Here is a 144,179-nt window from a genome sequence, read left to right as displayed (position 1 = left end):
ACACCTAGGATCCTCTCAGGGCACACCAGTTGAAAATCAGTGCTTTAGAGACTCAGAGGCCTGGGGTGAGACCCAAGAATCTTCGAGTTCCCAAAAACTGCAGAGGACACTGCCGAAGGTGGTTGGGGGATGGTGCTTTTAGAAACAAAGAAGCAGGTTGATCATTTGTGCTTGAAACACTTATCCTTGGAGCAGATGGGCTGGCATCACCTTTTGAAGAGATGATGCCTTATTTTTGCTTTGTTTTCTGAGAGATAGTCGTGAAAACTATAGGATGAAAATGGCACTGATTTAATTCTCTTAACGTTGCAGGGCTTATGTAGTTTTATTTTTTTCATGTAAAAATTCCCTAAGAATGGTAAAAGTGTCAATGACATGAGAAAAGGTTGGAGGCAGGCACTGAAGGGTTGAGTTTTCTGGATTTTTTTTTTTTAAATCTGTCACTTAGCAACAGCATATGTATTGCTGACGGAGTAATCTTTGAGTTGGCAACATTGAATTGTTAGGAAGTTTAAATTTGTGTTTTATCATTGTTAGGGGTGTTTTAACAAATCGTGTAAGGTACAATATGTGCATTCTGCTGTTTTGGAAGGGAGACATTTTAAGTCAGAAATATTTGACTGTAAACATATTTTGCACTGAACCCTATTTTCCTTCTACATAGAAGAAAAACCAAAGCTTACCTACGCACAGTAAGAAACCCAGTTAATCACCGCTGTAGGATTAGGAGGAAAATGTTCTTCAAAAATAGTTGGTGGAAGTTTTAATTACATACACAATCATAAAATGCTCAGTAATTGCTGCATATTGATTCCTTTTTTTTTTTCTTCTGGAAATGCTAAAACTATTTCAATATACACAGAATCAATAAACATAATTAAAATATGAGCTCATCAAAACAGTAATTAAATGTACTTAACAGCTTTTGTGGCTTTTCCCCATATGGTTACTGGGGGAGTGTGAATCTGGCTCGCTAGATAAATGTAACAAAATAAAGTGAAAGCCTCAGAAAAGATTACTGTCGTATCATAATACAATAAAACTCAGCTCTGCCGCAAGTTGCACTAAATCAAAAAGCTGACAAAAGGAGTGGCGTGTGCAATAATTATATTATACATTTTGGGACTGTTTTCTATTTATATGAGATTAACACTATCATGGTCTGCATTCAGAAGAAACAGTGAAATCCTCCAATATGAAAGGAATTTGGGGACAGTGCCCTGAATTCCAAATATGACAACTCTTCTTTTAGGATCTTGCTGGCGAAGTGTTTGATCCTTCACAATGCCCACCCACCAACTCCAGACTCAGTCTGCCTTTCAGGGGCTGAGTCACGGGGCTCTAGCGTCCTAGACCATGTTGTTCTCAGAGCTGTGACTCATGAAGGTGGTTCCACTCACCATTTCTGTGGTTCATTTCAACAGGCCCTGGCAATGGAAAGGTAAAGACCATAAAACCCTTCAGGCAGCCCCTGCTGCCTGGAAATGACATTGAATTAGTAGGTAAGGCCACATGGGTTGTCTGAGGTTGGCAGGATAGTGAGGCAGGGAAGGAAAAGAAACCAATGGGGTACATCCCCAGGCAGGCCCCCAGAGTGGGCAGCCAGAGCTCAGTCCCTCTGGAGAACTCTGACAATGCAGAATGTCCTCCCTCAGAGTTGTCACACCTGAGAGTGAAGACGTTGGGATCCTTATTCTCCACTTGCCACCTGGCTGCCTGAAGACTACACTCCGAGGTTTTCTGGCCTGGCCAGGGGGTCGACTGAGAGACAGCACCCCATATAGGGTCCTAAGCACTCACAGAGGACATTATTGGCACGTCCTGAGTAGTGAGCATAGTCTTACAGGTGGAACCCACAACTTCCACCATAACATCTGTGATAGACGAATAATGCCCTCCAAAGGACACCCATGCTCTAATTCTTAGAACCTGTGAATGTTATAGGGCAAAAACTTTACTGATACAATTAAATCAAGGATCTTGAAATGGGATGTTATCCTGGGTCATCTGGATAAGAAATAAATGTAATTGTAAGCGTCTCTACAGGAAGGAAGTAGAGGAAGGTTTCAGAGAGGAAAAGGATTGTGATCTCAGAGACAGAAGGATGTGGTCACAAGCCAAGGATGCCAGCAGCTGCCAGAAGTCAAAAGAGACAAGAAGTGAACTTTCCCCTAAGTCTGAAGGGAGCAGGGCCCTGCTGACACCTTGTTTTGGCCCAGTGATCCCAACTTAGACTTCTGGCTCCAGAACCAGAAGGCAAAAAACTTCCAATGTTTTAAGCCACAAAGTTTATGATCATTCATCACAGCAGCTCCAGGAAACTAATGCAGCCTCCTAGGGCAAATAAATTCTTTCAAACAGGAAGGATAACGGTTGGGAGAGAAGAAACACAGAGAGCAAGACTGATCTCAACCCGTCCCAACTTCCTGTTCCCTTCTTCTCTCGTTACCCTCCTTTCTGCAAAATCTCTTGCAGAATTTTGTGTTGGTTAGCAACTTCATCTACACTTCATGACTGGACCTGGCTCTTTCTTTGGCTGAAATGTCAAAAGTACAGCCATTTTTATTCTGTGTTTTATTTTTTTTTTTTTTGCAGTTTTTGGCCAGGGCTGGGTTTGAACCCACCACCTCCGGCATATGGGGCTGGTGCCCTACTCCTTTGAGCCACAGGCACCGCCCCAGTTTTATTGTATCTTGTGCATGCACGTTTAGATACATGAGCCTTCTTTTTCGGAATTCTCTAGAGACATCCTCTTGGCAGATAGGAAACCTATCTGTGTACATTCTCTTCCGCTCCCGAACACACCAGTTGTAGAATTCCACCCTATAAGTGGGATCATTCGACTTGGAACCATACATGAAATTTCCGTAAACAGTATAGAGAGAAGACTGCATTGTCTTGAAAGAGCCAGTAATGAGGCTTGGCTCTTCAAGTTGAAAAAAACCTCATCTCTGAAAATGAAAGAAAACTAAGGAGGGGAAACGTGTGAGAAAAAGAAACCCTAAAACCTCTCAATTATTTTGGACTTGGGGACACAGATGGGCGTTTCCTCTTGCGCCAAAAAATCCATTGCAACAATGCCAGCTGTGAGCTAAAGAAAATTCGGAAGAATCACACGTTGCTGTATTAAGGAGGGAGGGAAAAGTTTTGCAGATGAGTTGATTTCTCACTGCACTGTGCTGCCAGATGAAAAGCCTCAGACTGCATCTGCAGGCAGATTGTACAAGTATTAATATTCATGCGGAGATGTTCTAGAAAGCTGTTTCCTCTGAATTTTTAGCAGTATGGTAGGTCTGGAGGAAAAATGTTTCTTTTGTGTTAAGGAGTTTGGCCTGCATTACTTTAAAGCTTTATGAGGATTAATTTTAAAAGAGCACTGGGAGTAAAAGTATTCGGCCTTATGCGAGGAGGGGGTATTCCAAATAGTACACAGTCAGCCAAACCAGAACAGACCAATCAGAAGCCGCTAGGGCCAGGTATTAACCTTTTACTTGCTGAGTCATAGAGAGGTCCAGGGTTTTCTGGGAGTGGAGGAGGGTGGCAGGGTGCTGGGGTGTGTTCAATTCTCAGAGGAACAACTGTTTACAGCAGTTATGGCAGTAGGTGCCAGCTAAACGTGAGCCCCCACCATATGATGCATACACATAGCAGGCCCTCCTCTTACTTCTTCTTGCCAGGTCCCTTTGAAGGAGGATGTTCCCTGGTTCCTGGCTCCCAGTGTCAAGGGTGAGCACGGGTACCCAGCCGGATGATGGAGTGATCACAGACATAGAGCCATCACCAGCAACACACATTTATTGCAGAACAAAAGTACACAAACTACAGGGGAAATAGATTTCAAGAGAGTGATGGGTCCCTCCCCATGAGTGGGGAAGAGACCCCGGGTCTGAACACACATCATCCTCTTATAGGCTAAGCTGTCTAGTTGGCCCCGCTTTCCCCCCATCAAAATTGGCTATCACCTCCCACTTTGGGAGTAACTAAGGTTGGGTTATAGAACAAAATGACTTAGTACACATGTGTCCTCCCTGGAATCTTCCTGAAGAATGAATGGGGGTGGAAATTTGCAAGTTTAATTATATGATAACGATCCCCTAGGCCTAGGACAGTGTAAGGTCACTAGGGGCTTCTCACTATCTGCTCAGACTGGGGAACAGCCCCTTGCTAGTAACTTGGTTCCTACTTCCCACCCTGAGCATTACCCCTCAGTCTTCCGTCCCATTAAGGGAGAAGCTGGGGCTGGCAGCTCCCAGGCCTACCTGTCAGAGAGAGAAGCTAGGGACTGAGATGGCATGTCTCCCGCCATAGGCACAGCAGCCCTGGAGGGTGTGACAAGCTGTGTGTCAGTCACGGCAGCAGCACTGCTGCAGGAGCTGTTCCCACCGCCCTGGCAGCTGCTGGGGCTCCTGCACCTGCTTGCAGTGGCTCCCGCCTCCAGGGTCATGTCTTAAGCCAACATTTGCAAGGGGGACACCTTTATAGGCTCCCTGGAGGTGTGGGCCTGTGCTCCATGAGCCTGGCCATGATGGGGGGGCCTAACATTCTCAACAAGGGGAAGTAAGAACACAAGATAGAGATTCATTTGCGTAATGCATGCTGCTGGAGCCCAGGCATCATGTTCGTTAAGCGCTAGGTACAGGAAGAGCTTGTCAACAGGAAAGCAAGGGGGAAAGTGTCTTTGTAATTACAGAAGAACCTCTGTCCTTGACCACCCAGGGGACTGTAACAAACTGGTCAACATACAGAGGTGGTCCATATAAGGAACTGGGCCTACTGTGCTGATATGAACACATGGTGCATGTCCGGTCTATGAAAATCAGTCAACATAAGGAGGTGGTCAACTATAGAGGTTCTACTGTATTTGTTTGAGATGCCCAAGCACTCATTGGGGATCCCTTAGCTACAAAGGGATGAAAAACCTAATGCCAACTTCCCTAAGTAAAACAGAAAAGGGGAAAAGGATTGGTTGGCTGGAATGACAGAAAGGTTCAGGGGGACATCCCCCTGGGTCATGACTGTGTGTGTGTGTGTGTGTGTGTGTACACGCGCGCTGGTTTTTCCCCTTTCCTTCTTTTGGCTGGTATCCTAGCAGAACTTCCTTGAAAGCAGAGCCTGAGACAAGGATTTGGGTGCAAGCATTTTCTGTGGAGGAGACCTCGGGAAGCAGAAGTGAGGGAGAGGGACATGGACAGAGAAGGGTGAGGAGCCCAGGTGCTTTGCAGCCACGTGCTGAGTGCTGCTGTGGGTGACAGACTCAGGCCTGCAGGGACCCTCTGAGGAGCTAAGAAGAATGGAACATTTCCACAAAATTTTCCAAAATGGTGGACAGGTGAAGCTAGGACATTTATCTACAGACTCCTGACTCCCATTGGTCAAGGGTTGCTCCCAGAAACAATATATATGCCCTGTGCTTCTTCTGGGTTGTGGAGACTTGTGTTTGGGGTCTTTCCACAGCATGCTTGACAAAGGACCCTGAAGCAGGCTCGTGTCTACCTCAGTTGCCCTCAAAGCAGATGGGCAGAGAAGATGTGGCCTCGTGCCTCAGAAACATCTAGTAAGCTGGCTTTCCTTGGTTGGGCTCCACGTGGCAGTGCAGCGGTACCCATCCCATTATATCAAACTTAGCAGCCTGGGTAGGAGCAGGAGCTTTCTGGATCTGCGCAAAGACCCACTGAGCAAGCCTCCCTCTCCCTGGTGTTCACCGAGTCCATTAGAGTAGAATCTAAACTCTGAGCCTCTACGTAATAATTTCATAATATCCCCAAGATGTTAAGTTTAGAGCCGTCCTGTTAACCAAGCTCCGGATTTGTTTTGCTCTATTTTATATGTATTTGGGCAGCATTCCGTAGGCCTTTACTGATTTCCCAATGGCCACTGTGAGAGCTCTAGTGATGAAACCCCTCAAACTATGAATATAAGTTTGGGGCCCAAGAAATTACAATCAGGGTTTTCATCTGCGATCAGGTAACAATAAATCAGCTTGACTCTAAAACTCCAAACTTGACCTCTTTGTAGCGCCCTTTGAAAAATACTTGCTGTGCTGCATTTGTGTCCCCATAATATTGTTTTGTGAGGTTTAAATGTCACATTATGTTGGAACATTTGCTGAATATTGGAAAAGAATGAAGTGAAAATTGCCGAACTTCGCTTAGCATTCAATCTTCATTTGTTAGTTGGGGTTACCTGCCTGGGTCCAAGGCATAACATGACTCTTCCAGTTTGATTCAATTTTAATGTCAACTTGACTCACAGTGAAGGTCCCTGTGGGACCTCAGCTACCTCCACTGGGTTCCATCCCAGCCATTCGGAACTGCTATTTTCAAAACTTTTAGGTCTCTGCACCATAACTCCCAGAGGTCATTTTCCCCTAGAGTTTCTGGTGAGGTCAACTAGTGCAGATGAGGTGGATTATTCATGATTCTAGTCAATAGTGTCCCTTTTAGGGAAGTTTTCATTCAGAGGGAGCAGGGGCTGGTGGTCAAGTTCAGGGAGGAGTGTGGCCTTTGGCTTGTATGATCTTGGCAATTGTCTCAACTCCTCCCTGTGTTTCATCTCTAGGGACAAAACCTGCCAATGTTCTTAAGGCCTTTAAGGTCAAAATCATTGTTTTCTGGCTCCTACCTTTGGGAGACTGATTGTGTTTGAAAAATAGATTTTCCAGATGGACTGCAGGTCACAGAGCCTCGGTGTGGTGTGGTGTGAGGGACACTTAAGCCAGGTTTACCCACTGCCAGGAGCCAATAACAGAGTTCAGCTTGTCTTCCTCCTGGGGGAGAAGGTGATAGGGCTCAAAGTGCCGTGGCTCCGACTCTGCATTAGGGCATTTCTGAGGACCACATGTGGAATGACGCTCCCCTTTTATTCTAAAATCATTCAAGGTGGAGGGTACTTCCTCTAAAAACTCTTGAATTAATCTCTTGGTACCAATCCCTTTTCAAATTTGTTTCTGGACTTTTATTAACTTTTACTTCAAACACAATAGTCTAAGGGCTATGAAAACCCACAGAGAAACTTGAGTGAACACCTACTATGTCTTGGAGTGGTTATAATTTATATCCTGCGAGGAATGGCCTGATGAAAGTGCATATTAATTTCCATTGCTAGGTTGGCTTTGGGGCTGATCTAATTCTTTATCACCATTTAGCTTATGAAACACCTATTGGTGCAGCCTGAGTTGACCTTTGCATTCCTACTGACAGTTGAGAAGTAGATATGCATAAATTAAGACACAGACATTTCCTTTTTGAAATTCAGTGGCTTTTAACCCTTCTGAGGGTTAAGCAAGCAGCTAAAATGTATAATTTTTCTTTAAAAATCTTTTCCAAGTCCTAGTGTGATATGTATGGATGTTGTAAATAGTAGCTCTTATAGTAATATAATATAGCATTGGTTAAAACTTTCTCCCGCTATCGTACTGAATAGAGCTCCAGCAGAGACAATAGCTGTCTCATTCTTGGGCAGTGATGGGCTGAAGGATGCTAAAAATGGTAGAGAGATGAAATTCATGATGCCAAAGCAATTGGAGCTGCAAATCTAGAAAAAGTGTTGGGTAAATGTTACGGTATTTAACAAAGAAATCAGGTATTCCCCCTACACACAGTCAAGCTGATCATGTAAGTTGGAACTGCAAAAAGTACTCAGGAAATTGAGGACTATCTGGGATGTGGAGAGTCCTAAAGAGAATAGCCACTTTGTGAGACAGGCTAGAAAGATGGAGATGAATTATTCTAAACAGAAGGGACAGAGGTTTATGGCATTAACACACTATTTCTGTACAACTAATGATTTTAAGACTCAGCCAAATAAGGTGTTATGAGATATTATAGGAGCTAAACTTTTCTACTCTGATGTGTAAAAGACAATTTTCAAAGGAATGTGTACTTTCATATGCTTATTTAATCATTAACCCCCCACTGCCAAAGAAGGCCTTTATGGTAGATTCTGAGGGCGCCCACTTGGTGTCAGACATAGGTCTGGGTTGGAATCCTGAGACTGTCAATTAGTAGCCAAAGGTCTTGGGCACTTTCAGGGCCTCAGTTTCCTCATATGTACAATGGAAGTACCATCACCAGCGTATAGTGTGGGGTCAAATGACATGTTTGTCATTCATCAGCACCTTATATACATTAAAAGAAACATCATAAGGTGTCATTGCTGCCCAGTGTGCAGTGGAATGGCAGATCAAGAAGAAATCTGATCCTTGTCTGTTTTACTGTACTTAAGGGAACAGGATTTACCTGGAGTTTGCTGTTTTTATGTTTATGTGTAGGAGCTCTCGTAACCTTCCTCAACTTCATCAATTTTTTGGGTGAAGGAAGGCTATTTCCTCAAGAAAACCTTCTGAGAGGTGCCTAAAGCATGCAAGATGCTTGCGGTGAAGGTCACTCTGTATTAAGCCCACACACTTTTGGTTGTGGTGACCAAGAGTCAGCCGTGCGTGCTCCCACACCCACTTATGTTACCTGGGCCGGCAGGCATTCATGTACATATCATATTCTCATTATTTACATCACTATTATGTAAACCAAAGATAATGACAAATGGCTACAATAAGTTACTACCAAATAAAGTATGTGTACCACACACATGAAAGATAGGAGAAGGGCAAAAACGTGAACAAAATTGCTATACCAGTATCTTAAAGGTGTCATTCTGCCCTAAAGAAACCAGAAGGGAACCTTCTGGCTGGTGCATTATGGGTGGTTGTGAAAGGAAAACTGGCCAGAGCGCCCAGCAGTGCACTCCCCCCCCAAAGAAAGGGCCTTGGCTTGACATCAAAAGAGTGGCAAGTGAATGAACATCCATATGTTTTAAGTTAAAATTAAATCTTTAAGGTATGTATGTATCACATTGTATGATTCACTGCTTTAATTAACTTTTCCAGTTGACTTGCCAACTGCCAGTCCCAACTTCAATGGGTAACAGTAAAACCGTAATGTTTATTTTCAGTTATTATAAATGTATACTCACTGTTAAAGCCACTGTCAAATTTTTAAGTGTATAAAGAAGAAAATAAAATGCATTAACCCAGAGGTGAACACTGGTAGGGACTTCATGTAGTTCCTTATGGTAGTTTTTTTTTTTTTTTTTTCCATATATATGCTTTCAAAAATAAAGCTATGGCTATTTTCATTTTTGTGTTCTGTTTTTTCACGTGATGTTAGATTATATGCATTCCTCATGTAAATATTCCGTTATAACACTATCTTTTATTCCTTTTTTAAAATGTGGAATAATCATATCATTTGAAATAAAAAATGAAAATCCTTTATTGTTAACTTCAATCAATACAACATATATACAAAGCAAAATCAATGAATCTCTCTGAAGCCCACTACCTAGGAATAGGGATGGTTAGATGTTGACAAACACCACCCTAGACTTCGTTCCTCACAAAGATTTCGATAAAATGATAGATGGATAATGACCCATAAAATGTATTTTTATTTATTTATTTATTTATTTTATTGTTTCAGGTTAATTTGAGGGTACAAAGAATGTGGTTACAATGACTGTGTTTACGTAATATGTATTTTTAAACAAACTTTCTATATTGGAATTAATTTAGATTTACCGAAATGTTGCAAAGATAATATGAAAAGGCCCTACCTACTCCTTACCCAAACTCTCCTAAAGTTAACATCTTATGTTGTAATGGTAAGTTTATCACAGCTAAGAAGCCAACATTACTATATTACTGTTAGTACCTAACATCCAGCTTTGATTTGGATTTTACCAGTTCTTTAGCTCTTTTTTTTTTTTTTATGTTTCACGATCCAGTCTAAGATACCACATTCATTGCATGTAGCATGCTATTTTAAAATTTTACTTGTTTTTCACTGATAAAAAAGAAGGTGAGTAAACATCAAGAGCTCCTAAAACCACAGATAAATGGTGTTCTATCCTGAGAGAGATTATTTCCTGAATGATCACTGTAAATGTTAAGATAAATATCATGGAAAACAGTGAGGCATTAATTTTTAATTATACATCTGATTTTTGAATAATATTTATCTGCTATGAAGATAAGATTAGTTCTTTTATATTTGGTCCCATTGCCCTCTCCATTCCTTCTAATTTATTGATTATATTGGTTTGTTGACTTTTTCTAGGCTTGTAATGTGTATATTCTATTCTGCAATCAAATCCTCATTTTCAATCTTAGCTTATATTTAGTTGGATCCATCCTTTTTTCACCAGTCCTTTGAAACACATTTCTATTACTAATTCTACATGTGATTCATGTCTTGGCTGAGTGGTTCACTCTGCTGGAAATTCTTTTCAAAAATGGGTCATGGATGCCGTATTTCACTAATTTTTTTCATGTTTAAGAACGCCATCTGTGACCCTTATATTCAAACAATAAATTGTCTTGGTAGGAGATTTTAGCAAATCATTTGTTTTCCTTAGAACTTTATAATGCCCCATCATCTTCTGACATTAATGATGATAGTGTCTGGGACCCATCTTAAAGTTTCCTTTTGCTGGTAGATTGTTTTTACTTCCTGATAGTATGAAAAATTCTTTATTCTTTAAAATTTTCTAAACATAAACTGGTAACATAGCGGTATATTGTCATTACCAAGTTTTCTGTGTTGTACATAATTGTAGGTGCTATACTTGAGGCAGTGTCTTATTCAGTAGCCCAACTAGAGAGCAGTGGCATCTTCATAGCTCACAGCAACCTCTGACTTCTGGGCTCAAGTGATCTTCTTGCTGTAGTCTCCCAAGTAGCTGGAACTACAGGACATACCACTACACCCAGCTAATTTTCACACAAAAATTTTGTAGAGGCCAGGGTCTTGGTAGTGCCCAAGCTGGTCTTGAACTCCTGGCCTCAAGTGATCCTCACACCTTGCCTTCCCGAAGTGCTGGGATTACAGGCACGATCCACCATACTTTGCTCCTTTTTACTTATTTATTCATGTTGTTATAACTGACACATCATCATCGCACACATTTATGATGTTTTAATAAACATATGTATTGTATAATCGTCAAATCAGGGTAGTTAGCATGCCTGTTATCTTAAAACTTTACCATTTGTTTGTTTTTTGTGGTGACAACTTTCATGATCCTCTTTTCTAGCTGTAAAACACACAGTCTACTGTGACCAGCCGTGGTCCCCCTACTATGGAACACTACGCAGAAGACATACGTACATTCCTCCTACCTAACTGTACATTCGTACTGTCGAACAACCCTTCTCTGTTCCCATGTCCCTCTCCCCCGAGTCCAGTCTCTGGTAACCACTACTCTACTCTCTGCTTCTATGAGACCAGCTTCCTTTAATCCCACATATAAGCAAGAGCAGGCAGTATTTGTCCTTCTGTGCCTGGCACCCCTGTTGCCTCAGCTGTCAGAATCCCCTTCCTTTTGAGAGCTGACTAGTTCTCCGCTATGTGCGCACCACACCACCTGTATGTGTTCATCTGCTGATGGACACTTGGGTTGATTCCATCTCTTGGAATGATGGAACAGGCCCACAGTCAACATGGAACTGTAAATCTCTTCTGACATACTAATTTCAATTCCTTTGCATATTCATGCAGTAACAGAGCCGTTGGGTCATAGGGTAGCTCTACTGTTCATTTTTTGAAGAATCTCCATCCATCCTGTTTTCCATAATGGCTGTACTAAACTCCGTTCCCACTGACAACGTACAGGAGCTCCTTCTCTGCATCCTTACCAGCTTCTCTTACTTTTTAATTTTTTTACTGATAGCCATGCTAACTGGGGTGCGGTGATACCTTGCTGTAGTCTTGATTTGCGCTTCCCTCATGATCGGCGATGTTAAGCATTTGTACGTGAAGAATTCTTCATTCTCCAGTTTGCTGTTCCCACCAGAACACACCTCCGTGTGGACCCCTCTATCAGCTTTCTTCTAGAACACAGTGTACCTCTTCAATCTGCAGATGTAGTTCTTTCCTTATTTGAAAGATTTTGTTCACTAATCCTCTTTTCCTGTGCGTTGGGGGTTTTACTTCAGGGCTTCTAATTATCCTCCTCCGGGATCATCCGCATCTTTCTCCCTGCTGTAGGCTCTTGCTGTTCCTGTGCATTCACGATGATTATCTTAAGATTTTCTCCGTTCCAGCAATTTAATTTTATGGACATCTCTTCTCTTGGCTGCTAATTCTGGTTTATTGTAAAATCATCGTTCCCATTCTCAGTGTTTTGACAATCACTCCAGTCTTCTTTATCTTCTCCTTCTATGATTTCATTCTTTTCACTTCCATACTTTGTTTTGTTGACTTTATAAAGTTTGTCCAGGGCATAAAGAACTGAATCACTTGCCATGATTTCTTCTGCTCTTTGCTTTCTTCCAGACTGGCTTTCTCTTCTGTGTTCTTTTTCACTCTCTCTGCTCTCTCTTTCCCCATCATCTCCCCTTTCTAAAGAACATTTGCATGGCTGTCCATACTTTCTATCTGTCATAGTACAGCGTGGGTGATGCCACTTTTTTGTGTCCTCCTGTGAGTCTGGGGACACGCTGCTACTACTTTTTGGCTACTCTACCTTTTCTTCTCTCCTTCAGTCTAACACCATGGAATAGAATGTGGAGATGTAGAATGTTCCTATTAGGGGTAGAAGACTGGCCCTTGGCCTCCCCTCCGCCCTCTGCTGACACTCAAGTGGCATGAAGGGGATTCAATTTGCAAAGAGTTTTCTCAAGACCTTCTCCCTGTTACCTCCTCACTCCCTCAGTCTTCTCTCCAGATTAGAAGGTTCTAATGAGACATCTTAGCATCTTATTAACTCACTCTTTCTTTAGGGCTGGAAAGAGGCATGGTTGTAGCAATGGAGTAACCATGATTCTGAAATAGCGGAATCATTTGTTTCTTTCTGTGGCTACCACTTTTAGTAGTTTATCACATAAATTTATAATGTTAGCCTTTTATAAAAGCTAACTGTGCATATTTCACAGGTACTGGGGTTGGACTTTCTCTAGCATTTCAGCTTTAATCTTTTATTATTATCCTGCAGCCACTAAATGATCTGTAATGGCTCTTCATTGTGTGAGCGGCCAACCTTTATTTAACCATCTTCCACTTGCTGGCAATTTAGATTTTTCCTGAATGTTTTGCAATAATAAATAGTACTATTACGAACATCCTTGTTAACACACTTTTCTTCACATATTAAATTACTTCCTTATGGTAGATTTCTAAAAGGGGAATTACTGGGTCAAAAGGTATGGATTTTTATTTTTCAAGATTTCTTGGTACAAATTGCCAACTTGTTTTCCATATTTGTTATATTGAAAAGTATACAGGCCAGGCATGGTGGCCCACACCTGTAATCCCTAGCACTCTGGGAGGCTGAGGTAGGTGGATTGCTTGAACTTAGGAGTTCAAGACCAGCCTAAGTAAGAGTAAAATTACTCTACTAAAAATAGAAAAACTAGCTGGTGTGGTGGCAGGTGCCTGTAGTCTCAGCTACTGGGAGGCTGAAGCAAGAGGATCACTTGAATCCAAGAGTTTGAAGTTGCTGTGAGCTGTGATGATGTCACAGTACTCTATCCAGGGCAATGGAGTGAGACTCTGTCTCAAAAAAAAAAAAAAATAGGTTTCAAATAGCTTCTGTCAGAATTCTCAAAATGAATTTATTGCAATGGATTTCAGAAGAAATGAAAACAAGTCAGTCTAAGAACAAAAGTAATTGTTCACCTGAAAATGTAAGCTACCAAGAATGGGAATGGCTTAGAGTCAGAATGGCATGAAAGTTGTGTTCATTGAGGCCTGAAGAGACAAGTACTGAGAGCTGCTGGGAAAAAGATACCTCCCCAGTCAGTTCCATGGTCTTCAGGACCAGAGTCACCAAGAAGGAAATGTGAGGTGCCAAAAAACACTCCAAGTTTACAACATGTTAATTGGTCTATAAAAAGTGCTTAGATCTAGCACTCTGTTTTTTTTTTTTTTTAAATCCCCGCAAACTATTTGCTATGCTTTTCAGCGTCTGCTGCAACAACAAAGTAGTTTATTTTTACTCATTTTTTCTCTCCCATAAAGAAAAATCGACAAAAGTATTATCATGTTTCTTTAGTACAACTGAACTCATCTTATTAGGGAGAAGTGAAGAAGGAAGTGTCATCTTATTAGAAATGACATGATGTATATACAGCCATATGTTTTCAAAGGGTTTTCTGTCAGTGTTAATCAAAACTCTTCCAAATTTATGAACCTCCAGAACAGCATGTCAACCATATGGGAAATAACTCCCCTTCAATATTGGGAATTTGAATTAATAATAAACATTATTTAGTGAACCTAAATGAGAAAAACATATCAACGTTGAATCTAAGAAAAGTAGAAGCTCACACACACAAAAAGAAATTCCCCCAGGTCTTAGTATTTTGAGCATGCTGTTTAATACCTCTGCCATGCAGCTCTATCTTAATTCTTACTCCAACTACTCATTTACTGGACACAAAGGTGGCAGCAATCTATTTCATAATTGTTGATAATGTGTCAAATACTCAATCTCCCATAGTTCCCCCTTTGCTTTGTGTTATGTAGGAAAAGATTTGAGAAATTTAGATGGAAAAGAAACCAAGGAAGACATGGGGCTTTTTGCCTGGTGTCTAAAATCTGTCTGATGAGACCTTCCCTAATGTTTATCCATGGCCTTACCACAGCAATTTGCTACTATCTTCTTATGCCTTGCAGTCACCCCTGGCCTTTTGTTATCTTAGGAGAGAGTATCATTTCGTGATTGGTGTTACTTAACCTAGACTGATTTCTGGTTGGTTGGATGAGGGATCTATTAAGGTCTCATCAAGCAGGTGAGTTCTTCTTAGTTGGAGGAAACATCTTTGATTCTTGCACTTGGATCTTAAATATGAACTTTCACAAGACAGAGGAGTCATGTTCATGGTTGAGAACAGGCTGATATCAGCCAGAACATTTAGCCAGAAATGTACCATTATTGACTATAAACCTGATACAATGGGCAAGAGCTAGGAACTAAACCAGGGGCAGGAAAGAGAGGCTAATCTATCCTTAAAGTACTGTCTCCGTCATTCAGACGATGTTTTTGATGAGGATGAAGTCAGTAATGGTGGTGAGGATGGCAGTATCTGGTTGGAGCCATTACAACATTAAGATAATATGCAAAAATAATAATGATTTCCAAAAAAAGATGCGGCAAACATACAGTAAAATGACCTCTGGGGAATAGCCTCCTTTTGGCAATATGCTTATCTATAGAATATGGCAAAAGTGAAGGGAATTCAGGTGTAATCAAGGTTTTAATTCAATTGATTTTGAGTTAATGAAAAGAAAGATGATCCTGGGTGGGCCTGACTTAATCAGGAGAAGGCCTTAAAAGAGAGATTCTCTTTCTGGCTTTGAAGGGCTCAAGCTGCCATGGTGTGGGAGGACCTATAAAAACCCATACTATTGGGATATAGTGAAAAATACATATTTGGTCTTAAACCCAGTTTCCCGGCACAGAGCTTCTAAAATTCTTGTAATATCCTCAGTGATAAGACTGTCTTTTGTTGTTCATGAAGAGTTCCTTTTACCTGAGTTCATACTAATGAAGTGACTCAGAGTAGGGTCTCGAGACAGACCCAGGGTGGGGCTGGGCATGTAATTAGAGGGTGGGAACTTTCAACCCCAGCCACTGATTTCCAGGAAGAGGAGGGGAGGCGGGAGATTAAGCTTTGTAAATTCTTGAACAATAAGGTTTGATGAGCTTCTGGGTTGGTGCCAGGAGGTTGGGGCACTCTAACAGAAGACCTTTCCAGAATTCACCTCATGTGCCTCTTCATCTGGCTGTTCAGCTATGTCCTTTAAATGCAGGTAAAGTGATTTCTTGAGTTCTGTGAGCTGTCCTAGTAAATTATTGAACATGGGGACAGGACTTGGGGACTCCCTGAACTTAAAGCCTGCCACTCACTCAGAAGTCTGTCCGGGACTTGCTGCTGGCATCTGAAGGGTCAGTCTTGTAGGACTGAACCCGTTACTTGTGGAACCTGATGCCAACTCCAGGTAGCGAGTGTCAGAATTGAATGGAAAGGTTGGACACTCAGTGTCCAGAGAGTTAGAAAATTAGTCATTGTGAAGAAAATCTCCACTTATTTAATGTCAGAGTGTTGTGAGTATGGCTGCATGTCAAAGTTGTTTATATGGCTGTATCATAAACCCAGCAGGTGGCCTATGTGACTGGATATAGCCCCAAGAGGGAGAACTTGTGAGAAGATGAGGACTTAGTCCTACGGGGGCAAAGAACTGAATTCTACCAACAACCATGTGAACTTGGAGGAAGGCTCTGAGCTGCACAGAGGACATGACTCAGTTAATACCACAATGGCATTCTTTTGAGATCCATAACAGTGGGCCCATCTAAGCTGTGCTAGACTCCTCACCCACAGAAACTGGGAGATAATAAACAAGCGTGTGTTAAGCCACTAAATTCATAGTAATTTGTCATGCAGTGCTAGAAGGACAGCTAATATAATATCAAGGCTAGAGGCTTGGTCCAGGCATTCGGAAATGAATTTGGAATTATTTGTTAGAGAGAAAGTTTGGGTATAACCTTTATATCCCAAAACTTCAACCTTTATGTTTATTTAAAAGTATGGAAAGTTTCTAGGAACAGAATTATTGTCAGTTATTTTCTAAGACTACAGATGACCAAACTGAAAGATGTTTGTGCTAATTTTTTTGTTTAGAAACTCTTATTCCCAGAGAGTCTCACCTAGTTGATTTGGGGTGGTAGCTGGAATTAGCATTTCTCAAAGTCTCCCAATGTTAACAGCTACTGTGCTTCTCGGAGGCAAGAAGCTTGACCCTCCTGGGTCACATGTCTTACAAGTGCGCTTTTGAAATACCAACGTCCTATAAGAACTGGGAGAGAAGGCCGGACTTGTCATAGATTTTGAGGTTTTCACCAAAGGGAAGGTGTGGTGGGTGGTGACAGGAAACAGCCTAAAGAAATTCTGATGGGACACCCACGGGCTGTTGATTGAGCTTGAAGGACTGGTGTTGCTCAGCCCCTTCTGGATAAAATCTTGATTCTAGATGAAGCCACTCTCCTTAAACCTACCCAAATCCCATCTGAGTAATCTGAGCTTTTGCTTCCTTTTTTGGCCACAGCGCTGCTGCAAAGGCTCCATGAATTCATACTGGCTGGAAGCTCTGTCTGCACACGACCAAATTACTGTCTATTGGACAAATGCAATTCTTTTTGAAATAGCTACAGATGAGTTTGTGCTGAAGTTAAAATTATTATTGAATTCATAGTAGCTTTTAGTCTGACTGTATATTTTTCAAAGAACTTAGATCAAAATTACAATTATTATAATATTAAAGAAGTGTTTTGAAGTGAAAAAAAGTGTCCTGTGTTCAGTAAGGTTGAACGCACTGAATTAACGATTACTGAATGTGCAGCGAGTTATCTGGTTGTCTTTCTTGGGTTCTAACCCTCCCAATTCAGATTGTACGATGATACTGGAAAAGCCTCACAAATAGTAAAGGGGTTGGTTGAAATACAGGGTGGACATAAAGTTCATGTGCAATTTAAAATAGTTTCACATAGTAAATTGCACACTAACTATGGACACCCTGTATATAGGCCACCTGTATACCATATATTACCGCTGCCACCATATAAAATGACACAACACCTTTTCATTAATTTCTCTCACACCTTCCAGAATCTACCTGGAGTGTCCTTTGAACCTGCCATAGAATGGAAGCCCTGAAACTCCTTATTACGAAGAAATACATAATTTCTCTTTGTACCATTTAGCTGAAATCAGCTGTGGTTAAGTAACGAATATATCTACATCTTTGTGACCACATCAGTAAAAATTAATTTGAATGAAGAAGTTATTCCTTTCTGAATGTCCACCGGCAATTTCTGGTTCCTCCTTGTGAGGAGGGAGGAGGAAGGAGGGAAGATCTTTGTTCTTAAATCTTTTGAGAAATATTTTATCATGTTATTTGGTCTCTGCTTTTGAATTCACCCTGCACCCAGTTCCTTTCATTGGTGTTGGTTTGAAAAGACGTTGAACACAAGCAGCATATTCGGAGGGGACACTCCCCCTGCACCTGCTCTTTTCTTCTGGTAAAGACGGGCCACAAAGGAACCAAGTATGGGGAGGAGAATTCTCAGCGCTTTCCCCTACTAACCATTTCATCAGTCCCTGGAATTTTCTTACACTATTGGTTATGCCATATGATATCCTGCCGCAGTTCTTCACCCACGAGACTTTTCCACAGCCTTGGAACTCCCCATCCACCTGCACGCGGCCTGATGACTCCAGCCCAATGTCCCCCTTTTGGGTAACCCTGTGCAGTTTTGAGAAATTCTGCCTGGGTTGTAGAAAAAGAGAACAGTCCCATGAAATTGGCATCTTTGAATAATTTCTGCATCAGATGAAAGTGAAGAATTTTCCAAATGCAACTGGACATGCCAGAAAAAGAAAAATAAACTGGAAAACAACTTAAGCCCTCTGGCGCAGGTGTGTTGGCAAAAATCTCAACACAACTTGCACATGGCTTCTGGCACCGAAAGAAAAAAGATACTCACTCTCAGGGCTCTTGAACTGAGAAAGGAATGGGAAAGAATGTCTTCTAGAACTCCTTTTTAAAAAAATTTCAACTTTTTTTCTTATTAAAAGTGATCTGCAAGACTTGACAAATATAAAAAATATATTTTTTAAATACTTCCTCCTGGTAATCATGTTACCCAGAGATAATAGCTATTAACATTTTTGCTGCATATTTTTCCAACACGTTTTTATTCATAAAAACCATATTTTTACTTACATTGTATAATACTGAATTTTGTTTTTCAGGTAGAAAGTTTATAGCTGTAGATTTAACTGTAGTTTATTATTAAAATAATTTTTCTTTATTGATTATTAATGTACTTTATCAGACGGTGACAAAGAGTGGAATGTTAAAAATGCCCAATCCAAAAATTAGCCTATCAATTTCTTATTGTATTTTAATAGATTTTGTTTTCTATATTCTGATTTTTAACATTTAAAGATATACAATTGATAAAGCTTTATTGTGCATGTAGCTCTAAGAAAAATCTTTAAAGTATTTTACAAAATACAAAGCCTTTAAAAATATTTTTCTGTCTGCCTACCCAGGGGAGCTTATTTGGGTAAAAAAAGAGAACTCAGAAGCGGTATTAAGGATTGTTACTTTTGCCAACATAAAATGATCTCTGTTTATTCATTTAATTTTTTTTAATTTATACTTTGAGACTAATATTTCATTCTTGCTTTATTTTATTTGATATTTACTCGCTACATTTTTGTTCCAACTTGTATTTTCAACATACTGTGTTCTTTTTTCTTCCCAGGGGTGGGTAGTATATAGCTCATAAAGAGCAAGAGTTGGGTTTTGTTCTTTAACCCAGTCAGAGGCTTTGGCTTTCAGAAGGATATTAAACACATTTACTTTTACTGATTGGAATTGCACAGTACAATACCTGTATCATCTTGTTTGATACTTGTTTTTTAATGCCATGAAGCTTCTTTCAGCTTTGACTTTTTTTGCTAGAACAGTGCTTCTTAGATTTAGTTGTCAGAGATCTTTGAATAGCAGAGCTTCTGAGGATTCCGCTGAAATTGTTCAAACCTCTGTGTGTGTGTGCGTACACACATACGCAGGGATGAGCTTTGAACATTAATTACCAGGGAAGTTGTATTTAACTCATGCTAGTTTGAGCCCAGGGCCTTGTGAAGCATATATAACTCTCACATATCTTTACCTAGGGTACCTTGGAAGCCACATGTGGGGAAAAAAAATTTCTGGTGTGGCATTCAGTGTGAATTTGGGGAAAGGGCCCACATCTCCCACTACATTCTCTGCTCCTCACCCCCAACACGCCTGTCCCCTCTTCAGTTTTACCTGCTGGGAACACAGAAGTAGGCAGCAGAGAAGTCACCTCCTTCTCACCGTCTAATCTGCCAACCAACAGATTTTGGTGCCTACTGGCCTGAGGTTGTGGAAGAGACGCCACCCTCTACTCGGTTGTCCCCCAGGCGCCCCAGGCCCCAGGCAGGGCAGGGTGGTGGAGGGTCTTTGGAGGAGAAGCCGAGGATGTACACAGGGCACTGAGTTTGGCTGCCACCAGTTTTGAGGCCAAAATGGAATAGTGTGGGAGGGGTGGGGGACTGGGAAGGGGCTGATGATGTCACCAGGGCAAGTACATGATGAGTGGAAGGACATGGGGCAGAGGACAGGACAGGCTCTGGCAGCAGCTCCCCTTTCTTTCCTGCCAGGCAGGTGTGGGGGCCCAGGGAAGTATGGTCTTCAAAGAAGCTTTTTTCCTAAAATTAAAAAATACAGCCCCCACGGCTCTACCAGCTTTAGAGGCTAGTTTCACTTTTGAAATAAGCCTTTCGCAGACACACGTTCTGTGTGTCTCAGAGTGGTTTGTGGATTGTCCCAGTGGGTGGAATGCACTCCACATATCATCGAGGCATTTCTCCACACTTCTGCAGATTTTTCAAAATTACCATCCTATGGCTGAGAACCCATCCCATCGATGGGCCATAAAAATCTCCTAAGATACGCCCCAAATCTGGACACTTAGTTTGCCTTCCTGTGTTTGGCTTTATGAGATGGCACTACCTGAACCCCAGGGAGTGCCCAGCTTCCCCGCAGACATCAGGAGCCTGCCGGACAGCAGCCATACCATTACCCCACTGCTGCCGGGCTGGGGCCAGCCTGGCCTCAGGACTTGACCTGGCTCCACTGTCACTCTCTTACCAGCACTCTCCAGCAGGAAGTGGAGTGGGGAAGGGGCATCTGGCTCATGTTTAGGGAGGCAGGTCCCATGAAGCTGAGAGTTTCCCAAACACAGCAAAATGTCCCCAAAGCGCCCGGCAGGCAGGAACATGAATGGGGGCCACAGGTGCGTGATGCCGCGGGAATGAGGCGCATTTATGTGAGGCTCAAACTGCTCAGCGTCTGCACCGCGTCATTGGCAGAAAAGCCATTTCAATAGCCAGGAAACAGGATCTCAAGACTTTTCTTTAATCCTTACAAAGGAAAACAACTTTTCCTCTTTATTTTTTCTGGATTTTCATTTGGACTTATGGGAATTCATTCGTTCTTTGTCTTGGAATTCCTGATGCCTAGCAGAATGCCGGGCACACATGGGATGCTCCACCAATATTTTGTTGAATAGGTTGAATGATATTCAAAGAGCCAGTGAGGGAGTTGGCAGTGCCTGTCCCCACTTAATTCTGGAGCTGGGGAACCCTTGCTTGCAGGGCATGGGTTCGTGAGTCCCCACAGGCAAATAAACCTCAATCAATGTGTTCAGGTTCAAACGCGTCATCTCTGTCCCAGTCTCTTCCTGCCATGTCCCCAAATGCTGGATGATGAGAACAGCCTCTTAGGGGGACCGTCTCCTCCCCACCCCTCCCTACTCACCATCCTTTCCTCTTCCAGTCATCTTTCTAAGGCACTGTTCTGATCCTGGTCCAGTTTTGTTCTAAAGTTTCTCCTGGCTCTCTGTCATCTGCAGCAAAGAGCCTTGCATTCATTGTTTTTCTTAAAGGGTCTTTCAAAACCCACCTTTATTTCTCCTCTCTGGTTCCTGATCAAGTCAGTACGCTGGGTCCCCATGGGCGATCCTGGCCCCGCCCACCTCACGTGGCAGCCACAGGAAACGCTCCGCAGGCCTAGAACACCACGCGTGTCTTGCCTTCTTGCTTGGCTCACGTGGGTCTATCTGCATGGAGTATTTTCCACCGGGCCTTGTCCAAGTTAATGACTTTCACTAAATCTGTAAGGTCAAAAACTCCTTCTCGAACTTGTTCTCTTTTCCCTTCCTCTGTTCCATCCCAGCATCAACCTCACAGAATCCTCCAAATGCCTTTACCCTTTATAGGCGCCACATTTGATGCACAGACGCTGGTGTGTGTCTGCTCAGATCTGCTGGAGGGCAAGATGGATAAACCTCTGCATCTCCAGAGCCCACTTCATCACCTGGAACACGGTCTGCACTTGTGTTTTGTATGATTTTGTAGAACTGAATGCAAACTCTTGGGTCACAATTTTCCCTGTGGCAACACTCCCGAGGCTTTTTCCACCAATGGCTACATTCTCGTCCTCTTTAGTTGCCTGAACAATAAAAAGCAACTTCGAAGTGAAATTTTTCCCAATATAAGGCCCAATATTTTACTTTCACAAAAGAAAAGACTCTTGATTCTGCTTGTGAATGGCAAATGACCTCTCAGAAAAAAAAAAAAGGAAAGGAAAGGATTCCATTGTTTGGCAAAAGTCGGGCAGGCTTCACATGGTCTGAATGCCAACCAGGCAATCTGCGTTCCCTCGTAGACCTTATGATCCCCACACATAGGACAGTGCTGGTTTGACCTCAGCAGAAATCATATCTGCTCTACATGGTGATGATGATAGCAAACATATGGAATTGATTAAATGAATAAATAACCCTACTTAGTTTTGCATAAGGATATGTGGTACCCAGGTCAAAGATAATCCCTAATTTTTCTATGCATAATAGATTCCAAAGTGTAAACACCACCAGTAGCCTGAACCAAACTAGATGCTTTAAGTCAACAGTCAAAGGTGTGATTGTAAACTCAGAAATATTGACAATGTTTGTGAATATCACTTCTCTAAATTAGGTGAGAGGTCCACAGCTGATGTGGTTGCTTCATTTGTCTGACATCTTAGGGTCAGATCCTGATTAGCCTCAGAAATTTGATCAGAGTCTTCTTCCTACTTCTCAACTGTAATTTTTCTAGATTTTGTCTTTTCTCTCTTAATTTATAAACGTAGTGCCGTGTCAAATAATCCATTGAAATCTAGTTTCCCACTAAAACTCCTTCAGTTATTCTTCTTGGAAACTGTGGGCATTAAACAAAATTTGTTAAGCTCTCAGAGTGATTTTTTTTTTTTTTTTGGTGGAAACTTTATTTTACTCTTTCATATTATAAGGTTTTAAGAGATAATCTATGGCTTTGTCGTTGTGGTTCCCTCTGTCTGAATCTGGGCAACCAGACTGCCAGGACCCAGACCCAGGGTGGCTGGGGCATATGAGGGTTGGATGTCACAGCAGCAAGTCACAGAAGGAAGGCCAGGAAGGCAGATGTCAAGAAATGGATGGGGGGCCACTGGGCATGGGATGCACAAGAGGAGGGCTAGCAGTGAACTTCAGCAAGATTCCCTGCAGTGGGTTGAATTGTGTCCCCCCCCCCAAAGATATGTCTAAGTCCCAACCCCTGGTCCCAGTCAGTGTGATCTTATTTGGAAATATGGTTTTGCTGATGTAATTAAGTGAAGGATCTCTGGATGAAGATCATCCTGGATTTGGGTGGGCCCTAAATCCAATGAGGGGTGCCCCCGAGAGAAAGGAGAAGGGGATCGGGGACAGAGACACAGAGGGGAAGGCCGAGTGGAGGTGGAGGCAGGGATGACGTGACGTGTGTGCAAGCCAAGGCGTGTTAAGGGTTGGAAGCAGCCACCAGGGGTAGAAGAGAGCAGTGAAATGGATCTCCCCTCAGAGGTGAAAAAGTATGGTCTGCCCTGGTGACAGGTCATCACTTAGTGATGCTCCCCCACCTCATCTGTAACATTAGTGGGCAGGGATCATTTCTCTGGTCACTCCCCTACTGTTTAGCTCAGTTCATGATCTAGATATATTTTATGAACTAAGTAAATAAATGTTATTGTTCCAATATCTTGAACCCAGGCACAATACTTTTCTACTTTTTTCCCCTTCCAATTGACTTTCACTACAGAAAAAAAAAAAAAAAAGCATCCTTTTTCCAGGATGTGAGATGCTGAATAAGCCAGCATCCCAGGCAATCGAAAAATCAACGAGAAGCCAAAGTTCATTCTCAAGGGCCTGGTTAAGAGGTGAGGGTAGTGGGCAGACGTGCAGAGTCTGACTTCTTTATGTTGAAAGGAAACTTCAGCTAGGCAGCAGCCGCATCCTGCCCAGCCATCTGCTTTGGCAGCCTCAGGCACCTGTTAAAACATGTGGCGCCTAAACAGAGCCTGTGTCCACAGATGCAACCACCGTGAGCAGGACGACATTCAACAGGCAAAAGAAAGAATCAGCAAGGCAAGGTTTTGATTAGCCCTCGTCTTAAAATCTTTTTGTTTTCTGGGTTTGACCATATTAGTCAAAAAGTTTATGTGGGTATTTATTGATCAGCCCGTGCCCTAAATGAAGTGCCTGTTGATGAAGGGTATAGCTCTCAGCCTGAAATAGGGAACTGAGCTTTCCATCCTCAAGTTAGCTTATAACTAGGGAGGGAGATGAGCCTCTATAGGAGGAGGCTATGGAGACCTCTGCATCTCTGCCAACAGTGTCCTCTCTCTCTGCTCCTCCTGTGAAGTGACTTCTCCCTTGACCCCTAAGTTCCTGTGCTCCTGATGGATCTGACTCCACCGTCTGTTCAAGACCAGAGCATGTAGCTTAGATCAAACCAATCGGCTCATGATACCATCATATCCGTGGTCAGTGAGACTTTGGCTAGGAATGTGCTACCGAGATCTCCCCGTCTCCTACCCTCTTCCAGGATAGAGTCCTGGGAGCTGCTGGTAGCCACTTTACACCCCAGGCAGGGCCACAGAATGATCCATAGTATCAACACTAAAGATGTGGAACTGAGGATTGAAAGAGGGAAAGACAGCATTTAAACTCTCCATCAAGGTCGAGTCTTGCCTAAAGTCAACAACCATCCCAGACTCAGTTCAGCTACAAGAACCAACAAATTCTTTTCTTTTCTTTGTTCTTCTTTTTGTTTTCTTAAGTTAATTTGGTTTGCATTTTCCATCACTTACAACCAAAAGGATGTTAGTAAGACGTGGCCAAGGTGGAGAGGGTGGCCAGTGTGGGCTGCAGGTGAAGTGACAGAGGAGGCCAAAAGAGAATGTCCTCGGCTCAGCCAGGTGTGCTCATGAGCAGAACAATGTGACAAAGGGACGTCTCAGAGAACAGAGGTGGGAAACAATGTTAAGGCTGATGTCAGTTTAGTGAATGGCTGAATGATGAGTTTGGAATTTAACCTGTGGACCTTGAAGAACCCTTGAATCTTTTCTCAGGCTGAGAAATGACCTGATGAGGAGGAAATGGATCCTCAAGGATCATCAATTTTGTCAATGAGCTCTCCACACAATCAGGAGAGAGGGCCAGACTGGCTTGGAAGGCTACTAGTGCTTTGTTTGTTTAATTATCCTTTTTAGAGGCTTTTAGCACATCAGGGGATACTTAAATTGCAGTAAGTCTCTCTGGTGACAGAAGAGCAAACAGGAAGCCTTCACCTTGCTCTCTGAGGACAAAGAACCGGGTGACTGTACCATCAGCCCCCAAGGAAGATGGCATGAAACTCCCCTCCCCCCGTAATAACCATTTAGGCTGCTTTGAGGATTTTTCAGATGTATTGCTCAGCCACTATGCTGGCTGCGGATAAATCTTAATCATGAAAGTTCATCCAAGTCAAGGTGAAATCGACCAGGAAACTGAGCCTGGTCAGAGTCTCTTTAGTCTAATAAGTTAAAGGACCCTTAAAAAAGAGCTTTACAATGTCATTTTCCCAGAAGGATACAGAAGGTGGATGTTAGACATTTGTGGCTCCAACACACCTGATTAAAACCAGACCTGCCACTTGTCTGTAGAATATGCCTAAGTAAGTCTACTATCTCTACGTATTTCTGCTTGTAAATTGAGGGCAGAAGTAGAAAAATCAAAAGGAATGTTTTTATCCCCTTTTAGTAGCCCTGTAGACTCTCTGACTCCTCCGTTGGGGTAATTATCTTTCAACAGCAATTAATTTCAAAGTTATAAAACATACGAGCAAATAGTTTCTTTTCTACATAGCTTTCATTTTAATATACCATTACAAAGAGTGAGAAAAAGGCCTCCTTGAAGATAAAATTCCAAAGGAGGAGGAAGTTATTTCAGAGGGACTGTCTAAAACTTTGTAGGGTTTCCAGGATAACATGAGACTCACAGTGGTATTATGTGAAAAAATGCCAGAACATCTGTTATGTTAAGTATAACAACAACAAAACCAAAATAAATCTCTAGTGAAGAAAAAGTCCATAATAGATTATTGTAGGGCTTCTGCCTTCTTTCAAGAGAAACTAGAAAAAGCACCGTGGTGGGAACATGTTGGGGTAAAAGTAGTAACATGATGTGAATGAAGCAAAGCCAACTTTTAGGGTCTGCTAGCTCAGCCTCCCGTGCTTGGCATATTTGTGTAAAGAGTCCTACATTGCCACAGCCAGCGCCAAAGGGCACCAGCTGTCAGTCACTTAGAACTTTGCTCTTTCATGTTTTCTTAATTGTTTTCAAAATAAGCATTTTTTTCTATTAATAAGAAAAGTGTGATCTGAGTGGTGTCAAAAAAAAAACAAAACCTACATATTGTCAAGTCAGTTTCCTTTCATTCATTTTAAGGTGTAGCCATGCCATTTGAGATGAAAAGACTTTAGTCTAATCTGGCTAGATATTAAGAAATAAACAGATGAAATGCTAAAATCATAGCAAATATTTAACATCCAGATTGGGCTCAATCTGACTTAGAAAGAAGTTTTTGAATAGTTTTCTAAATACAGGCAAACTTTCATGTCCTCAGGAAATAAAATACCCCGCTTCTGGTAGAATCTGAGAAATCTTAGCCACACTGTAATGTGTTTGGAATGTTCGTGAAAATTTAAATTGGGAGGTATAAATTGGTCTAATTCGTAACAACAACATTGTTCACATCTTAAAAACAGATGCCTCTTACATAATTGGTTAACAAGCATCCAGTCAAATGTGACAATGTGTGAAAAGATAGTATGTCCCTGTTGGAAGAGTAGGTACAATCTCAAAAATTTAGTAAATCTAGATAAAAAGAGAGCACTAGAAGATCTCCAAAGAAATTCATCACATATTATGAAGAGTCATAATGGGTTCTTGGCTTAGAATATTCTGGTGATGTAACTCCTACTGACCTTTTCTAACTCATCTCAAGTGACTGGTGCCCTGGTTCACCACCCTTCAGACACTTTGACTTTCCATTAGTTCCTTTTATGTGCCAATATTCCCTCCTGCTCTTCTCTGGAATGCTCCTTCTCTTTCAACTCTTTACATAGATTTTTTTCAAGTCTTCTTTATATATGCCCTCTGGACATTTCTCCCTACTTCTTTTGGTAACAAAAATCAAATTTTCTTTGGGAGGAACAAGCCTGCCTAACTCTCAGTCATTGAGATTTTGAAGAAAGAGGTCAAACCCTTTCCAGGAAGCACGTGACCTTGCTGTAGACACAATGATTGGCTTAAAGATTGGCATGTAACTTATGACTGGCCAATCAGGGTCAACCCCCAAAGTTGTTCTGGAGCCAGTGAGAAAGAAGCATTGCCTACCTTCCTTCTTTCCTGCCCTCCTCCCTCCCTCCTTTCTTGCTTCTTCTCTCTTGTCCTCCTCCCTCCTTCTTTCCTTTCCTTCTTTCCATTCCTTTAACTGGTTTAAATTTCCTATTTGTCATTTGCAAACTGAAGGTATGAATACTGATGACATTCCTCAGAGAGGACACTTCTATGTATTTAAAGGGACTGCCTGCTCCCTTCTCTTGGCAAGCTGGGTTTTTTAAATAGCTCTAACCAAGATTTGGAATTTTAATGATTGACATGTTTATTGTCTTTCTCTTCCCATACAATATAAGCTGCATGACATCTCAAATGCCAGACTAAGAAGGACATTTTATTCTATGGGCAATAGAGTGTCACTAAAGGAATATGTCCAATAATCCAACATGAATCTGCACAGACAAAAAAGAAGAGTACAAAAGCAATAAAAATATTATGAGTAAGACATGGCTGTATCCTAAGAGAAGTCATTGTATGTCTTAGAAGTCCGCATCTGCTGCTTCTATTATGTAAGATATTAACTTAATAAGAACCAGTGATTCCTCACAGGGGCAGTCCATAACAATGTTGGTGGATCCAAACCTTCTTGTGGAACATTGAGCACAGTATCATGAATGGCTTCAGTGGTGACAAATTATACTGCATCGTCAGCAAATGAGCCTGGGGAATTGACGTGTAGGTGGCTTCCTGGTAATTCTCTGGTAGTCTGGCTAAGTTGCATGCTTTCTCTAGTTTGTTATTTAGTACATAAAAAACTCACTGAGTGAGGGAATTGAAAGATAGGGAGGATCACACAGAAATGGCCATGAGTTTTCCATGCTGTCATCTTGAGAACATTTTAAGTGAGAGGTGAGATGGCGGAAACTATTTAAATGATGTGAGTGTTGGAGTTCTTCAGGGAGCTGAGTGAGATGGAGAAATTGTAGGCCCACAGCATTGTGTGAGAGTTAGGGGTTGGACATTTGCTTGATATCGTCCCCCTCCAATGCCGCCACTTGCGATGGACAAACTGAATAATCTCCTCTCTTCAGATTCTAAAACTTTTATTTTTAGCTTTTAGAGACAGAGACTTGCTCTGTTGCCCAGGCTGAAATGCAATGGCACAATCTTGACTGGAATTCCTGGACTCAGATGATCCTCCTGCTTCAGTCTCCTGAGTATCTGAGACTACAGATACATTGCACAACACCCAGCTAACTTAAAATATATATACTTTTTGCAACTTAAAATATTTTTTTTTTTTTTTTGAGACAGAGTCTTGGTATGCTACCAAGGCTGCTTTTGAACTCTTGCTTTCAAGCAGTTGTCCAGTCTTGGCCTCCCAAAGCCCTGGGATTATAGACATGAGCTATGGTGCCCAACCCAAGGTTCTAAAACTTTAGTACACATCACAACAACTTAGAGGTAGAGCCAGATTCCCCTCGGTAGGCCCCTCTGCTTGAAATTCTTAATGATTTTTTGGCAAGTAGCTCCAAATTTTCCTTTTCCATTGGGCTCCACTAATTACATAGTTGTTCCTGCCTTGGGGGAGTTTGTGAATTCAGATCCCCAGGCCCTGCCCTAGAGCACCTGATTCAGAAGGCCTTATATGGGTTTCAGAATCACCATTTCTAACACACAGCATAGGTGATTCCTATCCATCAATTGAAAAATATTTACACTAATGCTAACCAAAGACTCAGTGTACACAGGGAATTTATAGAAGTTTCCCCAAGAAAAGCTGAGATCCGAGCACATAGAAAGGGCAGACATCAGCATTGCCAATAAACAGGAGAAACATCATTACCAGTTTTCCCTGGACACAACATCTTTCTTTCTCTTTCAGCAATATTGTTTCTCAATCCAGGCAGCCACCACCAAGGAACTGGGCTTGACAATGCAGGTGACAACTATTTCCCAGGTATATCACCTGTGCCAAGGAGTGGGGAGCTGAGGTGAAGCAAGTGTAAAATGGTTATTCTTTTTTTAGATAAAGTACAACCATTAAAAAGGTCACTCCTTTTAAGGATAAATTTACTTACCAGCTGCCTGTGTTGAAAATAAACAGAAACCCAACACTTTCAAGGGAATGATATTATCACTTATCAACTCCTTCCCTTGGGGTAGTTTCAACTCTGGTGCCCTCAAAGTAACTTGACCACTTTTGAAAGGAAAAGTAATAGGTAATTCTTATTAACATATTTAGCTTAGTTTAACCAGTGGTAGGGGGGACTTTTTTAAGTTGGAGAGTGGGTAGGGGAGGTCCTCCAGGTAGCTAAATTCATTAACTACTAGGCTTTCAAAGGAAATCAAGAAATTGAGATCCTTAGACAGAAGGTAGCTACTACATTACCTCTGAGATGAGGATCTCATTAAGATACAACAGCACATCTTGAAAATTGTCTCACCAAATTGACATTTCTCTGAACTTAGCTTTTGGCTCAAAAATGTCACACATACTAAAACTCACTTGAAAGTATATTAAATTCCAAAACCCTGCTGTCGGTTAGAGAGCTGGGTGCATAAGAGCCAGGCGATTCTGAGATCCAGAGATCTGGTTCCAACCACAGCATTATTGAGCACTTCATTAGGGCAGAAGTGATTTCTTTCAAACATGAGCTGCTCTGGCCACTTTCTTATAACATGTTTGGAAGTGGAGGGCAGGCAGAGCCAGCAGTCAATCCAGCCTTTCCAGGGGCATCCTTGGAGCCTTGGTGTTTAAAATGGAAAACATCCCCCCCCCCCACCAAATAAGCAAGTAGCAAAGCCCGTTCATCACTTTCTATAATGTTGTAAACATGATATTGAGATATCATGGACATCTGGACACGCATCTGGACACGTGTGATGTTAAGAGCAAAGCTAGAGGGACAATTACAGAGACAAAAACACTGAGTAACAGAGTTTAGGAAGTTTCACACAGGAAGTTATTCAAGCTGTGAAATCTATCCCCTCGCAGTGTTTGTCTTTAGTAGGAAGAAGAGAGATTTTTCTCCCATTGGCTGCATGGAAAACCTGTGTAATATACACATATGGGAATACACAGAGGAAGGCCTGGAAGGAAGCATAGTCCACCCCCCCACACTGCACACACAAATATAAAAGTGGCCATCTTGCCGCTGGTGACCTAGATTAGGAATGATGCTTGAAGAGGACTTTGGTCTTTTTCTTACATCTTTTTTTTTTTCCCCAAGGAAAAGGTATGAGTTGTAAAATTAAAAATTGCTTAACAGGTACTCCGTATGATCTTTGGATGGACATTTCGTGTCTAAACCTGCCCTTTTCACAGGCATCACCCAGGGTTTTACGAGACATAGAAAAGATACGGTACCTTCAGGTTATAACTCATGGCAAGGAGAGGAGCTGTGGTGGGGAGTCAGGTCAGCTGAGTGTGGTAAAGGCAGCTGGAGGACCAGGCAGACACCTGAACGCCCATCTCTTCAGCTGTGTGGTACCCAGTTGAAAAGCAGTGAGGAGTAGATGGTGGGGACAGAGGGGACTGGGCACTCTGGAAGTAGCCTGGGGCAGTGGCTGGATCAGAGAATCTGCCTAAAGGGTCTTAGCAAGACTTGCTGAGAGCCCGTGTTAGGTAGCCAGGTAGAGGTGAGGAACAACGATGGATATTAGAGATGTGTCCAAGTAGTTGTCTGGGTAAGACGCAGAGATGACACCCTGGTTTAGGTCCAGGAGACCTGGAAACCCAGTCATGCTACCCAGAAGCCTTTGGGAATTGACAGGAGTGGGAGCCAATGAGAAAACTACATAGGAGCACTCCAGAGGCCTGTCCCTGAGTCTACGAGAAGGGAATCTTGGGAGGAGAGATTCGTGAGGGAGCTCATCGCCAATGCTAAGTTCTACAGAAAAGCCATGGAGAAAAGACAGAGAGCCTTTTGTCTTCAAATACCAAGATGTACACTCACACCAGTAAGTCCCTAGGACTGTAGTTGTGTGTTAAAAATATTGACTTGATTTGTCAGTATGTCAATTCCTCAAAGTTTAATGGGTCAATTCCTTAAAACTAAGATAGGGCTAGCCTTCTCAAAAGGCTGCAGAACTTGCTGCTAAAGCACTGCTTTATTATTGTAAGAGTAAGCCAGGAGTGGGGGGGAACACACACACACACTTACACATATATACATTTTTTTGATCAATCCCATGTAGGTTAATCAAATATAGCTGCAAAAATTCTACACGTTTCCTTCTCTGTGAAGGAAGAAATGTAACACACATATATCATTATCTTCAGGATTATTCCAACTTTCTCAGTAAACGCCATTGCTAGGCAGGAAGGGGAAGTGGGCAAAAGCCAGACACGTGACATTTCTGCTTGCTCAGTGAACAATTGAGATATCTAAGGGCTTATTCATATATTCCACTCTCAGGAAATCCATTGAGCTCATTGCTCAGACTGTCGTGTCTGCAGGTTATGTCTCTATTTAAGAGACTTAAATATTTATCAGTATTTTTATTGAGTCATTTGAAAAATTAGCTTCCATAGCCATATGTCACTCGGGGAGTGAGTCCTGGGTAAGAGCTGTCCCCCCCAAATGAACTAGGAATATTTCCCCATTTCTTCCTTTGCTCCCTCTCCATCCTAGCCCCCACCAAGCAGTACATTTCTGATGAAAAAGCCTCAAATATATGAAATGTGCTGTTATATTATCTCTGAACATAAACATGAGGGGGGATGAAAGAAACATTTTGCTCTAAAGCTGTGGTAAAGCTGTTAAAAAGAGGGTTATTATTCGTTCTCCTTCCTCTCCCAAGCAGATTTGCCTTTAATTGTGAAGACACTTCTGTTTTCATATGTATGTATGTTTTATAAGCCTTTGGCAAATATGATGTTATTTCAAATAATTTAATACACATGGGGTGCTACAGCTGGATTAGGCACTGTTCCGTTTGGCCAACACTGCATTTAATGCAAACCTGACAATGATTCGGTGGGTTCTCATGTTCGTGTGTGAGTACGTATGTGCACTTAAGGTTAAGACACTAATGCAAAGGGTGGTGCCTGTGGCTCAAAGGAGTAGGGCGCCAGCCCCATATACTGGAGGTGGTGGATTCAAACCCAGCCCCGGACAAAAACTGCAAAAAAAAAAAAAAAAAGCCATTAATGAAAAGCCTCCACCAACATAGAATAGCAGAATTAAAAGGGCTATCAGCTCTTTAGTACCTACTATGTGCCAGATGCTATACAAGATATTTGATGCCCATTATGTCATTTAATCTCACAGCTGTTTGAGAGCAAATGTGGTCTCTTTTTTTTCTTAATCCATGTTTTTTTCCTATTCTATCTCCCTGCCCTCCCTCCAGAGTGAAGAGAAATTTCTTAAACACCCATGGGCTTCTTACTACCTACATTTCATTGTCTAACATTTCTAGATGCTTCCAATGGGAACCTCCCAAGAATAGAACACATCCCTTGTTCAGTGGTTTTGGATCAGACTCCCCAAAGTTTGTTTAATAAGAGGCCTTCCTCATCAAAATATTCTTAGTTGTGAGCTGAGTGAAGAGCCAAAATCATTATCATAGAAGGGAATGTTTAGAGAGACTCCATCCTTGTAGCTGTTCACAGATGCTCAGTGAACCCCATCAACTGCAACTGGCTCATTCTCTCAGCTCCAGAAGAAATAGAATCTACCCATTTTTAATTGGTGTCAACTTTTTCTAGACTTGAGCATATTTGTAAAAGCACTTAGCATACAAAACAGGTGGCCAAAAACCAAACAAATAAAAAATCTGTCTTTTATTACATTGACTTAGTGATCAGGGATTCCTAAGTAGACAGTTCTTCCTACATTGGCTATTTGCATTGAATATGCAAATTTCTCCTCTTGCTGGGCCAGTCTTGAATATATTTATAAGATCCTTGGTGTCCATGATTCACTTACATATAGACTAGGAATACTGACAGATACTTTTATTCCCAGAGTTAGATCATGTTCAGATTACTCTTCCCACCAGGACTTAATCTTATTCTACTTCCAACAAATTTCAAGTATGCCTTCCCACAAACCCAGAGTTTTCATGAAAAAAATGTACTAAATAACCTGAAAGCCCTTTATGAATAATTATGAGTTTTTAAGTTTTTGTGAATCTGCATATTAATTCCATCCCATAAATAAAACATGAAGCAAAAATCCAGCGTGTTGAGCGTCAGGGGGATAGGAGAAAAGTAGGAAGGATAATTATCAGTTTAATGTGGGAACATACTTAACCTAAAAGATTAATTCCAAAACTGGTGACATCCTAAGTATATATAATATACAAGGATGTTTGTTTTCATTTAAATAAAAGGAGGAACAGATTCATACTGAGTTTCTGTCATTTCTACAGCTCTGTTGAAAACACAATTGTCAAAATTTTTATTTGCTAGGGATTAGTCCTTCTTACATATTTAGTGTCTTTCTTCCCCAAGCATTGTGTGCCTGGATGGCACATAATTCACATTTTCATATTTCATTATTTCGTTATCCATCTATAATTACAGGTTTTCTTATGGGGAGAGATTTAATAGGGGGCTATTGGTGACTACAGTGACACATTGTGCTCCCTCTCGGCTATTATGCATGCAAAGGTCATTATGAAAGTTTTGAGATACACACAGATCAACAGACGTCTATAATCCTAGCACTCTGGGAGTCCAATGTGAGTGGATTGCTTGAGCTCAGCAGTTCGAGACCAGCCTGAGCAAGAATGAGACTCCATCTGTAAAAATAGCCAGGCACTGTGGCAAGCAGCTGTAGTCCCAGGGAGGCTGAGGCAAGAGGCTTGCTTGTGCCCAAGAGTTTGAGGTTGCCCAAGAGTGAGGTATGATGCCATGGCGCTCTACTGAAGGTGACAAAGTGAGACTCTGTCTGAAAAAAAAAATCAAGAAATGTAAAATTTGCATGGATGGAAAATAATAAAGCCCTCCCAGCAACACAGATAAGCCAGGCAAGTTGAAATTTGCATGAGTGAGTCAGAAAGACGCTGTCAACTATTCCTTGGAGGTGAAATAATATAACGCAGTCTGTCATAAAATGTCCATAGTGACCCACATACAAGGGAAGGAGGAAGCAAAGAGGGTGCCCAAATGATTCCACATGACTCGTGCTTGACGTTCCCCAGGTGGGCAGCACATGGCAGTTCCGATGGAGTGGGTGGGGGGGGCTGTGCGTCCGTGAAAATCCCTCTAGCAGGGGTCCTCAAACTGTGGCCCACGGGCCACATGAGGCGATGTGATTGTATTTGTTCCCGTTTTGTTTTTTTACTTCAAAATAAGATATGTGCAGTGTGCATAAGAATTTGTTCATAGTTTTGTTTTTTTTTTAAACTATAGTCCAGCCCTCCAACGGTCTGAGGGACAGTGAACTGGCCCCCTGTTTAAAAAGTGCAAGGACGCCTGCTCTGGAATGTGATGCCTCTGTATATCACATTCACACACCTTTAACCAGTTTGCAAACCAGAGAGATGCTGACTAACCCAAGACTCTGTGGACTCACCCAGTGGGTTTGATCATTAAACAGGCCCAACTAAGGTATATGATTCTGAAATGCATGTTCCCTGCCTCTGAAGTCCCTTGTGTTTAAATGTCACGTGAGAAGAACTCAAAGTCTTCCATGACTTGTACTGATGACACCTGTCTCCGAGTTTCATCCTGGCTTAGGTGAACTCCAGCAGTTACCTCTCAGAGACTCAGACCTGCCTTCCCCAGGACATCTGATCACCAGAGCCTGGGGGATGAAAACAGATTTTGTAAACAGGTTTCCACTACTTAGTTGGTTAAAAACATTGCAAAAGCCTTTGTGAAAGCTTCCAAAGGGGCTAGCCAAGTGATAATGATTGTACTGTGGACCCCCATAATTATTTTAAAAGTTCCTTCCTAAAAGAATTTCTACTTAAAACTTTTCCACTTCCTGATTGTCGTGGAATTGGTTGGGGCAGGTGCTAAAAAGGTCTTGTAGGTGGAGACACCAAGGCTGGCTTTCCCAAGCCATCGAATTTGGTAGAGTTTCTAAGGCCTCTAATTACCTTGTGCAGTTAAGGACACCCTGACACTAGTCCCCTTTCTCTTTCAGTTTTTTTTTTTCTCTCTTCCTCTCCTATGCTTTTCTTGTCCAATTACAAGGAGCTGGGATACTTTAAATTGTGGGGAAAGGATGGTTTAAAATAACACCCATAGCAGTGACTTATTTTCACCAGCTCTCCCTGTCCCCTGCAGTGAGACATGTTCTTTGTTCAGTTGAACAACCAATACAGAACAAATATAGAAATTAAATCCACTGGGAACTTCCAGGCCTGTCACCCTTGGTAGAGTGCTGTAGTGTCACAGCTCACAGCAACCTCCAGCTCTTGGGCTTAGGCAATTCTCTTGCCTCAGCCTCCCGAGTAGCTGGGACTACATGCGCCCACCACAATGCCCGGCTATTTTTTGTTGCAGTTTGGCCTGGGCCGGATTTGAACCTGCCACCCTCAGTATATGTGGCCTGCTGAACCATAGACACCACCCAAACACTGGGAACTTCTTAATGAAATGGCAGTGCACTCCAAGTTTAAACTCAGTGAGGACGGAGACAGGAATTCCGCCTTATAGGACTAACTGGGCAGAAAGACTGAGAGTCTTGATGCCTGAGCAGAGTTTCCCAGAATGGAAGAGAGGAAGGAGTGAGCTGGCAGAGAATATGGTGGAGCAGAAGTCAGGCATTCTGGAAACCTTTTTATGCTCCCTCATTTCCTCCTTCATTCTGCTGACACATATTGAGCCCCTGCTGTGTACCAGTCTTTGCCCCACCTGCTGGGAATGCACCAAGCAAGGTCCCTACTCTCAAGGAGTTTACAGGCCAGTGGGGATGCCAGACCTGGAACAACTGGAAGACATGAAAAAGACAGGCAATAAATCAGTGCTCGCTGATAGGGTAGAAGCGACTGGGAGCTGCTTCCAGTGACCATCCAGCCTGTGAAATGGATATGTAGGTCCAAACTTAAAAGTAAGGGTAAGATCCAGCCAGGGAAAGGGGACTCCAGGAAGAATTAAAAGCTACTGCAAAGGCCTGGGGGCCTTCAGACTGGAAAGAAGCAAGAATATTGACCCTTCTCTCAAGATTGACATCTAGAGAAGGTCTATGTAAGAAAAGGAGAAAGGGTATCTCTGACTGATCCTGACATTGAAAAGGAGGTAGAAGTTTGAACTTTTGGAGAAATCACCTCTCCAGCAACACCTTTTAAATGTCAAGACAAACTCAGTGATTTTTACTATCTGGCTTTCCTCTTGCCTACTACTCTCCCTAGTTAGAAAGCAAGAAACTATTTGCCATGAAACCTGAAAGTTCACAGAATGCACAGACTCAAACTCCTCATATGCACCAATAGGCGTTGAAGAAATAAACATGCAAAAATGGGATGAGCCAATTTATTGTCTAAATTCTGAAAATTTATTTTATAATTTTTTTGAATATCCCAATAGCCATTCTACAGTTTTTGTGTTCAAGCAAAACTTCAGTGTAGATCAACACTGGCAACACTAGGTCTCTTCAATGAATAAGTTGCCAATTTAATTTATTAATGAAAAGGAAGGTTCTTATTTACTTATTTATTTAGAGAGCAGGCCATGCTATGTTGTCCAAACTAGATTTATACTCTTGGGCTCGAGCTATCCTCTCATACTTGGGCTTCCGAGTAGCTGGGTCTACAGGCATGATAAAGGTCTGGGTTCAGGAGAGAACTCAGAATTTTAAAAAAGGAGAGACTTCTGACTCAGTATAAGGGCATGGTAGCAGATGGAGTAAAGAGGCCTGCATCTTCACAGAAACCTTTTTAAAAAAGCATGCTTTTGTTTATAAAATCTGTCACTTAATTATCAACTTCAAATTGATGGTAAGATTCTTTCCTTGAGAATGTTATTCACCTCATTGTGGAAACACCCTTAATTGAATCAACATTTTATTGACAGCATACAAATCACATTTGGATTGTTTTTTCCATTTGCATTCTAAGATAAATCTTAGATGATGACACGTTGGTTTTGCAGACAACATTTTTAAACTATAATAAATTGCAAAGGCTATGCTCAGGACTGAAAAAAAAGAAAAGGAATATTTTGGTAATATGAAGACAAAATTCAAAATATATCACATCATTCAACATAATCAACCAATACTGCGTTCCATTTGGAAGTACTTGGAGTGACACTGTGCACTCTCCCCCGCCCCCTGCCCAAATTATGGTGTTTTCAGCTGGACCTTGTGGTTAACAGCTTAAGTTAAGTCTGCCATGTGTCGGACATACCTAAACGCATGGACTTAATATTACAAACTCAGCTGCAGTTTAAATTATTGGGTGAACTCTTTTCATAGAGCTCCAACACTTTCAAACTCTACAGCAAAAATAAGTAGGCCAGCTGCCCAGCTACAAGGAGCCACCCTTATTAGAAGTCATTTGCATTCCATTAACCACCAAGCAGTGGGTCAGTCCTTGCCTGTCAGACGTTCAACTCATTCTTTTTGTGTTAATTAGCAGAGAAATAAGGAGTTAATGAAGATCTTATGATCTGTGATGACTCATCTGGTTATTTCAGACGAATCACCACTCTGGACCACTTTAGGGGACCCAGCTCGGTTGCTCTGAGCAAGAGAGGGAGGCAGCTGAGGGGGTTCTCAGGGGCCCTCAGCATGGTGGGCTTTGTTAGCTCAAGATTAGAAGGAGTTAATTGCTTCAAGATTGCTGGGAGATTAGGTTACTGGGTGCGATGTATCTATGTAAGCATATGTCAGCACTAGTTAAAAGATAGGAGACACTTATTTTAATAAACTTATGAAAAGAAGAATTAATTTGTCATTACATTGGAAATCTTATTTTATTAACTTAATTTGAAAATGTAAAGCTGTCTGAAATGCCAGTTTTTCACTCACTTTCCTTCTGAATATGTATGAAACACAAATTAGTTGATACGCAACACTGTTCATTCAGGGCTTTCTTCCCCCAGACGTCCCCCCAGACTGCCCTCCACTCCCAGTTTGCTGATGGCGTCTAGCTCTGGGGCAGAGGGCTGGTGATGGTGAACTCTGGATCCTCTTCCTGTGGTAGGTGGAACATGGCCTCTGGGAGGCAGCTCTGCCAAGAGAAAAAAATGATCTACTTCTGTGGGACCTGCCTCTTCCCCTGGAGTACTACCTATGCAGTAGAACCTCCATAGTTGACCACCTCCCTAAGTTGACCTAATGTTCACAGCCTGGATGTGTGGCACATGTGTGTATCAGTACAGCAGGATGAGTTCCTGACGTTGACCACCTCTGCATGTTGACTAGTTTGACATCCCTTGGGTAGTCAACTTACAGATGTTCTACTGCAGTGGTTCTCAACCTTCCTAATGCCATAAGCCTTTAATACAGTTACTGTGGGTCGTGACCCACAGGTTGAGAACTGCTGTTCTACTATGTTTGGGGGCCATTAAATAGTGAGAAAGAGGCCCAGGAGCAACCATGGCGTTCTTCACTGCACCACACCCATCAAAGGTGTTTTCCAAATGCCTGGTTTACATTATGTGGGTGAGGCAAATGGCCTAGCAGGGCGAGCTATTTGAACACAAAGTCCAAATTGCCCTCATCTTGCCTGTACTAAGGAGCAGACCTGTTTATTGAGCATTTACTATGTGCCAGGAACTGTTCTAAGTACTTTATTCTTATTAACTCTTTTAATCTTTCCAATAAACACATGCAATAAAGAATATTAATACCTGTTTTTCAGATGAAGAAATTGAGGTACAGAGAGATTCAGTAACTTGCCCAGGGGGACACAGTGAGAAGTGCCAGCTGTCCATTCCAGAGCCTCCCTCCCGGCTATGGGCCTACGTGTTTCTGTGACATGACTGAGGGAGCTTGCTGTGTGGCAGTTGAGAGGGGAGGGTGAGGAGGTGGAGACCCAGATTGCTCATTACCTGTCTAGATGCATAGGAGCTGCCTCAGCCATGGGGTTATGTGGGTCCAGTGTTGCAAAAGCTTCTGAGGGTTTGGTTTTATTTCTCTAAAGAGATCTCCTGACTTTTAAATATTTGTTCAAATTGTTAATTTTTTTTTTAATACTATGGAGGTCAAACAAAAAAGCATCAGAGGACAACAATTAGTGACCCCTCTGGAAGATGGGGAGTTTTTTAAGATGAGTTTTCTCCCCAAAGAGCCTCATGCATGGGTATTCAGTAGTTGAATGGATCAACAAATCTAGTCTTGGCTCCCTGGCCCTGTCAACACACAGAAACACTGATTTATAGAGAGTTGGTGACTCCAACTCCCTGTACCAAGAATCCTTTTATCAGATTAGCAGAATGACTCATCTCTGTTCTGACCTTCCTAGGGGAAAAAAGTATATTGGGATTATAGTGATTATAGCTTCACTTCTTCCTGGACAGCCAACTGGGCCCCTTTTCCTGCCTGGGGTTCATATGAATTGGGCCTAAAATAATCTTCAAAATATTTAGCTATATAGCCACAGAAGGGCCAAGACTGGCAGTGGGGCCCCTAACACCCTGGTACAATATGGCAACCTTTCTGCTTGGCGGGTGCCCTACCATTCTGTTGTTAAATATTTCACAAAAGGTTTACCTGCAAAGAAAAACAAAGTTGTATGATGGTGATTCTAGGCCCTCTACCATTATTAGAATGAAAATAACAGTATTAATTCTGAGAATTTCGTGATAAGGATTGATAAGTATTGTTGAATTTTGTAAACATTATAAACTGGGTATTTTTATATTATTATCCTTATCCCATTTTCCAGCTAAGGATCCGGGTTACTTCTCAAGATGACGCAGCTAGCACAAGATGCAATGAAGATAAAACCAGTCTTGTTGCTTCCAAAGCCCAAGCCAGCCCTATGCAAATTTTTCTGCAAAGGGCCAGACAGTAAATGTCATGGGCCATACGGTCTCCATTGCAACTACACAATTCTCCTGTTGTAGTGCAAACTCAGCTAAAACCGGTATGTAAACAAATGGGCCTGGATGTGTCTCAATAAAACTTTATTTAAAGAAGCACGCAGCAGGCTGGATTTGGCCTATAGGATGCAGCTTGCCAAGTCTTACACATGGCTATGTTATTTCTAAGTGATGGAAGAAATTCCACCTGCTTAGCCCCTTACCTTCTGCTGCTTTCAACTTACCATATTAAGGGATCATTCTGGTGTAGGTTGAATGAATTATGAATTTTCAATGCTCCTTTCCAAATTCTTACATTTTCCCATGTGGTTCCACATGAGGTCCTCACTGTCTCTTCTTCAGGAACTCAGGAGGGGGCTGATGCTTTTTCTTGTACTGAGTACACCACAGTGCACTGGCTGTTAAGAATCCTCGATATTCAAAGTGTGGACCATGGACCAACATTGGAATCACCACAGAGCCAGCTAAGGATGCAGGAGGTTGGGCCCCACTCCAGATCTACTGCACCAGTCACATGTTAACAGGGTTCCAGATGATACATATGCGGAATAAAGTTTGAGAAGCATTGACTTACAGGAAATTTAAATACTGAGCCCTCTGTGGATCATCTGAATTTGGATTCAGGTGTGATACATGACAAGTGACACTGAGAACACTTCTAATAATCTATAAGTTACATAATAGAAAATTCCCTTAACTCCATTAGTAAGAGAATGTTTTCGTTAGGTGACAAAAAATGACCCCTGATGTTACTGACTTTACATGCTAGTAACTTTGGTTGTCTTCAGGCAATACATCAAAATGGGGCCCTCTTCTCGGGTTGTGGGGGACCCTTGCTATGATTGTACTGCTGCCCCAATCGATAAGTTGAGCATTGCCCAGCAGCTGGACAGTCCCTGGGGACCTGCTTCACAATGGGCCAGACAACAACCTGGAAGGTGGGAGGTGGGGGTGAGGCGACCCTAGCACCTCAGGGAGAGAGAGCTAGAGCCTCTTTTTAGAAAGAGAAACATCCTTTTTCTCATTAATTTTTCCCACAGGGATTTTGTGAACCACATGATCTTGATCCTATTCTATAAAAACTGCAAAATCAGTCTGAATGACAGTCCTTGAACGGAGTTGGGGTTAATTTTAGTCCCTGTCTTTCTTCTTCCCACCCTCCCCCTCTTCCTTCAGTTCTTCCTTCCTTCTAAACCGGGGGTATCCAACCGACACCTGTGAGCCCCAGGCTGATCTGTGAGGCTTTTTATTTGCTTATCTGTGGATGTCACAAAAAGTATGCATGGACCGTTTTGTTTGTTTGTTTTGTTTTTTGTTGGTTTGTTTTTTTGCTAATCAGCTTTCCCATTGTTTGTGCATTTAATGAGTAGCCCAAGACAACTCTCCTTCAAAAGTGTGGCAGAGAAAAAGAAAAGGTTGGGCACCCCTGTTCTCAACAGAAATGTCTTCATGGTTTGAACGCCCACAGCAACTAGCCAAATGCCAGTGCCCAGGGCCACCCTCCTCTTCCCATCAGGGACGGCTCTAAACTTGTAGTTAAGTCCAAGGGTGGGAGGTAGTTACAGGAGATGGCAATTTGCAGAGGGGATTAAACCAAGAGTGAACTTGGGCTTGGATTAGATGTCACCTCTCTCTCTCTCCCTGGGTTAGTGTTACTCTGGGCTGGGGGCACAGGCTTTCTCAACTCTTGCTTTCCTGGCATTCTACAAGCCAGACAGAAACCGGGCATTTACTAGTGTAAAAATTGCATTTTCTTGTAACTTCATATTGGAAATATATTTACAAATTCCAATTATCTCTTTAGCCTGCAGTCAAAAGGTTAGGGAGTGAGGACAGCCGCCCTGCGAGGAGAGAGGTGTCCTGAGGCTCAGAGGAGAGATGCTGCCTCCCCATTTGCAGATGAAGCCACTGCAAAGGGCAAATATGGACACTGTGAACCATCCTTTTCAATTTGTCTTTCTGGATTTAGAGAATAGCTCTCCTTGCAATTAAAGTGTCCCAGTCACATTTAATCATATTTCCACATAATAACTGGCCTTGGACCTGGTTCACGAGATTCATGGATTGGTGAAGGACTATAAAATAATCATTGAGAGGTGAAGAGGCAGGGGCTGCAGGGAGGAAGACATTATTCATCACCTGAGGGAAGAGAATTGGCTCCCAGAATATCATTTATTTCCTTATTTCTTGACCTTTGTCAAAGAGGCAGAGCCCAAAGGAGGTTATGAAAGGCTGAAAATAAATGATGCATGTGTTGATTTGCACACAAGCAACCATGGCTAAAAGGGGAAACAGGTTCTGGCAAAGGGAACATTCCCTCCCCACACACTCCTTGCTTTTATGTACCATTTTACTAAATTTCTGATATCACTGGCACTTGATTTCCAGAGTTATTGAAATAAAATTCTTGGGGAAAATATTGTTATGTTTTTTACCTCCCTTTCCTAAACACCAATCATTTAGTCCAAATAAACTATGGATAACCATTATCTGGAGATACGGCTTCTTTCTCAGAGCACTCATTCATTTATGGAGACATATTTTCTGCCCTCCCAAAATGAAGGGGGCTGGGAATATAATGTTGGCTGAGATCAGTCTTGCCTTTGAGGAAGCCACAGCCCGGGGCTTATTTATTCATTTAGAATGTAGTGTGCTTAGTCCAGTGCACCAAGGGATAGGCTGACTGCCTTCTACCGGTGGCATAGAGAAGGCATGAAGAAAGGGGCTCAGGTGTCTTGGAGGAGGTGATGTTGCTGGAGATGAGGCATCCAGCAGGTGTTCCCAGTAAATGGGAGTTAACCAGACAGGGAAGGCAGGCAGGGAACTCTAGCTAGCAGGACTGGAAAAACAAAAACTTAAAAGAAAGAACCAGAGGCAAGCGTTCAGGGGACCCCAAACGCTGAAGCCAGGGCTGGGAGGACGGTGCTTAGAGCTAGGGAAGATTCAGTCCCCAAAGACCTCCTGAGCCTGCAATTTTCAGATATACTGTGCTACATCCACCTGGTAGGCCTTCCGACACATATGACTGTGCCTTTATTTCTGTGATTCCGTGGTAAATATTTGTCTACTTTAAACTGTAAGCTCCATCAACACATAGCCAACACCTGCTTATAACTATGCCCTCAAGGCCTCCCACACTGCACAGAACATAGCAAATGCTCAGTAAATGATGCTGATCAAAGGAACGAGACAGTGACCAAAAAACAGGCAAGAGAAAGCTGGTTAGAATTAAGCAAAGGAGTCACGTGGTAAGGATCATTCTATAACAACCCGCTCTGGGAACAGGCTGGAGAGAGGAAACACAGGACACAGCGGGGCAGCGAGGGACAGGAACAGCTGCCCAGAGACCTGAGCCAAAATGCTGGAGAGAGATGGCACCACCAGAAATAGTCAGGGTGTCACAGGAAGGAACGTGCTGGAAAACTATCTTAATGCAGACATCATGGGATTTGGCTGCTGATTAATTATGGGGGGGGGGGCGTTAGGGAAGAGAGAGGTGTCTGGGGGGGGTTAGGGAAGGGAGACGTGTCTGGGGCTTACAGTCTGGGTGACTGAATGAATGATGGTGTCAGGCACTGAAACAGGACACGAGGCAGTGGGGAAGGGACAGCTTAGGTTTCAATAAGTTAGTGGAGGGAGCTTGCAGGATAAGCAGGTGGAGCCAGCAAGTGTATGGGAAGACACTGGACCTAAAGAAATGTTTGAGAGAAACCAGAGTTGACTATGGGACCTTGTGACCAAGGACTCGCTCTCGGTTGCAGCCCACTCTCCATTTCTTTTCTTGTGCTCTGCAAGTTCATCTGATCTTCTACAGGCCTCATGGTCCTCTTCACCCAGGGGTCCTCAAACTGCGGCCCATGGGCCACATGAGGCGGTGTGATTGTATTTGTTCCCATTTTGTTTTTTTACTTCAAAATAAGATACGTGCAGTGTGCATAGGAATTTGTTCATAGTTGTTGTTGTTTTTTTTTTTTTTAAACTATAGTCCGGCCCTCCAACAGTCTGAGGGACAGTGAACTGGCCCCCTGTTTAAAAAGTTTGAGGAAGCCTGAACCCTGGCAGGCGGAGTCGGTTCCTTTCTTGCATCAGTTTCTTATTTAATGGCACCGTCCATGTTGCACGACATGGTGCTCACCTACTACAGGCCTGATGCCTCTGGTTAGTACTGTATTCATTTTACAGATGAGGAAACTGAGGCTTTATGAGGCTGAGGGATGTTCCATTACTTGCAATAATAAGAGGTTGAGACAGGATCCAAGGGCCTTTCTTCCTGACCCCGGAGAATGAGCTTTGAACCTTCAATTTCTCAACTGCTCAACAATCATTTTAGACATTGCTCTTTGGCGCTGATGGAATGATCTGAAAGGCTCCATTCATTTCCACTAAGTGCTGAAAATGCTGGCCACCTGCCTTCCTGTCCCCTGGTGGAGACAGCACCCACTGTTGCAACCCTGATCCAGCACCCCAAGGCGCATGGTGTGTGTGCCATGCAAAGCGTGGGAATGCGTAGAACCATTTTGAATTTCTCTTGTGGTCTCAGCTAAAGGTAGATGCTTTCTCTCCCCATACAGAAGAACACGAATGCTGTGTTGCTTTCGGTGAAGAACCAACAAACATCCCTAATCTACCACCCTCCACCCCCACTGCTGGAACTTCTGGGTGGGTTCAGTTCAACCGCATCAAGATCTAGTCTGTGTGGACCCCCACTCCTATCCCAAGAGGTGAGACATGGCAGGGGAAAGATCTTTAGCAACAGCCCAAATGGTGGTCAAGTGAGTTTTAAAAGGTTTCTTTAATAGTGATGCAATCTATATGATCAAATTGTTTTTGTCTATAATCCCATTTATATAAAGGCTCCTTACACAGATTTTCTCCAACACTGGTGAGTTTGTCAGGGATGAACCAACTTAGAATACAGACCAGATAATATACAACCCCCACCCCCTCAGCTCTTCAGGTTTCTCAAAAGCACCTGCACTTATCTTCCAGCATGCCAGCACATAGCCAGCACCTGCTCATAACTATGTACACGGAAACAGGGCACCTTGGATGACCCACGGAGCCGTGTCAGACACAGTAAGATGCTGTGGATGAAAACACAATATAAACTGCCCAGAGGGTCACAGGACATGTACCCACTGGTGTTGATTCACTGCTTCCCATAGAGGCAACTCCACGTAGCAGCTTCCGGGAGCCGAGACACAGGATGAATTTACATGTTTAGTGACGGCCATGGTTTTCCTAGGCACCCCAGGGGTGGGGAAGACAGTTGGCTACTGTCATAAGTTTTTACTTTACCATGAATATGATATTTTCAGCTTTCATCATAAAAAGCAATGCTGCTCCTTCAAGCTACATGAACGGAGGGGCTGCACAGAATGTTCTGGGTCCTGAGGTGGGATTGCTGGAAGAACATGTTAGGTCCTTTCCCCAATACCTGTGTTCCTGTCTTCTTGAGCAGGGGTGCAACACCAGCCTCTACAGCCCTTTGCTATGTTTTATTCTTAACGTTCTTTTCTTTTTAAAATTAAATCAACTGTGTACATGTATGGGGTACAGTATGCTGACTCGATATGCATGTGAAATGCTTACATCAAATGATTAGCATAGCCACCCCCTCACTTACTTATTTGTTGTGGTCAGACATTTATACTCTTCTCTTAATAGATTTGAAATGTACCATTGCATTGTGTTCAGTAGATGAGGTCCCACCAAGTACCCTCCCTCCTCCCCCCGCCCCCTTTCCCTCCTCTTCACTCCTTTCTGGACTATCATTGTGTTTTATCATCTGTATGAATGTGTAGGTATTGTATATTGGTTTCATAATACTATTGAGTACATTGATACCTTCTTTTCCATTCTTGAGATACTTTACTAAAAAAAAACAAAACAATGCTCATGTGTCAGATGCATTTCCTCAGCCCCAGAACTAGATATAAAGTCATATACAGAGTTTCCTCCCTGAAACAAGAGAAAAATGTCACTTCCCATGGCAGTGGGTGCTCCAGGTTTAGGGGGAAGCTTATTATGTATGACGACTTCCTGGCCGCATCATGAATGGGTAAATGCAGACGACACTGTCACGGAGGGATCGAGCCCAAACCCCTGAAATAGCTACAAAATACAGTATTGTGTTTACACACAGTAACCTCATCCCTCAGAAGGGCAGGGAAAAGCAAGGCTTCAGTGTTGCTGCATCTGTGATTTCCTCCCTCCCAGCCACACCCCAGCTTGTGCCAGCCCCCAAGAAGCCACAGAAAGGGGAAGAGGGAGGGAAAGACTAGCGAACACACTGTGAAGCGCGCTTCAGTAAAACCAGACTGTTGACATTTTATGAACTTAATGGCATAAAGGACATGCAGTAAAAATAATTTTCATTCTCTGATTATATATGTCAGATTCCTAAATATCTTGATCATGTTATTTTGCTAAACCTATTCTGATGGTGGATCTGTGTATGATTTACATAAATGAGGCATTTGCATAAATTAAATTAACAAATATAAATTCTTGCTTATAAAACACTGACACCACTTACTACTCTCATAAAAATAAATTATGAGGGGTGACATATGATAGGCCATGTGGTTTCTGGGCAATCATCGTGTGCTCTTGACGCATGCTTGGCATTTTGTTACCAGAAGAAGGCGGACTCCAACTCTAGCATTTCCAGAGGCTTGGGTCTCCCAGTAGCTACAGAACAGACTTTTGGAAGGAGATGATGCCTTAAGTGACTGAAAACCCAATTTGGTGCAGTGACTAAACACAGGAGCAGTACATCCAGATTGCTTGAGTTCACAGTCCTGACTCTATCATTAAGTTGATGTGCAGTTAGGGCAGTTCAATTCATCTGTGGCTCAACTTCGTGTAAACTGGGAGAGTGAGTGTGCCCACCTCAAAATGTTATAGTCGGGATGACGTGAGTTTGGGTCATGATAGAATTCAGAATGGTGCCTGGCGTATGGAAAGTGGACAATAAATATTAGCTCTATTGGTATCATCGTCCTGCTGTCACGTCTATAGACAGGTTGGAAGAATCATGTCCCAAGGCAACGTAGCTTCCTACTCTCGATCCCTGGATCAATGATGGTCAAACTGGTCTTTGAAGCCTTGGAATGAGGGAAGAAAAATTTCCAGCAATCATGCTCTTCACTGATATTCAAATCATAGCCCGAATTAAGCTGCAGGGGTGATGTCTCAGGTGGGTTCTATAAGGGAGGTGCAGATCTGTACCAGATCTAAGACAGGGCCCCCAAATGATCAGCATTGCGTCAGAGGCCCCAGGGGACTGATGTGACTGGCAGAGTATATGGAGACCACTGCTAGTAGGTAAGTGGTGATCCCAGTTTAAATCAGATCAGAGATGGGATGAGAGGAGGCAGGAGAGCTTCATGCTCAGTCCAGTTCACAATGGTCACTGCATTCAGCCAGTGGCTGCTGATGAAGTTTGCAGACGAGGCTAGACATGGAATCCCATGAGATTTCGCTACAAACACAGATTCACCAATAAGTTTCTATTGCCTTCCTTGTTCGTACCTGTGGGAATGATTATTCCTTTAGAGGGAATTATTTTATTTTTCTTTTCTAAATTAACCTAGACTTCATTTAAAAATATTTTTTTTTTACTGATTCTCAGGGTTTGAATTACTCAGACTCTTTATTGCCTTTTGGGTCACTGGAGGAAATAGTCTCTAGACTTTTCCTATTGAGCCTGGACCAATCCAAATATACACCTCTGTTCATTAGCTGTTCTTCAAGCCAAAAAGCACCTTCAGAGGTTCATAAATAAACCTCTACTCTCCCTCTTGGAGTTTTCTCCCCATTTGAGAAGACCAGTCCCCACAGTGCCCTTGCTGGTCATTAGGGCTGGGCTCTAGGCAGCTCTCTGAGGACCATAATCCCAGCTGTGTGGTCTCAGGGCACCAAAAGGCCCTCTCGGCCCTGGAACAATCACACGTGCTTTGCAATTTTGCCTCACACTGGGCCTGGTTGGCCTATCCAGGAGGGCAGTGTGTATGTTTCTGGGGTCAGAATGGTAATGACCATAATAGCAGCTATCAGTAACCCAGCCCTTTCTGCAGGTCAGGCCATGAGCTTTTCATGCGCCTACTGAACCTCCCTGGGAAGTAGCTTTGCAAATTGTGCATTAGTAGAGGTGGGATGTTGGCGAGTAAGGCTAAAGTCCTATTTCTAGTACTGCAACATTTGCATAGATAGTAAAGGCTAACTCAACTCCATGGGCACTGATGCCCGTCCAGACTGGGATTTAGTGTCTGGAAAGGGAACCAGACAATGTCACATTTCCTCCAAAGGCACCCTGATACCCTGAAGTCCTGTTGGACCCCTGTTATGTCCATCAGAGACTCTTTCATGGCTCTCTTGTCTAAGAACTATGGCTCTGGGCCTTGGCTCTCACATCTGTAGGACAAAAAAATGAGTTCCTGCCCAGCATCTTCAGAGGTTCTTGCAGAGATCAACAGTGCTCATGAGTGTGAGAAGCACCAGCTCAGCATTAGTTTTTATCAGTATCTTCCCACTGGGATGATAACCTCTAAGGCTTACATCTGAATAACTATTCAGTGGAAACTTATATATTAGAAGAAAATAACCCATTATTGAGGCTACCGCTTAAATTCTAATTCTGGATTTCCAGGCTTAATCTTTCTCTTAAGCTCCAGTCTCAAATATCCATCTGCAGTCAGAAACGACCCCAGATGAAACGAGCAACATTTCAATGAAGACGTTGAAGGAACACAAGCAGAAGTGGCCCCAGTTGTCAAGCCCAGGGTCAGCATGTGACAGCTCCCTCTTTCCCCTTGTCTAGTGCAGGACTGAGCCCAGGAGGCCTCTCTGAAAATGTTAACCTCTTGCTGATACCACATGCAGACCCTAGCCTAGTGAGAAGTTCTAGATGATTCCAAAAGAGGTGCTAAGCTCTCACTGGAGCAGCACTTATAAATGAGTGGTGCACTGACTGACCACTGCGTCCGCTCTCTAGGGGTACTTGATATGGGTCCTGAGCCACTGAGTCATGTCTGAGAGTGGACCTGAGCATCTGGATTCAGTAAGTTTCTTACATGATTTTTTTTTTATCCTAAAAGTTGAGAACCACAGTATTAGAGTTACCACTCTCTGCTCTTCTGCACTGTTTCATAATAAAAAGCAGTGACATTTTAACAATTTAAGCACTTAAGAGAGAAGACAATTGTTCTGTAATTCATTTTTGGAATCTGCACCACAAACTGTGGGACTTGAAGGCACTGGGAAATCTAAGGGCTGTGAAGAAGAAAGCCCATTATTAAAAGCAAAATCTTCATATCCATCATCATTTCATTGCATTTGCTCCTTTAAAAATTATTATTATTTGTTGTTATTGTTGCAGTTGTTATTGTTATTTAGCAGACCCGGGCTGGGTTCGAACCTGCCTACCTCAGGGTACGTGGTCGGCACCCTAACCGCTGAGCTATGGGCACGGAGCCCTTTTAAAATTCTTTTTAAGGACTTTTTCTTAAACGAGCCACAATGTTTACCTTCATTCATGCAGTATTCATTCATTCACCTCGCACTTTTGTGCATCAGATGCTAATGAAATAGGTGAGCCACACACAATCCCTGTCTTAAAAAGATAAAATATTTTATCTGCTACAGAAAAAAGATGACTAAGTCAAGAAAGGCAATGCAGTATTCTCACCACTGTCGCGGATATTTCCCTGTGAATATCTTGCTATTTAGCTAAACTACTCCAGTTTTAATGTGGAATGGGTGGGACAGGACTGACAGAGCAATAATGGCTTGAAATTGATTCCTTCAATTTGTCTGATTCAACATCATGCTACAAATAGGGTCTGTACCTTATCCAAAGAGTTGAGCTGAGTCTTTCGCTATAGGGTATGCCAACCTTTCTGGCACCGGACATGCCATGCGCAGGCCCTGTGTTTGGGAATTACGACAGCCAGGTGGTAAGAGAAGACTGCAGAGGGGGTACTGAGCATATGGCCGGGTTGCGAGTGGGAGATGAGATTCTCAGAGAACGGAGAAAGTAGAATGGGCAGGGAGGAGAAAGGTCAGGAAGACAGAGTGAAATACAGCAGCAGAAATAAAGTGGGGGAGATAAAGGCATGGGAAATGGGCCCTACAGGGGGGACCAGGCAGTGACACCCAGGTGGGGGCTGTCATCCATGGCCACCCCATCTCTCATTATGGGGTGCTCTCAGAGTACAGTCTGCCCATGACAATGACAGTGGTGCTGAGAAAGCCAGAGTGGGCCAACGGTGCCGCCCCCACCCCCGTGACATCCATCAGAAAGGGCTGGCTTTTGAGCACTGAGAGAGGGGGAAAATAAGCAGAAGTAATTTATTCGGGATCTTTGAGAGGATAATAGCCAATTATTTGTTTATAACACTGGTTAAATTTTCATTAGGCAGATTAATGGAATATCATGTACTGTCAACATTGGACTGAGGGGTGGTCTGTAAGAGATAAACGGGCAAACAGGCTCCGTGTCTCTCTGAGTAAATTAGTTTTTGCTTTCCTGTTTTTCATATGAAAATGGGAAAGGTGGGCAAGGTGGTGCATTTTAAAACAGGTCTCGAGATGGGCCAAATTGGTTAAATATGAAAGCAATCCTGGTAATAAATACATTATAATAATTTAGCATCAAGACCATAATTTTGATTTCATGAAAGTCTAGGATAATGTCGATTTTTAACCTGCCCTCTTAAAACACACTCTCTCTTCCTGAACTCAAATGTCGCATGCTATGAGGTGAAAACGTATTACTTGTGGGGGGGCACTGATTTGTCTGTGTGATGTGCTCAGCGTAGCAGCTGGTGAGTGCACCAGGCTTTTTTCTGCTTTGGGGCATTGTCATCCTGGGTGGCAGAAGTGACTGTCCCCCCATCCCACCCCCATGCTGTCACCAGGATCAAAATTCCTTGGGTTCAAGAAGCAGGAGGAGTTGCTCAACACTCTGGAGGTAGACTGGCAGATTTGTGATCAATGATTTATTTGATGCTAAGTCTCTGGGTAGGGTTGAGGCTCTAAATGGGCCGGGTTCTGAATCTTCACATTATTCCAGGTACGAATCAGTGGATGACACTTTAGAGTCAAAAGTCTCCTTCTCCACGACAGAGGTGGAGAAGGTGGCAGCTGAGGGGACTGGTGGCACCTACCCTTCTTTCCCCTCCTTGCTCTCTCTTCTCATGGCCGGTCACCCGGCTCGACACAGAGCCTATGTGGCTGGGCAATCAGGGGCTTGCAGGGAGAGTTGAGCTTCCCGGCCTCCCTTCTGCGCAATTTTTGTCCTTAGTTGTAGATTTCAGGTCAGAGAATAAGGACAGGTATTAGGACGGGATAAGGTGCTCTGAAGTGGGGGGAAGCGGTGCCCTGACAGCCACATTTGCTTATGGACTGTACAAAGGGGCAAGAGCTGTTTTATGGCTGCTGGCAGGACAATGGCCTTTCAAAGCCTTTAGGGAAGGTCATTTCTTCAATATCCGACATCCGTGCGCATGTTGCAGATGGATCTCCCTGCTTGGGCATCTTGGCCACAGATGCTTCGGCGGTTGGGCAGCTTTGCAGTCGCCAAGGGTTTAGCTGGAGTGGAAGGTGGGTGTGGGATTGTTTTAAAGTCCCTGGGTACTTTGAATCGCCTAGCAAACTGCCCTTAGAGGCACACCCATGAGCTTCAAGCTTTAGGGTCCAGGCTGCAAGAGGCCCTCTCATGAAGGCCCTTTCAGTTAGTTGAAAACTAAAATCCCTTTGGCTGGAGGGTCCCACGGGTCCACCAAGCAAACAACAAATCCTCCACTACTTCGATTAGTGTGTAAAGGCCGTTGCAGGGAAGAACACAGTGCCGGCCTTTCCTAATTTGAAATATAAAAGATATTCCCTGGGCTATTACATCCTTTTAGTAAAGGCAATTCACATTCTTTTGGTGGTTTATCCTACATCTGATGATCAAATCCTCGAGTCAGAACTTCTAATGCAAACCACTTTTCCAGCTGTAACTGGATCTAAGGCAAATGCAACCACCAAGTGGCCCGGGACTCCCTGGCAGTGTTCAATCAGGACATGATATCGCGTATGAAAGTGATATCTTACTATTGATACTTCTCCCAAGAGCAGTGCAAATTAGAGACATACTCAAGGGATTCTGTAGCCTTGCAGACAGCCGAGAGTACGCAGCCACTAATGTGGGAGTTCCATACAGTATGATGCACATTTCATTGTGGTCATTTAATAGAAACCCTATGAAAGGGTTCTGCTGGGTCCTGGGATAGAAGTCCTACCATTTAGGGAACCACATTAAATGTGGTGCTTAAGAAAATTCAAGGACTGATAATGTGAACGGCATCTGAAAGCAGACTTTGGGTGACGATGGGCTACGTGGAATCAAAGTGAAAACACATGAGCTTCCCCACTGCAGCCAAGTAAACAGAACCCTGCTCGAAGCTCATGTGTGCCCACACTCACATGTGCATACACAGACACGCACATGCACACACTATCCAAATTCAAGGGCTTTCAGATGATCTCACAGGGTGCAGAAGTATGAGCCCTATTAAGAACGGGCTTCGCTTCCAAGGAGATCTCAGATACCAACATAATAAATTTCAGGTGAGGATATGAGCCCACAAATTCAAGCCTATAAAGAAATATGCTTTCTGCATTTATGTTTCATATATTTTAAACATACATTTTCCACATAATTTCTGATTTGAGCATACCCCCATTTGACCTCTACCCTCTCCCATTCCTCTAATTCCAGGATCACATACAGTGAGAGGGGACATGTGGGGCATCTGATCTACCTATCATCATTCTACAAAGGTTAAGCTCAGACATCTATTCCTCCCCAGTGCCTTCCTAAGGCCCAAGATACCCAACTTGAGACATAAGAAATTTTACCAGCTTATCTTTGGCTCTCTTTGCCCAGATACACCCTACGGCCATTTCCCTCCGGAGTCTTCTTGTCCTCCAATCCAAGAGGCACATTCAGGAGGTGGGGACTTATTCCCTGCTGACACAGAAAGAAGCCCTGCCTGTTAGTTTATCTTTAAACCTCAGTTTCCCCATCTGTACCATGGGAAGAACAATGGCTATTATAAGTACTCAGTAAATGTTAGAATTTTAAAAAGCCTTATTAACAGATAAATTCGAATGGCCATAAATAAAAGCAAAACCACCCAGCCTTGTTGACCCATTAATGGTATAGGGTCATATCCTTTTATAGTTGATTACTTCACTGGCATTTCGGGAAATAATAACACCGCTTACTAAAAATTCCTGGATGACAGAGTGGGGTGGCTCACTCCTGTAATCCGAGCACTCTGGGAGGCAGGAGTTGGAGACCAGCCTGAGCAAGAGCGAGACCCAGTCTCTACTAAAAATAGAAAAACTAACGGGACATGGTGGCAGGCACCTCTAGTCCCAGCTACTCTGGAGACAAGGCAGGAGAACTGCTTGAACCCAGAAGTGTGAGGCTAATGTGAGCTATGACACCATGGCACTCTACCTAAGGCAACAGAGTGAGACTCTGTCTCAAATAAGTAAGTAAATTAATAAAAAAAATGAAAATAAAAATTCCTAGATGCTGCTGTAGTCTTCCTTTATGAATCTCTACTTTTTAACTTTTCATTCAATTATACTACATGTTGTATTAAAATTTTTGAGTAAGTGTCCAGCCCAAACACACTCTTGTAACCAACAGTTAGCATAAGGAAGACACACCTGGCTCCCAGAAACCGCCCCTCCCCCCCATGCTGTGGTCTTATCACCACCCATCCTCAAGGGTAACCAGCCCCTGTTTTGACTTAAACAGCATAAATTAGCTGGGTTCTTTCTACTTCATGTGACTGGCATTTTTCATTCTGTTACATGTATAAGTTTCAACCATTTTTGTGTCTGTAGACCATTCAGTTTCATTGCATTATAAAAATATATTTCTGTTTACTTATTTTCATTTAGAACATTTACAAGTGACAATCTTAGAGCTTAGTGTCCCTACCTAAATGAGTCTGTGGGTTACTAGTGAGCCCAGTCTTTAAGATGCAGAAGTTTCTGCCTGCGCTCATGGCTCTGGGTGTGTTGGAACTATTTCCTTGACATCTGAAGATAGGCAGCTGTGTATTATCTCCTCGGCCTCTGTCCTCCTGAATGTCTCAGAGCATGGCTGTACACGGTACCTTCACTAGCCCCGGCTGTTCTGCATGCCAGCTCTATAGCTTTGATGAGGACCCCAGAACATAATAATAAAGGGTACTAATATTTATGCTATGCCTACATATGACATACACGCCCTGGGAGCTTACGGTGCTGCCTCATTAAAGCCTTACAAAATCCTTTGTCACCGTTAATCACTTTCTCTTCCTTTCTTTTATTTAGTGTCTACTGTTGAGTGTCTGCCATGTCAACCACCCAGCCCCTGGCTCACCAAACTCACCGCTGGATGAATGAGATGCAGAGATCAACCAGCAAGGCCGGTAAAGTCAAACAAGGCTGGCAGAGAGGTGAGCAAGGACACTGTGGAAGAATCCGGAAGGACTGAGGGGTCAGGAAAGGATTCTGGGAGGAAGTAGCCTTATTCTTCCCTTCCCTCACTCTCAACTGTGGCTAAGTGCAGCACGTCCAAGGCCACAGAGCTAAGCACACGGGGGCAGGGAACAAAACCCAGGTGATCTGGCCCCAGTGCAGCTTCAGCGTGGTCCTCCTATGTGTGCCACCTAACTCCTGCAAAGAGTCATCCTATTCCAGCCTTTCCTGATCCATTGACAGAATTTAGGGGTGGGGAGCAGTTCCAGGAGGACAGAAAGGGAATCCCAGATGACAGGAGAGGCCTAAGGAAGCGCTGAGGCAGGGATCAGCCCGAGGCCTTCTTCAGCCCTCTCCCTTCTCGTCTGAAAATCAGAAAGCGACTAGGAATCCTAAAAGCCTATGATTGGAACTGAAGTTCCACATGACACACTTCAGATGAAACTGCAGAGACGTGATGGCAAATTCCTCTGTAGTGTTTGGAACGGGAAACAGAAAAAGAGAAGGACTAGGTTTTGAGTCAGGTCACACTACACATGTGTACTTATTGTTCTTTTTAATTTCCCACTATATAAATAATACACTGCTCATCAGAAAAATGACAAGCAAGGCAGTAACTGGAAAGAAGAAAGTGACAGTCCCCTAGAAAACACCTCCCGCCCAGAAATAGCCACTGACAACCTCCGATAACAATTAGGTGTAGACGCATCGGCTCCTCAATCTCTCTCCCTCTCTGTCTATCTGCTTATAATATACTATCTTGGTCAATAACGCACAAAGCCTATCCTACCTGTGTTTCAAACCGTGGCATCTGAGTCTGAGAAAGCATGGGACTGCCAGCGGTCTCAAGGCCACAGGTGATGTCATGGAGATGATAATCTCCAAATTGCCTCTAATCCTATAATGGCTTCCAAACCACATATTATACCACACGTGACAGCCCAATTACTAATACCACCATTTTCATGTATGCAAAGGACAGCTAGTTTTTCAGCCCCACGATTAAATGAAAGCACAGCTGTAAATTAACTGGCAATGGCAGTGCAATATGAGGAAACAGCCATTCTTATCACATTCCAAAGAAAACCATAACCAAACATCTGTGGTGAAAGCACACTTGTCAATCAGCAGGGCGAATGCATCTCCAGGGCCCCAGACTGTGCCCTGAAGGAGGAAAACCCTCGGGCTCTTCATTTATTCAAGAGGCTAACAGGGACTCGCAAACCTCAGAATTCCAAGATTGCAAAACTACAAAAGTACAGACTTTCTGAACCAAATTTCCCTGACGCTAATGCTTAGAATAAAAAATAATGGAGGAGGCCAGGTATAGTGGCTCACACGTGTAATCCTAGCACTCTGGGAGGCTGAGGCAGGTGGATTGCCTGAGCTCACGGGTTCAAGACCAGCCTGAGCCAGAGTGAGACCCTGTCTCTAAACATAGCTGGGCGTTGTGGCAGACACCTGTAGTCCCAGCTACGCTGCATGCTGAGGCACGAGAATCGCTTGAGCTCAGAGTTTGAGGTTGCTGTGAGCTGTGATGCCACAGCACTCTACCAAGGGCAACAACAACAACAAAATAATAATAATAAATAATGGAGGAATAAAGTAAACAATTTGAGTCTCTGTCAGAGCTGGGGCTATGTAGATAGTTTCTGACGCACCGTACAGGTCATCTAGTCCAGCCAGGACTGGAGACAAGAGAGTGCTCACATACTGCTGGGAAGAGCTCAGCCTCTGCCATGACTCTGGACTTCTAGAATATCAACCAGGGGGCTGCCAAGAGCGGCTGAGAGCCAGTGATCACATTTGTAAAAGAAAAGGAAGGAAATGGCTTTCCCTAAGAGAGCAGCTTCTCCAAACTCCTCCTCTACCCCACAAATGTCATGATGGTCCCTGCCTGGCTTTTAGCAAACTCCCTTTTGCCTGCTTGAATCCACAGTTTTCCAATGGATACTCCAAATCCTCCTTCAGGCTTCCACAGTTTTCCAGCCATTCTCCACTTTTCACCTTCATTAGTTCCCATCTTTTATGGTCCACCATGAAACTATCCCCTTTGGCATCCCCAAAGAAGCCTGACAGTGTCTTCTCTTTCCCAAATACAGTACCTCCTACACAGCACACTTTAAAGAGATCCCTGTCTTCCCTATCATCCATCCCTGTGATGGATCAGGGCTGTCTTATACTCACCTTTGTGTTCAAACAATCCATAGTATGCAATAAATATTGGTTGAATGAATGGATGGTGGAATGGAGAAGGAAGAAAGGAGGAAGGGACTAATCTTTCATTTCATTTAAATGTCCTAGCCCAGTTCAAAATCAGATGGACATGACTGGCTCTTCACAGTCATTGAGGTTAAACTTTCTTCTTCTAGAAGCTTATCCAGCCTTTAGAATTCAACAAGTTCTTCTCCCTTAGGAAAATATGGTGGCCCTCCAGCTGCTGTGAGGAGCCCTATTCTTTGCACAGTGTTTGTATAAAAATAGATTCAAACTAGAGATGGATGGTCCCAGATGGGTGTGGTTGGGGTGAGGAAGAACATCTTGAACTATTTTTCAAACATTTCAGTTTCGGCAAAAACCAAAACATGTTTTGCCAATCACTTTCCCTTAATTTTAAAACCCACGGATTTCAAAGGAAATTTAATCTGAATGTTTCTACTTCATTTACTCCATCTCTTCAAAATGTTCTCCTGAAAAAGTGAACTAGAAGTTTAAAGGACTTTTTATAGTTTGCTGGTTTCTTTTAAGCAAGAAGCCATTTAAAATTTTGGCTAGGGTTGGGGTGGCAGGGGCAAGAGCCCTAAATTTTGAAATAAAAGAAAAAAAAAACAGTGCAAGTTGATTTGAATTTACATCTAGGAAATAAGCAACATGCTCCTCGTGCTGAAACAAAGAAGAAATGGTTAAAATTAAAAATGAAGGGAAATAAAATACTGTAAAAGGTGGATAAATTCTACATGATCAATCAACAAAAATAAAGCTAGAAATTATTACCGACACTGGTTCATCTGCAATAGAGATTATTGCAGGGATTACAGATATGGGTTTGTCTATTCCCTTCGGTTCATTTGTGATGGAGTGTGAGTGTGTTTTGTCAATAACTCCTTAATCATAAGTGCACATGACCATGACTGTGGTAGACAAACCATGATGAAGCTGGAAAGGAAAGGGAAATAGCAGAATGATAGGTGCACAACTCTCTAAATTCTTTATAATCTGCCAATTATCCCCTGGCCATTGCTCCATAACTTGATCTTTAGTGACACTTGGATGGGATTTGTCAACAATCTGCTCCCTGATGTGTTTACACAGGGGTAGCTGCTCCTCAGAAGACCTCACCTGATAAGCTTTTGTTCCACCACAGCTTTCCCTTGTGTAAGTTACAAGCTGAGAACAGCTTGGGCCCCTAGGGCATGAGTCTAATTCAGGGAGTCACTAAGGGAAATTTAGTGCATGCAGAAATCCAGTCAACACCCTTGCTCCCAATAGTTAATATACTGTTTGGCACCACTGTGGCCAACAGAAAAATTAGTCCATCTCTCCCAGACCACCCACGCTACTAATAGCTAATAACTAACACATGGGGAGACCATAACTAATGATGTGCCTGGGTTCGGTGTTTCCTTCTGTTTTTCTTTCTTTCTTTTTTTTTTTTTTTTCTCCCTTTATTACCATTCACTCATTCAGTTGACAATCATGGAGTGTCCACTGAATGCACTGCTGTGGTCAGTGCCGTACCTACTAGGGGGTGCATTTTAAATGGGGCACTTCTGCAACTGCAGAGAAGCCCACGTGGGGAGGCCCACTTTGCCTCCCAAATGAGTGAATTCTGCAAGTTAGCATCAAGAGCCAACCCACGTTGACATATTCATTGAAGAAGACCTCAGCAACACAAATGTTACATGGATTCACTGAGGGGTGAAATGGAAGCATTCTTGGGGTACCTTCTGAAATACCACGGAAGCGCTGAAACTGTGAAAAAGGCTAGTATGAATAAGGAGAATCATGAATCCCCAGCCCCTCCAAAAGCTGACAAAGAGTGTCTCCAAAGGAGAAGGGATAATAGAATTTCCCCATCAGTCAAGGCATCTGTCCTCAGGCCAGAAGTCGTTGACTCCTAAGGGCCTGCCAATCCTTGTCCCGCCACATTAACTTGCCTCCCAAACAAAGATTCCAAGAACCACACGTTTTTAATTATACAAAGTAAAGGTTGATGAATGATTCATACAACTAATCTAAACTTGGGCCAGGTTAAAATAATACTGTGTAATAACTTATATTTATACAGCTCATAAGAGCACTTTTCCTCAGAGCTCAAAGTAGTTTTCAGATACTATCTCGTCTCTTTTCATAACATTGTTGTGAAATAGACATGCTGAGGGCGTCCTCCTTTTCTTCCATAGATGGGGCAATATAGGGCCAGGAAATTTCAAACCTGAGTCCACGATCACATAGGACAGCAGACACAAAGCCAGGTCCATGTCTGCACTTAGGAGAGAAGTCATCTCCAGAATCTGGAATCGAGGGGACAGTAGTGCTGACAATTGGAGCAGGCCCCCTCCCTGGAGGCAGAGGAGGTTGGATTAATTAGGGCACTTGGTTAGCTTTTCCAGGATCAGAGGAAGGTTTAGGGTATTAAAGACACAAGAATTGCCATTGTGACTCACACCCATGGTCTATCAGTTTCAAGATTCTTTGTCTCAACTACGAAATAAAGGATGGTGGCTTGAGTAAGAACTGTGCAGTGAACATCAGCTCCCTCAGACCTCGTCCTGTGTTCGCTGCTGCCTTTATCATTGCCTGAAGGCTTTCTCTCAAGTCCTAAAGAAAGGCATCTTGCCCACTTCAGGTGGGCCAGTGTGGCTGAAAGTTAATTTCCCCTATTTGGGTGGGATAACTGGTAGGGAGGTGGCCTGGGGACCATCCCTAAAGCTTCTCATCTCTATGTAACACACACTTTATAGTTAGTTGCCTTCCCAGCCCTGTCTCTTCCCAACAGAGGACTTTTCCAGAATTCTTGCCTCAGCTTCTGCTTCTGGGGGAACTCGAGCTACAAAAATTACCCTCTTGAACATCACCTCATTGTCATCAGGGGCCACCATCCATGAACCACACTTCTGTACAAATCTGCATCTGCCCCTCTCTCAGAGTGTCAATTTTCCCCAAGTTCCCAACACACCAAGGGAAGAAAAGAGTATTATTTGGTCAGGGACAGGACTTGAGCAAAGAAGAATAGAAATAGCAGTGTTTGCTGAAAACGGGGCAGTCACTTCTGATTTCATTTGTTACTGTTTTTATGTCTGGTGAGGACACACGTCAAGAAGTTAGAAATGAGAGGACTTTTGAAATTTTTATCTTCATTCTTTTTAATGTAGTTTAGATGAGTTTTTTATTCTGCCATGGCGTGGTCAATGGAACCTGTGAGAGCTGTGGGACGGCTTGACTTCCTTCTCATAGGCATGTCAACCGCATGTGGCACGCTGAGATGCGCAATACGTGACAAGTGTATGTGCCCTCTAGTGGATTCATGCTTATTTGCAGAATGTAAATTCATTCCTCCACTCACTCATTCATTCATTCACTGACAGTCAAGTAATTCCAGAGCTCTGACTTTGCTCCAGACGTAGTGCTAACGTGGCCTCTGGCTTCCCAGAGCTTACAGTTTGGTGAGGGAGATAGATTTGAAAGCAAATTAACACTAATAATCAACTCATTGGCAATTAATTGTGATTAGACTTAGCCAGGAAAGTAACAAGGGAAGAGTAGGACTAATCTAAAGTGGGGTAAGACTCAGGGAAGACCCTCTGAAAACTGATATTTCAGCTAAAATATGAAGGCTGAAGATTGAGGTACAATGTGGGGGAGGTACCGTGTGGAGGTGAACTCTCTTGGCAGAGGGAACAGCATATGCAAAGTTCCTGAGAGTCAAAGACCGTGACACACAATCTTGGAGGAAGGACAGCCTAGAGGTTAAGGGCATGTCATATAGAGCCTGGCAGACTGGATCTAAAACATCCTGTCTCTGTTATTAGTCCTGTGACTCTTTGTGCCCCATCTGTAAAATGGGATCTGCAATAATACTGTAGCACCTTGGGAGGCCCAGCACTCTTCGAGAATTCAAAACATTTCCAGTGGTCTCCAACCCTTTTCTTCTCTGTCATACAGCAAAAGAACAGGCGTTGTCTTGGGCCACACATTAAATATAAAAACACCAAGGAAAACTGATGAGAAAAAGAAAAGACCGCGCATACTTTTTGTGATATCTGAGATCACAGATGACCAACATAGTCCTCACAAAATCAGCATGTGGCCAGCGGGCTGCAGGTTGGACACCCCTGAATTATACACAGTTAGGGTTATTTACCACAGCAAGCAGGCTGAGTTGACATAGAACTGGCCAAGTCTTAGGAGAACATTCCCACCCCAGACACACACACACACACACACACACACACACACACACACACACACACACACAGAGTTCTCAATTTCCCAGTGCTTATCTTGAATGCCCTAACTCAATGTTCTTTAGAGCTTTGCTACTCAGACTAGAGCACAAGGACCAGCAGTGCTGGTACTACCTGGGAGCTGGAATTACAGAACTTCAGGTCTCAGCCTGGACCTGCTGAGTCAGAATCTGCATCTAACAAGAACTTAGAGGAGTCTTCTAGACATTCAAGTCTATCAAGTGCCACTTTAGAGGCTCTGAATGCAGGGCTGCCAAGGTCACAGCACCAGTAACACACGTTGTTACGGAAAGTTAGCATCTCTTCCCTGTTTTGGCCTGAACACTGTCACAGGTGGAACCTAAGCTCCAGAAAAGAAAGGTTTGTCTTCCTGTTTACACAGAGGCCAGGAAGTGGGAGACAGCACTTGGTTGGAAGATTTAGGCACTGAACTAGAGTAGGTAAGGGGAAAATAGTGATGTGGGGAGACAGAAAAATCTGGATGGAGAGCACCTTTTCATTTGTTATAACTACTGATTTTCATTCTATCTCTCTCAAAAAGTGATTCTGAGGTCTCCCTTCTCTCTCACTCGTTTTTTTTTTTTGAGACAGAGTCTTACTCAGTTGTCCTGGGGTTGAGTGCCATGGTGTTGTAACTCATAGGAACCTCAAACTCTTAGACTCAAGTGATCCTCTTGCTTCAGCCACTCGAGTAGCTGGGACTATAAGCGCCTGCCACAACACCTGGCTATTTTTTTTAGAGACGGGTCTTACTCTTGCTCAGGCTGGTCTCTAACTCTTGAGCTCAAGCAATCCATCTGCCTCAGCCTCCTAGAGGTCTCCTTTCTCAATCACCACTGAATGTTGCTCACCACTAAATGAAAGTTCTCGCCATCCTCACCCTCATCCATCCAAAGCTTGAGATTGACATCACTGTGTTGAGATGTGATCATGTTTGATTATATTGCTATAAACGTAGTTGTTGAAGGGTAGTAAGCATGTGAAAAAGTCATACCACTTTATACGTGTATAACAAGACTGAAAAATACAACTTTTTAAACTCATCTGATTTTTGATCTGTATTTTATAAGTAATCCACCACTTTGGGATGCTTCAAATATGATTTACAACACAGAACTAAAACACAAAGGCTTATAAGCTGCTCATATTATCTGAACATCAAGCAAGAATTTTTAGCACCATTTTCCTCTTACATGCACGATTTAGATTTTGTCATGTTTGTAATTACTTTGAACATTTCACACACACAACACAAAAGATTCTGATGCAACGTTTCCTTTGATAGCCTATTATGCGTAATGTGAATTTTAAATCAAATCTTGTTACCAAATAATATAGCGCATTAGAGGTTTTCAGAGTTTATTTGCAAAAAATAAAAAAAGCCTACAATCATCTCAAATGGCAACAAATCAAGGATGCATTCTTAACAAATTTGCGTTATGTCTGATAATTTTTATGATAAGATTTAGGTACCTTTAGCAGAAATAAATTGGCTAAAAAATAATTTACCAGTTGGACAGGCCAGTCTCTTCTTTAGCCTTTTAAACAAATGTTCTAAATAACATCCATTTGATGATGGGTCTCTATGTTTAAGGGCTACTCGCTGGGAGTGAGTGAAGGATTTCTAGCAGGAGCTCTTAAGAAAGGATCCCTATAGATGGAGTTGAAACCCATTCTTCTTAGTAAAGTATCACAAGAATGGAAAGGCAAGTATCCAATGTGCTCAATACCAATATGAAGCCAGTAGATGAGCTAATACACGCCCACACGAGAGAAAAACTCAATTCAATTCAATCTGGAGAGTGAAGGTAGGAGGGAGGGGGATTGGTGTGCTCCCACATAATGGGCACAATGTAAGGGTGTACTGCATACCTCCGGGGTGAGGGGCACAACTACAACAGGGACTTTAACAAACAAAAATATTTTAACCTAATCATTTATACCCTCATATTAATCCAAAATTTAAAATAAAAGCCTCCCTCCATCGCACCAGGAAATAAATCCATGTCTCCAAGGCAGAAGATATCAGGAGCTTCCAAATTGCTTAAATATTGAATACACTTGACACGTTTCTGTCCTGACCTCATACTGGAGTCTTTTGAGGCAGTGCAGAGGATGTGTTCGTGGATGGGACTTGATGTTTGAGAATTCATTCGTTCGAAAACGTTCATCACTCAAAAATGTGCATCATTCAATTAAGGGAGATGAAGAAAAAGAGGGAGTTTTTTTCAAGATATAAAATATAACCCTGTACAATATTTTAAGAAACCTTGAACATTGATACAAGGTGATACTAGGAAATGTCCCCCAAAGTCACACCATCTCGTCCATAGGACCACCTCTCTGTTTATTCCTCTAGACTAGTAGCTATTTTGCTGGGTTTGTAACTAGCCTAGGGTGGCACAGCAATTATATGGCAGAGATGGGATGCAAACCTGGGAAGGGTCAGTTGGCAAAGCTGGAACTCCTGGTCTTTCTTAGCTTTTGCTAAGCTTATTTTTTCATGCAAAATGAGGATCATAATAGCACCTCTTTCTAGGATTCTTGGGAGAATTTTATGAATTAATACAAACAAAAATACTTATAATAGTGCTGTGCACATAGTAAGCTCAGTAAATGCCAAAGGTTCTCATGCTGTCTTGCCTCCCTTGGCTGGGATTGGGGAGAGAACGCAGGAAACCAAAACCTAGTTAATTTAGTATTCTAGTTAGTAGGTGTCTGGCTCACTGGTGTTAGACTATACAGACACCTCATTGTTTCATTGCATTTCACTTTATTTGCACTTTGCAGATTTTTTTTTTTTTTTTAACAAATTAAAGGTTTATGTCAATGCTGCATCTAGTAGGGTATCAGGGCCACTTTTCCAACAGCATTGGTTCACTTTTGGTCTCTTGCATCATGATTTCGTAATTCTCACAACGTTTCAAACTTTTTAATTATTATTATATCTGTTATGTCGATATGTGACCAGCTATCTTTGATGTTACTATTGTAATTGTTTGGGAGTACCATGAAGCATACCCACATAACACAGTGAACTTAATTGATAAATGCTATTTCTGTTCTGACTGCTCACTAACCAGCCTCTCCCCCAGCCTCCCTCCCTCTCTGAGGACCTTCCTATTCTCTGAGACACAATAATATTGCTATTAGGTCAATTAATAACCCTAAAGTAGCCTCTAAGTGTTTAAGTGAAAGGAAAAATTGCAAGTCTCACTTTAAATCAAAAGCCAGAAATGATTAAGCTTAGTGAGGAAGGTGTGTCGAAAGCCAAGATAGGCTAAAAGCCATAGCTTTTCTGGTGCCAAACAGCCAAGGTTTGAAAGCAAAGGAAAATTTCTTAAAGGAAACTAAAATCGCTACTCCAGTGAACACACGAGTGATAAGAAAGTCAAACAGCCTTATTGCTGATGTGAAGAAAGTTTTGGTTGTCTGGATAGAAAATCAAACCCAGGGAGTACCTGGTTTCAGAGCTTTAAAGGACAGGTCGACTCTCTTGTTGGGAGCTAATGCAGATGGTGACTTTAAGTTGAAGCCATGAAGGGTAGTCCTCAAAATCAATGGCTCTTAAGAATTATGCTGAATCTACTCTGCCTGTGCTCTATAAATGTAACATTAAGGCCAGATGCAGCACATATGATTATAGCATGGTTTACTGAATAATTTAAGTCCACGGTTGAGACCTACCACTCAGAGAAAAGACTATTTTCAAAATATTAGTGCTGGTTGACAATGTACCTGGTCACCCAAGAACTCTGATGGAGATGTACAAGGGGATTAACAACATCTATTCTTCAGTTCATGATCAAGCAGTACAAGATTTTTAAGTATTATGTTTTAAGAAATACATTTCATAAGGGTATAGCAGCCATAGATGGTTATTCCTCTGTTGGATCTAGGCAGGGTCGATTCAGAACCTTTTGAAAAGGATTCACCATGCTAGATGCCATGAAGAACATTCATGACTCGGGAGACGGTATCAAAATATTAATATTAGCAGGAGTTTGGAAGAAGTTGATTCCAATCCTCATGGATGACTCTGAGGGGCTCAAGACTTCAGCAGAGGAAATAACTGCAGATGTAATAGAAATAACAAGAGAGCTGGAATTAAAATTAGAGCCTGAAGATGGGACTGAATTGCTGCAATCTCATGACAGAACTTGAATGGTTAAGGATTTGCTTCTTATGCATGAGCCAAGAAAGTGGTTGCTTGAAATGGTGAAAATGCTGTGAACACTGTTGGAATAACAGCAAAGGATTCAGAATATTCCATCAACTTATATGATAGTGTAGGGTTTGATAGGACTAATTCCAATTTTGAAAGAAATTCTACTGTGTGTTTTGTGCTGTCAAATGGCATCACAGGCTAGATAGACTACTGCATGAAAGGACAAGTCAATTGATGTGGCAAACTTCAATGTTGTCTTATTTTAAAAAATTGCCACCCCAGTCTTCAGCAACCACCACTCCCTGGTCAGTCAACACCATCAACAGCAAGACAAGAGCCTCCACCAGCAAAAAGATTATGAGTCACTGAAGGCTCAAATAATTGTTAGCACTTTTTAGCAATAAAGTATTTTCAATTAAGGTAGGTATGCTGGTTTTTAGACATAATGCTATTGCACACTTAATAGACTACAGTATCGTGTAGATATAACTTTTATTTGCTCTGGCAAACCAAAACACTTTATACGACTGGTTTTATTGCGGTGGTGTGGAACTGAACCACAATATTGCCGAGGTACCTCTGTGCTGAGTTGGTGAAAATCAAATACTCCTCTATCAGGCTTAATTTGGCACATGTTTAAGGCAGCTCTGAAAAGTTTATGATTTTTCAGCCAGAGCCTGAGCCTCAGAGAGCAGGGTCCCAAAACAGGAGACTGCTTTATGCAGCCAATCAGTGAAGGTTTACTCTGCAGCTGAGTGTAATTTTCATTCTGTTATGGAAATTGGATGAGTACCATGCGATAGAATTCCAAATGTTTTACTTTGTAGTAAAAAAAAAAAAAAAAGTACCAGAAAATAAACATGTAGGCTTCTTAGGGAAAACTTCAGATGCCAAAAGAATGTAGAGCATTTGAACTTAGCACAAACAATAGTATCTTAGCCTGAGATTCCTCCTTGCATGCCACCCCCTCTCTTTCCAGTCTCCCCCCTCCCCCAAACGTGCCTAGAAGACCTACACCTGTCCTTGCTGTCTGCTGAGACACTTGCTCCCCAACTGACTGTTAGGGACCCAGGTAATTGACAAAGCCACACCACTGCTATTCTCTTCCAAAAAGCCTGGTTTCTCCTTCTACAAGAAAATGTTTCTAATGTCACCAACTACATTCCTACTGTAAATGATAGATTAATTCTTGAGATGGGGACATAGAAGTCCCTAGCAATTCAAGGATTACTAAAAACTCTGGGGCATCTCTCTAAAGAGAGACACAAGTTCTTAGGTGACATTGACATGTATTAGCAAAAAGGCCAAAGCAGGTGTTGGAGGCGGAGCATGATGTCGGAGGCGGATGGGAAGGACGTGTAGTCCACCTCTCCCAAGTCATCAGGCAAGAGGAAGAGGGGTCTGGACCTTTCCCGCGTGGGAATTATTGGTGTGGACAGACAGCTGGAGATGCTCAGCAAATTGGTGGATTGCTGTATATGAGGGGTAATTTAAAACCACGAACTCTGTTGTAGAGTTTTTTCCCTGCTTGGCTGTGCTGGCTGGCAGGCCCCTCCCTTACGGAGGACAGCAGCTTGCAATTACTGGCAAAACCCAACTGATAAAAATTTATTCCTGAGCTGAGGGTAGCACCCAAAAGGAGAGCCACTCAAAACCATGGGGAGCTGGGCAACCTGAAGGAAAATTGAAGGGAAGGGATCCTGCCCAGGAAACACATTTTGAACTATCTGAAATGGCGGACGCCTTCCCCCAGAACAACAGGAGTGATTAAATAGACTGGAGCATTCCTGGTGGGGAATGTTGGAGGGGGCTGGCAGTTCAGGCTGCATGGCGAACTGGCGGGTGGCTGGACTCAAAAGTCCTGATGCAAAAGGGAGACTCTGAACCACAAAACTGAGACTAAGGTTCCTGAGCGCTCCAGCTGTGGGAACCGGCTGCAGCCGCAGGACCCTTCAGCAGCCAGGCAAGCCGGCAGCAGCCAACACCCTCCTCCACAGCTGATTGCAGTTGCCAGTTTTCAGGAGAACGTGGGAGCAGAGTGGAAAGATTTGTGAAGTGTGGACTCCTGCACTAAGTTGAGGTCGGATAGGAGTGCCACCTGGAACAGAGCAGCTGAGATTGCACAATAGGTGACAAACTTTTACAGAAACTCCAAAATGGCGATCGGCCAGGTAGGGTGGTTACCGTGCTAACAGTATGAACTGTGAATCAGGTATAACCCTGGGAACCACTCATAGTGCCACCTGGTGTCCAGAAAGTATATTGCATTATAAATATATTCCTACGAAAGTTGATCCTTACATCATACATATAGATGTATATTTCTACATATATACAAGAATAATATTTTTGTGATTGGTGCCTTTTTTTCTTTTCTCTCTTTTTTTTTTGTTCTGTTTTTTCCTCACCATTTTCTTGGAGGAACTATTGTTAATTTGTTATTATTTTTTATAGATATATTTTTTATTTCTATTTTTTTCTATTTTTTTCTATTTTTTAATTTCTCCTTTCTTCTTTTTTAACTTTTTTATGAACACCACTTTTTTTGTTTTTTTTCAATTATTTTACAATTATCACTATTTTTATTGCAGTTTTTTGTTGTTGTTGTCATGGGTGTTGTCTGTATGTCTATGTGTCTCCATCTGTTTGTGCATCTATGGGCTCGTGTGTCTGGTAGCCTTTGTATCTGTTTATTTTCTCATTTGGTCTCAATGAGCTTGGTGTTATGACCTGCAATTCTGAGCTCCCAGAACTCCCCTGCACTCTCACTCTGAGGTGGAGGCCTGTCCCCCAGGAGTCCAGATTCTTGGGTGATTTCTCGAGGGGTGTAGACAGGACCTGGACTGCAGCTGGACAGTGTTGATTCTGCAGCATAGGAGTGAGGAGACGATGGTCAACTGAGAGGGGAATCACGCCAGAGCGGCAGTACCCCAAGGTGCAGAGCAGCAGCCGTCTTTAGCAAAAACAAGGCCCACCCCTGGATATCCCGAAGCCACTCCCCCTGTCTCCCTGGGCAACCAGAGGAGGCCGGGCATCTTCTCAGATAGCAACCACCGCGGAACAGATCTGGGACTGAAACACAGGTCCCATGAGTAAAGGGTTTGCCTGAGGCAGTACTGGCCTGGGTGGAACACGGGGATGAGAAAACGCACGTGCAGAGCAGGGAAACTCCCAGGGTGGGGCTGGCCCAGAGGACGGCTTTACTGAGCCTAAGACGCACCCGGCCCTCAGGGGATCATCAGCCTATAGACAAAGGAGGACAGGAGGCTAGAGCTGACAGCTAACCATGCTGTGAATACAAACCTGCAGGAGTAAAGACAGGGCCTAAGGCACAGGTTCTGGGAACTCAAACCAGCCCCTCTTCTGCAGAGGAATTTAGCATGGACAGAAACAAACTCCCACAGAGTTTTTCTGTTCTGCCAGTAACATCAGTCAAGGGAGGGGCTGGAACTGAGTGAACACTCCCCAGCCTCCATCAAGCACCCGAGGTTGACAGGCCTCACTGCCCCCTGCTGGATAGAGGCAGAGAGCAGCAGCCTGGCTAAGCAGATACAGACTTCCTTGTGATTTAGGCAGGTGCAAACCTCTGTAGTATCTGCTCACTGGAGACAACTAACTGGGTCACAGCCCTGCGGAGCTAGCAGTGACTGGGTGTGACAGAGCTGCAAGGTAGGGAAGGAGGCATCAACCTTCCCAGACTGATCTATTTGCTGGGTGGATCCTCCAGACTTCATGGAGCACGGGAGCAAGTCATATTTGAGTTGTCACCAGACCACTGCGTTCCAGTTGCCAGAGACCTTTTAAAATCTCCCACCTGAGACAGGTGCTGACTGAGACAATTGATTTGGACCTTTTGAACTGAGCCAATCACTTGAGGACTATTCAAGTGATGCCCTGAGTGTGTGGTTGTAGGAAGGTTTGATTTTCCTTTTCCAATTGTTGCCTGTGGGGAGCGGGGTGACTTAATTGCTGGTATTTCTCCACAGCTGATACTTCAACCCAGAGTAAATGTTTCACTAGGGGTGAATAGAGACCAGCTAAAAATAAGCCAGAACCACTTTAGCCCCACCACATCAAATAGGTCCCCAACATCTCAGGCCATAGCACTGCACGGGTCCTCGACAAGGCTCCAGAGGAAAAAATCAAACAGTGTAAGTAATCATAGGGCACAATCAGCGAAAAAACTCTGTTAACATGAATAACCAGAATAGATCAACCCCCACACCCCCAAGGAAAGATATGGCAGATGTAACAGAAGATCCCATTCATAAACAGCTGGCCGAGATGTCAGAAATCGAATTCAGAATTTGGATTGCAAACAAGATTAACAGAATGGAGGAAAATTTGGAATTAGAAATCCAAAGAGCAATTCAAAAGTCAGAATCAGAAATTCGAGGAGAAATTCAAAAACTGTCTCAAGAATTTAATGAATTTAAAGACAAAACCACCAAAGATTTTGATGCACTGAAGCAAGAATTTGCAGCCTTCAAAGATCTGAAAAACACAGTAGAATCCCTCAGTAACAGAGTGGAGCAGGCAGAAAAAAGGATTTCTGACATTGAAGATAAGGTGTTTGAACGCTCCCAAACTCTCAAAGAGGAAGAGAAATGGAGAGCAAAATCGAATCATTCTCTCAGAGGGCTCTGGGATAATTTGAAGAAGGCTAATATCCGCCTCATTGGAATCCCTGAAAGTGATGAAGTGGCCTCACAAGGCACAGAGGCCCTTCTCCATGAAATCATGAAAGAAAATTTTCCAGATATGTCAAGAGATTCTGAAATCCAGATAGCACACAGTTTCAGAACCCCAGCATAACTCTATCTGAATAAGACATCCCCCAGGCATATCATAATTAACTTCACTAGTGTCAAAATAGAGAAAATTCTGAAAGCAGCTGGACGCAAGAAATCTATTGCCTACAAAGGGAAGAATATTAGAGAATTTCAGCAGATCTCTCTGCTGAAACCTTTCAAGCCAGAAGAGGGTGGTCATTGAATTTTAATCTCCTAAAGCAAAAATAACTTTTAACCACGGATCATGTATCCAGCTAAACTGAGTTTCATTTATGATGGAGAAATTAAATACTTTAATGACATTTATATGTTGAAGAAATTTGTCATAACCAAACCAGTTCTCCAGGATATTGTCAGACCTATGCTCCATAATGACCACCCCAATCCTCTACCACAAAAATAAACTCACTCAGAAAATTTTGATCAAACTCCAACTTCCACAGTGGTGAAAGGATTAAAATTGTCCACAGGACTTTTGAAAAACTCAAAAGTTTTGATACTCAAAATTTTACCAGACCTATCAATATTCTTCATTAATGTGAATGGCTTAAACTGTCCTCTAAAGAGACTCAGGTTAGCTGACTGGATACAAAAACTCAGGCCACCTATTTGCTGCATACAAGAGTCACATCTTACCTTAAAAGATAAATATAGACTCAGGGTGAAAGGATGGTCATCTATATTTCAGGCAAATGGTAATCAGAAAAAAGCAGGTGTTGCAATTCTATTTGCTGACCCAATAGGCTTTAAACAAATAAAAGTAAAGAAAGATAAGAATGGTCACTACATATTTGTTAAAGGTAATACTCAATATGATGAGATTTCAATTATGAATATTTATGTACCCAACCAGAATGCACCTCAATTTATAAGAGAAACTCTAACAGACATGAACAACTTGATTTCCTCCAGCTCCATAATAGTCAGAGATTTCAACACTCCTTTTGCAGTGCTGGATAGATCCTCCAATAAGAAGCTGAGCAAAGAAATTTTAGATTTAAACCTAACCATCCAACATTTGGATTTAGCAGACATCTACAGAACATTTCATCCCAACAAAACTGAACACACATACTTCTCATCAGCCCACGGAACATACTCCAAAATTGATCACATCTTAGGTCACAAGTCTAACCTCAGTAAATTTAAAGGAATAGAAATTATTCCTTGCATCCTCTCGGACCACCATGGAATAAAAGTTGAGCTCAGTAACAACAGGAATCTGCACACTCATACAAAAACATGGAAGTTAAATAACCTTATGCTGAATGATAACTGGGTCAGAGATGAGATTAAGAAGGAAATTGCCAAATATTTGGAACAAAATGACAATGAAGACACGAATTATCAGAACCTCTGGGATACCACAAAGGCAGTCCTAAGAGGGAAATTTATAGAACTGCAAGCCTTCCTCAAGAGAACTGAAAGAGAGGAAGTTAACAACTTAATGGGACATCTCAAGCAACTGGAAAAGGAAGAACATTCCAACCCCAAACCCAGCAGAAGAAAAGAAATAACCAAAATTAGAGCAGAATTAAATGAAATTGAAAACAAAAGAATTATACAACAGATCAATAAATCAAAAAGTTGGTTTTTTGAAAAGGTCAATAGAATAGATAAACTTTTCGCCAACCTAACCAGGAAAAAAAGAGTAAAATCTCTAATCTCATCAATCAGAAACAACAAAGACGAAATAACAACAGACTCCTCAGAAATTCAAAAAATCCTTAATGAATATTTCAAGAAACTTTATACTCAGAAATATGAAAATCTAAAGGAAATTGATCAATACTTGGAAGCACGTCACCTTCCAAGACTTAGCCAGAATCAAGTGGAAATGTTGAACGGGCCTATATCAAGTTCTGAAATAGCATCAACCATACAAAATCTCCCTAAAAAGAAAAGCCCAGGACCAGATGGCTTCATGTCACAATTCTACCAAACCTTTAAAGAGGAACTAGTACCTATATTACTCAACCTGTTCCAAAATGTAGAAAAAGAAGGAATACTACCCAACATGTTCTATGAAGCAAACATCACCCTGATCCCCAAACCAGGAAAAGACCCAACAAGAAAAGAAAATTATAGACCAATATCACTAATGAATATAGATGCAAAAATATTCAACAAGATCCTAACAAACAGAATCGAGCAACATATCAAACAAATTATACATCATGACTAAGTCAGTTTTATGCCAGGGTCTCAAGGCTGGTTTAATATACGTAAATCCATAAGTATAATTCAGCACATACACAAATTTAAAAACAAAGACCATATGATTCTCTCAATTGATGAAGAAAAAGCTTTTGATAATATCCAGCATCCCTTCATAATCAGAACACTTAAGAGAATTGGTATAGAAGGGACATTTCTTAAACTGATAGAGGCCATCTACAGCAAACCCACAGCCAATATCATATTGAATGGAGTTAAACTGAAATCATTTCCACTCAGATCAGGAACTAGACAAGGCTGCCCATTGTCTCCACTGCTCTTTAACCTCGTGATGGAAGTTTTAGCCATCGCAATTAGGGAAGAAAAAGTGATCAAGGGTATCCATATCGGGTCAGAAGAGATCAAACTTTTGCTCTTCGCAGATGATATGATTGTATATCTGGAAAACACCAGGGATTCTACTACAAAACTTTTAGAAGTGATCAAGGAATACAGCAGCGTCTCGGGTTACAAAATCAACATTCATAAATCGGTAGCCTTTATATATACCAACAATAGTCAAGCTGAAAAAACAGTTAAGGACTCTATTCCATTCACAGTAGTGCCAAAGAAGACGAAATATTTGGGAGTATACCTAACAAAAGACGTGAAAGATCTCTATGAAACTCTAAGAAAAGAAATAGCTGAAAATGTTAACAAATGGAAAAACATACCATGCTCATGGCTGGGAAGAATCAACATTGTTAAAATGTCCATACTACCCAAAGCAATATATAATTTTAATGCAATCCCTATTAAAGCCCCACTGTCATACTTTAAAGATCTTGAAAAAATAATACTTCATTTTATATGGAATAAAAAAAAAACCTCGAATAGCCAAGACATTACTCAGAAATAAAAACAAAGCAGGAGGAATTATGCTACCAGACCTCAGACTAGACTATAAATCGATAGTGATCAAAATAGCATGGTACTGGCACAAAAACAGAGAAGTAGATGTCTGGAACAGAGTAGAGAACCAAGAGATGAATTCAGCTACTTACCGTTATCTGACCTTTGACAAGCCAATTAAAAACATTCAGTGGGGAAAAGATTCCCTATTTAACAAATGGTGCTGGGTGAACTGGTTGGCAACCTGTAGAAGATTGAAACTGGACCCACACCTTTCACCATTAACTAAGATAGACTTTCATTGGATTAAAGATTTAAACTTAAGACATGAAACTATAAAAATACTAGAAGAGAGTTCAGGGAAAACCCTTGAAGAAATCGGTCTGGGTGAGTATTTTATGAGGAGGACCCCCCCGGGCAATTCAAGCAGCTTCAAAAATACACTACTGGGACCTGATCAAACTAAAAAGCTTCTGCACAGCCAAGAGCACAGTATGTAAAGCAAGCAAATAGCCCTCAGAATGGGAGAAGATATTTGCAGGTTATGTCTCCGACAAAGGTTTAATAACCAGAATCCACAGAGAACTCAAATGTATAAGCAAGAAAAGCACAAGTGATCCCATCGCAGGCTGGGCAAGAGACTTGAAGAGAAACTTCTCTGAAGAATACAGGCACACGGCCTACAGACATATGAAAAAATGCTCATCATCTTTAATCATCAGAGAAATGCAAATCAAAACTACCTTCAGATACCGTCTAACTCCAGTAAGATTAGCCCATATCACAAAATCCCAAGACCAGAAATGTTGGCGTGGATGTGGAGAAAAGGGAACACTTCTTCACTGCTGGTGGGAATGCAAATTAATACATTCCTTTTGGAAAGATGTTTGGAGAACACTTAGAGATCTAAAAATAGACCTGCCATTCAATCCTGTAATTCCCCTACTAGGTATATACCCAGAAGACCAAAAATCACATTATAACAAAGATATTTGAACCAGAATGTTTATTGCAGCCCAATTCACAATTGCTAAGTCATGGAAAAAGCCCAAGTGCCCATCGATCCACGAATGGATTAATAAATTGTGGTATATGTACACCATGGAATATTATGCAGCCTTAAAGAAAGATGGAGACTTAACCTCTTTCATGTTTACATGGATGGAGCTGGAATATATTCTTCTTAGTAAAGTATCTCAAGAATGGAAGAAAATGTATCCAATGTACTGAGCCCTACTATGAAACTAATTTTTGGCTTTCATATGAAAGCTATAACCCAGTTATAACCTAAGAACATGGGGAATGGGGAGAGGGAGGGGAGGGAGGGAAGGGAGGGAGAGGATGGGCGGAGGGAGGGTGATAGGTGGGATTACACCTGTGGTGCATCTTATAAGGGTACATGTGAAACTTAGTAAATGTGGAATATAATTGTCTTAACACAATAACTAAGAAAATGCCAGGAAGGTTATGTTAACCAGTGTGATGAAAATGTGTCAAACTGTTTATAAAATCAATGTATGGTGTCCCATGATCGCATTAATGTACACAGCTATGATTTATTATTAATAATAAAAAAAGCAGGTGTCTTGCCTCCCTGATTCTGTACAAAGGAGAGGATGCAAGCATTATCATAACAGGCCATTCACGCTGCTGTAGGCTATAGTGGTGAGTTCACACTTTCATAATAAACCTATTTTCAGGGGCTTATAATTCAACCGTAAAAATCTGCTCCATACGCAAACCTTGGCAGAACAAAATCTCAGGCTCTGAGCTCAAAATCCCTCCCTTACTTTAAAATATGTTTTTAAAGATGTGTTTTGGATGAGTTTAAATTTACAGAGTGCCAAAAAATATTAGGGATTTGAACCACTCTTTTTCTTTAGTTGCTACCTGGAGACAACTAATCCATTCCCGTGTAAAAGGACACTTGGCTTTTTTGATCAGTTTTGCCTGAAAGGTTGTCAAGTTGGAAAGAAGTTAAACACCAATCTGAAATGAATTAGAGAGCATTAGATGATAATTAAACTGAAATTAGGGCATCATTTATTCATCAAGTCATCACGAAGAAAAGAATCCAATTCTAATAGATACCTTTAAAATATTTAGATCTTAATCTTAAACACCTTTGCAAAAAGGGAGAGGATGATGGGATTGTTTCTGCTCGGAGGGGTTTGCTGACGACAGCGACTGAATTTTAAATGCTGCTGAGCTCTGCGGGGAAAGTGGAGAAGGTGGATCTGCCCCTCCAAAACTGCCTTCTACCCGTGTGGACAAATGAAAATGATGCTGATAGCAGGAAAAATCCCCTGGCTCTATAGGGTGTCCTTAGTAACATCCCCAAGTTTAGGTGGGGCAAAATCAGCAAGTGGGTGACCCGTGCCTCCAGCTTCCTCCTGTGAAGTCCCTGCTGCAGGCCCTGGAGTTTGGCCCACTGTGGGGCCTGTATGATGTGCCTCACAGTTGTGTCTCCAAAGGAGGAATGGCTGAGTCACCCTCATTGGTTCAGCGAAGGCAATTCATTCACCTTCCTGAGCCTGGTTTGTCCATCTGAACAAAGCAGGGATTTGTCAAGCTTGGGCCCCAGAGCTTTGGAGAAATCCTCACTACAGAAAAGATAGATGTGGGAGCCCTTTGCGGAAGGACCCTGTCAGCACACACCCAAACTCTCATATCTGCCCCTGAAGTCAGAGGTGGCCCCGAGAGGATGTGGCCAGGACGGGGAACAAGTTTCCCAGTGTTAGCACTGAAAGTCCCATACCTAGGAAACCTTTCTGTTGTAAGAAACCTGGACAGTTGGTCACCTTAGTGATGGAGGGACCAGTAGTACCTGCTACAGGGCCTGAGAGGCCCCAGAACAATGCACCAGACCCATTGGGGGCTTCTGAAACTTTTCTTTCTTTCTCTCTCTCTCTCTCTTCCTTCCTTTCTTCCTTCCTTCCTTTTCTTTGTTTGTTTTTGAGACAGAGACTCACTTGGTCACCCTGGGTAGAGTGCTGTGACATCACAGCTCACAGCAACCTCAAACTCTTGGGCTCAAGTGATTCTCTTGCCTCTCCCTCCCAAGTAGCTGGGACTACAGGCGCCCACAACAACACCTGGTTATTTTGTAGAGATGGGTTCTAGCTCTTGGTCAGGCTGATCTTGAACACGTGAGTTCAGGCAATCCACCCACCTTGGCCTCCTAGAGTGCTGGGATTACAGGCGTGAGCCACCGTACCCAGCCCTGACACTACTTTCTAACGACTTAGATACAGGGCTTGCTTTTGTGAGTGGGGCCAGCCCTAAATTGCTGGGATGATAAAGGTGTACTACTGGGGTGTGGCTCCCACCTCTCTACTTTCCCTTCCTGCAGATTCCAACCTCCAATCCAAAGGAATGCTTAGCAGATATGATGACTACTGGGAGGAAGAAGTGATGCCACATTTCCCCACCATCCCTGTTCCATCTCCCATGGGGCTCCACCATCTCTCTTCCACTGCCTCCCCAGCCAGGCCTCAGGCTGTCACCTGGTCTTACACCCAACCCTGCCCAGGTCACTCTGCTCCCTGATCTGCACGCTCACCTTTCTGCTCCTCTTTGAAGGCCTCCTGACACACTCCTCTCTGCAAGAACTGGCTACTGTGCCTTTTGCGTCACTGACTCCCCTGTCAGGCTGTCCCCTGTCCTCAGAGCCTTCCCACTCTTCTGCCACCACTTCAAGGAAGCACCTCAAAGGCAAGGACTGAATCTTCTTAGCTCTTTTCACCAGTCCTGTCGTTCTAGACGCTCAAAATAAATGTGTCGACGATGGAGGCCTGAATGGTGAGCGCTACCTTTTCAAACTCATTTCAGATGACAAATGTATATTCAGACAAACGCAGATCAGGAAAGGACATGGACATATTAATAATTCTGGAGCCCAAGGTTCTAAGAGAAAACTCCAGTGAGATCTCCCCACAAACCTGGTCTGCATTTCAGTCTTCTCTGGGGATCTCCAGAAATTGTGGGCTCTCTTTCCCCACAAGCTTTGTTGGTCTCAATGGCTCCTCAGAGAGTGTACAGGGGTCCCTGCAGTGTTTTACCAACCCCTCCTCTGTTCAGATGGAGAAACTGAGGCACAGGAATGAGAAATGAGTTGCCTTCTGCATACAGCCAGTGAGGGTAGCAAGGCTGCTATTTCTTTGCTCAAAATGCTGCTGAACCCCATAGGGACTCAGGACTGAAGAGGATTTTAAGGCATCTGGGCTTCGCTGCTCTGGGAGCTTCTCAGAGTTGCAGCGGTGCCTCACCCTGGAACATATCAGAAATGCAGAATCTCAGGCCCCAGCCTGGAATCTGCGTGGACACAACCTGCCCTGGCACTGGGTGTGCACCTTCAAGCTGGGGAAGCTCTGAGTGAGCTCTTGAGCGTCCGCATGCCCCACAGGTGATTCCAGTCACCCTGGAAGCTTTAAAATGACTGACACCTGAGTGCCTGAGTCCCTGCCCAGACAGGCACAGCCAAAAAACAGAAGGTCCTTTAAAACTCCCCCAGGGTAGCCTAATGGGCAGCAAAGTCTGAGAACTACTAATCTGTCCCAGCAGCCTCTGTTTGAACAGTCCCAGCGGCAGCACCCTCACTTCTTCTGTGGACAGCCTAGTCCAACTTTGCATAGTTAAATGTTGTCCCTCCTAGTAGAAAGGTCTTTTGGGGGGAGCGATCTAACCACCTAGCATCCCCTGGCCATCTTCCCAGTCCCTCGCTTTGGTCTATGTCACAGAGGAGTCAGTTACTCATGAAAGGACTGCACACCCAGGTGTGCCCGGGATCAGTTTGTCTCACGCCCATCTGATGAGACTTGCACGGGTCATGTTGTATGTGAGGTGCATGACCTCTCTGGTTGGAATGACTATTTTTTCCTAGAAAGCATGTTTTTTCTAACTCCTGGGTATCAGGACTGGCCCTGTCCTTTAACTACTAATTAGAATAACAGTAGGGGAAGTATTTTATCTATGGTTAGTAAATGTACTGCTCTTTATGGTTTATTTACCTTCAAAAAGGTAGGTGGATTTCTTGAGAATATCTTTAAATGTTTTTGTATAAATTATTTTTATTATGTCACTTAGCTTTCCTGTTATTAACCATTGATGTGATTAGAGCTTTATGACTTGTCTTGAAATTATAAGAAAAGCTTATATGCTAGAAAGAATGTACAGTGAGATTCAGTTAGAAAAGAAAGTGGGTATAAGTAGCTCTCTCTCTCTCTCTCTCTCTCTCTCTCATTCTTTATTACTTTCTTCATTTAATGGTTTGCTGGCTGGCTGTTCATGCTATTTGTCACTCAGTTGCTGAACTGTATGCACTTGGTTGTGTGAATGTAGAAAGAGAAGACAGTCCCTTCTGGAGAGCTGAGAAAGTCCCCTCATATGATTAACAGATGAGAGCTAGAAAGTGTAGCATTTCAAAGCTGCCAAAAGTTTGCAGAATATTTTACATTTTAGTGGATTCATCTGGTTAGCAGCCATTGTGCGCCTGGTGTGCTCCCCTTCAAGACATGTGCTTTTGGTTTGGGTCTTTATTGGTTTTGTTCTTTATTTCCACTCTTTCCTTTACATGGGCGCATAGGAAATCATGACTGAAATTATATTCATAAAGTGGTGGATGGTGTGAATCGCAACAAATATGCCCTTTCTTCTGAGCAAGACACAAGCCTAAAATCAGTTTGGGGTGATTGAGCAGTGCGCTGCTGGTGTGGCCTTTGATAGGCGCAGAGGAGGCTGCCGGGAAGAGCCCTGATGAAAGATCACCTTCTGTGTGCTCCAGGAGCCTAAAAAGGTTCCAGAAAGTGGAAAGCCATAGCAACACCCATGCAACTGCCATACAGACCAAGTTGATAGATTTTTTTTTTTTATTCAATCATAGATCCAAGGAAAAACTTCTTCCTTTCCTTCCCCAAGCCTAGCAATGTATGAAGCCATGTGGAGACTTGAGTGTTTAAACATATTTATTTGTGCTGGGGTGGGCATTTATTTCATCTGTAGTAAAGTCGGGCTCATTCTGTATGTGTATGTGTCTTCCATGGATACAGCAGGCAAAGGGGAGAGATGGGAATTTCTGCTGGGGACAGAAGTGTTACAGAGAACTTGGTGCGAGAGATCCCTGATGGATGATGGGAAGAGGTAGAAAATAAAGTGAATATCATAAACAGTATCTGTGTGTGTGTGTGTATGTGAGTGTGCGTGTGTGTGTCAGAGAGAGAGAGACGGAGAGAGAGACTATTTGAGACTACACAGCACTGGACCTTTGTTTTCCACAAGCAGTGATGACAATCATTCAGCTAAATTAACATCCTATATTGACTGGCCCATTTGGCAGCCACAGTAAGTTTGCAGGCCAAGGCCCGTGCTAATCCTGCCTCCACCCCATACACTCGCTTCACCTTTATAAAATACAACATTATGGCCTGCTGCTCATAAGATTACCCACCAATGTTCTTTTTCCCATTCTCCATGAGCAACATCTACTTGGCATGCTGGGTGGTGTGGGTGTGCTCTAGACTCTGAAGGTTGGGTGGTAGGGTCGGGAGGCATGAGGAGAGTGTGGGGCCGAGGGAGAGACATTTTACATGAGGATACGGTGCCTCCTATGAACAAATACAGTGCATAATCCCCTTGGTTTATGTGCCAGGTACAGCTTCTCCTTCATCTTCGTACCGCCCTGAACAGGCAAAGATCATACTGAGTTCTCATGTACAAACACAAGCTCCTGATAATAAACGTATGGCTTGATGATGTTTTTCACAGGTGTGTTACTTAGATGGTGACATACAGCATGCTTAGCCCCCCAGATTTTCCCTCATGCCTCTGCCCAGTCAATACCCCCACCCAGAAGCCAAACACTATTATGACATATGTCACCACAAATTAATTTGGAAATGACAGAAAGTTAAATATCCTAGAGAGAGGCAACCAAAACAAATAAACTCATTAATAATACGAAGAGTAAGAGAAACCATTGATTGATATTTACCACGTGCAGGCACTGCGCCAAATGCCTGATTTTAACATCATAGTTTAAATCAACAGTATGAGGAAGATATTGTCCTTCTTTAATAGCTGAGGAAATTTCAGTGCAGAGAAATTATGTGATTTACCCAACATTACATAACAAGTAGGAGATAGAGCCAAGATTTGAATAAGGATTTGTTTATCCAAATCGTGAGCCCTGAACCACTAAACTACATTGTGAAGAAGCACCATGCTGGGAGGAGTTCAGACAAGTATAGGAAAATATTCTACATGCCTTGGGTCTGAAATACTCAATACTATTTTAAAATTCTGGACCAGATATGCAAATGTTTAAACTATATACAATTATTAACATATGACTGGTTTTTGATCTGTAAAATGGTAATTTCACATGTTTTCACCTCATTTCTTAACCAACAACACATTTCATCAAAATACATAATTAACTTTGATTAACTTAAATGCATCATTTACTTGGATTATTGCTATTTGTTTATTTATTTATTCAACCAATATCTATTTGTTCGCCCTCCACTCAATATATCAGACATCATGAAGGGCACTGGGAACACAGCAGTGCACAAAACAAAACAAAATAATCCAGTGTATCCGCCTTTAGTACACTGGTCACGGAGGGAAAAGACACCTTTGTCAATCAGAAATTTGTTTCTAAAAACCAAATCCCGTTTTCTATGCCAAGGTTGTCGTCATTCTTATAATGATCAATATTCTCAATTGTCAGAGACTGAGCCTGTGATGTTCACTTTCCTGTACTTCTAAAGGTTAGAAAACTGATTAATATATTTTCTAAGGATTTGTCACAAGGTTTTCAACAAAAATACTCCATCTGGTAAACCTTCTGGCTATTGGAGTTTTGTTAAATACAGTAGCTCAATGTTTTTTCAAATAGTGCCTGGAGTTCCTATTTGCATGTTATTCATATAATACCCAAAGTAACCAACTTCAACTTTCCCTACCCCACCAACTACCTTGTACTCTTCGCTCTTTCAATCTTTGGTGTTCAAATCCACATATTAAGAACTTGGATTCTTTCTGGGGCCTTCGACTAAGGCTACAGGAGTTTGCCAGATGAATGGAGTTATTTTTTTCAGTAGGCTTTATTTTTTTAGAACAGTTTTAGATTCACAGCAAAATTGAGTGAAAAGTATAGAGAATTCCTACAGAGCCCCACCCTATACATGCATAGCCTCCCTGATGGAGTTTTTTGTTTGCAAAGATATTTGGATATGAAAAAAATTATGAAGGGAGGTATTGGAAATGGCATTGTTTGAATCAAGATCACCAAAAAGTCCAAATCATAGAAAAAAATGTAGAAAGTAACAATTTACTTTGTAAAACCAGAAAAAAAGTCCCAAATCTTATAAAATTGTGCTAAAAGAGAAAAGTACATCATTGGATTCATTTACACTGAATCTGATCATGCACTCTGAAATTAACACATCATAACTAAGTAACTTTTATTCCAGGAATGGAAAGATGATCTAGTTTTAGGAAATATGACAATATAACTAAAGTTCATCAACCAATAAAAGTAGAAAAACATGATTATATTAGCATTTGATAAACGTTAACAGCCATTTTGAGCCAAAAAAAAAATTAGTTAAAAAAAAGGAAATCATTTAATGGCAAGTGCCATTTACCCCAGATTTATTGCAACCATTATATCAACTGGCAAAATACTGAAGTCATTCACACAAAATAAACAAGGTAGGATATTTATTATCTTCTGTGATATTTGTATTAGTTTTAGCAATTTGGCTATTGCAATAAGACAAGAAACAAAAATGTTTACTACTTGATATGAATATATATGTCTCTATAAAAAACAAAAAAATTCTACTAAAAATTTTTAAATTAATAGGAGAAGTTGATGATGTGACTGGATGCAAAATACGATCATCAAAATTCAATAACTTTAAAACTAGTGGACAAAAGTTTTAGGAGAAATAGGGTGTGCATGGTGTTAAGTATCTGGACCAAGGTATTATTCACTACAAAGATAGTAACTTTACAGCAGATGAATCCAGCAGAAATCCCTTAAACCAAATGATTGAGGTAAAAATCACCATTAAGACATCATGAACCCCTTATATGGGACACTGAGAATGACACACATTATAATTTTTTGTTGTATGCCTGCTAAAAATGCATAACCTCAGTCCAATAATGAGAAACTGCCAGACAAGCCCAAAATGAGAGAGATTTGACACAATAATTGATCAATAATTTTCTAAAGTGTCATGGTCATGAAAGACAAGGAAAGAATAAAGAACTATTGCAGATTACAAGAAATTAAAGAGAAATAATAACTAAATGCAACATGGGGTTCTGGGTACGATTAGAATAGAAAGAGGGTATTGATGAAAACACTGGTGAAATCTGACAAAGATCTTCAGTTTAGTGAATAGTACTAAAGCATTATGAAATTTTTGGTTGTAATGATAATTCTATTGTTTGTTAAGATTGTTAACATTGGGGCATCTGAGTGAGGGATAAACAGAAACTATTTTTGCAAGTTTTCTCAAAGAGTAGCATTAGTTCAAAACTTTAAAAGTTATATATATATATATATATATATATATATATATATATATATATATATATATATATATATATAAAACTGGCCTTCCTATCTCTAGCACTTAATTTGGTTTTCCCCAAAGCATATCTAGAGATAAGGAGATGAGAACAAGGAATTTACTTAGCAGATGTCTTAGCTTGAACTGCTATAAAAAAAATAACACGGGTTGGGTGGCTTAAAGAACAGAAATTTATTTCTCACAGTCTGTTGACTGAGAAGTGCAAGGTCAAGGTGCAGGCCTATTTGGTAAGGGCGCTCTTCCTGCCTGCAGGTGGCTGCTTTCTCATATGTCTTCACTAATCCTGTTGGATCAGGGCTCCACTCTTACGACCTCATTTTTAATCTTAATAACCTCCATAAAGGATCTATCTTCAAAAGCAGTCACATTGGGGGTCTAAGGATCTTTAACATGTGGTTTTGTGATCTTGAAGGGGACAGAGACATTCAGTCCACCAAAGGAGGTGACACAACACCAGTGAGAGATTAGGGAAGGGAAGGTAGCCCATAAAGAATGCGTCATCAGGAGAGCTACACTATGAGTCACAGAGATTAATACTCCTGGTGAAACTCTAGGGCCAGTGTTGATCACGTGCTTCAGGTGATCCCACTCTAGAAGTGAGAGAATTGGTATTTCTACATCAACTCCCATGGGTCACTGCTGAAGAGGGTGTATTAATTCCCCAGAGTTCCCAGTCTGCCTTACATTGAGAGAACACCCTTTGGTGGCTTTGGGAAAAGTCCTTAGGCAAAGAGATATGGACCCTGGCAATTGGAGTCAGCCTGAGCAAAGGTGACATGGAAGGCCTGACTGCATCTGCTAAGGTCCACCCCCTGCAGCTCTCATATCCACCTGGGTCCGTTTTAAGTTGACTCATGTCTATCATTTCCTATTCGAGGTGGCTTCTGGTCATAGGTTTTTTTGTTTTGTTTGTTTGTTTGTTTGTTTGTTTGTTTTTAAAAAGGAAGATTTGCAACAGAATGGTTATTGGGACTACCAGCGATCTCCTCTGTAACAGCATGTCTTGATGGCATTCATCACCCCGTGTTTTAACACTCAGTCTAGATTTCCTTCACCATTGATCAGTACTGTTGCTGGGCTAGGCTGCTCACACAGTGGAGTAACCCAGACCTTCATCCCTGCAGGTTCTGAGCTTCGGGTTGCCTGGCTCTGATCAGGCTGTTATTGTCCCACGGCCCATTTATGGTTCTCACTGGATATGAAAACACCAAGAATCAGTGAATCCCCCGAGTTCCAGAGTAGTCATTATTGTCCCCATTATGAGAAGGAAACTACCTCCCCTACAAGGGTCAACTGTCCCCGCTAGCACAGAGCATCCTGTATCTACTTGTCATCTACAACATGGCCAAATTGTAACTGTAACTTTAGGTCTAGTAAGATTCTTATTGTGTCACCCTGTCAGTGTTCCCTATCCAGGACCAGGAGCTCAAGGCTAGCAGAGCCTGAGGTTGTTAGAGATGAGGTTGCACAGATTCCTGGGTGCAGCACTAAGAGTGATGGTGAGCGGGGCCACCCCTTGACTTCCTGACCTGTGTATTTCTGTAGGGATGTAGAACCATATACTGGCTATTGCTTCAGAGAAGACGTCACATCTTGAAGGACAGTGGCGTGGCCCAGCATCACAAGGTGTCATCCCTCTCCAGGCCAGCACTTAATGATACCATTAGGAGACTGTTTCGATTTCTATCAGCTTCAAGGAGATGCAGTATGTGATAGGAGTAGGGGACAGTCCTTCACTGCAAAGGGGACTCAAGATGATGCTATGCAGGATCCCGTGGTAGCAAATCAGATGCTTTGTGAGCTTTTGAATGGTGATTCAGAAATACACAGGCAGGAATGGTAAATCCATGCCCAAAATATCTCTCAAATCCCACTAACAACACATTGTTGACTCCTCCAAAGTCAAAAAGTTCCAATGGAATAAATGTATCACCAATTGGCATGTTATCCTTCCTCAAAGAATGGTATCATCTTGGAGGTTCAGCAAATTTTGGAACTCTTTTTAGTGAATGGCCATCAGAGTTGCTGTATAAGTCTGGCAATTAAGTTAGTGAACTCATCCTAGAAAGAGTGCTTTGAAGGGTAGACTAGGCATTGGCATTGGGACATAGCTTCCCTAAGGGAGTACTTTGAAGGTGACCGTAGTGATATTCAGCAATGAGGTATGTAACATTTTTTCTAGGATGGGTTCACGAACTTCATTGTCAGACCTTGAAAGACATATTTAGCAACAGCAGCAGTAGAAGAGTTAGCCATGGTGAAGGAAGCTCCCCATCACTTATCCATCCACAGATCCATTGTGTAATCGTTAGCGGGGACAAGGGCAGAGGCCGGCTGATATCCACCGTGCACCTTGTCATTTCATGCCTTTTCTGCAATGGAAACTCTCTGGTGGGCACTCATGTGGGTCACAAAGACCTGCACAGTATGTAACAATTCCCTTGCTCCATCCACAGCCTTCTTCTCTAGACTTCTTTGTCTCTGATTTTCTAATCTTGCTCTTTTCAGATTATTAACCAACTAGCCAGGCCATTCCCCTCTTCCCAAGAGTCTATGTGTATCCTTACCTCAAGACATATCTCTCTCCACACCAAGTTCATGACAAGGTGTGCTTCTTAAAGCTCTGCCCCCTGGGAGGAGTTCCCTTCACATTATTTTCGGGCTCACCCATGAGAGACAGTGTTCATGATATATTGGGCTGATTCATCTGTGACCCCAAAAGCTGGGTGTTTTCTCCCCTATTAGCAGGGGACAGGGAACTTCCCATGTGGTCATAGGTGTGAGCCCGGGAGAGGTGAGGAAGCTGGAGGATTTTTACTTCATCTCCCATAGGTCTCCTAGAAAATGTTAATTCCATAGCACTTCCATGAAAATGACAACCTGGGAGCACTTAAACAGGGAGATTTCAGGGATGTGGGCAGCCCAACAGTGTCTGCCACACTAGCAGAACCAGGTTCAAAACAGAAATGGGGGAAAAAAATCCTATTCACCATATTAACTAGGAATAAATTTAATAATAAAGGCATAGGGCCTTTATAAAGAAAGCTATAAAATCTTATTGAAGATCTTAAAATAAGACCTAAAAAAATGGAAAGACATATTATGTTCCTGGTATAAACTTCATATATAAAAACATCAGTCCTCAAATTGACTTAGAAATGAAATGCAATTTAATTCAGCATCCTAATGGTTCTTCTGTGGGGGGCTGAGAATGCATGAAACTATTTTAAAGTTTATATAGTAATAACTATTTGAAAATGCCCAAGACAAGTTTGGGAGTTTCCTTACAAATTACAGAACTCACTACATTATACTACACATGCTCATATACACAAAGACACATACAAATATATAAAGTACTGAACTACACTGTAATACACATAATATGCCATTGACAGAGGAACAAAGTAATAGATCAAGAATAAAATATGTCCAGAAATAGATGAGTCTATATGGAATCAAAATACATGTAAAAGGTGGCATTTCGATTCAATGGGAAAAGGATGGTTTACATAATATATGAGGCCAGAATAACTGGCTGGCCATCAGGGGTGGGAGGAATGCTAAATTTCAAACCTCACATCATAAACAAAAATAAATTCCAGATGAAATACTCAAAAACTATGAGTTTGGAAAAAGTTCACTGCTTCCCACCTGAGAAGTAGGTGTGCTGGGCTCTGTCCTCAGGCAGGGAGTAGCAATAGCCTCATTGCTTCAAGCTTTGAACTCGAAAGTTCCCCTGGCAAACTCCAATGAGTGGGATGGTGAAGGAAACATGTATGTTTCCCAAAGCCCTTCGCTAAAGAGAGCCTGTCCCCCCCTTGGGATAATGCATGTTTTTATCCCTGCTTTACCACATTAAGCTTTGTGCCTCAGCAAGTTACTTAACATCCCCAGACCTCAATTTCCTCACTCATAAAAGATTATAAAGATTCAATGAGCAGATAAAAATGATACACTTAAAACAGTTCCTGGCACATAGTAAGCACCCAGTAAGTGCTAGCTAGCTCTTACTATTGTCATTAATGTAGTCCCATTGTCCTCCGTCAAGAGGAAAGCCAACTGGTCACTACCAGAAAACATCCTCCCCAACATTCTGGATGTGAACAGCTTAACGTCTTAATTGTTACTAGAGAGACACTGGCCCCAACAGAAACAGCTCAGCTAGAGGGCCATGATTGCATCTGCTCCCAGTTGCACCTGCTTTCTAGAACCCATTATTATTGTTGCGCCAGCACCGTGGCTTGAACACATGGCTATTTCTTTTCCTTTATAATTTTTTTCAAAGGCTGTGTTCTCACTCTTTGTGAAAATCCAACCTAACTAGGTCTACTTGGAGCCTATCATTTCAGTTGCTATTTTTTTTTTCTCTCTCTCTGTTAAAGACATTTTCTCCACTTAGGGAAGAAACAGTGCCTTGGTTGAACCTATCTAGTTAGACTAAGCCTTATACTGTATCATTCTCTTTTAATTACATTTCCCAACAGTTTTCCCAGGGCCAGGCTGAGACTCCTTGGGGATCTGTGAGATCTGAAAAAGATTTTTTGTAAAGTAATCTTAGAAAAGCAGAAATCCTAAAACGCGTTTTCTTTTGTCCTATGACTGCAGATCTTGCCCTAGTGGGAGACCCACTGTGGCCCCTTCCCTATCCCAGGCTTCCCCCAACCCGATCTGAGTGGTCATTTCCTAGGGAGTTTGAAGTGGTGCCCATTCTTACACCGAACTGGAAATTTTAGATTCTTTTTATCCTTCTAAATGGGTAACAGGCTTTCGGCCGGAAAGCTAACATTTATTAAACACCTACTGTGTGGCCAAGCACTACGCTCAATTCTTCACATATGTACAAGGCATTAGCTCAAGTGTCTGAACTGCCCAGATTTTTAAAAACAACTTTTCGTTTGGGAATAGTTTAAGATTTCTCTTTGTTTCCTCGATCCTCATGTCACTGGTCTACCCAATGCTAAACTCATTCACCAGAATTCAGATAGTAATACTTTGGAAAACGGCTCTCTATCCCTCTGCCCAGTTGAATCTGTAACAAAGTTTAAATTTAAACTTCACAATAGAAATATTGAGATCTATTCATACACAAAGACATATGTTGGAAATAATTATTCATTTAAAATAAAAACACAATTTTGAAGGAAACTCCAAATTTTCTTCAACTCCTTATCTACAGAGGGCACAAAAAAATGTATGTGTATTTTAAGAAAGATAAAACTGTATAAAATTTGTCATACTCAATATATGCCAATAACAGAAGATAAATATAAGTCACATTTGAGCACCGCTTGTAAGTACAGAAGTCAAATGTAACTTGAGTATTACAATTTTAATAGTTTTCTTCCTTCCTTACGATGTGTATACATGTCCCTTTTTTGGCATCGTCAGTATTAAAATGTACTAACAGCAACTGGTTCACCTCTTCAGATAGGGACAACTCCACTACTGTTATCTTTGGAAGAGGCTTGTGGCTTGCAAAGCTGGGCAGAAGTCAATTGAATGTTGCCAAGAAAAAAATAAATAAAAGAAAATCTTAAGGCTTCTCAGTAATTGTGAGTCCTACAACACCATAACACTTTGATATGTTCTTTTCTAGGTGAGGGCGACAGAATCAGCCTGTTATCAGCACGTGAATGAGTTGACATCAACATATTAATGGAGATGAGTAGCCAGAATCAAGACTCTGGAAGGGGAAAGAAAAATAACGTGAATACCTGCACTGCTGTGGGCCTTTACCTAGAAAGGAGGCAGTGTGGGTTTGGGAGGGGGACACAGGTGACTTGAATATGTGTATTTTCCATTTTGATGAAATTTAACCATCTTTATACTGCCAAAGATCAAACGGAATCATAGGCAAAATGTCAAATTTACGTTGTTGTGTTCATCCTCTTTTGATAATTCAATCGTGTATCCATTTATGGCCCTTTTGTAAGATAGCATTACCATTCCCAGAGGAAAGAGAAATGTGTCCCTCAACACGCCACATAGGTTATGTTCCAGGGAGGAAACTGGAAGGCAAAAAGCCAACCTGCTATGCAAAGGGTCCTTCAACCACAGCGGAAATGAATGGAATTCTTCTCCAGAATGAATGACAATATCATTATATTTCTCAGGGCAGAGGCTGCTGGTGGCTTACCCAATATTCACCCTTCCTCATTTCTCAGCTGTCCCTGCAGCCAGGAATGGCCCTGTGACTAAAATCATACATAGATATATGTAGGCAAAAAGTATTAAGTGAGGCTTTTGCCCTCATCCTCCTTCTTTCTTCTTGGAATACAGATGTGATAGTGGGGATGCTAGCAGCCAGTTTGCAATTATTTACTCTCTGAGCATTTTGAATCTCAACTCAAGCTTCCTCACTGATTACTTGAGTAGTTAACCTAAATTTGCTCTGCCTCAATTTTATAGAGCTAGGACTAGAGGTAAGAACAGTAGCCTGAGTAATATTATTAGCATTAAAATTATAATAAGCACAGATGGTAATTTAAAAAAAAAAACTCTCTGGCTGGCCACTAACATATGTTAATATCTGAAAAATTTTCAAATTCCACCTCCAACGATTGCAACTGATTTAGATATCAAATTGCTTGGGCTATTAGTATTAATGAAAAATATTATAGTATAGCCACCTTTGGCTTCAAGACAGGGGACTATAATTTGGTCCCTATTTGGAAACTGCTGTGTATTCCACCTTCAAGGAAACAGTGTGTGATTTGATGTGGAAATGTTCTATGTAAAGACTGCAAGGCCATAATAGACCTTCCCAAGTTAAGTGCATACAAAAATGATATTGAACAGGAGTCTTTTTCTTCCTACTTATTTTGATATAATCAGAAATCCAAAATTACTACTACTATTAATTAAAGATCATCCCAGCTGATAAAAAGCCTAAAGAAGGATTTACTGCCTTTTCAAATTCATGTATTTCTGACATTTGTGCTTAGACCACATTCAGCCCCCAGGATCTGTAAGCTCCATTCCTCTTGCACACTGGGGGGCTGTCCTACCTACTTCTGCCTGGTGGCCAGGTAAACCAATTAGGGGCACTCTGAATACTCATTCCTAAGGCCTGTGATTACAGAAACCAGAAAAAGTGAAGCAAAGCCAGTAAAGGTTTACACGTGGAGTAATATTGGCCAGAGTCTTTCTGGAAGTCCCTGCCGAGAATTCTGAGACTGTGAGCAGATTCACAGGGAAGGCCAATTTGTTCAGTCAGTAGTGTCTGCCATGGGCCCAGGAGTGGGTATCAACCCCCCGAAGGCCAGGATTTACCATGCCTGAGGACCCTGAGTCTCAGAGGAAGGCAGTGCGCCATGAAAAGGCTATCACACCAGCTATGTATTTATAACCAATTTTGTTTCAAAAAGATTTAAGGAAATTTGCAAACATATACATGAAATATGTGTGAGGCTCCAGGACAGTTAGATCTGGGGACTCCACACTCAGGCTTTCTCTGTTCTTTCTTTAATGAAATATTGAAGGACAAGTATGTTGTTCATTATAAAATAAAGAGCAACAAACGCTATTTGGTAACTTGATTTAAAAAAAAAAAATCCTAAAGCATAAAAATCACAGCCGTAGAAAATAGATTTAAGTATTGTAGTGAACACCCTTTCCTCCCTTGACCCTACCACCGCCCCTACTCTTCCTTAAATTAAAATAAGCGTTGCCTCATTCAGTACGGTGCACTGTGAGTCAGAACTCAGGAGATGATTCCAGCCTCAGACCCATGCATTCTGATAGAAGTTAGAGAGTCATAGTCAGGTTAAATAACACAGGATATCCCATTATGCTGTGCATAATGTGCCAGATTTTCTAAACAAACGGTGATATTCGTGATTAAAAACCCAAACTGGCCATCTACAGAGGAGTTCCTTGGGTGTGCTTCTCAAATTTTAGCGTACCCTAGCATCACTTAGGAGACTTGCTAAAACATAGATTACTGTTTTACCCCTAGGGCATGTGATTCAGTAGGTCTGGGGTGAGGCCTGAGGAATCTGCATTTCTAACTCCTCTGGGAAGCTCAGGTTGCTTGCACAGGACAATAACTTGAGAACTACCAGTACAGACAGAAAGTGCTAGAGAAAGTGAGTCACAAAAACATGTCTTGCAAACAAGCAAAAAAAGTATAATTTTGGATTAGTTTGTCTAGAGAGTATGTGTACCTCCAGGAGGAACAAGTCGTTTGAAGAGAAAGATTTGCAGTGATCTTATAAAATAATTGTTTTAAACAGAATCTTATTAGCCGAGAGTCCATGGGTAGAGGAAGAATCTCTCATGTTGGAGCTAGATGGGGCAGCAGGCTCCTTCAAGACCTGAACATCACCACTGTCTGAGGCTATCTCTCTGGGGTCCCTCTCCCACTCTATTAGAGCCTCAGATTCATGGAGCAGCTCTAACAAGACGTGACCCGCTGGAAGGTTGCTCCCCTGGGGTCACGCTGTCCAGTGCTGACACCAGACCCCCTGCCCTGTGCCACTTCGGGGTACATCTACAACCACCACCAGCCCGCGGCCTGCAAACGGTTCTTAGAAAAATTAGGCTATCTTTCATTAGCTATCTATCAGGAGGCCTCCACCGGGCTGCAGGATATGAGGGCCATTTAATTAGGCCCTGCACCACTCCGGGGTGTGAAAAGGCTCTCAAACGCTTTGATTCCCGCTGCTTCGCAGCAGGAAGTTGTTGGCGATAATTGACATAGGATTTCCTTGTTAACCAGCAGCAGACATGCCGGATTAAAGCGACAGAGATCTCCAGAAGAAAGTGAAAGAGATAAGAAGCTCGGGAAGACTTCTGCTTATTTGGCACTTGAGGATGGGAGGCAACGGCAATAAACCACTCCACTGGCGACTCCGGAGTGGAAGGGCGTCCCCTTATCAGACCCATTTCAGCTTGGCTGATCAAAGATTGACTCCCTGCAAAATCACACAGGCCTGGGGTTTGTTAGTTTATTAAGCGGCAGGTTTTAGGAATTATCACAGGTTTAAAGATGGATTGCAGTTTATGTGAAGGGGGAGAGGGTTATCGGGTTTTCATCTTAACAATTATAAAATATCACAGCTGAAAGCTTGCTTGCAAATGACATCATTTCCCACCACCAACTAAACGGGTCATTGTGAGGCTGCACGGAGCTCGCTCAACACGGGAGGACGGCGGGCGAGGGGCCTGGAAGGCCTCGTGCCACTTGGCGAGCCGCTGTGCTCTCACTTTGCCCTGTACCAGTCCATAGGTAATTATATGTAATTTCTTACCAGGCCGTTTAGGTCAGCTTGCATTCAAAGACAAGGATGAGAGAAGCAACCCACTGTGATGATTCCTAAAATGCGGTTGTGATAAATGTTACCGCAACAGCCACGTGAGTGGAGTGAAATAAATGTCTACTTTGAGAGTACAGACAATTACTGTATATCACTTAATAGCTTAACCTTACAAGAACACATGTGCCATTAATAAATGGCTGGGAGCTGCAAAAGCACGTTAGGGGACTTCCTTTCGACATAGGTCCTGCGGTCCGGGAGACAGGTATGCGGTGCTGCCTGGGTAAGCACTGGCCTGGGTTCTGGGCTTCAGATAAATTTAGTATCATCACAAGGGCTTGTGCCACACTGGCTTAAAGAAAAATAACACTTAGCTTGTTTGGGGTTTGGGGGGAGTAGTTTTTGTCCAAAAAAATCAGTGTTTGTGGCAGAAAATTTAGGAACTACAGCAAAATATTTAGAGTGAATAAAAATAATCTCCCCCTCCCCCCAGTGGTAAGCATTGGTAAAGCCTTGCAGATTTTGTTACACATACACAAACGAGTAACTTCTTATGAAATCAGGCTCACTCTTTGTATTTAAAAAAAATGTATAGTTTACTTCCTAAGCCATGAATTTTCCTATATTTAGGAAAAATCATTTGAAGGTATGGTTTTGAGCTGTGGCATTATGTATAATCCCCAATAGTTCCACATTTAGAGTACCATCAGTTTTTCCTTCTATATTCAAACCGAAAATGATCAGCCTTTGAGCATTACTCTTTACATGTTTTATTGCTTCCTTGATAGCATTAGAATCAAAAATAGAATTTCTGACTTACACTGTACGGGTGTGTCAGGACCCCGATAACCCCTCAAATTTATAGATTTTCAATACAGCTTGAAAATAGTTTTTCCGGTGTTGACGTCAAAAGCATTTTGTGTCATCCGTCCTGAAATGGGAACAAATGACAGAAGCTATTTTATTTAAAGATGATCAGTCATTCTGTCTGCGTCACTTGGGTTCTTTCGTTGTGATCTGACCTTTTGCAGTTAAGCACTGTGACAATGACAATAAACAGTGGCTCGATAATCAAGTTAATAGGGCCAACCTCTGAAGATAATCATGCCAATGTTAACAACTTTAAACATCGATGCATCTTTTTTCCTGAGAAGTTCAAGTTTCTTTCAGAGCACCAATTCATTATCATTCACAAGTGCAAAGAGAATCGGTTGAAAAAAAAACAACAAAAATAAAAACCTTTAAGAAAACTGAAAGGGAAGCAGGGAGAAGGAAGAGACGCAGATTTTGAACCAAGCTTTTTAAATAAAATAACACTCAGGACTTGATTTAGTGTATTGAAGATGCGGAGGTGTGTGTGTTGTTTTGTTTTGTTTTTAGTTTGCTGCAAAAAGGCTGGGGGCTGTCAGCTATCAGGTCTTTGAGAATCTATTTAGAAAACAACAAAACAAACATCAGCTTTTCTTTCTGTGTCCTTAACATCACTCTTGCTCAAGTGGGGGTTTAGGTATCAAAGTCCAATTGCTACTCTTAGATAATGCTGGAAAATGTTCAGCATGGCAGAGGTGCTCTGGGCCATTGTTGTTTCAGAAGGAAAGAAACTCATCTGCACAGGCAAAAGTTTATGCCGCTAACGGATTTTTCTGCATAATTTGCTCATGAAAAGGATGTGAAAAGATGCTCTTAGCACACAACTCTTTGGAAAATGTATATATTTATGAAAAAAATCTCTTTCCTGTATGTCATCTATGAAAAAAATAGCCATTTCTGTATGTTACCTATGAATAAAGATTAATTGACCTACAGTTTTTAAAATGTGTATTTATTTATGTAATTATTTTTTACAAACTCAATGCAGACATTGGCTATCTGACAACAAGTAGTATTTCACTGTTCATTATTTTGGAGCTATTTTTATTTCTCCATCCGTGAGCAAAGTTAGAAAATGGTTGCTTACCTCTGAGCACCAGAGACGAAAGCTCACCATATTGAAATCACAGTCAGCATGAACACAAATTTATCCCCAATTTTTCCTTCTTGTCCTTTTTATTTTTAGTAATCCCTAATTATTTTACAAGGCAAAATGCAATGAAGTCTTTATCTGCAGTGTAACTCAGTGGACAGAAGGCATTTGTAAATTCTGCTTCTATAATGGCAACCCCAACTTTTTTTTTTTTTTTTTGCAGTTTTGGCCAGGGCTGGGTTTGAACCCACCGCCTCTGGTATATGGGGCCGGCGCCCTACTCCTTTGAGCCACAGGCACCGCCCGCAACCCCAACTTTCAACACTTTTCCCCTTTGAAAGGGCTGAAGAGTAACCAACCTCCTTGTCCCCACTCCTGCTGATGGGAGAGACCTAGAAATCATTTCAGCAGCCAGTGCTCTTTGCTCAGAGAAACATCTGTTCAAAGAAGGCAGGCAAGCCAGGGGAATGTCGGTAACTGAAATAAAATTCAGCAAGGACATCACCTTCTCGATCTGTTCCTGGACTGTGCCTGGGGAAGGATTGTCCCAGGACCCTTTGTAACTTCAGGTACAGAAATCAGAGTCAAAAGGATCTTGTTGTAATAGTTTTCTCATTACCATCTTGGGCAATTTCCAGCAGCAGTCTGGGAAAATAACACGATGCCCCTGATGTTGGTAATAGAGTCTGACTCGTGATTTCAGCTTTCATAACGCTGTGTACATGAAAACAAATTTCTAACCTTGAGTTTCAAACTGTCTACAAAGGATATCCACAGAGAACCTCAGAAAGCTCTTTCTAAATATCAATGGGCATCTCTGCTTTTTTCAAATTAGAGTTTGTGCTTCTAATCTTATACATACAGAAGCAGCCCAGGTCTTAAGTCCTTACAACTTTCCTTTGGGGCCTGAAAAAGCAAGTTTTATTTTAAAAATTCTTCCAACAAGGAGAACCTAAGGATTGCTTTTATTGATTATTAAATTGCAAATCCTTTATCCACAAGACAAGGGGACATTACATTATATATGACATATGATCTACAAATAGAATCAATATTATAAATCATATTGCATATATGAATACAGAATAATACTGTAATGATATTATCTGTAGCAAAAGAAGATGTATGTGGGCATTTTATAAATTGTCATTTCTAAGATTTAAAAAATTCTTCTATAGGCGGTATCGTACTAGATTCCTCTGTGAGTCTGCAAGTACTTCTCCAGCAGACTAAGCCAAAAGTGCTCTCAAAGGTGAGCTGATTTCTCAACACCTGTGATGAAAGCCAGTCACTCACACGTATCAGGGGCTTCCTGTGTTATGTCAGACGCGGTTTCAGGGCTTTGTGTATATGATATCATTTAATCACCACGCCACCCTATGTGCAAAATAAATTTCCCAAACTGGAAGTCTGCCTGTATTGGTTGCTTTTAAAATAAGCACTGAGTGTCTGCTATTGGTCAGACTCTGCCCTGAGCATGAAGATTTGAAGGTAAAAGACATTGAGTACCCATGGGGGGAAAGGCCCATAAACAAGTAGAAAGAATAAAAAGAACACAGCCAGGAGCAGGCAGGGGCCAGAGCACAGTGGGAGTTGTCACAGTGGCTTCTGATTCAAGGTGGAGTCCCAGCTTCAACACTTCTACTGAGTGTCCTTGGGCAAACTCTGATTTCTCTAGGTCTTGGGTGCTTAATGGCAGTAGTCAGATAGATTTTGCAGGTTGTCACCAGGGTTAAAAGATGCCCACATGTCACTCACATGATAAGGAGCCAACAGTCCACCTACTCATAATTACCGTTAGTGCTGGAACCATTTAATAAAGTATTATAGAATTACAAAAAATTCAGAACAAGAAGTTTCCCCTCTTACATCAATCTGGCTCCTCATAGGTTTTCCCAGTGGTTCTTAAGGATTGTCTGCAGACGAGCACTGATAAGTGATTGCAGCTTCCTCGGTCTGTACAGAGAGCAATCTTGTGCTTTCTCCCCTAGAAAGTAATGTTTTTTTCCCCCTGAAATTAGGTTCTGTTTTGAATTTTTATGTTCTTTCTAAATGGCGTGTTTGGGTTAAAATGCCCTTTATAGAATGATGAACATAATACATACATTGATGGAGAGATTTTCTGAGTTTCATTTGGCAAAATGAAGAATCGTCAATCCTAGGTAGAGCTCCCCCTCCCCTAATTTTCAAAAATAATGATATTGCATCACAAAAATACGGGAACCACTGAATTATAGGAAGAATGTCTTTCAGCAAAAGCAAAAGTCAACTTTTGTCCTAGGGAAAAACATGCATTTTTTTGATATGTTCTCATTTTTCGGTGGCAAATAGGATTTTTGTGATGCCTCTTTGAATGAAAGACTCATTTCTCTAAGTGATGCATCTGCTTCTAATGTCATAAATGCTTGGATAGAGCAGACTTATCTTCCCTGGTCTGGGTTTTCTTAAATAGCTAGAAGTCTTCCTGCTTCAGGCAAGCATCTAATAGAGAAATAACTCCAAGACAAAGTGCTGGGGCTGCATGATGTCACCTCCCTGACAACCTATAAATGGACCATATTGATGAAGTGAATGGGACTCTCTCTGGTCATTTTCAAGTAGAAACTAATAACCCCCGTCATGATATCAGGCATGCAATAACCTCAGTTAAAACTAGGTTCGTCAAATAAATCACTCAGGAATTTTTCTATTTCTTTCTCTGGACACATTGCACATCTGCTCAATGAAAGGAAGAAAGAAGCAATATTTCTTTGATCAGGATTTTTTTTTTTAATATTCCCGTATCTGTCTCTTGGGATGCTATCTTTTCAAGTGGGTGAAGATAATACATCACTTTCTAATGAATGTGGAGAATTTATGAATTTAAGCTATAAAACCAAATATGAAGGATTTTAGTTTATCTCAATCTATATTTTACATTGTCATGAGAAAATAAAGTGGACCACAAAGCTGTATTGTGCCCAGTTCACTAAATCTCCTGATCTCTCCTGACCTTTTCAATGTGTTCCATTTGCAGCCACATGTGGGAGGGGGATACAACAGATGATTGCTTTGTACCTTTTCCCCAATACGTCTAAATACATGTTATGCTTTTCATACCCTCTCTGTCCTAGACAATAAGGGCTTGGCCAGAGCATAAGACATCAGCCTCAGCTGGTGGTGGCATGTGCGAACATTTTATTCACTCTGTTAATGCTTTGTCAGTATTAGATGAATTCTGAAATTCGTAGAATGATATGCTTGTCATTCTGCGTCCTGAAGATCTTAAGAGCCCCAGGTCAGTTCCCTGAGTCTTAGGGAATTATCTGCGTGTAAAGTAGAAAATGGTTGAAACTGCACAGCTAGGTAAACTAAGCTGCCCTGAACAGAGAATAAAAAGTGAGAGAAAAGGCAGAGTCTCCAGTCTGTTCTTGCCGGCCTAGTTTGGCAGCCAGCCTCAAGAGAAGCCAATTTGGAGTAGAGGGCACAGGCGTTGGATTCTACAGACCCAAGTTCAAGACCCAGCTCCACCATCTGTCAGCTGTGTGGCAGTACAATTACATAAACCTTGAATTCCTTGTTGGTGAGTTTGAGATAATGGTACTGACCTGGTAGAATGGTTGGAAGGAACTCAGTGACTTAAGGTTTGAGAGCCATTTGACACCTCGTGCACATTTTTTCCCGGGTTCAAAGCCCAGCCTTGCAACTTGCTAGCTGTGTAATCCTGAGCATCTTACTTAACCTCTCTGATCCTCGGCTTCCTCCTCTATAAAATAAAGACTATTTTGAAATGTGTTTTGTAGAATGGTTATAAATGGGCATAACGCACCTAGGACGGTGCCTGAGAGAGAGCAGATGTTTACTACTGTTACTTCTTTTTGCTCTTATTGTTATTTCTGTTATTTTACCTTTCCTATTATTTTTCCTCCTAGGTATGTTTTTCTTGGGCTTCTGATTCTTCATCTGGAAAATGAAGGGATTGGGAAGAAAATACTTTCATCCTTATAGCTCTAAATGTTAGGATTTGATGTGTGCAGTAACATCTATAGGAGCCATTTATCATCTATGAATTGCTGTGCGATGTTTGTAATTAGCTTTTCCTACCTAGGCTTTTTCCTCAGTAGAAGAATATTAGTCATTATTTATCGAGTGTCTGCTATGTACGTGGCATATTTTTTTTTAAATAATTTCTTAGTTTGAAATAATTATAGATTTACAGAAAAGTTGTAAAGAGAGGATAGAGTTTGTAGATAACTCTTCACTTGGTTTCAGATTTCCGTCATTTATCACTTTATGTTGCAGTAACACCTTTGTCTAAACTAAGAAGCCATCACTGATCTATTACTATTAGCTAAATTCCAAATGATTTGGATTGTGCTAGCTTTTTCATTAATGTCCTTTTTCTGTTCCAGAAAATCTGTGGCCATTTCTCAGTCTTTTCTCAGTTTCTCATGGCCTTTGAGGAGCACTCAAAGCACTCCCAGGTGTTCTTTTGAATGTCTCTCAATTTGGGTTTGTCTTTATCCCCTTGATTGGACTATAGGTTTGGGGAGAAGAATACCAGGGAGGTGACGCATCCTCATTGCATCAGTGGACACTTCATGATGCGATGGAACATGGTGAATGATATTACTGGTGTACCTTTAATGGAGTAGCCCATTGCATGGGTCTAGCACAGGTTATCCATCCCACAGTTGAGGATATTTGAGTTGTTTCCATCTTCTGGTGATTATGAATGAAGCTTCTATAAACATTCACATGTTTTTGTGAGAACATGGTACAAATAAGCATTTAAAATAACAAGAAACTGCCAAACTGTTTTCCAAAGCGGATGTATTAGCTATATTATTTTGTATTCCTGACTAGCAATGTATGAGAGTTCTAGTTCTCTGCATCTCTGTCAACACTTGGTATTGTCAGGTTTTTTCTTTAACCATTTTAAAAAGTGTGTGGAGGTATCTAAATTTTACTTTTAATTTGTATTTTCCTAATGGCTAATGATGTTGAACATCTTTTATAAACTTATTTGCACTGTACATTTTTGGTGAAATTTCTATTTAAATATTTTACTCGTCTTTAAATTTTTTTTTGTTCTCTATTGAGAAATTTGATAGTTTCTTATATATATTCTGCATACAAGTCCATTATTAGATGTATAATGTGCAAATATTTTCCCCTAACGTGTGATGGATTTTTTTTTTCATTCTCTTATCTGTCTTTTGAAGGGCAGAAATTCTTAATTTTCATTTGATCAAATTTATCCATTTTTTTGAATGGATCATACTTTTGGTGTTGTATCTAAAATAATATTTGCTATCCAATATCACAACAAAGTTATGATGCCTTTTAGCAATATTATAGCTTTACATTTTATATGTAGATTTGTTATTCATTTTGAGTCAATTTTTATATAGAATGTGAGGTCTTAATTAAGGCTCACTTTTAGTACATGGCTATGGAATTGCTACAGCACCATTCATTGAAGAGACAATCCTCTCACCACCAAATTGTTTTTGCACCTTTGTCAAAAAAACAAAAAATCAGTTGATGGGATATGTGTGGGTTTGTTTCTGCACTCTATATTGCATCCCAATGATCTATATATCTCTTTCCTTTCTCTCTCATTGTTTTTGTTTTCTTTTGCTTTTCTTTGTTTGCATTTGGGCCAGGCTTACTGGCCCACCCACAGATAAGCAAACCTATCTCCAAACAAGCTGCTTCTGCTCATTACCCAGAACCTACATATGGATCTCACTTGGTCACTCTTGGTCAGTGAGGAAATTAATCTAAGTTTCAGTTAAACTAAACAATCTCTCACTGAAGTTCTAAAAAGAAAAAAAAAATAATTGCTTTGAGAAAATGCAAAAAAATTCTAATGGATAATGTAGTCCCATGGTGGAGCAGAGTGGAAGGGAGATAGGGCTGGAGTGTGAAGTCCACAGTGTCCATTTCCTCTGGCCTGCCTTCTTCTTCCCATCTTCCTCCTCCTTTCTGTTTTCTTCTTCCTTCTTTCTCCTTCTTCCTGCCTTCTTTTACCTTCTTTCGCCTTCTTCCTGCTTCCTGCCTTTTCCCCTCCTTCCTCCTGCCTTCTTTCTGAGCACTACAAAGGCAGATACCATGTATTCTCCCTTCAACGAAACAGGGATGTAAGAGTTGTGACCCTGCAAGGGTTAACAGTGATGGCTCTACCATTTCTTTTGTAACCATCAAGAAAGAATCTCGAGCAGGACTTCACAAGAATGGAGTGCTGGAAAAATACCCCCATAAACCTCAAGACTCTGTTTTTGGCACCATTATTGCATTCAGAAAACTATGCCTTTTAAATTTAAATATTGTGACCCATACTGATTCATTTGAATTGGGCCAGCTGGACCACGTATAGAAGCATTCAAGTTCATTATATGTTGATATTTTAAAATTAATATTAGTATGTAAGTTATTTTTTTCACCACAGAGGTACTATTCTAAAGTTTAACAAAAACCTCATATTTGTAATTTTTATATGTAATTTTTATGTAAATTTTAAGTTTATTTGTAATTAAACTGCACCAGATAACTTCCAGTAGGTAATTTAGAAGATAATCTTAGATCTCAAAATATATAGTTATATATAGTCTATAGTTAAGAGCCTTCACCCAAATGAGCCCGTCCTAAAGAGGAAAGCTTGCCATGTCCAAAGATATAATGTTTTGTTTTTGTTTTTAACTGTTAAACATTCAAACCTCTCTAATTTGGACTAATGTTAAGCAAAGGTACATTTTCTACTTCAGGGTTCGGGGGATCCCTGAGACAACATCTCTTTGCTTCATATGGATTTTGCTATAGTGTGAGGCCATGTGTGTTTTCTGAAATTTAATCATTTTCAGCAAGAACCTGATATGGCCTGACTAAGCTCTAAAACACCTGTTAGGCCTGTCCCCCAGCACCAGGATGACAAAGGAGGTCTGCCAAATACAGAAGGCCTTGAATTAGTCTAATAGAACACACCTTTGTGGGGGCCCTTGGGGACTCTGGCTTACTGGATAAAAAGAAGTGATTTATAATTAGCCTCGCAATTGAGCTGAATGGGTGTTTGCAATGTGATTGAAATGTGTACCTAAACCAAGTTAGAAATTGCTAATAATTCTAATTACATGGGTATTTTTTTCTGCTTGGAAACCCTTTTTCTGTGGACAGAAGGGAAGGGAGCAGGAAATGGCTATTTCTTAAGAACCTACTGTGTGTTTAGTATGTAGTGCTCATTACCTCACATTACTCACGGAGCCTCCGAGAGGTAGAGAGGACATTCCAAAGGGGTGGGACGCAGAATGAAGTTTACTATATTTTTATTTTTCCTGGAAGAATGATGCCATTCCCTAGAAACTCTGCCTACCTTCTAGGGTCCTCATACCCCAGAGTAATGTGCTAATCAAGTATTTAATTAACAGACACACTCTGGAATATCAGCATAGTGAGTCTCCAAGTTAGGTAGCCCAACTGTCCCCACCACACCCAGCCCTCTTGCCCTCTGATCGATAAGATCAAATGTTTTTATGATATTCTTACTGAAATCTGGCCCCATGCCTTTAACATCTCCCAGTTTTACCAAGTAGGTTCTGAAAAGCCACCTCCAGAGAATGGTGAAATTCTTTCCCTATTGCGTACAAGCAGCTACACTTGCCCATGGACACTCATGTCACCACCATTTGGAATCTTGCCTGGCTGCCCCATCCCCACTGGGAATGGTGGACAGCACTTCTGCCAGGCCTCCATGGCCACACATGGTCATGCCTCCCTCTGCCCCCCGATCCTACCTCCTGGTCTCCCCAACACCAGCCCCTTCCCCGCCCCAGGGCCTTGGCACACACTATTCCCCTGGCTCAATCCTTTTTTCCCACCACATTTACCTTGTCACCCATTAGCTCCCAGCCTAAATGTCACTTTGTCCAAGAGTCCCTCCTTGGCGACTTCAAATAGGTGCCCCTCTCATTACGCTGTTTCACACCCTGTCTGTTTCTCTTGCAGCGTTCATTCCTATAAGTAATTATATAGTTATATGTTCATAGACTTACTGGTTTTGTGGGTCAGTCTCTTCCCTCTAGGTAGAAACCTCCCCGGGTCAGGATCTCTGTCTGTTTTAATCCCTGGTTTATTTTCGTTGCCTAAGGACCTGGCCCACAGCAGATACTGATAAACATTTAAGTGAATAAAAAAGAAAACCAGCGTGCTGACCTTGCCGCAGGGCTGGAAAGTGCCCAGCACCAGAGAACAACTCCACTCACCCTAGGAGTTACTGTGCTGCTCTTCATGGGTGTAACTACAGAGCCTTCCAAGTTGAGTATGTCACCTTCCTGTCACTGCAGGCTCTGGCCACCAGCGTCCCTCCTTGGGATGGGGGCTCTGTGCCTCTTCTCTGATGGGGACTGGAGAGAGAATGTCACCACCCAAGATACAGCCCCTGTGGACACTTAATTTCCTGCCTTCAGATCTCTGAGGAGCTCTGTGCCCAGCTACGGGCCCAGGGCCTTTTGTCCTCAGTTTATAGTCAGTCAGCTGCAAAACACCACCTCAGGTCAGTGAAAATGACCTGCTCACTGCTGGGCACGATGACCAGAGTGCCCCAGGAGAGACACCTCAGGAGCCTACTGAAACCCTTAATCAATCCAGGACAAGAAAGGGGAAGGGAGGCTTCCAGGAAGGAGGAGGAAGAGGAGAGGCGCCACCAGGCTGCGTGTTTCTATGTTCAGTGCACCACACCCGCATGCATGGCGTGTATGTCCCCAAGCCCACATGAGTAAGAGGAAACTGAGGCTGACATAAAAGATGTAAAGTGCCTGAAGTAGCAGAACCCAGGTCAGAGTTATTTAAGATTATACCATTTTTTTAAAGCAAATCCCTCTCGGCTGAGAAGCCAGCAGAGCCGTCTGCATACCATCCTCCCACCCTCTCGGCTCTGCCTTCTTGCCCGGCCTTAATGGAGCACACTGAGCAGGGAGCTAGAGAGAAGACTCGGGCATAAAGGTGCCGTGGGGTTCAGGAGGCTCCGTGGGGGGAATGGAGGCAGAGATTTGTTCTATGGCAACTTAGTCTCTCTACTCCTACCAGGATGCTGGCTGCAAAAGTGATAATGGTGAGTAATGGTGCAAATTCTTTAATTGTATCAGTATTCACTATATGCTAAGCTCTGGCGGTGGAAACTGCTATTATAGTATTGGCCCCATTTTGTGGATGCAGAAACTGAGGAATGGGGAATCACACAGCCGGAAAGCTTGGAAGGCTTAGGACCTACCCACTTGACCCATAGTTGGAGCCCCAAATCACTACCCCACAGTGCACCAAGGGGACTGTCAAAAGGAAGACTCGTAAGACTGACAGTTGTTGGTGTGAACTGAGCGTCCCCTTTCTCTGCTGTGGGACCGCCAGGGTGAGGCATTTAGGAGCCAATGGTCCCAGGACACAGGGAACCCCTGGAGCAGCTGCCACCTACTCCTGGGAGCTCTCCCAGAGTCCTTGCTGGAATTAACTCCTCTCTCCTCTGGGCCCAAAGCAGGGCTGACTTCCTACAGTCCACTCATGTTTCTCCGTCATCTCCCACTTCAGCACACAGTCTGGTGGAGGGCAGAGTCTGTGTCCTTTTCTCTTTGATGTGCCCTGCTTATGCCATGGCATACAATGCATGCAACAAAAATAACCTCTGTGTGGACTGAGCTCAGGAAGGGACGAGCACAGCAGCCAGTTGGAGCGTGGCCGCCGTGTTACTACTCAGCAGTGCAGAGTTGTTTCTCTGCAGTGACAAGGTCAGCTGGGAGTGGAGCATCCGTGGTCAGGCTGATGACATGTGTCCCCTTCAGGCCCAGGCTCTTTGCCTTATGCATCAATGGGGCCATGTGCTATGGGCTTTGCATGTGACCCTGCTAGACTTGGACCCTGTTCTGCCCCTTCCTGGCTTACTGGCCCCAGACAGATCATATACCTTTTGCTCTCGGTGGATTCACCTGCAAAAATGGGCAGAATGAGATTGTTTTATATGTGTTGTGAGGATAAAGAAAGGCCGTGTATGGACAGCAAGGACAACACCCGGCTTATGGTCTGGGATGTTGACGTTGCCTGCACAGGGAGCCACGCAACCATCCTGTCCCCAGGAAAATCCAAAAGGCTGGGTGCCGCCACCAACACACAGGGAAACCTGACCCAACACACAGTTGCCTCCATGCGTTGTGGCCCACAGCAGTGGTGGCCACTTATCTTTCCAGGCACGCAGCCCTAGATTATTGCAGCTTTGACTCCCAGACCAGGAGTGAAGCTGCCCACCCTGTCCAGCTGTGGGACCACCACACTTGTGGACCGCCCTGGGACAATTCCCAGGAGTGGATTTGAGCCAACACTTTTTGTGATGATAGTTGGGAGCTGAGATTCAATGGCAGATCACACAGGACTGAGGGTGACAAGGAGGCTGAACTTGGTTCCTGGGTACCTTTTGCACTGCCTTCAGTAGATTCATTTATTTGTGTAAGAGCCTTTTTCAAGCTGTTACCACAGGTCATGTGCCAGGTAACCCCCCATTCAGAAGGGGAGAAAAATAGGTTACAAGCAACTGCAACCAAGTACGGAGATGAGAATGATTTAATGAACAGGTTGTGGAAAAGGCAAGGTCAGAGTGGGCTTCCTGGAGGAGGTATGCCTGAGGCCGCATCCGTTCCTTTCTTGCCCAACTTCCATGACCAGCTGATTCATGCACAGGGAATAAAGAGAACCAAGCTTAGATTGTTCAACCACCTGACCACCAGGCTGTGCCAGGCGTTGAGAGTGAGGGGTCTGGAGTCAGGCACACCAAGTTGGGATCCCTGTTCCACCACTTCTCATTCTGTGACCTGCCATACCACTACAAGAAATAATGCAGGTAGCCTGCAGGTGCATAATAAAAGCTCAATAAACAGAAGCAATTATTATCAGAAGTAGTAAGCCAGCCCTTCAAGGCTTTAAATAGGTTAGGTGAGACTCAAACAATGGACTTCCCCCAGCAACGGCTGTGTGACCCAGCAGGCTGGCTGAGCCCAGGGAAGGGACACACAGCTGGAAGGGCTGAAAGGAAGACCCGGCACCCTCCAGGGTGTGGATGGGAACGGCTGCTGGACGCCAGGCTGACAATGCTGGAGTGGATCAGAAGAAAAGAAGAGGGTGGGAGGAAACTAAAAAAAAAAAAAGTTGGAGTGAGTTGGGAGAAAGCACAGAGCGTGGAGACGGGAGTGGACGGATGAAGTGTGATAAGAAGATTATGGGCTGCTGAGAGCTAGAGTGGGAAGGGAGGCGGTGTGGAAGGAGAAGTTAGAATTTTGCGCGATAACCAGATGGATCAAAGGTAATGAAGTGCCAAGGCGGGTGTGGATGTGTGGGAGGGAGAGAGAAATCCCTGCTGTGCTGGCCAGCATGGCCCAAGATGTCCTGCAGGGGCTCTGGTGTGTGTGTCTTGGCACATGTGTAAGGACGTGTTCATTGTCATCCAACAGTTCTCAACCTCGGGACCTGGTGCATACATCTCAGGCGTCCAGGAGGGACACGTGCTTTTGCATGTAACAAATGTCAGTGACGATAGTAACAGCAGCCATCATAGCTAACATTGTCCATCACTTACTACACACAGCGAGCTTTACATGCACCATCTCCGACTGCACAGCCAACGGGTGGAATTGGCACTATTATTTTCCCATTATAGAGATAGGAGTTGAGGCTCCAGGAGCTTACGCTATGTGCTTCAGGTCACAAAGCTGTAAAAGGCAGTGCCAGAATTCAATATGACATCTGACTGAATAAATAGCTGGTGCCAGTGTTAAAAAAAAAGAAAAAAAAAGTCCTAGGTGACAGGTATTTAGGGAAGAGTCCAAACTCCCTTTAGTTGATACTCCTTTGAAATAATTTATCAATTGGAAAGTGAGTAGAGCTGGTGAATATGAGAAGGGAACAGGCTGGACAAGGTTTTGCAAGTTAGGACTAACATTCTACTTGGTCCCCAGGGAGCTCCATGATCTGAAAGTGAGTCACAACATTTATGGACATTCACATCATGCAACGGAGAAGGGCAGTGGTCAGGTGCAAGGCTGTTCTTCAAACATTGAAGAGTGAAGCCATTTAGCCATCAACCAGTTTACAGGCTGCCATCTGCCTGTCTTGGTGACTGCTGGAAATATATATTTTCATGCAAATGTGGTCAGACTTCTTAAACATAAAAAATTATGTTTTAATGATGCACTGCTGCTTTTTTCTGAAAGGGCATCAAAGGAGGTACTTAGAGGATTTATTTTACTCTGAGGGCTGTAGAAAGAGTTATTCTAAGCCCAGTGTTAGATAGCAGAAAACTGTTTGAAGCAACCTTGGAGAAAATTACAGCTTTTTCATTCTGAATCAAATTCTGATTACACCTGCCGATGGTGCTCTTTCTTTCACAATCTCTTCCTTTCATCTCCATCATGGTCTGGCACTTGGGCCAATAGCAGGGAAGCTCAGCCACATCCACAGTGGTGTCTCTTGGTCAGGATCTGATGGGTCAGATCCCTAAATCATCGTGATCATAAATGTTTTTTAAGGACCAGCTGTGTCAGCTGTGCTGAGTGCACCACGTGGATTATCGCATTCCACACTCTTCCCCGTTTCCAAGATGAGAGGTTACATCTCACGTTCTCCCTTCTCCTTGAGGCCCTATGATTACTACTGAGACAGAAGGGCCGGGGAATAAATGGTATTTAGCAAGTTGGAGAGGCAGAGCTTCTGTGGTGCATTGCACATGGACTTTATGGTGTGGCTTTGGGCAAACTGACAAATGGGAACAATAAAGACACTAACCTCACAGGGCCACTGAAGACTTGTGTGAGATAGTCCATGGCAAGGATCCATCACAGAGCCCTGTGGGGGTTATTGGTCAACAAATAGTGTGCATTTGAACAGAGTCATTATAATTTGCCTCTCGATGGTGGTTTTGGTGTCTTCTTGGCCAAGGCTCTATATTGAACTCATGTTTGATTAGTGTGCTTGTATTTTAATTTCATTATGGTGTTATGTTTAAAGGATTGGGGCAAAGGAGCTGAATTGAATAGGACATGGAATAGGCCTTGAAACCTTGAAAAAGTTCTATCTTGATAATGGTAAAATCTTGGCAAATAGCTGTGAAACAAATCCATTAGAACGTTACAGAGTGGAGCTGGAGCTCATAAGACAGAGAGACAACTTCTGCACCAAGAAGTTAGGGAAAGCTTCCTGCTAGAGGTGGTCTTTGAGTTGACCAGAAAGAAGAAACATTGCCCTGAATGGAGGCTGAAGTGAGGCGAATGGATGGCGAAAGGAACAGAAGCAGGAATCCCCTAGTTACTCAGAGAAGTCCAGGGATTCTGCTCTGAATGATGATTCAGAGGATCTAATTTGTTCTGCTTTCTTCATAGAGTTTTTCTCAAAATAGATTTCTGGTACACCTGGCTTACTTAGGAAAGGTGAGTCACAGTGTAACAATCAACTTCACAAGTCTTGGTAGCTTAATACAACTAAGTTGGATTCCATGTTCTGCCACAGCCTAGGGGGTGTGGGAAGGGAAGGTTCCCCTGCCTGGGGGCTTTATTGTCCCCCCAAAGCCTGGATGATTCTACTAGACTGCATCTGGATGGATAATGCAAGAAAACAGTATGTGGAGTTCACACAGGAGGTGCCAAAGGCTAGGCCTGGAAGTGACCTCACTTCCACTGACATGGACATGCCTGTGGCCAGAGGTCAGTTATGTGGTTCCTCCTAGTTGCAAGGGAGGCCAGGAAGTAGAGTCTTTCTGTGCCACAGAAGAAAAATAAAGCAAGCTTACTGAGCACATGGTATTCTCTCTCCTTGCTACAATTTTCTAGATCTATAGATAACTTGGAACCATCAAGTAACATAGAGACGAGAATAACAAATCCTTGAGTTCATTAGAGTACTCTTTTAGGTTTATAAAGTGAGTTTGCTACATGTTTCATTCTCATGTCAAGGGTGAGGGCCCCAGAACCTCTGTGTACCAACTATATACAAGCCCTGTGCAGACTCATTACAGCACATGGATCATTTCATGTCCTGAGATGCAGATAGGACAGACGTTAATACCAACCCTCTGGAACCACTGGGGAAGCTGGGTCAGATGGTTCTCAAACAGGGACAATGTCTGGTGACATTTTTGGTTGTCAAAAATAGATCAGATTGCTCCTGGCATCTGGTGGGCAGAGGCCAGAGGTGCTGCTAAAAGTCTCCAATCCACAGGACACACACAACTAAGAGTGACCAGCCTAAACTATCAATAGTGCTGAGCAACTCAGAGAGAGACGGAGTGAGGTACCAGAGACCTAAGAATGCTTCATATTCCATCTGATTTTCAAAGACAGGCCAAGGCCAAAAGAGACGTCTGTAGTGTCTGTAGCCAGAGTGCTGACTGCTAGACTCGCTCAGTGCCTGGCTGTGACAGTAAAAGAAGTCGGCGCCAAGATGCTTTGTCAGATGCCCACACGTCAGGATTACCACCCCTATTGCCAAAGCAAACATGTTAGTAAGCAAGTCAGACCTCTTTGGTGGTGTGCGTCCATAACCACAGGCGCACTCGGAGTATGTCGGGCGGCTCAAGTGAGAAGCTCACACCACACCTTCCAGCTGCCATGAAAATGCAAGGGCGGCGGACTGGGAGCAGGGGAATCGTCAAGCAGGGCTGTTTCTGAAGGGCGCCATCATCAGTCATTATATTGTCTTTTGGCTGCCACATGCTTGTCTGAATTTCCCCAACTTACTAAAATGAATCTAAATAAAAAAAAAAAAATAGCAGAAAAAACATAAATAAAATGAATCTGTATTTTAACTTTTTATTTAATGTAAATCAATTTAATGTATAAAATTTAAATTTACATGTAAATTTATTAACTTAATGTAAATTAAATTTATTTACATTAAATTTAAACTGGGGGCAGGAGGAGAGTTTCTGGTACTATCCTAACAACTTATATTCAATGAAAAGATAAAAGAAAATAGAAACTACCATAAACCCATGAACTCTGAACCAGAGTGATGAATTGAGTACAGTCATCCCCATTCACTCTATTATGTCTTCCCTCCCTCTCTCTCCTTCTAGCTCTGTCATTTGATAGTAAATTGGAAACACCGTACCTCTTTCCCCCAAAATACATGACTGACACACTTATCCAAATCAAGGAATTCCAGATTCATAGTTCCTTCAACCTGGAATAGTTTCTTGACCTTTTTTGTGTTTGTAGACTTTAATGATTTTGAAGATGATATGCCAGTTATTTGACAAAATGCCTCTCAATTTGGGTTTATCTGAAGTTTCTTTATGATTCGATTCTTGCTTTTGAGGCAGAAATACCACATGAGTGATATTCTGTCCTTGTAAGTATATACTATTTTTTAAGTAAAAAAGAAAATAGTATGGGTAAGGAATGGCTTGATCAACAGAGCGAGTTCTCCACCCTACTGGCAAATCCCCACTCCCTGCTTCCTCCAGGGACAGGGCCCATGGTGGTGTCTTACTCATCTGGACATTCTTTCCTGTTTAGCATTTATTCTTCTCCTGTTTCATCTCCACCATTTGCTGACCTTTTCTGGAGTGCAAGCTCCGTGCCCAGCCTGGGCCTGGGTTGCCCCCCAGTCATAGTAGGCCAATGAGTATTTGCTGAATCGAACTGTTCCTTTGTGCCTTGTCCAGCAAATCCGTGCAGCCATCAGGGGTGTTTTTCCCTCTTTGGTGGCTCCACAGGTATTCCACTGTCTGTCGCAGTGCTGATGACATGCATAAAATGACCTGTTTTTCTTGTGCCCAAGTTGCTAGAGGAGAGAAACAACATTGCGTCTATCTCCAGCTCTGCAAGCCTCTCCCAATGTACCACGTCAGTGTTGGATAGACATTTCCAAAATAAATGGCATCTGGAGAGAATTGACTAAGCCTGATCACCCTATTTAGCTAATGATCCTTAAATTATCGTTCCAAAGAGGCCAACAGCCACCCAAACAGCAGAAACCCATCCGCACACACACTTGTTCTTTCAAGGGAACTTGGAGTTACTGTCTGGTTCAGGGTGTATTTCTTGAATCAAAATGGCCCATCCTGCCCCAGACTGCCTAGTTCTGTGCACCAGGTCACTAGGAAATGGGGCATCACATCGTGTTATGACAGCCAAGTAATTTGAGCACAGCAGCCCTTCAGTGGCCCCCAGCATGCAGAGCCTGTGGCCTTCATTCTGTGACTACCAGTTGTCCTGGTGACTTCCTTCACTTTCAACTCTAAAACCATGAAAAGTAAATGGGATGAGCCACTTTAAATTAAATATGAAGAAACAATTACATTTTGACAGTTTAATTGCATTCTTTCTTCAGTCTAACTTTCTAAATAAGACACCAAACATATCAAGTATGCTGATTGTATTTTCAGATTCTTTGGCAATTAAGAAAGTATCTCTAAATGAGATAAAATAATTGGTGGACTAAATGGTTATTTCTTGAGGGAACTATATGAAGGAATGAATGCTGAGCCATTGCATCCACAGTAATTAGCTTCTAAACCACTGCAGACAGATGGGAACTCCTCCCTAAAGTCAGGATTCTCTTCTCCAAGTTCTCCCTCTGCCCCAAATTTCTGATCCAGTCGAGTGCCAAGTATCCCCTTGGCTGGCAAGAGTCTGGTGGGCTCAAAGGCCTATGGTCTGGATGAGTCCTCCAAGGTGGGCATCAGAAGTGGCCACATCTGTGCAACCACATAGGCAGAAAAGTTACCCAGAAATGACTTCATCTCAGAACCATGAATGCCTTTGGAGTAGGGTATGGCCACGGTTAAAATTAAAATAAAAAAAATTCAAAATACTGGAGGTGCCAAAAAATGTAAACAGATTCTAACAGCTCTTATTGGAAGTAGAATCAATCATTCCCCCAAAGTGTATGAATTGCAGGTAATATGGATATGCAGAGCATGTGCAGTAATAGTACCTTCAATTCAGCTTTGCAAGTAATACATAGATAACTTTGCTTACAATGTGTGTATGTTTTTGGCACTCTCTCTATACAATGGGACCAGAAAGGAGGTTGTACAGTTAAACTACCAAAGAAAGGTAGGGTTTTTTTTGGTAAAATCTTGGCTGGTTTCACTGAGGTGTACACGTGGTGAAGGAAGATTGCTAGATCCATGTGTAGCCAAGCCTCAACCACTGGGTGGTGGGCTGAATGGTGAGGTTAGTTTTTGTTCTTTTCTTTTTTACTCAGAAAAAAAAAAATTAGGTTTAACATATCTCTGTGGGGTACAGTTGAAATAGTGTATACTTGACACTAAGTTTGGAATGGTAATTATAAGAGTGCCTATATTTGATGGCACATGTTATGAACCTGATTACATCCCCTGAAATCCCTGTGTTGACATCCTAACACACACTTCCTCAGAAATGACTTATTTGGGCTCACCACCTGTAGCTCAGTGGCTAGGACCCCAGCCACATATACCAGAGCTGGCAGGTTCGAATCGAGCCTGGACCAAGCTAAAAACAACAATGACAAGTGCAACCAAAAAATAGCCAGGCATTGTGGCCAGTGCCTATAGTCCCAGCTACTTGGGAGGCTGAGGCAAGAGAATCGCTTGAGCCCAAGAGTTGGAGGTTGTTGTGAGCTGTGATGCCATACCTGTGGCAACATAGTAAGACTGTCTCAGACAAAAAAAAAAGAAAGAAATGACCTTATTTGGAGACAGGGTCTTTAAAGAGGTAATTCAAATAAAACAAGGTCATATGGGTGGGCTCAAATGCACTATGCCTGGTGTTGTAAGAAGAAGAGGATATTTGAACACAAATACATGCAGGATGAAAATGGTGTAAAGACACAGGATAAGGTGGCCCTCTACAAGTCTAGAGCCAGATTCTCTAGGTGGCCCTCTACAACCTCTGGAAGCCTACAACAGATTCTTCTGCATAGCCCTCAGAAGGAACCAACCTGCAAGGTGTAGACACCTTGATCTTGAACTTGAAGCCTCCAGAACTGTGAAACAATCAACTTCTGTTTAAAACACTTGGTTTCCAGTATTTTATTACTAGGAAACGCACAGTCAGAGAGTTCAGTGTATCAGGGTGGGTCCTTGGCTATTGCTGACTTAAAATTCTTAATCATACTGTTTTGAACAAGATGCCCTGTGTTTTTATTCTGCACTGGGGCTGTAAGTTATTTAGTCCATTTTGATTGTACCATAAATACATGTATGTCTTCACTGGCCTAGGAAGGCTTGGTAGATACTCACTAAGCTTGTATTGAGCACCTGCTGTGTACCAGGTACTTCGTTCTCAGACATAGAGAAGAATTGAGATCAGATCTTGCCCTCTAGGAATGTGGGTTGAAGAGAGATGAAAACACTTGAGGACAGTGTCCATAAGAGGAGGACACCAAGAGTCATAGGTCCGGCAAGAACTGAACATTCTTAATTCAGAAGGCTCCACCAGCCTCAGTCACAGATTCTACCCCACACCCATCCTAGAGATAGGCAAGCTGGGGCTGCCTGGCCTAAGTGCAGCCATCTGGTCAGTGACAGTCTTGTACCCTGGTCATACATCCTCTCTTTTCACAATGCCATGCTGTTCCCAGAAGTGCTCTATATCTGCTGTCCCCAACAGTTTTGGCACCAGGAACCAGTTTCATGAAAGATAATTTTTCCATGGGTGGGGTAGAGTGGGGGGGGGCGGACCTGACAGGAGGCAGAGTTCAGGCAGTGATGGGGAGAGGCTGTAAACATAGATGAAGCTCTGCTTGCCTGCCTGCCACCACATCTTGCTGTATGGCCCTGTTCTAACAGGCCAGGGACAAGTACTACTTCTCAGCCTGGGGGTTGGGAAACACAACTCTATATGATTTGCCATGTAGTTAACATCCATACCAAGGGAATATTGAGCAGGTGCATTGTAGAGTCACACCCGATGATTAGCAAAGGCTGCAAGTGTTTTGTGAAGCAATTTTAAAGCCTCATGGTTTCAGCATGAGGTCCCTGAATCCCACAAGGGAGAAGCAGCATGTAGGTGCACTGCACAGGTGGGTCAGGGAGCCTGAAGCCAGTGGCAGAGACTCCTAAAGGGGGCTTCGCATTATCCCTGGATATGTTAAATTCTATTAGAAGCAGCAGTGGCTGGGTCTTTTCCTGGGGCCACAGGGGCCCCTTTTGGGGGAGTAATAAAGCCTACTCTCTCTACAAATTCTTGAAGAGGGTGTCTGTTTGATCATTTATTTTCCACTGCTGGCAAAATAACTGATACAAAAAAATTCCATGCTCAGAAGTTATAAATAAAGGCAATGTTAAGAAGTCTGCATTATCAGCAAACATTATATAAAGTAGATGGTATTATTTACAGGACATGTAAGACCCTGTTTACCATGACACCCCTCTATTCCTCCGTGTGCTGGGTTTTGTTCAGCATCAGAGAACATCTTTTTCATTTGGCTCAGACAAGTTCTGCCACTCCAATAACCTAATTATTTAAGATGCCCATTACTTTTAGATATGGTTAAGTGATGGGTAAGATTAATTTGTCCCCAAACTTTCAAGCAAGTGAAAACTTTGTTCTTCATCAAAGCATCCTGAAAAACCATCTGTATTTGTCTGCACCAACCAGTCCTGGAATCAGTATTCCCCCCACAACAGAAGTGCTCCTGCACCCCGCTGGCCAGTTCAGCACCATTCAGCTCGTATGTCAAACTCACTCGGGCTGTTAGCCTGAGTGCCCCACAGGCCATCAGAAAGAGGCACCAGACTCCATTATAACGTCTCTTAGCACTTCCTTGCCATGCTGGTGGGATACCTGGCTGTGCGAAAGGGGACTGAAAATGGGATTAGAGATGTAACGTCACCTTGCCTCTCCCTCCAGCCAGGCAAGGGAGAAGGCGAGTCACACTAAGTAGGAGGGCACACCCTTTGATTTTTCTCAGGGGTCTCATGCCAGTCCTAATGCCTCTTAACTTCTACTTTGATGAATGAAGAATGTTTCCCAAGCCCTGGCTGCCACATGGGGCCCCTCAGCTCAGCCAACTGGGGAAACTGAGTCATGGTGACACGATTTAGAGCACTTCGACGCACAAGCTGGGTTCTGTTACCTTCTTTCCGGTTTTCCTTTTGAGTCAGGGTAATGGTGTGTGTGTGTGTGTGTGTGTGTGTGTGTGTGTGTGTGTGTGTGTGTGTGTGTTTTCTTTCAGTTCCTTCCAGAAGAATACAGAGGCCCAGAGAAAGGGTACACAGTGTTTCAGGGAATCAGAGGACAACCAATTGATCAGGGCATCTGTCTGGGCCAGGCTGACAGAAAAAAAGCCTCGGCAGTTTATAAAAGAAAAAAAATATGAGTGATTTGAATCATCAGCCTTGCCTGAGTTCATCGGAGAGTTGACAATTCGGAGCTTCACTTCATGCCATTTGAACCTTGCCCGAAACCTTCCAACTGTCCCAAGCAGGAGAGAATAGGCTCTCTGCTAATTACCCCAGAGGCCAGCTTTCCGTTCCTTTGAAGAGCCCTCTTTGATGTGATGCAATTCCACTGCCAGGCCCGGCTGTGCCCAGATTAAGCACATAATGAGCGATTATCAGCTGGGCCTCGGAGTGTGGCTAAGGCAGCCAAGTGGAAACCCCGCCTGCACCGCCGGCTATTCGGAGCCTTCCAGTTCCCTGTACGGCTGGGGTGATTCACTTACCCACTTCCCTCCACCCCTGTCCTTCCCATCTGTAAAATGGGACTGAGGAGGCTCGAGGACATCTCAAGAAAGTCTTTTTAGAACGTCCCCAGCAGCTGGAGAAGTCCATTTCCTGAGCACAGCAGGCATTACCAACAATGCGTGGCTCTGTGGAGACACTTTGAGGTATGACCCCTCTGAGGGCAGGCTCTGCTGTCAAAGGCATTGCTGTTAGCTGCATGACCTGGACAAGGGATTACTCTCTCCAACTTTCGTGTCCTCCTCTGGAAAGGCAGGAGAAGAGAACTTGCCCCATCTATCCCGAGGCTCACTTGTGGCATTATGATGGGCTCTCTGGTGGCCGCTCTGCCTCTAGCTCCCACCAGCACAGCGGGCTGGAGGCAGGGAGCTCATTATAAGAGAGAGGCACAGGCACAGACAGACCAAATGACCAGCAAGTCCGTCTCCCTTAAAGGCCAATGAAGGAGATTCGAGAGACATTTCAAAGGAATTGCACAGAAGCAGTGGTCACTTTGGTGGGATCTAAATCCTGCCTCGGAACCCTGCCTCCTTCAGAAGGTCTTCAGGGGCCAGACCTGCCGTGACACTGAGTCTTGTGCTGACAGCTTTTCCCACAACACAGGCCAGGTCTTCTGAGGGAAAAAAATCTAACCAGAGAAAAGAGGCTTCTCTGTTCACAAGGGTCATGGGCTCTTCCTCCACATGAAGTTCCCTGTCCTGCCAAGAGACTTACTCCTTACCTACTCCTTAAAACTCCTTTTTTTTTTTTTGAGATACAGTCTCACTTTGTTGTCCTCAGTAGAGTGCTGTGATGTCACAGCTCACAGCAACCTCAAAGACTTGGGCTTAAGGGATCCTCTTGCCCGAGCGTCCCAAGTAGCTGAGACCACAGGCACCTGCCACAACGCCCGGCTGTTTTTAGAGACCGGGTCTCATGCTTGCTCAGGCTCGTCTGGAACTCCTGAGCTCAAGCAATCCAACCACCTTGGCCTCCCAGAACATCCTGAAAATCCCTTTTGTCAGCCTTTAGACATCAGGCTTGAAAGACAGAGCTCTCTGGAGAGGGGCACAGGGCCACTTGTCCCAGGTGGGTCCCTGAACCTATCCCCTGCAGAAAGCCACCCACCCTGATGACCACAAGGTCCCTGAACTCCCCTAATTCCCTCTGAAGGCCTTACCTCTGGGGTCTTGTGGATGGTTCTGTGAGGACAGATTAGGGAAGCTGTGAGCGTTTGCTTTGGGACACAGACCACATCTTACCCATCTCTTCCCCTCACAGATACTTAGTAGGAACCTTTTCTTGTTAATTTAAGCCAAAGGTTTGTGGTTATTTCTTGAGAGCAGGATTTCTAGAGAAAATGTAGGTGGAAGAGGTAGCCACAGTGAGAAGTGCTGAAGAGAGGCCCCTCACAGTTTTGGGTAAAGCCAGCCTTTGCCATCTTGGCAAGTTCTGGAATGTTCTGTCTGCCTCCCTTGGAGGGGCTCTGCCCTCAGCTCAGCCCTCCTCCCAGACCCTCAAATGAAGCGATGGCTCCCCGCCCGCCCCATTCCTTCCAAAAGCCACACTTCCTCCTGTCCTTTAACTATTTACTTACTTCCAACTCATGTGACACAGAGCTCATCTTGAAACACCCTTCTTCAGGGCAGATAACTAAGGTTCCCCGAAGTGCTCACGGCACTCTCTACTTTCTCTTCAGGACCCTTAGCAAGCATCATCTCCAATACTCACTGATGGGAATATCCAATAACATCATCCCTATACATCAGGCCATCTGACCACCATAGCTCCGCCAGGGCCAGGGACCATGGAGGCACTCAGAAAGATTTGGTGAACTAGTGACTCAACCTGGTTCCCCTATGTTGTTTGGGTCAAGCTCTCAATCTCCCCTGCAGCCCCCAATGTGGGGCATAAAACCTACAAGGAAGGGGTGGATCTGCATCCACCCATGTGACAACCCCCACCTCAAGTGAGCCTCAGCTCCTGCCAAACCTTTGACTCACAAGAAATTCAGGTTTGCAGCTAAAGACAGCAAATATTCCCTTGAAATAAAACACCTTCCTTTTTCCCCCAAGGGGACCGTTTCTGACATTCACCACCTTTGAGAACAGTCACCCTCCTCTGGACCTCCCTACCGGGGTAGCTGAGTGACCAGAGTGGCCTTGTCTCCCAGCAAAGCCAATATCACATCCAGGGGGAGGGGCTAGCCAAGAAGCCGTTTTCACATCTCAGGCTCTGAAATGATTGCCTTTCTCTTTTCTCCCGGTGGGTGGGGAGAAGTGTTATGAATTGGTGACTTCAGGCTGGGCCTAGAGAGGGAAGGAGCCACTCGCCATTCAGTTGTCAGGAGCAGCTTAGCAAGTCCCTCCACACCCTTCACAACTGAAGCCCGATCAATCCACAACTCATCAGCGGGTATTTATGAAGTCCTGCTCTGACTGTGCCAGGGTGGAGGCTGCCGGGCCACAGATCCAGGGGAGGGCTGCTCTGCAGAGACAGATGCGCAGCCCAGTGATGGCAGAAGAGGACACGCTTGTCTGCTCATCTGGTGTCCTGCTACCAGGGAGGGCCGCAGAGGAGAATCCCCGTGAGAGCCCCCAGATACAGGGCAGAAAACCCACCCTGAATGTCTCCCCCTCCGCACCCTGGCACCAAGGTCAGGGTTGGGCACATGGAAGCTTCACGGCTCAGTAACACAATGGAAGGGTGCTGAGGTTGGGTTAGATGGCTCGAGGTTCAAAGCCGAAGCTGGTCACTTGCGGGCCAAATACCCTTGCACAAATCATTAATCTCTCTTCCCTTCATCTTTCCTACAGTTTAAATACCACCTCCCTTACAAGTTCGTCGGGATAGTTACGAAGCCCAGCACCCACCATAATTTACCTGCACATTCACTTCCCCTGCACATCTTCTTAGTTTATTAGTGTGGATAGAAAAATTCCAGCAAATAATTAAGATGAGAACAGACAACAGAGCCTGAGTTCTGAGAAATGCTTCATAGTTGGAAAATCATTTTTATGTGTAGCCTCGAGTGACAAACAAGGAGTCTTATTGGAAAGAAGAATGCAAAACAGGTGGGAGCGAGGAGAGACATGGTCTTGCATCAAACCTTGTCAGTGGGAAAGCAGTCCTGACCGTATCATTGATGTGGCTGTGCTGGCTTTGCTGGCAGATGACAACCAAGATGCTGGTGTGTGGGTGGGGGGGATGCGGGGACCCACAGTGTCACCACCCCCAAGAAACTCCTGAGCGAGGCAGTCCATTGTTGCCGTATACTTATTTATACTCTGGCTCTTCACAAAGGATTTGGCATCCCTCACCAAAATACACACACACAAAGTTCACAACAGAATAAAATAAATAGATGTAGTCAGGGTGAAGGGGCAATAGAAATAGTAAAATCTAAAAATCTAAACATTTAGGCCATGGAATCTGGAGCTACAGGTGGGGCAACCATGATATCAAATTATGTTGGAGGTGGGGACTGGGCTTTATGTATACTCATACAAAGACATTATTTTATTTTATCCCAAATTCCATATCCAGGGACATCTGGACATCCTGTGGACACTGGTCACAAATCCCCATATGGCATGTTGTACTTTGCATCACCAGTTTACATTAAATGTATTTCCTGGCGTGAAACCTACTCTACAACTTTAGTGCCATGGCCTCAGTCACTACTCCCGGGGCAGTTTCTTAGCCCAGGGATCAGACAGCTTCCAGGTCTGGGGAAGCAGTCTGGCTCCGTTTGTTGAAGAAGACCAGGTTAAGCATCTTTGGAAATTCTGGACACAGAGAGAGAGAGAGCTGCTTAGTGAAATATTGTTGTTCAGATGCTCCTAATTCTGTTTCGTACTTACAGACCTGAGGCATTTATCCACCTTGTGGAGGAGAGCTGTGCTTCCTCTGGATTAGAGAAAGAATCTACTCTGAAATCTACAATGAAATCAGCGCACCCCACTGACAAGCCATATGGAACATTTTCCTTTTTAATGTGGGAACAAGATTGCTTCTTATCCTAACAGATTCTTAAAGACAAGTTTACCACTGAGGACAATAGGAAATGGAAATGTATAGTTTCATCGCTTAATAACGAATCCAAATTTGGGAGCCTCATCTTTTATGTGGTGACGTGGGCAGCTTTTGCCACACCTCTGGCATTGGCTGTGTGAATACAGGCAAACTGAATTTGTAAATGGAGCAATGATACCCACCTAACACAGTCGTTGTGAGGATTTTAAATGAGAAAATGTGTATTAAGTATTTAGTCATGTCTGCCACTCAATAAATGTTTACTGATACCATTAATATTATTGTCATGATCATGATGATGATAACAGTGACAATGCTTTGGTTAACCAGAGACCATTTTGTCTTCCAGGAGTCCTAACTGTGGGGAGGGTGCTATTGGCATCTAGTGGGTGCAGGCCAGGGATGCTGCCTGACATCTTAAAATGAGGGGACAGACCCCCCCACAACAAAGAATAATCGAGTTCAAACTATCAATAATAGCAAAGTTGAGAAACCTTGCTTTGACATTAAAAGAAAATCTTATTCAGAATAAATTGTTGCTTTTTAGGAATTCTATCAGCTAGAGAGGTCACACTTTAAAAAATAAAATCGAGGGTGGCGCCTGTGGCTCAAAGGAGTAGGGCACCAGCCCCATATACTGGAGGTAGCAGGTTCAAACCTGGCCCCAGCCAAAAACTGCAAAAATAAATAAATAAATAAATAAATATAAAAATAAAAAATAGAGAAAGAATTATCTTTGTCCTTTGCTAACTGGCTGTATGATTTGACTTAGTCTGCCAATGCCTCAGTTTTGTCACCTGCAAAATGGCCAGGTTGTGTTAGTTAATTTATAAGTATCCTTCTAGCTCTGACCCTCTCAGACTCCATGATTCTAATTTTCAACCATCCCCTCTGGTGCACGAAGGGAGAAGGGATGGGCGGCACCCTGCCATCCTCTGGATAAATACCAGCACAATAGAATTCCTCATGGAAATAAATCATCTTTCCATATAAAATCTTCTGAAGACCATTTCAAGAAGAGTAATAGGTCTGCCAGTCCAACACCTGCAGGGTGGGTAATAATTTACTTAGCCCACGGACTTGGGGGCAGGTCTTGCTCTTGATAAATGACCCAATTAAGCATCAGTTAATCACAGCATTATCTCATTGGAAGGTGGAATACCCACTTCTCTCAAGCAGTTTCTCAGTGAGATAACATCACAAATTCCGCAAACTGCGTGAAGGAGGGCATTTAATGGCACCAGGAACAATGCACTGCCCCTCTCTGGAGCTCTGGCCCCCATAGATGCTGGTAATATCCCCTTTGCCCCATCACGGCCCTTCCCCCAGCAACCTTCCTATAACCTCGGCTCCTGAACTCTCGTGTTCGTCTGAGGCCTTGATAATAAAGCAACATCTGCAAAACCTACAAGAACTTTACTGCAGTTAATTGAGTAATTGAAGCAAGATGCAGGGAGGGGTGATCTATGGGCCTGGGTTGAGGGCCGAGAAGGGAGACAACGGATTTATTGCAAAGGCCGTGGGCGGCCTTGGGTCCAGGCCCTGGTTCACGGGAAGTTTGAGGTCATGTGGGATTAAAATATCTTTAGAAACAAATGGAATAATTTGACTGCAATATCAGGAACACTGTGCCAGTTTATGCCAGGAGATCAGATGTGATTTTATTTACCGTGTGCCCACCCCATTTTTTGATAACTGCCCCGTTAATGTAAATTTATAGACTATCAAGCAAATGGGTATACCCTATCTGCATGTGTCTGTCCGTCCATCTCATCCTGATTGTTACATGAAGCTGGGCTTTGTGTAGCTTAAGATAAATAGAGTTATGCCTTAAAGAGGCTGGAGGCCCGGAACTATCCAGGTGGTGGTGGGCAGGGATAAAGATATTTACAATTTAGAAGTTGTATTTGCTCAAAAATGGCTTGTTAGAGCAATGTGCTATCAGTGGTAATATCTCCTTATAATCTGAAAACATCCATAAATCTACATTTAAGCAGAATTCACCACCTTTAAGTCATTGGAACGATGTAATTTATTTGCTAGCCTCGCAGATGCCAGATCTGGGTGTTATAGATACATAAAGTTGTCCACGTGAGCACCTGGCATCAGACCTGGCCGGGGGACCAGCCAGGGCACACGCCCCCAGCATGCAGGAGGTTTAGCTTTTTCAGAAGGTTATTGTTTCTTTTGTAGTTTCTCCGCTGCTTTATTAAATCCCAAATTCCTTGCAAAACTGTACAATTTTAATAACTCAAATCCATGTGGATCATAAAGCTGTCTAAATATACCTCACGCCCTAGGTATCAGACAGATCCACAGGTGATGATGTCACTGGACCTGGTTAACCGGAACAGGTCACCCAACAAGATTTTATTACAAGTGTCATTTAGATTTCTGACAGCTTTACAAGGCTTAATGGCTTTTTATTAAATACATTGTGTTCCAGGAAGCTGACAGTTGGGGATACCTTATAAATACAATGCAATGGAATTTCCTTAAAAGCTGTAATGAGAGAAAGCCAAAGGATGGGGACATCCCTCCCTGTTGCAGCACTGCAGCTCAGGAGGCCCCGAGTTCATCATCACCTCCTGAGAAGAAAGACAAATGACTCCCTGACGCCACCCTACCAGCTCTCCCAACTGAACAGATCTGCTCGGGGTCGGCCCAGATGTTTTCATCTGCAGCTCTCCTAGGAATCAAATTCCTCAGTACGGGGGTGACCCACCCCACCCCCACCCCACATCACTTCCCTAAGACTGGCTTCCTCCTAGGACTTCCTGGAATTAACATTCTCCATGAACCAGTAAAGCCAAGTTTTGTTTATGTTTTCCAGTAGTTTGTTAGACCCCTTTGGAATGACGATGGGAGGATAGATGTGTGGACCTACTGTGCCCCGCACTGTCACACCCAGTTTCTGTGTGCCAGGCTTGACACTCTCGGTAAATCACTTCATCCAATTTGCACACCCACAAAGTACTTACTCTCAGACTGCCCCCAGAAAGATGTGCACCCAGTAGGTATTCAACAAGCCCCTCTGTGGCAGTCTGAAGTCAGGATAGTAGTTGTGGGGGTAGCATTTGCATGAGGGATCTTGGGTACATTGCTGGCCTTGTGTATCTAGGAAAGGGGCAATGCCAACCCCGTCACCAGGCTGCAGTGAGGGCAAGATGGGATCACACAGTGCAGTGAGACCCTACTAAGCACTGGCTGTGACCATTACTGCATTTCTATGACTGTTGATGGTGAACCCAGCAGATGTCCAGCCAAAGCCCTGCAGTGTCAGAGAAGTCTGTAGTCTCACAAGGTGCACTGAGTTCCCCAGATCCCACATATTTCACAATGCACATGAAAGTAGAAGCACATGTGTGATGTTCTAAACAAAAGCAGCCAAATCAGAAACTCAGTAATATTCCAAGAGCCACCCCAGAGAGAATCAGGGGCTTAGTCAGGAAATTACTCCCATGTAACTCGAGCCTGGGTATCCAGGGACCCCGCTGCATCCCCCTTGGTTGGTGGCCATGGCGCCTCAGCCAGCCTTCATCATTTTTGAAGCCAGACTTTGCACAGAAGTGGGAAGAAGGGCCACGTGGGCCAAGGGGTTTTCCTTCTTTTCCACAGCCTCATAGTCCATGGCCATGAGGACCAGGGGTGCCAGGGTTTTCCCTTGCAATGCACTCACTGTTTCTGATCTTTAGAGCTTAGGAGTATAATTTTATGTGAGGGCCCTGTTGCTCAAACTCTAACCATGCATAGGCCCCATTTAAAGAAAAAAAATCATGGGTTCTGGGGAATTCATTTTGAACCCCAATTGGAGGCACAACAAAATGAAAGTGTAATTTCTACCACAAAACCAATTATCATCTCAGCAGAGATGTGTCTGTATGTATGGTTAAAAGATTCTTTTGGTTTTATTGAAATAAAACATGATTTTAAAAATTTGTAAGAATAAGGGGAAGGGGGAAAGGGAGGGGAGGGAGAGGGGAGGTGGGTAGCGGGAAGGGGATTGGTGGGATTACACCAGTGGTGCATCTTACAAGGGTATATGTGAAACTTGGTAAACGGTCTGTGAAGCTAGTGAATGATGCCCCATGATTATATCAATGTACACAGCTATGATTTAATAAAACAAATAATAAAATAAAATAAATATTAAAAAAAAATTTGTATGGGAGTTATGACTTCCCAACCTTATATCCAGGGACTGAACTTTGAGAATCACCAAGCTGGGAAGAACTGCAGGGTAGAGGTCATCCAGGAAAGGCCATGGGGCCACCCCTGTCTCATTCATCCATCCTGTCACTTTACCCCCTCAGGGAAGGGACACCTGGCTTGGGCCCCTTGCCCAAACCCAGCACTTGGGTGGCAATTTGGAGCTAATTCCCACAGTGTTACCTCTGCTTGGCAAGCCAGGACCTATCCCCTTTCTCATGTGGGAGCAGGCAGAGTTTTCCTGCTCGTTTCCTTTTTTTCTCCAGAATAAATGTCACTTTGGGATCAACATCTTAATAGTGGTAGGTTGAATTTCCACCTGAGATGTTTTGGAAATATCCTGTGTACTGAAAATTAGAAAGTAAGTGCTGCTTTTGTGAATATCAGAATCCACAGAGAATGATAAACATTTTTATACATCTTCTCTAACAGACCTCACCCTCCCAAATCCTCTCTGTTGTGGGAGGCTGCACAGCCTCACATGTCCTCAGGGGGAAAGGTCAGCCCTTGCAATGAATGACTGAGCTGCTGACTTCACAGCCAGAGTTTCAGACGGCATGTCAACCTGTGCACCTCAGTTCTCTGTCCTGTAACATGCGGTCCATATTCGTCAGCCCAGAGGCTGACCAGGAGAGCTATGGGAAATAATAAAGGGGTCTAGCAAAGGGCACAGCATACAGGCTAAACCTCCCCACTCCCACCATCACCCCTGGAACTTGCTGTGAAATCGCAAGGGAACCTTCTCTTTTTCTGGCCACCCCCCAGAGCAAAGCAGTCTATCTGGATAACACATCACCTGAAAAGATGCTAAGCATCAACTTTTGGGAGCTCATATTAGAAAGCTTTGATGTTGCCCAGCTAAATAGTAAGCAACGCTCCTCCCCATTTCCTTCAGCTTCTCTGGGACCAACATTCACCATCAGCTTTCATGGTGCAGCCCCCAGCCTCAGGGCCTCGGGATCCCTGTAGGGCGGACGATGGTAGCAGAGGCCAGTACCTGATCTGTCCTGTTGATTTGCAATGTCGCCAGGTTTGACAGCCTCCTCTGATTCACCTGCCTCAGACTGACCATGGGAAGTGATTAGTGTTTTTCAACCTTTTTTTAATCTCCCGGCACACTTGAACCTATAGTTAAACTTCTGCGGTATACTTACATTATGTGGATTTAAAAAAAAAGAGTAATAGAAAGAATATACTTGGTGTGCTTTGAATTTCTTTCAAAAATAATTTATTTAATGGTCTTTAAAATTTTTCAGGACACACCTAAGATCCTCTCAGGGCACAGCAGAGTGCTGCAGCACATGGGTTGAAAATCACTAAGTTACAGGCCGGGCCAGGTAAGGCAACCTCTCTTCCCTCTTTACCTGCAGGCAGTGCCCCACTGTATTTATCCTGAGCAGTGGATAAGTAGATTCATCTAAGTCAGCAGCAGTGTCAGAATGACAGGCAGAGGTGCGGAAATCAGGTCCATCCACCCACACCGATGGGTAAGAGGGCAGGACTCGGCACCCAGAATGGCCCTGACTGCTCCTGGACTTCCTCATGCCTGTTTATATTGCTAAGCACCCCTGTTGAGTTGGACGCTTCTCCAGCCCCCATCTCCACGCCCCCCACCCCTTAAAGAGTGTCTCAGCCATGCGGGATTTACCTATCACACTATGACAATTCCCAACTCGTCCACTTAGCAGCCATGTGAAGTTGCACCAGTCATTGACTTTCTCTGGGCCTCAATCTTTCCCGTTGGTGAAAATGGGCATAATAAAGCCAGCTTCTCAGGGATGGAGGCATTAAGTGAACTAACACATCAAAGCAGGTCACAGCGCCAGCGCATACTAAGCATTCAATTCATTAAAAAGTGATTGATACGTGATAATCACATTAAACTCATTTTTGAAAGAAAGAATAGCCTTCAACCTCAGGCCAAGACTTCTGGATGCTTGAAGGAAGTTATAGACTACCCAGGTTCACCTCCCATTGCCACCTGGTTGTGTGTCCAACCTACACAACTGTCCATGGCCGCCCTACGCCAGCTCTTACCTGATGCATGTCTAGAGTTCAAGGGAATTTTTTCCCTTGATTTTCTACCCCCAAAGCTATCCAATGTAATTAAATCTAGGAGACTTGAGAAAGGAGTATTTCCTCCCCGCATTTGTTTTTGTGCCTTCTCTTTGCATAGCTGTATTTCCTTGAGAGTTTCCACCTCTGAGGAGGGGCTCAGTGGGTTTAGGCATAGAGAGATAACATGCGGCCCTGCCTTAGTGGCCCTGGGTGGCTCCTCACGTTTCAGGTTTGGGGCCCCTGGCAGGACATATGCCCAAATTAAGTTTTGCTTAAATTACCACTGGCATCATCCCACCTAACCCTGAACTCAAACCTGGTCTTCCAGCTTCAGGGCTCAGCTTAGGCATCACCTACTCTGGGAAGTCTTCCCTGATGCCCCCCTTCAAAGCTCCTGCAGTTTCCTGTACGTCCCCTTCTGGGTATGTAGGAAACCTGCGTGCTGAAATTGCCTGTTCACCTTTCTCAGCAACTGGCTGAAATAATTTACTTCTGCCCGTGTCCAGTGTCTAGCCCAATGCTAAAACATGTACAGAATTAATGAGTTACTGTTATAGATTCCTGGGGAGACGCTACCCAGAGCACTCTCCGCTTCAGGACAAACAAGCAGCTCAGAGCTCCCAGAAGTCCCTAGCCTGTGGCCCAGCAGAGCTCTGTGGTTTTACTGCCAGTAGAAATTGAGCTAGTAGATCAAAAGCAATGGCTCCTACAGTCCAGATTGCCAGCAGCTAGCGCTATCTGAGTATCAGTTGAATTGGTAATTCAAAATTAAGTGGGTAATGATTGACGTCAATTTGTAGAAGCTGGCCCACTCCCTGTCTCCTGTAGACAGGGCTTTTCCTATTCTGGGTCCACTGGGAGAGTGGAGCTTCCCAAATGGGAGTTTATTTACCTCCAGCCGTGCCTCACCCTCACCCCACCTGTGAATTTAAACCATCTCTATTCTTAAAAACCCTACACTGTTCCCGTTTGACATCTTAGAAAAGTCTTAGCACTAAGATCCCTTTCAGGAATAAAAACTCACAAATTTGAGCCAAAGGGGTAAAGCCTGGTGTAACTTTGCACCTGTAATACATGAGTCACTTGATTAAAAAAATACCCCAAATCAAGTTCGTGATTCTGTCTGTGTGGGCAGGGAATGGGGGGGGCAGGTGTGGAGGGTGAAAAATGCCTTCAGCTGCACCAACTTACGAATCCCAATCACAGCTGAAATATTCTGGGGCTGTCCACATTTTGGAAAATGACTTTTTCCTGTTGGTGCTTTATTTGCCCATCAGAGGGAGACCAAATAAGGAAATAGCTGCTGGAGGATTTCTGAGCCATCTCCGGTAGGTAAGGCCACTCCCTCATCTTTGTTCAGGGGCAGTGGAAATGGGGGCCTCAGGAGGAGGGTGCTGGGGTCCCACCATGCCAGATAAGGGAGACTCCATCGGGGCAACCCTCGTGCAAATTCTGCAGTGGACTAGGAATCATTGACACGCCCTCAAGGTGCTGTAGGAGGAAATGTCCTTTACAAAGGCAGCTGATCCTGCTAGGGGCCGGCTGGGCCTCAGCACAGGGCTGCAGGCCCACATGAGGCACACCCTGCCTACGCCATCCATACCCCTGATAGACCCTGTGGCACAACTCTGAGAAGGCTTACCTGGGCTCAGGATATTCCCTCTGCCTGAGACAGGGAAAGACAAGGGCCCCGGGCCCAGACTGTGGCTCCTCCGATTCTTCTTACCTGGGGAAGGTTCTCCTTCCCTCAGGTATGGTCAGGGTTCAGATCATGTGGAGCAGTGGCTGAGGGCTAGGCTCAGAGAGCAGCACTGGTAGCCCAGGTCTCCAGATCTCCAGGCATATGAGTCCCAATGACTATGACTCCCAGATCTCTCTACAAAAGCTTTTTCACAGTTTGTCTTAGGCCTTTCTGGGAGAGAGGCAGAGTAGATGGAGAGAGAGGAGGAACAAGCTTTGTTGTCATATCAGTTCCCAGGAAACAGACCTGCAGGCCAGGTGGGGATGGCCCTTTCCTGAGCTCGGCCCCCTTGCCTGGCTCCTGCCTGGGTCAGACGGTGTGGACGTGAGAGGCTGGGGGTGGGGAAGGCGGAGGTGGAAGGTCATCTCCAGCCTCCCCTACTGCCCTTTAGCCCAACTCTCCTTCGAGTTTGTTATGAGCAAGAGATCCTTGACGCATATTAATAAAACAATGGAATTTTTATTTCTTTTTCTCATAAATTACATAATTCAAACCTTAAAACACCTTTAATGAACAGTGACTGGGCATGTGACACTTAATAAAACTGGGCTCAGTTCAGTTTCTGCTTGACAGGCTACCAGCCGAGAATGTGCCTTACGAGTCAATGATTAAGAGGCGGGGATCTTTCCTGGGCTCTACTATTAAACACTTCAAAGGTTTCCAAAGTCAGATAAAATGAAAAGCAAATGTGTTTCACTGCCTCTCAAATGCCTCAAATGTTTTAGCAGGTGCAAGCAATGAAAACTTCCATGGTGACAGCATTTTAGGGTCTGCAAAGTGCACCCAGCTGAATTCTGGGAATTCTGGGCTGGCTTCATAAAAAATTCATGATTTCCAAGGAGGGAAGATGGTCATCTTCAGAGTCCATCTACATATGTGGCACAGAAGGAAAATATCACGAGGTCCTCTGGGTTATGGGTCAGCTTTAACCCTTTTTTTTCTGGAAGAGACCCCAGGGTGGAGAGCTGGAGCAGCCCAGCTGGAGTGATCAGCTTTGTGCTGACAAATGGGGCCAGATCTCTGGGCTAGCTTAGATTTTCTAAAGGCACGTTAATGGTCATGTCACACCCGAGTCCTATTTTGGCGGGCATGGGTACATTTTTATGTGACCTAGGAGCATATCATAGACTATAAGAGTTGGCGGGCTTGGCACATATATAGTCAAACCTCTGTAAGTTGACCACCCAGGAGACTGTAACAAACTGGTACAGAGGTGGTCAACATAAGGAACTAGGCCTACTGTACTGATACGTACAGTGGTGCTTGTCTGGTCTATGAAAATTAGGTCAACTTAAGGAGGTGCTCCATGTAGGGAGATGGTCAATCTGTGGAGGTTTTACTGTAGATGGTACGATTTTGTGCAAATTATCTAACCTTCTCTGTGCCCGGTTTTCTCATCTGTAAGGTAAAGATAATCGTAGCACCTACCTCACGGTTTTTGTGAAGATCGTGAGGCTTCACATCATACAAGCCCTTAGAGGCTATAGCAGAATTCAACACCAATTCATGATTCCCATTATTGTATTGTCCCATTAGGAAAAATGAGTATAAAAAGTCAGCATTGTACAGCTTAGGCATTTGAGCTTTTCATTTAAAATTTGCTATAACTCAGATTTATAAGTCATAGTAATCTCTCACATAGACATATAATATTTTATAGTTTACAAAGGACAGTCTGAGACATTACCTCATTCCAACCTTTCAAGAGTGGAGTGGGTAAGGCAGCAATCGGTCAGCTATGGACAAAGGATGAGTGTCCAGCTCTGCTGAAGCTGTGTCTGTGGAGTTGGACCCTTTGCCTGGATCTCTGTGTCCTGAGGGCACCTGTCTGTGAAATGGGTACAGACTGGCTCCCTCTGAATCACAGCACAAGCTGCCCTCAAGAACTAGTGCCACCGGCCTCCTTGGAGTCATCAGAGCTCACTGGTCCCATTCTCACCCCACATTTTTTTAAAATTCATGAAGGCATTCAAATGCTCTTTGCATATTATCTCAGTAATCTTGCCGGCACTTGTTTATGAGGCCTGGATTTTTATTCTTCCTCTTTTCTAATGAGGTGGGCAATGAAATGGCATTCTGAGAGTCAGTGGAGGAGAACCCCTTCACTCTGTCCTCAGGGAATAGCTGAGCAGCGATTGTTATCAGAGAACATTCTCTTGATTTCCAGGCAACACAAGATTACTCACCTCCCTCTTGACAACACCGGCTACTCAGTGCACGTCTCTGAAAGCTTTTGTGAGCTCTGGAGTGCTTGAAATTGGGGCACGTCTCATGAGCTCTTCAGCACACAGCAGGTCCTCCAGAGGACGCTGCGATGAGTATCTCACTTCCCAGCTCTCTGGCGGTGAGTGCACAGGCAGGCAGAGATAGCCAAAGAATCCTGGTTAGATTTTTGACTCAGATACCCCTCCTCCCTAGATTCCCAAAAAACATGTTGGACTCAGCATGGCCTCTTAGAACACACCACCTGTGTGTTGTAAGTTTCTAACCATTGCCATTAAAGACATAATTTTAAGATGTGTATGAAGAGCTAATTACCAGGATGTTCATTACAGCGTTATTTATAAGAGTGGAAAATACATAACGTAAATGTTCAGCATTAATAAAAGTAGGAGCACCCAAAGAGTGAAGAACTTGGCAGGCATTTTAAACAAGGTCATTTCATGTCACAAGGTCAATAGTGACATGAAAAATTGCACATGACATGTTAAGATAAAAATACGTCTATCGTAATGCTCTAGGATTTCTTGTCTGCTAGAAGTACATATTTTCTACATAAGCACTAAAAGATATGAATGCCTATTTTTAGAGGCCTAAGAGGCTATCAATGAATTTGTTAATAAGGCCTACTACTCAGAAATACGATTCCAGACAATATTTTTTCAATTTTCATTCTTTGACATGCCTTTATTATCTGAGTTCTCTATAAGAAAATGATTTGCTTTTGTTATGTTAAACAATTTATTTTTAATTAAAGAAAAACCTCAGAATTTTATAGCTGAGACTGGATGGCAAGCCATCTAGTGTCATGGTTTTCATTCCCAGGCAGGTAAACTGAGGCCCAGAGAAGTGACATGCTCACACAAAGGTCCTCACACTATTTGGTGGCCAATGATGAGGTCCAGGCACTATCATTTATCCCTGTTCCTTCCATGACATCCTGTGATGTCTTTGTGATTTTTATGAATGTGCCAGAGACCTTCTCCACTGAATAGCTTGCATGGAACCCCGTTCCCTGGCAGTGAAGCTAAGCATTCCTCAATTGGCCAACGCACCTCATATGCCTGGCTCTACCCCTTTTCCCACAGGTTATAGCAAGCAGGGCTAAAAACCAGTGGCCTCCAGTGCAGTATCACAGTACCTGGGCCAGGACAAAGGGTGAAGGGTTAAGTCATATTTCAACACATTATTCTTCCCCAAGCTTCCGTTCTTGCTATGGTCTGAAAGTTTGCATCTGCCCTAAATTCATATGTTGAAATCCTAACCCCCTAAATATAACTCTGAATTATATTCAGAGGCAGGGCATCTGGGAAGTGACTGGGTCATGAGAACAGAGTCCTCTTGAATGTGATTAGAGCCTGACAGTAGACAGCTCCCATAGCCCTTCCTCCATGTGAGAACACAGCAAGAAGGGGCCATCTATGAACCAGAAAATGGACCCTCTCCAGACACCGCCAGTGCCTTGACTTTGGACTCCCCAGCTTCTAGAACTGTGGAAAGAAATGTTTGTTATTCATAAGCTAAATAATGAACCAAGACAACTGTACATGTGGGGACAAGCATTTGTACACCGGCCTGTCCTCTCGGCCCACCCTTCGCTCATCTTGGTTCAGTTCTGTGGAAGAGAGACAACACGGCCAAATAAAGGGGCTGAGACTATAGCAGGCTGCTTGAAACTCAGATTTTTTTTTCCTAAGGCCCTCTAAGCATTTATGGGATTTATGGATTTTCCTTCTTCTCCACCATGACTAGTTCATTGGTTGATATTAAATGGAAGATGGCTGTTCTGCTCAATTTCAGTAATTTTTTTTCCCACCAAGTAAAAGAGAGAATCTAGGTTGCAAGCAGGCACTTTAAGTGAAGCTAAATCTCCCTGTGAGGACATGGCAGTATATTTGGATAGGAGATGAGGCCCGGGTAGGAGCTGAGCTTCTGCCAAGGTCACTGAGAGAGCAAGTTCAGTTTGTGCTGGATGTGGTGGTTTGTAGTCTCCAAACCTCCACCTCCCACAGCCTCCTGGGACCCCACTGCAGCCCTCAGTGGCAGATCTACTAGGCTCCCTTGGAGGCAAGGGACAAAGATATGCAGAGAAGCCGGCTGACTAGCCCATGTAAGGGATCCCATCTCCTGTGCAGTGTTTGTCTTTCCTACATGAGTGTCAGGGAGAATTCAAGTAGTTGTGGGTCCCCATTGCTCTGACTGTGGGAGGCAGAAGGGACATTTGGACCCATTTAGGAATGAGGATGAAAAAATGAAATTATGGACAATGTCCCAACTGCTTAGGGCTTGCATCACAATCATCACTGGTTTTTCTTCTGTTTTTTTTTTTTCCTTACATTTCGAAGCCTTTAATTATCTCAAAGTCTCAGAATTTTTACTCCTGGGAATCTGTCCCTTAGAAGTAGAACCTATGTATAAACACATAAGGGTGTTTAGCACAGCACTGTGGTGGTTAAAAAAATGAATGACTTTAATGGGAGAATGCTCAGATAAATTCATGTTCATTCCCACTAGGAGAGAAAAGAGTTCCATTGTTTGACTTAAGGAGATTTCCACGACATGTTGGTGAGTGAGAAAAGAAAGGTGCAGTAGTGCATATAGAGTTGGTATATATATTAGGCGTGTGTTTATGCATATGATTATATGAAGATAGATTAAGGTGCAGAAGGACACAAAACAGGTTGCAAACATGAGCTGGAGGGGAGAGAAGAGGTGGGGGGAGCAACTTTGAAAAAGGGCTATACGGCATATGCAATAAGGGCTTAAAACAGCATATGCAATAAGATTTTAACTGTGCAAATTATATGTGTGTGGGTAAGTATAAAAGTAAAAAAGAAAAGATTGAAGTAGATTCAGATTCATTGACATAGAGCCGTCAAGTACACAAGCAAGATAGGTTCAGAGAAATTTACAAAGTAGGATTCTTTCCCCATGGGAAAAAAAAAAAGAATTCCTAAGCACGTGAGCTGTGTGGGAGCCTCACGGCTGCCCAGCCCTGGATTGATAAGGAGAGGGTGGGGGAATGGCTGTGGGGGTGGGGATGGTGGAGACAGGCAGCCTCTGCTTTGCGCATCTTTGCCTCATCTCACTAAATGCTTTGAAAAATAATTTTTGGAGGGCAGAGGAATTCCAAACAGTATTAAATTGACAAAATTGTTACTGCTTCAATGTGCTTATTCTCTGGTGATTTTAAGCAAAGCATCGAGTGGTTCTCCGTTGCCCGAACAGGTGGCCTCTGAGCTGCCTGTCCTTGAGTGTGAAGAAGCCCCAAGCTGGGCATTTTCTCATGATCCCGGGCTGGGCAGCTGGATGCGCCTTGGGTGACCTGGGTGAGAGCCTGCAGGTGCCTCCTATCAGAGGCTAGGTGAGGCCCAGATGGGGCACTGGTGGGAACGAATTCCTCATGCAGACCCAGAGAAGGCAATATGCCCTTCGGGGTCCTTTGATGGCTAGACAAGGCCAGTATGGCCCATTCCCGCACTCCAGCCCCTGGAACCACACTGCTGACATGCCCAAGAGTTAGTTCTATGGAAGGCCCATTCTGAAGCACCATTTTCTGAGAAGGCAGAATCAGGGTTCCAAGTGACTGACACAGCTCACCTGGTGGGGACTTTGGTCTCTGCCAGTCAGCCTGGCTTGTTAGGACTGTGATACCTATGGAGCAGGGGAGAAAATGGGCAAAGTAAGGGACTCACATTATAATAGTTTGAGTTCCAGGAAGTTTTCATGTGGAAGAAAAATCGTGATGTAAAAGAAAGTTGGTGGTCAGGCAGAATACGTCCCTCACTGTTGTCCCAGAGAGAGGATGTACGGCCATCACAGGACCGTGAGCAGATCTGCCCTGGTACTCAGCAAGTTCAAGACTTGGAGCTCTGTCTGCTCAGGCTCCGGAATGCACAGGGCAGCCCCCACTCGTCCCCACCGTGATCTGCCCACTTCCTGCCAAGTGTTCCCATGGCACACACCACCAGCTGCCACGCTACGTGTCTTATTTAGTTATGGTCTATTGTCCCTTTACTTTGACTGAATTGTAAGCTCCCTAAGGTCCTGGGTTTGGTCTGTTTTGTTTCCAGGGCACTGCTCAACAGTAACCCAATAAATGCAAAAATAAACAGTGTATAAGTGAAGAGGAAGCTGACAGAAATTCAATGGAAGACTCAAATTGGAAAGGTCCAACAGTGGGGTTAGGGACATAAATAAAGTGTGTACAGTCAGTTAAAGAACATTATACAGCCATCAAAAGTGTTTTGCAGGAATGTACCCAAAATGATCCACAGTGATTCTCTCTGGAGGTGGGTTTATGGAAGGACGGGGCCTTCACTTTTCCCTATTAATGGGATTCTGAAATATTTCAGTTGTGTGTTACTTTGTATAGTTCATTTGTAAATAGAGAAAAACATGTTATTTGATGCCAAAAAAGTTTAAAAGTTTTTGTAATGACATGAAAAACTGATTTCTGCAGTGGGATTAAGTTTTAAAAAATGAAGATACAAGCTTTTATACAGAAAAATGATATTTATTAGTGTCCAGAAAATAAAGACTAAGAAGAAACTTGAAAAGTGATTATCTCAATTTTTCTTTTGCTTAATATTTTTCTGTACTTTCCAAATTACCTATCATAAGCATATGGTCAGAAAAAAATTTTAAAGTAAAAATTTATCACATATACAAAAATGAACTCAAGATGAATGAAAGACTTAAATGGTAAGATCTGAAACCAGCAAAATTCTAGAAGAAAACCTAGGAAAAACTGTTCTCAACATTGGTCTAGGCAAACAATTTATGACTAAGATCCTCCAAAAGCAAACACAACAAAAACAAAAATAAAAAAAAGTGACTTAATTAAACTAAAAAGTTTCTGCACAGCAAAAGAAATAATCAACTGAAAATATTTACAAACTATGTATTTGACAAAGGACTAATTCAGAATCTATAAAAAAAGAAAAAAAGGAAAAAACAAATAACTCCACTAAAAAACATGAATAGATATTTCTTATACACAAATGGCCAGCAAACATATAAAAATGCTCAATATCACTAATTTTCAGTGAAGTGCAAATTAAAATCACAATGAGATATCACCTTACCTGTCAGAATGGCCATTATTAAAAAGTTTTAAAAAAAAAAGTTGCCAAGATATAGTGAAAGGGGAACACTCCAACACTGTTGGTGGGAATGTAAATTAGTACAGCCTCTGTGGAAAACTGTGGAGATTCCTCTATGAACTAAAAGAGCTATCATCCCAACCAGCAATCCCACAACTGTATCTACCCAAAGAAAAAGAAGTCGGTTTATCTAAGAGACACCGGCACTCATATGTTTAGTGTGGCACAATTGCAAAGACATATAATCAACCTACCTGCCCATCAACTGATGAGCAGACAAAACAGTGGAATACTACTTAGCCATAAAAAAAGAAAGAAACGATGTCTTTTGCAGCAACTTGGATGGAATTGGAGGCCATTATCCTAAGTGAAGTTAACTCAGGTATGGAAAAACAAATCCTACTTGTGCTCATTTCTAAGTAGAAGCTAAGCTGTGGGTACAAATGGCCATACAGAGTTTCATTATGGAACCGGAGATTCGGAAAGGGGAGTATGGAGAAGGCATGCAATGTACACGATTCAGGTGATAGGTACACTAAAAGTCCAGACTTCACTAGAAAATTCACCCATATAACAAAAAGTCCACTAAATCCATTGAAATAAAAGTAAAAAATTAGTATAGCTGTATTTGACTATGAGAAACGTGGTTATGTAAAAATATAAGATAGGAAACAAGAGAAGAGGGTTTTTGTTTTTCCTAACCATCAGATCAGACTGTCTTTGGTCTGCAGTGAAGGCATTACTTACTATCCAGAGGAAAGATTCTTACGGGTTTTCAGGAAGGCAGATTCTACAACCTCAATCAGAGGGTCATTGCCATGATAAATAATCTTTACTTCAAGAAAGCCTTCCTCAGATCTAACTTAATTTCCTCCTGCTCCACAAAAAAATAAAGTAAGCCTACCATTATTATCTGTGGAAAAAGTCTGGTGAGCCACATGCTTATAAAAATCTTCTGCATGCTTGAAAGTGGTTACTTATTAAGTCTTTCTCCATCTCTCCGCATCTGGGCCCTCCCCTCTCCTGCCTCCCACAAAGTGCAAAATACTTCTAGCAATCTTTTAGTTCTGCTTTGCAACACTTCCCCCTGATTGTCACCTTCCTCTGGCCTCTTTCCAGGATTTCTGCATTATTCCCCAAACTGGTGCCTGCAACAGAAGTCAAGAATGGAGTCGGCCAATGTGGAGATGGCCGAGCACTTTACTTCATGGGTCTTGCAAAGTCCCCTCCTGTAGATCTGCCCCATATCACTGATTTAAAAGAAAACAGCATGTCACTGTCCACAGGACCACAGGCAGAATCTCCAGAGACCTTGGCATTTGGGCACTGCCTTGGTGTTCCCTCCTTAAGCAAAGCTTTGCAATTCTGATTCCTCCGTCTCTTTGCCCTTTGGGGTTTAGGATGGCTGCGTTTCCATGGTCCCTTTCCTATCGTCCTCAGCCACAAATGCTGCCCCACTAGTTGCCCCTGAGCTGAGTGGCATATCCAGAGGCCTCACCCTGCTGGCTTAGGAGAGTCACACACACCGGGCAACTGTGCCATCACTGCCACTCCCCTAAGCAGATGACTGACACTGAGATTGAAAACTGTTTCTGGGCGGTGCCTGTGGCTCAAGGACTAGGGCGCCGGCCCCATGTACTGGGGGTGGTGGGTTCAAGCCCTGCCCTGGCCAAAAACTGCAAAAAGAATACAGTGTTTCTTTGGGCGGGCAGGTGGGCGCCATTCAAATGTAGAGTGGCTTGTTGGTGAGTGGTGGTGCTGAATTGTGTGTGACCATGGCATGCACACACACTGCTGATTGTTGCATTCAAAAACAAATTTAAAACACATTTGTGGAGTTAACAGACTGCGAGAGTTCTTTTTGTTTTAATAAAATTAATTTGTAAAGGACTCAAGATGTTAACAAATGATCAGTGAGGCTGTGTCATAATTGATTTTAAAACTTCATTAAGTACACAGGCTGGCTTTCTTATTAACTTCTATTTTGGCTTCAGTGAACTTTTGCTACACTCAAGTAGATCCAGGAAGAGAAATTTCTGCAGTGCTCAGGTTTGAGACTGACCTGAGGCCCCAACCTTTTCTTTGAGGCTTTGGGCCAGGACATGGATCCCAGGACCAGGCTTTGCTGCCCTCCATGCCAGAGAGCAAGTGGGGTTGGCAGTGAAGGGGTTTCAGGAGACACACAGGGAGTCCCGGCCTCCAGGAGTCATGGGAACCCATCTCAGCTTTCCCAGAATGGCCCTCCGGGGCAGCAGGCCATGTCAGGGTGAGGCCCTCATACTCCCAAAGCCTACTTCCTCTGGAAGTAAGGTTGCCTTTATCCTCAAGCCACCCCCAAACCTCCCAGTGACATGTTTTCACCCATTCATTCATCTGTGCAGTCATCCACCTCATATTCACTGGCTACCCACTACAAGCCAGGCACTTCCCTGGGTACTGAGAATTTCACTCCCTATCTCTCTCTCCCTTGAAGCAGGTGTCACACAGGGTCTCTATAAAGAGTGAGTTGCCAGCTGCTGACCAGTAACTACCAGGACTTCCTGCTCTTTGTAAAAAAAATTCTGAGAGTCTGCAGGCTTCTCAGAGCCCATCACTCATCGCTCTCCCCTCAGCCACCTTGCTTTATTTTTCTTTATAGTACTTATTAACCCTGACATGTTCTGTATTTATGTGATTTTTTATTTATCATCTCTCTCCCCCCAACAATTATTTAAGCTCTATACATGTAGAGATTTTGTTTGGTTCGTCCCTAGTAAGGACATCAGGGCACATGGTTGGCAATTAAAGATATTTGTTCTGGGCGGGGGTGGATGGATGGACCGGTGGGTGGATAACAGATGGATGGATGGACAAATGTGGATGGGTAGACAAATGGGTATGTAAATGGAGGGATGGAGAAACAGACATGGTTTCTGCCCTCATGGCACTTTTAGCTTTGTGAAGAAGATTGAATTCAAGAGTGATGAAAAACTATGTAAAATTGTAATTGTGTCAAACCCTACAAGGAGAAGTACTTCGTGTCAGCAAAGAGGTTAACAAAAGGCTTTGGCCTGATCTAGTGGGAGAAGGGAGCCCACCTCAAGGAAGTAAGGACTGAGCTAAGATTGGGTCAGGAGGAGGAATCATCTACAGATTCAGACTGTCCCTCCATATACTTGCAAGTTGCACAAGTCTTGCGCCCCAAGTCTCCCCACGAAGAGGTCCTGAGCAGGACCCCGGGCCTCTCAGGAGGACGTGCACTGCCAGTTGGTGGCCACACCTCTCAGAGCAGAGAGGAGCTCATGCTGACCCCTTTCCCCCACTGACTGCCCAGATATGATGGGCAATGTTGGGGCCGCAAAACAAAACTGAGAATATAATAGCCAAATGGTGCCAGCCGAGTCCTCTAGAGACTTGATTTGAACAGAGCTATTAGGGGTCTTAAAATCAATGCAGTGTCTTGTTTTCTGGCTTCCTCTTGATGCACCTGATAGAGAGGGAAGAGCCTTGAACGTGGAGTCAGCAGCCCTTGGCTCCAATCCTTATGCTGCCTCTTCCTGGCTGTGCAACCTTGGGGGCAGTTACTTTAGCTCCTTGGCCTCAGTTTTGCCATCAGTGGGATGGGACTGATGATTATGAAAACACCATCTAACAGAAGCCAGTAAGAACTTGATGTATATTTACTGGTTGTATTATTAATGGTTAATTGATTGGTGCAAAAAAGAAAAGAAATAAAAAGAAAACTGTATAGTTCCTTGGGCACCAGTTAAAATGCACTTGTACTTTCACTTGAAACATGTAACTGTCAGTGTTCGAGTACTGTACTGGGCATAGTGGGGCCACAAAGATGAGTCTGGGGTGAGCTCTTCCTTCAGCTATATGACAACCTACTAAGGGAAATTCATGGACACTAATAGGCAGATCACGTAGCTGTATTTAGGGACAGAAAGTGAGTTCTGAGGGAAGTTCGGAAGAGGGAAAGAGTATTTCAGCAGAGGGAATCTCAAAGGACCACTTGGAGGAGGGGACATCAGAACTTACCTCCTTTAGTGCGGAAGCAGCTCCGTTCTATGGAGTGTATCCTCAGCACTGTGTGACCTCATCCCCAGGCTTTTCTCAAAATGCAACCTGGGAGGAGGGGTGGTAATGCAGCAAGCTGACAGATGCTGAGACTGTCCTGTGTCACAGCCCTCACGCTGTCTCCGACTCTATCTCTGCAATAGGTAGGTCTCTGTGTCCTGGCTGGGGTCCATCTCAAGTGCATGCTGCATGTCTCTAACTTTTCTGCTTTTGAACCTTCTCCCAAATCAAGGGATCCCATTGAGCCCACCTGTAAGTGTAATGTGGAATTGTGGAGAGTAAGCCCAGCTGGGGTGACCCTGGAGCAACAGAGGATAGAGCTTGTGGATAAGCACTCTGGTGTCCTATGCTTTGGCCAGAAAATTCTGGAAGGTGGTCTGCAGGCTTCTCTGAGGTTCAGACAGTTGAGCCCCCGGGACCTACAGCAGCGACCTCAACAACCTTCATGCTGCTACCCCCCTTCATGCTACTTCCCCACATCCTCGCTCCTGCCTCTGAGGAAGTACTCATAACTGTTTATTTTAATCATCATCATTAGATTTTAATTTGTATAGGATGCTGTGATTTGTACAGTGCTGTTAAAACAAACAACAAAATCGCAGTGACAGAGCACAACAGACACTTATTACTAGCTCGTATTCCATCTCTGTCTGGGTCAGGGGGTTTTGTTCTGTGTTGCTATCCCTCAGGGACCCAAACTAACAGAGGCTATGCTTGAGAAAATACTCAGTCAGGGGTAGGGAGAGGACAACCTGATGAGTCAGCCACTAGATCTTAAAGCTTCTGCCAGGAAATAACCTATATCACTTCTGGCCACATCCCACCAGCCAAGCAAGTAATTTATTCATGACCAGCTTCATCAGGGAGGAAAAGCATCTCAACCTTTTGCTTAGAAGGAAGAAAATGGGAATGCAGGTAAACAGTTCTGGTCCCCAGTCTGCCTGAAATTGTGAGGAAGAATGAATATGTGGATGGATGGGTGGATGAGCAGATAGATGGTGGGTGGATAGATGGGTGGATGGGTAGATGGTAGGTGGATAGATGGGTGGATGGGTAGATGGTGGGTGATAGGTGGTGGGTGGATAGATGGTGGATGGATAGATGGGTGGGTGGATAGATGGTGGGTTGATAGATGGGTGGATGGGTAGGTGGGTAGATGGTGGGTGGATAAATGGGTGGGTGAGTAGATGGTAGGTGGATAGATGGGTGGGTGAGTAGGTGGTGGGTGTATAGATGGGTGGATGGGTAGGTGGTGGGCGGATAGATGGGTGGATGAGTAGATGGTGGGTGGGTAGATAGTAGGTGGATAGATTGAAAAACCAGATATGATTCCTGCTCTCATGGACTACCACATTATTCTCCCTGAAAAATAGCTCTATCCCTCCTACTGTGCCTTGGATTTTGGGGTGAGAGGGACATGGTGGAAGAAGACACAATGGATTAAGAAGCAGAAGGCCTGAGCTCCATCCTCAAGACCAGCAGTTCTCAACCTGTGAGTCGCGACCCACAGGAACTGTATTAAAGGCTCACGGCATTAGGAAAGTTGAGAACCACTGCTCAAGACCTTCCAGAACCTAGTTCCCTTCTGCCTCAGGGCCATGTTCCTGCTGTCCCACCTGTCTGGACTTCTCTCCTTGCCCACTTGAAGCCCTGACTCTCATTTACTCTGCACGTCTCAGGCCAAATCTTACATCCTCAGAGAGCTCTAGCTGCCCTCCCCTTCACAGCTCCTCAAATACAGATCACTCCTCTCACTCTCTCACACTCTATTTTTTTCCATCATAAGACTAATCACATCTACTTTTATTGGGCAGTTTTATCAGTAGGCACCACTAGACTATAAACTCCATGAGCTGAGGCCACACCTGTTTTTTCATAATTCTATCTCCAGCACCGAGCAGAGGTTCACACACATAGTAGGTACCCAACAAATATTTATCAAAAAGTGAACTCATCAGGGAGGCATGAGTTCATGGAATGAGCAAAAAAGAATTTAAGGGACTATAATACTCCTATTTTTTGTGTCATACTTTTGATTCCACACTGTGCCTTTTGCTAAAACACAAAGGCAAATGGGAACACTGGCTTGAAACTGGAGAGCCTTCATATAAATAATTAGGATGATTTGCCATGTATAATGTGCACCCACATTTTTTGCCCAAACTTTCAGGGAAAAAAAATCTTTCACTTTAATTTTTTGATTCAAAGTTTTATTTGTTTATATTTAGGTACCTGTTTTTTATATTTAAAGGAATTTCATGGCTCAGTGCCCATAGCACAGTAGTTACAGTGCCGGCCACATACACTGAGGCTGGAGGGTTCAAACTCAGCCCAGGCCAGCTAAACAACAATGACAACTACACAAAAAATAGCCAGGTGTTGTGGTGGGCACCTGTAATCCCAGCTATTTAGAAGGCTGAGGCAAGAGAATCACTTAAGCCCAACAGACTGAGGTTGCTGTGAGCTCTGAGGCCATAGCACTCTACAAACGGCAACATGGTGAGACTCTGTCTCAAAAATAAGTAAATAAAGGAATTTCAACATTAATTTTTTTAAATATAGTTACATTTTTAATGCATAAGCATAAATAAAAGAATTTATTTGTATAGACACAGAAGTAGCACTGCCCATGTATATGTTTATTACTATTTTTTCCTCGAAAATTGGGTAAAAATGTACATTATACATGGCAAAATACAGGTAGCATTTTTCCCCCATTTTTCTGCTTATTCTCCCAACATCCCTGATATGACAATAAGGATTTTTGTCCTCATTGTAGAGATGAACCTCAGAGAGGGGCAGTGACCTACTTAAGCATCCTGATTTGGGGTGGTATTCTGATTTGAGATCCTAACCTTTTCTGCCTACATAATCTTTCCAAAGTCAGGCTGTAACTAAATGCTTGGAACCTGGTCGGTTGGTTAAATGTGGCCGCTGCTAAGTGTGAGTCCAAAGGTCAACCAGAAAGGCTAAGGCCTCTTGCAAATGAATTGAGTTCATGATCTGGGTTGATTTTTCTCAGAAGATTCATCTATTTCTTCCTCTAGGAAACTATGGATATGGAAAAGAACATGGGGTCCCCAGGAAGGGAAGGCCGTGAGTGTCTGTAGGATTGATTTTCCACCACCAGCCCTTCTATATGGTTTTATCTTCATTGCTGAATCTTTGACACACTTGAACTGTGCAAGGGCATGTGGGAAGGGAATATGGTGACACTGGCAGGGCAGTCAATTTCCTGATTTCTTTTTTATTAAACCCATTGTCATTTATTAAGTATCTACCAGATACCCTTCTATAGAACAATAAATGCATTAACTCACTTAATGCTCACAGCTACTCTCTGAACTCCTCTGGCTCTGGCCAGCAACATAAATTCAACTCAATCTAGCTTACAGGAGAATAAAGGGCAAATCTGGACTCGGTCACTGAAAAGTCCCCAAGTAAAGCTGGACCCAGCTCCTCAGGAATCTGCCTGTGTAGTGCAGCTCTGTTTTATCTGGGACAGGAAAGCCTTCTTCATGCAATGGCCTCTGCTTCTCCAGGCTGACATCCTTCTGGGATTGAGTCCACCACAAAGGAAATGTGTCTTTCTAGATTGCTCTGGCCAGAGCCCCAGAATTTGCTCTGACTGGTTCTGATCAGCCTCGTTTCTGGCCAGACAGATATGATGCTCTGGTTGGCCAGGCCTGGTCACATGCTCACCCCTGACACTGCTCAATTTCCACCAACCCTGGGAACAAGAACTAAGGAGCAGTGCTTGCTTCTGCATGGAAAATTAGAGGCTATTACTGAAAGAATGGGAACTGGCTGTTCAGTAGGACAAAGCAAATGTTCTCCATAGAGAGCCCTTATTATTATCCTGCTTTTAAAAATAAGAAAATTGAGATTCTGAGAGATTAAGCCACTTCCCCAAAATTATACAGAGCGCTGGGGAGAAATTTCCTGCATTGCTTAACCACTGTGCTCCAACGAGTACCATGAATCTTGGGTCAGCTGTTGTTGTGTCCTGAAAAAAAAAAATCACCATTTCAGTCTGCGTTCTCAGGAGGCTAGGTTCCGGAGAAGGATGTTTGCAACTAAGTCGGCTTTAGTCTAAACAACCAAGCCATCTGCCTTTGGGGCTAAAGAAAGCACGACCTCCTTCTCCGTGAATAGATCTCAGTCATCCTCCCTCCCTCCTTTTACTCTTTTTACTCTTACTGGGTTGGAATTGAAACATTATTGTAGTAACTATTAGTTTCAAGGAAAAATTGTAATTGCTTCTAGATCCACTCTCTGGTTTCAAGAGCGCTTTAACCTTTAACTTTCTCAGTACAAAGGGAGGCTGGCTGCATAGTGAATCTAACAAGACCATCATTTATCGCTGGCAGAGTTCATTAGTCAATCGTAACAGTTTAATTATTAGCATTTTAATGCATGAGCATTTAACCAGACAGAACAACAAGCTTTGGCGTACGGAACAAGACTTCTTAAAGGGGGCTGAATTAACCCGCGCAATTGTTTGTATTGCAGTGTGCTATTAAAACGAGGTGATTAAAATGCAAGAAACAAATGGATCCATATATTTAGCCAACAAACCAGCATTTGGCTTTCTGGTATTAAGAACATGCTTTTTCTTTCTTTCTTTTTAATGCTTGAATTTTGGATTTAAAATCTTTGTTTTAGTTGTCCTGCTCCAAATTATAGATTAAAATGCTATAAGGAGGATCTATGTGGCTCCTCTGATCACGCCAGGCAACTTTGGTGAAGGAAAGGAAGACTCAAAGGGGAAAGACCACAAATGGTCCTCGGTGCCCAGCTGGAGAGGCTGCTGCTGTGGGCTCCGTGGCCCCCCATTCTGACAGCACAGAAGAGTACTGTGGGGAGTTTTTTTAAACTGCCCCATCCAGAGGATCTGACATTCTGTTGGTCCAGAGAGACAGCCGGACAAGCTTTTTTGTCTGTTTCTTGAACTCCCCAAGGCATTCTTACTCGCAGACAGGGTTGCAACCATTGCTATAGTTCCACATGGATCCCTTACCAGCCCTTGTCAGATAAGGGGGCAGGACACAATTATAACAGGGTCCTTAGCTAACAAAAGCAATCAGTATAACCTGGCTCCGTGTACCTTCAATGAATCCCTAATAAAAGAAAAAGTGAATAAGGCTTACCGATGGTCACAGCAGCGCTGCTCAGGAGGGTCAGAAAGTAGGGGCGGGGGGAACAAGCATCCAGCAACAGATGAGTGGCAAAACCTAATGAGGTATGTGCCTACGATGACATCCTATTCAGCCTTAAAAAGGAATGACATTCTGACATATGCTATAGCATGGATGAATCTTGAAGATGTTATACTAAGCCAGACCCCAAAGGAATATTACTGTATACAGGCAGTCCTGAGTTACAAAGATCTGACTTACATACAACTTGCATTTATGAACAGAGGATATTACAGGTAATAGGTGAATGTACCTATTCCAACTCACATACAAATTCAACTTAAGAACAAACCTACCAAACCTATCTTGTTTGTAACCTGGGGATTGTGTGTAATTCCATTTCTGTGAGATACCTAGAATAGTCAAATTCATAGAGACAGGAAGTACATTAGAGGTTGTCAGGGGCTGGGGGCTGGGAGGTTCTGTAGTTATCATTTAATGAGTACAGAGTTTCTGTTTAGGATGATGAAATACTTTCGGAAAGGAATAGTTATGATGGTGGCACAACACTGCGGATGTACTTAATGCTACTGGATCGCACACTTAAAATGGTAAAAATTGTATATATTTTGTATTATGGATATTTGTCACAATAAAAAAAATAATGAAAAGAATAAGTCTTATCATATTAACTTCATAAAGCCAGTATGCCTATCAAATGAAATTATGGATAGAAGCCTTTTGCAAGCTTAAAATGCTATACATATTTAAGGTAGTAGTAATATTCTTTAATTATTTGTTTTAATCATATTGTTTTAATAAGCGGCTACAACATAA

The sequence above is a fragment of the Nycticebus coucang genome, chromosome 3 (genome assembly GCF_027406575.1).
Source record: "Nycticebus coucang isolate mNycCou1 chromosome 3, mNycCou1.pri, whole genome shotgun sequence".
NCBI classification, from domain to species: domain Eukaryota; kingdom Metazoa; phylum Chordata; class Mammalia; order Primates; family Lorisidae; genus Nycticebus; species Nycticebus coucang.
The sequence above is the reverse complement of the archived record's forward strand: the minus strand, read 5'-3'. Positions refer to the sequence as shown.